Source organism: Aotus nancymaae, unplaced genomic scaffold, assembly GCF_030222135.1.
Source record: "Aotus nancymaae isolate 86718 unplaced genomic scaffold, 86718_ANA_hifiasm-v0.15.2.pri h1tg000039l, whole genome shotgun sequence".
Taxonomy (NCBI): domain Eukaryota; kingdom Metazoa; phylum Chordata; class Mammalia; order Primates; family Aotidae; genus Aotus; species Aotus nancymaae.
The window spans coordinates 6,318,390-6,459,662 of record NW_026988453.1 but is presented as its reverse complement, the minus strand read 5'-3'; the positions used below and the strand labels follow the sequence as shown (position 1 = coordinate 6,459,662).

At 49.0% G+C, this 141,273-nt stretch overlaps 4 protein-coding genes across 9 annotated transcripts; 3 read left to right on the top strand and 1 right to left on the bottom strand.

Moving 5' to 3' along the window:
* The first annotated feature begins 38,391 nt into the window (after window positions 1-38,391).
* CHIT1 (chitinase 1) lies at window positions 38,392-51,553 on the top strand. The gene is made up of 11 exons (XM_021677312.2): window positions 38,392-38,480; window positions 39,516-39,545; window positions 42,475-42,676; window positions 43,240-43,296; window positions 44,640-44,805; window positions 45,041-45,165; window positions 45,925-46,048; window positions 48,385-48,570; window positions 48,905-49,018; window positions 50,355-50,481; window positions 51,087-51,553. Exons 1-11 carry the CDS (start codon window positions 38,462-38,464, stop codon window positions 51,329-51,331), a joined length of 1,395 nt encoding a protein of 464 aa, XP_021532987.2. The 5' UTR covers window positions 38,392-38,461; the 3' UTR covers window positions 51,332-51,553.
* Window positions 51,554-80,665: 29,112 nt separating this feature from the next.
* On the top strand, window positions 80,666-88,868 carry CHI3L1 (chitinase 3 like 1). Its single transcript, XM_021677238.2, has 10 exons — window positions 80,666-80,770; window positions 81,023-81,052; window positions 82,302-82,503; window positions 83,041-83,097; window positions 83,860-84,010; window positions 84,887-85,008; window positions 86,471-86,594; window positions 87,103-87,285; window positions 87,865-87,981; window positions 88,223-88,868. The coding sequence occupies exons 1-10, from the start codon at window positions 80,746-80,748 to the stop codon at window positions 88,361-88,363; spliced, it is 1,152 nt and encodes a 383-aa protein (XP_021532913.1). The 5' UTR covers window positions 80,666-80,745; the 3' UTR covers window positions 88,364-88,868.
* Window positions 88,869-91,957: 3,089 nt separating this feature from the next.
* Window positions 91,958-100,027, top strand: MYBPH (myosin binding protein H). 2 transcript variants are annotated; one of them, XM_012459429.3, is made up of 11 exons: window positions 91,958-92,241; window positions 92,331-92,465; window positions 93,266-93,433; window positions 95,831-95,919; window positions 96,292-96,487; window positions 96,670-96,809; window positions 97,419-97,578; window positions 98,495-98,631; window positions 98,791-98,977; window positions 99,208-99,258; window positions 99,783-100,027. In XM_012459429.3, exons 1-10 carry the CDS (start codon window positions 92,037-92,039, stop codon window positions 99,222-99,224), a joined length of 1,434 nt encoding a protein of 477 aa, XP_012314852.2. In that variant the 5' UTR covers window positions 91,958-92,036; the 3' UTR covers window positions 99,225-99,258; window positions 99,783-100,027. The 2 variants fall into 2 exon arrangements, with proteins under 2 accessions (XP_012314852.2, XP_064216318.1); XM_064360248.1 differs by having other exon boundaries at window positions 99,208-100,027.
* ADORA1 (adenosine A1 receptor) lies at window positions 98,131-140,451 on the bottom strand. Of its 5 annotated transcripts, none has more exons than XM_012459432.2 (3): window positions 140,296-140,451; window positions 139,017-139,414; window positions 98,131-102,575 (listed from the first exon to the last, which is right to left on the bottom strand). In XM_012459432.2, exons 2-3 carry the CDS (start codon window positions 139,355-139,357, stop codon window positions 101,936-101,938), a joined length of 981 nt encoding a protein of 326 aa, XP_012314855.1. In that variant the 5' UTR covers window positions 139,358-139,414; window positions 140,296-140,451; the 3' UTR covers window positions 98,131-101,935. The 5 variants fall into 5 exon arrangements, with proteins under 5 accessions (XP_012314855.1, XP_064216321.1, XP_012314853.1 ...); XM_064360251.1 differs by lacking the exon at window positions 140,296-140,451 and adding an exon at window positions 139,792-139,909 and having other exon boundaries at window positions 139,017-139,338; XM_012459430.2 differs by lacking the exon at window positions 140,296-140,451 and adding an exon at window positions 139,792-139,870.
* Window positions 140,452-141,273: the final 822 nt, after the last annotated feature.

Genomic DNA, 141,273 nt, shown 5'->3' with positions numbered 1-141,273 from the left:
AGCCTCTGCCACGAGACTGACTGCACAGCTACCCCTGTGGCAGGTGACGGCAGCACTCAGGTAGTCCTGGGACTCTTTCTAAACTTCTCTGGCCTGGCCCTCAATGTCCTCTGACCGAGTCTAGCTTGCTGGGACACCTCTAAGGAAGCTGCCAAGGGAATCTAGAGAAGCAGGAGCAGGTGAGCAGTGCCCCGGCATCCCCTTCCCATAGGGGAATTTGGAGACACATTCTGAGCCCAGGAAAGTACCAGGCAGGCAAGGTAAGGCCCCTTCTGATAGGAGATGTATTCTCATACCTAGTCTCAGCAAGGAAGGTTGCCAGCTTCACGGCTGTGTTGGACTCAGTCTGAGTTAAAAGGGCTGTAAGATCCTTGGTAAACGACGAGAGACTGAATGTCACAGGGAAGAGGGTGGACTGAGACCCATGACAGCTGGCTATGTATCTGGGAAGATGCTATTTACAAGAGAAGATATTTACCTACTGGGCAATCCCGAGGAAGTCTCCCACCCTCTCCCTCTCGTTCATAAAGCGGGGACCATGATCACACCTCTCAAGGTTACTGTAACATTGAATGAGGTAATGAATATGAAAACACTCAAAGTCTATAAAGTACCTACAAACCTGGAGGATTGTAATTCTGCATTCGTACAGTAGAAATAACAGTACCACGGTTGCTGTTATAGTGCCCAGCCAAACCCTCTTTACTGGTCTGGTGCAACCCTCATATCCGCCCCCTGGCTGCTGTGAGGTTTGGCTGGCAGCAGTTCAGTTATTCCCTTTCGGAGACTTCCCGGGAATGGAAGCCGCCTTGCTTGGGGCCTGCAGCCGATGCTTGTCTGACACAGGGGCAGAAAACGCCAGTCCCCGACCTGAAGGCAAGATGAACTCTGGTATAGCACATGCTCCACGGCTCCCCGTGGAGTCAGGCCGCAGCTCAGCCGCAGCTGACCCCACGGCCTGGCTCCCTCCTTTCCCACCCCATTCTTCTTCCTTTTCTTTCTTCTGGGCATTCTTCCCCAAAAGAAGTACATGTGCACTGAAATCTGTCCCAGGCTCTGCTCTTAGGAAACATGACCCAATTGTCCACCTCACAAAGTTGATAAAGAGATTAGTCCAGTGCATGGCATATATAGTGCATATCCAGTTAACGTTAGGGATTGCCATTACCCATGAGACTGGAGGATCAGGAACGTCTGAGTGTAATAGTAAGGTGTGGAAATTCGGCGGGTGAGTCGGCGGATTGAATTATACATGCTTAGGGAATGTAGTGGGCAGAGAGAAGGGCAGCTGGGTTTCCTTGGATATCGCTGCTTCTCTGCTTTGCATAGTAAGGGTCCTTTACAGAGCTAGGGAGAAGTTCCAGTCATTACATACATCTACCAGCAGAGGACGCCACTTCCATACAAATAAGTGTTTCCTCGGCTATCCGAAGCAGCTTTCATCAAAGCAGTCTAGGTTGACACGGAAGATCAGGTACATGACAGAGCAGCAAGTGCCTTAAGATTTGCATAGATAATAGGAGAGGGCAGAACAGGAAGAAATAGTGAGTTAAGCTGATCAGGAAGCTTCCTGGGAGGTGAGGCCTTGAGCAGGGCATTCAGGCACCAGGAGTATATGGAGTGGAGATGGCATTCCCAGGAAAGCCGCTACTCTAGGCAAGGTGACCAGAGTCTGGGCCAGGGTGTGGCAGTGAGGCAGCCAAGAGAAGGTATGAAGGACACCAAAGACAGGGGCAGGACTGTGATTCCAGTTGAGCAGTCTAGGAGGAGATCACGGGCCCACCCACATGGGGTAGAAGTCAGGAAGGAGCACGTTTTTATGGGACAGAGCATACTTCTCCAACTGGTCTGACTGCCCTGTTACGACGTCCCCTGTGGGGACCTCACCTCACCCTTACCACAAGCCATCATTCTGTAGGATTTCTGCTTTGTGTGGATTCTAGAAACCAGAGAAATATTTAGAGGTGTTAATTGCATTAAGATTTCATTGGTTCTTTCCATTCTTCCTCAGTCCCTGCCCCAGGCTGGAGTGCAGTGAGGTCCGGCTCACCGCAGCCTCGACACCCCAGGGCTCAGGCGATCCTCCTGCCTCAGCCTTCTGAGTAGCTGGGACCATAGGTACGCACCACCATGCCTGGCTAATTTAAATACATATATATGTTTGTAGAGACACGGTCTCCTTATGTTGTCCAGACTGATCTTGAACTCCTGGGCTCAAGTGATTCTCCTGCCTCAGCCTCCCAAAGTGCTGGGATTACAGGCGTGAGCCACTGCATCTGGCCAGCCTTTTCCGTTTTGAGTAGGGACCTCAAGAAGCGCCCCACAGCTTGCCCTTGCTTCGGAACTCGGGGTTGTGAATCAGTCAGGGTAGATTCAGTGGGAATAAAGAGGAAAGTTAGATGATCTCCCAGGGGTGGGGGAGAATCCAAAAGGAAGGAACGAACTTGAAGAAGGCTGGCTCTCCGAGACTGGGGTTCAGTCCTTGCTGGAGAAAATGCGTCGCCGCCCACTGACGGCAGAGAAGTTCTCTGGGTCATCCCTGGACAGAACCGGGCCGCAGTCAGCGAACACTGCAGGGAAGAGAACCGCAGGCCACGCCTGGGGGCCTGGAGGCCTCCTGCGGGGTCCCCACAAAATTCCTCCGGAAGTTGCTGTTGGAGAATGCGCGGAACTCACGGCGAAGCCACCGAGGGCTCACGCAGACCGCGTGGGAAGCTGCCCCGGGAGCGTGCGCATGCGGGACTCCGCAGGAAACTGACTGGGTCGCGTCTGCCCCACCAGGGATCCGCCCAAGACGGTGCGGCTGAGGTCACCACTGGGAAACTAGGTGGGACACGCACGAACTAGCTGTGAAGATGCCTGCGGAAGGGCCCTGAAACTGAGCTGAGAGGGAACTCCCTGGGGGTTCAAGTCCTACAAGCAAGTAGGAAGGAAAGCTTAAAGAAACCGCAAGAGAAGTCACTTCTTCCCTCTGTCTTCTAGCGTCCTCTACTGACAAAGTTTAACATCGTGCCCGCTGGCAAGGGAGAAACTTGCAGGCGTCTGCAAAGGGTGGATGTGCAGCCAGACCGTAATAAATTGATAACTGGTACAGGATGTTATCCAGTTCCACTGGGGGTCGGAGAGCTAGCTCTTCCGCAAACCCTTTTTGAAAAATAGTACTTGAGGTCATAGTCCTGCCAGCGAAGAAACGAATGAAAATAAAGAATTTAACAGAAAAAAAGGTAAAAGAAAAGGCAAAGAATCAAATCAATGAAACTACATAAATGAAATAATTGTAATTAATATAATATGAAACAACACTAATCAATGTTAAAATTATATATAATAAATATTTCATGATTATAAACTGAGGTTTTTGTATCACAATTTAATTTGACAAAAACTGAGAGTAGCAAAGGAAGAGAATGTTATTAATAAAAAGTGAGAGGTGGCAAAAGCGTATGCATCTATCTTAGGACATATTGGTCAATATGGTTTTATACTTGATGTTAAGAAATTTGAGATTTAAAACAAAAGGTATCAGCCAGGGGCAGTGGCTCACCCCTGTAATCCCAGCATTTTGAAAGGCCAAGGTGGGAAGATTGCTTGAGCCCAGGAGTTTGAGACCAGCCTGAGCAACATATTGAGAACCATGCCCCACCCTCCGTCTTCTCTACAAAAAAGAAGATAATTTGCCGGGGAAGGTGGTGCATGCCAAGCTGGTAGTCCTGGTTCCTCAGAGGTTTGAGCCCAGGAGGTCAAGTCTGCAGTGAGCCAAAATTGAGTCATTGCACTCCAGCCTGGGCAACAGGAAAAGAACCTGTCTCAAAAATAAAAAAGATAAAAAATAAGATAGCCGGGCGTGGTGGCTCACGCCTGTAATCGCAGCACTTTGGGAGCCTGAGGCGGGCAGATCACGAGGTCAGGAGTTTGAGACCAACCTGGCCAACATGGTGAAACCCTGTCTCTACTAAAAATACAAAAATTAGCTGGATGTGGTGGCAGGAGCCTGTAATCCTAGCTACTCTAGAGACAGGCAGGAGAATCACTTGAACCCAGGAGGCAGAAGTTGCAGTAAGCCGAGATTGCACCACTGCATTCCAGCCTGGGTGACAGAGCGAGACTTTGTCTCAAGAAAAAAAAATGATAAAAATAAAATAAGAGGTATCCATCCATTTTAGTAGACTAAAAGCTGAATGGAAAATTCCCAAGAACCTAGAAAGAGCAAGGAAAAAAGGATTAACATAGCAAAAGACAAGAAAATAATAAAGAGGAACAAAAGATATAAATGTGTAACATAAAATTAGATAAATCATGCTAGTAGTGATAATGAGAATGTTTTTATAACGCAGCTTAAAGCAAAATATTTTTGAATGTTTACAAAATAATGATATAGGCAAAGATATACCAAGTAAGTGAAATTTACACAAAAACAGAATGTAAAATTTAAGGCAAAAAAGCAATGACTGGGAAATAGAGGGCATAAAATATCCACCGTGTGTTTATAACCATCATAAACCTTAAGACATTAAATAATGCTGCATCAAAAGATATAATGTGAAATACATCAAAAATCAGAAGTTGCCTAAACCACAAATTATATAGGAGAAGAGAATTTTTTTTTTCCATATGGAGTCTTGCTCTGTTGCCCAGGCTGGAGTGCAGTGGCACGATCTCCGCTCACTGCAACCTCCACCTCCCAGGTTCAAGAGATTCTCCCACCTCAGCCTCCCAAGTAGCTGGGACTACAGGCATGTGCCACCATGCCCAGCTAATTTTATTTTTTGTGTTTTTAGTAGAGACTGGGTTCCACTGTGTTAGCCAGGATGGTCTTAATCCAGTGACCTCGTGAACCGCCCACCTTGGCCCCCCAAAGTGCTGGGATTACAGGCATGAGCCACCGTGCCCAGCCGAGAAGAGAAATTTTTAAATACTGATCTCAGCTGTTGAAGATTGAGCTTTTGAAAAAATAAGATACAGAGATGGCAGTTTCTGGTAATAGCAAATTAGCTAATTTGAACTGACTCTCCTGCTAACGACAATGAGGTGAGCTGAACACTTTGAAAGCATAGGAGCCCTGACATGATAGTATGGAGTCATGGGCCAGGATCTGGAAGAAAGCAGTTGTCCTGACAGGTGAATCTGCATTTGCACCACTTTTGCCCTAACAATATTTGCCAATCAAGAAAAGGCAGCTGAGAGGCTCAACATTACTCATGAGAGCCTCATGGGGTTAGGGGATAAAAGTTGGAGTCTAGAATGCACCCAGGTGGGCCCTGATAACACCCCACACTGCCCTAACCCATGCTTTGGGTAGGAGTCGTCTGTTCCCTGCGTGCTGCAGCCCAGCTTTCAGTCCTCTGGGTGGCTCAGAAAAACCTCAATTTTAAAACTGAATTAAACTTACTCCAGACTGCCAGCACTCCTAGGCTTGCTAGGCTTGGAGGAAGCAAATAAAAATTGTCTCTGGAAGAAAATGACATCATCCCAGACCTCAATTATTCCTACAGTTTTCCAAGCACAATGTCCGGAACATAATAAAAAAAAACAACTAGGGGCGTTCCGCTCCCACGTAAAAAATCCTGCGAGAACAGGATTACAACATCACGTGACAGCTGAAACACCTACAGCAGCATAGTTTTTAAAAGCCATCAGAGAGCTGCAAACAGAACAAAGCAAAACAAAAATAAATCCATTAAAATTCCTGAAAGTAATAAACCATTCCCAAGAGATAAGAGGCCCTCAGCCACTTTCAGAGGAGGGAAAGGAGGCTATCCTTGATCACGGTAAAAAGAAACCAGTGTGGGCTAGCATGATGGGCCAGGGTCCCAACGAGCCCCGGCCACGAAGAGAGTCTGCACCTGTTCATCAAGCTGCATCATGGACTTTCCCAGGTGTGAACGTGGGGGGCAGAGGATTGAGAGACTCTCTCTTCAGGTGGACATGCACAGGGCCTGCTGAGGACAGGGTCGTGAACTAAGAGAAACCCTCTGAGAAACTGGGCCCTCTGGGAGGCTACCTGAGATGGGACAGGACAGGAGAGCTGAGAAAGACCTTCCTGAGCAAAGACATGCAGAGTCTGCTCAAGCTGGGAGCAGGAAAGGAGAGCCCAGCAAGCTGCTCACAGACACTCTGGTCTTTCAGCGAATATCCTGCCTTGGAACTCCACGGCTCAGGGTCAGGAATCAGGGTGGAGAGAGATCTCCCAAAGCACAGAAGGCCAGGGTTTGGATTGCAGAGCAAAGAAGTCTTCCCAAAGATCCAAAAGCTAGCAGCCATTCTTTAGAGTTAGGTGGCATATTCCCACAGTTCAAAAAGCTAGCGGCTGGACTGTAGAGCATAAAGAAATTTCTGAGGCCAGGCATGATGGACCATGCCTGTAATACCAGCACTTTGGGAGGCCAAGTTGGGTGGATCACAAGGTCAGGAGTTCAAGACCAGCCTGGCCAACATGATGAAACCCCATCTCTACTAAAAATGGAAAATTAACTGGGTGTGGTGGCACACATCTGTAATATCAGCTACTTGGGAGGCTGAGGTAGGAGAATAGCTTGAACTCAGGAGGCAGAGGTTGCAGTGAGCTAAGATCATGAAGATCGTGCCACTGTACTCCAGCCTGAATGACAGAGTGAGACACAATCTAAAAATAATAATAATAATAATAATAATAATAATAATAATTCTGGAATCTCCCTGGCACCTGCTGAAGGAGAGGTTCTCATCTTGCCCTCAAATCATTTGAAATCATTGGTAAGCAGAATCAAACTAAAGCTGCCACAAGACCAGTCCCAGCTCAATTACATGTCAAATTGACTCAGTGCACCACTCTAAAAGCCTAACAGAGGAAGGGCTGAGCACTTTTCTAACTATATATTGTATTTACTTCAGTCTCTACTATTCTTTTACACACAGTATCTGGCATTTAATAAAAAATGATAAGCCAATCAAAGAAGAAAGAAAATGTAACCTGTCATTGGGAGAGAAAATAGTCAATAGAAACAAACCCGAAAGATGGCACAGATGTTGGAATTATGAGATGGAAACATTAAAATAACTATTATAAGCATGTTAAAGGATCTAGTGGAAAATGCAGGCAATATGCAGAAACATATGGGGAATTTCAACACAGACATAAAAACTGTAAAAAAGAGCACAGGCCTGATGGCTCACACCTATAATGCCAATGCTTTGGGAGGCCAGGGTGAGAGGGTTACTTGAGGCCAGGAGTTCGAGACCAGCCTGGGCAACACAGTGAGACCTCCATCTCTACAAAAAATAAAAAAAATAGCATGGCATGTGGGCATGCACTTGTAGACCTAAGTACTTGGGAGACTGAGGCAGGAGGATAGCTTGAACCCAGGAATTTGAGGCTGTAGTGAGCTATGTTTGTCACTGCACTCCAGCTTTGGTGACAGAGTAAGACTTCATCTCTAAGAAATTAAAAATTAAAAAGTTTTTACAATAAAAATTTTAAAAAGCGTAAAGAAAAATTCTAGAAATTACAAATATTATATCAGAGATAAATCATTTGATGGGCTTATCAGCAGACTGGAAACGTGAATTTGAAGGTAGGTCAATGGAAGTTATCCAAACTAAATTACGAAGATTAAAAAACTTCTATATTATTATCTTTGTTAAGAAATAGAAAAGTGCACCCAGGGTCTAGGGCAATATTAAGTGATCTAACAAATGTATCACGTTATATTCTACATACATACATAGCATAACAAAAGAGAGGAAAGAAAGAATGAGCAGAAGAAATATATGAAGAAATAATAGCTGAGAATTTTTCGGTATTGATCTATAGATCTAAGAAGTTCAGCAAATCCCAAGCAAAGTAAATACAAAGAAAACGACCACGGACTCAGGGCCAGGCACAGTGGCTCATGCTTGTAATCTCAGCACTTTGGGAGGCCAAGGTGGGTGGATCACTTGAGGCCAGGAGGTCAAGACCAAGAGTTCAAGGCCAACGTGGTGAAACCCCGTCTCTCAAAATACAAAATCTAGCTGGGCGTGGTGGTGCACACCTCCCTACTTGGGAGGCTGAGGCACAAGAATCACTCGAACCTGGGAGGTAGAAGTTGCAGTGAGCCAAGATCATGCCACTACACTCCAGCCTGGGCAATAAAGCAAGACTCTGTCTCAAAAAAAAAAAAGAAAAAGAAAAGAAAGCTACCATAGGCATGGGTTCACGATAGTTATACTGTTGAAAACAAAATATAAAGAAAAAAATTTAAAGCAGTCAGAGGAAAAAGACACATTACCTGTAGGGGAAACACTTTAAGAAAAATGACTGAGTTCTTAGAAACGATGGAAGCCAGAAGACAAATGGAATAACATCTTAAAATTCTGAAAGAAAACAGAAACTCTCAACCTAGGATTTGACATTCAGTGATAATATTCTTGAAAATAAAAATGACATAGAAATATTTCATACATACCAAAGTTGGGATATTTATATCAAACAAATCTACAGTACAAGATTTGCTAAGAAAAATTCTTCATACTGAAGATATGCCAGATACAAGTGTGAATCTTTAAAAAGAAATAAAGGATAAATATATTGGTAAATATAAAGGACTACCTTATTATCTCTAAAATGTCCATTTCTTTTTTCAAAGAAGAGGTCTTGCCACGTTGCCCAGGCTGGCGTGCAGTGGCCATTCACAGGCACAATCATAATCCCCCAAGGGCTCAAACACTCCTAGCCTCAAGTGATCCTCCCACCTCAGCCTCCCAAGTAGCTGAGATTACAGGCACATACCACCATCTAAAATATCTCTTGATGACACTATCGACCATTTAAAGTAAAAATAGTAACGCTAGATTTTGTGATTTACATCTAGAAGTAAAATATATGACAAGACCATTAAGGGTGGGAGGGGTTGAATGTAAGCACAGTGCCATTCACAAAGTGGGGAACATTTTTTTGATGATGGACTATTATAACTTAACACGCGTATCATAATCTCTCAAGCAACTACTAAAAGATAAAGAGACATTAATAAAAAGTTAATAGATGAGATAAAATGGAATACCAAAAAATAGCCACATCAATCAAGAGTGGAAAGAAGAAAGAAACAAAGAAGAGATGGAACAAATAGGAAACAAACTTAGAGGCTGGGCACAGTGGCTCGTGCTGGTAACAGCAGCACCTGGGGAGGCCGAGGTGTGTGGACCACTTGAGGCCAGTAGTTTCAGACCAGCCTGGCCAACATGTTGAAATCCCGTCTCTACTAAAAATACAAAAATCAGCCAGGCTGTGGTGGTGGGCACCTGTAATGCTAGCTATTCAAGAGGCTGAGGCAGGAGAATTGCTTGAACCTGAAAGGTGAAGGTTGCAGTGAGTTGAGATGGCACCACTGCACTCCAGCCTGGGTGGCAGAGCAAGACTCCATCTCAAAAAGAAAAAAAAACAAACATAGATATAAACATACCAGTAAATACATTAAATGTAAATGAACTAATGCTCCAAATAAAAAGCAGTGATTGTAAGACTGGATGGAAAATCAAGATCTAACTATATGCTGCTGATAGAAACACACATTAAGCATAAAGACACAGACAAGTTAAAAGCGTGGAAATAGAAATACCGTGCACACCCTACATGTATTAAAAGGTAGCATAGCTACATCAACACCAGATAAAATACACTTGAAACCAAAGAGGTTCATCAGAGATAAAGAGGCATATGTCTTAGTGTATTTAGGTTGTTATAACTAAAACGTCATAGACTGGGTGGCTTAAATAATGAACAGTCTCACTGTTTTGAAGGCTGGGAAGTCCAGGATCGTTCAATGTCAGGTGAGAGCCTGCTTCCTGGCTCATAGAGTGGTATCTTCTCTCAGTATCCTCACATGGCAAAAAGAGGGAGAATGAGTTTTCTGGGGTCTCTTTTATAACGGCACTAATTCCATCCATGAAGGCTCCACCCTCATGACCTAATTAAATCCTGCAGACCTCCACCTCCTAATACCATCACATTGGGCGTTAAGGTTTCAACACATGAATTTTGGGTGGACACATTTAGTCCATAACAGTATGTTCTGTAACAATAAAAAGCCAAAAGTTTTTGAGAACTCATAACAATCTTAAATGTGTGGACACCTAATAATAAAGCTTTGAAATACCTGAAGAAAAAAATAGATAAAGCAAAAAGAGATATAGAAACTGCTACAATTATAAGTGGAGAATTTTTTAAAGTCTGGCTCTCAGCAGTTAATAAAATAAGTTAACAAAAAATCAGTATGACATAGAAGACTTGAGCAATACTATAAGCCCACTTGACCTAGTTTTCATTTATGGAACAGTTACAGAATATCATTTTCCTCAAGTACACATGGAACACTAATCAAAATAGACCATGTACTAGTTCATAAAATAAGTCTCTGTAAGTTTTAAGTGATTGAAATCATACAGAGTATGTTCTCTTGCAGTGACAGAATTAGACAGAAATCAATAGTAACACAGCTAAAAAATTTCTAGGTATTTGGAAATTAAACAACACAGCACTAAATAATACACAGGTCAAAAAATCAATGACAGGAGACATTAAAAGATACATCAAACTAGGCTGGGCACAGTGGCACACACCTGTAATCCCAGCACTTTGGGAGGCCAAGGTGGGCGGATCACAAGGTCAAGAAATCTAGACCATCCTGGCCAAAATGGTGAAACCCATCTCTACTAAAAATACAAAAGTTAGCTGGGTGTGCTGGTGCGCACCTGCAGTCCCATCTACTTGGGAGGCTGAGGCAGGAGAATCGCTTGAACCCAGAAGGTGAAGGTTGCAGTGAGCCAAGTAGCGCCACTGCTCTACAGCCTGGGTGACACACACACACACACAAAAATATATATATATAATATAAATATATGATCTATATGTTTATATAAATATAAACATATATTTTATATATAAATATATGATCTATATGTTTCTATAAATATAAATGATACATATATATATCAAACTGAATAATGAAAAAAACAAAATAAAATACATGCATATCTTGAGGATAGTGCAGGTTTGGTTCCAGATCACCACAATGTAGCAAGTATCACCGTAAAGTAAGGCGCACACATTTTCTGGTTTCCCAGTGCATATAAAAGTTATGTTTACACTATACTGTAGTCTATCGAGTGTACTCTGGCAGTAGGTCTGAAACATCAACGTATATACCTTAATTTAAAATACTTTATTGCTAAAAATGCAAGTTGTAATCTTTTTGCGGATGAGTTTTAGCTTGTTGATGGCTGCTGACTGATCAGGGTGGTGGTTGCTGAAGCTTGTGTGGCTGTGGGAATTTCTTAAAAGAAGACAACAGTGAAGCTCGACGCATTGATTGACTCTTTTTCATGAAAGATTTCTCTGTAGCCTCAGATGCCGTTTGACAGCATTTTATCATTTTACCCGCAGAACTTCTTCCAAAATTGGAGTCAGTCTTCTCAAACTGCTGCTTTATCAACTGAGTTTATGTAATATTCTAAATCCTTTGCTGTCATTTCAATAATATTCACAGCATCTTCACCAGGAGTAGATTCCATCTTATAAAGCCACTTTTGGCCAGGCACTGTGGCTCACACCTGTAATCCCAGCACTTTGGGAGGCCGAAGCTGACAGATTGATTGCCTGAGGTCAGGAGTTCGAGACCCGTATGGCCAACATGGTGAAATCCTGTCTCTACTAAAAATACAAAAAAGTTAGCCAGGCATGGTGGCATGCACCTGTAATCCCAGCTACTTGGGAGGCTGAGGCAGGAGAATTGCTTGAACCAGGGAGGTGGAGATTGCAGTGAGCTGAGGTTGCACCACAGCACTCCAGCTGGAGCAACAGAGTGAGACTCTGATTTAAAAAAAAAAAAAAAAAGAAGTCACTTTCTTTGTTCATCCATAAGGAATACTTCATCCATTCAAGTTTTAAAATGCGATTACAGCAGTTCAGTTAGATTTTCAAGATCCACTTCTAATTGTAGTTATCTTGCTATTTTCACATGTGAAGTCACTTCCTCCAATGCAGTCTTGAGCCCCTCACAGTCATTCATGAGGTTGAACACAACTTTTTCCAAACTCCTGGTGATGTTGATATTCTAACCTCCCATGAATCACAAATGTTCTTAATGGCATCCAGAATGATGATTCCTTCCCAGGAGATTTACATTGACTTTGCCCAGATCCATCAGAGGAAGCACTATCTATGGTGGCTGTAGCCCAACAAAATGTATTTCTTAAATATTAAGACTTGAAAGTTGAAATTATTTCTTGATCCCCGGGCTGCAGAATGGATGTGTGTTAGCGGCATGAAAACATTCATCCCCTTGTGCATCTCCATCAGAGCTCTTGGGTGACCAGACTTATTGCCAACGAGCAATAATATTTTGAAAGGATATTTTTTTCTGAGTAGTATGTCTCAACAGTGGGCTTAAAACGTTCGGTAAACTATGCTGTAAACAGATGTGCTGTCACCCAGGCTTTGTTGTTCTATTTATAGAGCACAGGCAGAGCAGATTTAGCATAATTCTTAAAGGCTCTAGCATTTGCAAAATGGTAAATGAGCACTGGCTTCAACTTAAAGCCACCAACTGCATTAGCCCCTAACAAGAGAGTCAGCCTGTCCTTTGAAGCTTTGAAGCCAGGCATTGACTTCTTCTCTCTAACTATGAAAGTCCTAGATGGCATCTCCTTTCAATAGAAGGCTGTTTTATGTACAATGAAAAGCTGTTGTTTAGTGTGGCCACCTTCATGAATGATCTTAGCTAGGTCCTCTGGATAACCTGCTGCAGCTTCTCTGTCACCACTTGCTGTTGCCCTTTGCACTTATATGTTATGGAGACGGCTTCTTCCCTTATACCTCATCGACCAACTTCTGCTAGCTTCAAACTTTTCTTCTGCAGCTTTGTGACTTCTCTGGGCCTTCCTCCATAGGGCAGAAGAGAGTTAGCCTTGTTCTAAATTAGGCTTTGGTTTAACCGGATGTTGTGGCTGGTTTGATCTTCTATCCAGACTTTCTCCATGTCAGCGATAAAGTGGTTTTGCTTTCTTATTTGTGTATTCACTGGAGCAGCACTTTTAATTTCCTCAAGAAATTTTTCTCTGTATTCAAAACTTAGAAGTTTGGTGCAAGAGGACCAGCCTTTAGCCCATCTCAGCCTTTGACATGTCTTCCTCACTGAACTTAGTCATTTTTAGCATTTTATTTAAAGCAAGAGACATATGATTTCACTAGAATACTTAGAGGTTGTTATTATAAGATTACCAATTAACCTAATTTCAATGTTTTTGTGTCTCAGGGAATAGGGAGGCCCAAGGAGAAGAGAGATGGGGAACAGCCAGTTGGTGGAGCAGTGAGAACACACACAACATGGATCAATTAAATTTGCTGTCTTTTCATGGCACCCCAAAACAATTATAATAGTAACATCGAAGATCACTGATCACAGATCACAATAACAGATACACTACTACTAATAATAAAGTTTGAAATGTTTTAAGAACTATCAAAATGTGACACAAAGACACACACTAAGCATGTGCTGTTGGAAAACACGGTGCCAGTAGATTTGCTTGACACAGGGTTGCCACACACCTTCAATTTGTATAAAATGCAATATCTGTGAAGCAGAATAACACGAAGTACAATAAAATGAGGCATGCCTGTGCTGGAAGAGAAAACCTGCCAACCAAGAAGGCTAGATCCAACAAAGCTGTCCTTCAAAAACAAACATGAAATTACTACTTTTCCAGATAAATAAAATTTGAGGAAGTTTATCACCACTAGTCCTGACCTACAAGAAATGCTGAAGGGAATCCTTGAAGTTAAGGTAAAGGGATAAAATGCAATTCAAAACTATGTGAAAATGGTAAATACATAGATGAATATAGAATCTTGTAGTATTGTAACGTGTGGAAATCACTTCTTAATCTGATATAGAATTCAAAAAACAGAAGCATAAAAAGTAATTATAAACCTGTGGTAATGGATATACAATATAAAAAAGGTAATCTGAGTCATCAGTAACATAAAGGTGGGGGGTTGAGATATAAAGAAGCAGAGATTTAGATGCAATTGAAGCTAAGTTATCAGCTTAAAATAGATTGTTATGATATTACCCATATTCTTCCAGTCTTCTCCCTAAAGATCTGAATCTACAATTGTCCCAATGGTACTGCATTACTTTTATTTGATGTTTAAGAATGAAAGAGCAGTCTCATTTGCAGTCCAAAGGCAAACGTCTGTGGGGAATTCTAGCTAGGGAAAGTGTTAGACCCTATTTTTATTAGTTTCCCCAGGGAGAAAAGAGTGTGTCTACCGAGAAATCTAATTACAACTTTGTTTGCCCTTTTTGAAATACAATCTATAGAGACGCACGTATATAAGAGAACAGGCAAACAAGCAAGCAGGCAGGTTTTCCGAATTAAGGGGCTTTAATCGGGAAACCACCACGTTACTCATTAAAAATAGATTGTTAAAACATCAAGATGTTTTGTTTCACGTAATTGCAATGGTTACCACAAGGACAATATGCATAGAATATAAGTGCTGTGATTTGAATACGGTTTATCCCCCCTGAAACTCATGTTGAGGCTTGTTCCCCATGTAAAGGTGTTGAGAACTGGTGGGACCTTTCCGAGACATTTGGGTCATAAGCCATCTGCCCTCATAAAGGGATTAATGCCATTTCACAGGAGTGAATTATTGCTCTTCAGTGACTGGGTTGGTTACTGCAAGAGTGGCTTGTTAAAAGCAAGGTCAGTCATCCCTCATGCTTTCTCTCTCGTGTGTACCCACTCAGTGCTCTCACATGCATTACCACCATGTGACGCCATCTTCCATGTTATGATGCACCATAAGGCTCTCGGCCAGATGCAACTCTTTGGTCTTGAACTTCCTGGCATCAAGAACTGTGAGCTAAACAGACCTCTTTTTAAAAAATAATTTACCAGGGCCGGGCGCAGTGGCTCACGTCTGTATTCCCAGCACTTTGGGAGGCAGAGGTGGGCGGATCACAAGGTCAAGAGATCAAGACCATCCTGGCCAACATGGTGAAACCTCATCTCTACTAAAAATACAAAAGTCAGCTGAGTGTGTGGCGCGCGTCTGTAATCCCAGCTACTCGGGAGGCTGAGGCAGGAGAATTGCTTGAACCCGGGAGGCGGAGTTTGCAGTGAGCCGAGATCTCGCCACTACACTCCAGCCTGGCGCCTGGCAACAGAGCGAGACTCTGTCTCACAAAAAAAATAATAATAATAATAATTTACCAGGTTTCAGGTATTCTGTTATAGCCACAGAAAATGGACAAAGACTGTAAACAGAAGGAAATGGGAAGGGAATCAAAATCTGTCACCACACACAAAAAAATTTTAATGAAACACAAAAGAAGTCATCAAAGAAAAAAAGAGGAACAGAAAAAGCTACAAGGGAAACAGACACAATGAACAAAATAGCAATAGTAAGTGCTTTACTGTCAGCAATTTCTTAAAATGTAAATGCCATTGTGAACAACATTATATGCCAACAACTGGATTTGGCAATAATTTCTTGGATACGATACCAAAAGCACAGGCAGCAAAATAAAAAAATAGACAAATCGGACTACATAAAACTTAAATGTTTTTTTCACATCAAAGTAACAGTCAACAGAGAGAAAAATCAACCTATGGAATGGGAGAAAATAGTTGCAAAATCATATATCTGATAAGGGGTCAATCTCCAGAACGTATAAGGAACTTGTATAACTTCACAACAACAAACCCCCCAAATAATCCAGTTTAAAAATGGGCAAAGGATGTAAATAGACATTTCTCCAAAGAAGATACACGAATGGTAAATAAGTACAGGAAAAGTTGCTCAACATCATTAATCACTAGAAAAATGTAAATAAAACTCAGGAGATAGCACCTCACACCCATCAGGATGGCCATTATGAAAATGACAGAAAATAACAAGTGTTGACAAGGATGCGGAGAAGTCGGAGCTCTTGTGCACCGGCGGTGGGAAAGGAAATTAATATCGACGTTATGAAATACAGTATGGAGTTTCTAAAAAAAGTAAACACGGAATTATCATATAATCCAGCAATCCCCCTTCTGGGTGTATAACCAGAAGGATTCAAAACAAATCTCAGACATATTTGTACAGCACGTTCATCGCAGCATTATTCACAATAGCCAACAGGAGGAAACAACGGATAAATGGGTAAAGAAAATGTAGTATGTGCACATAATGGAATTTTATGTGCCCTTAAAAAGAAGGAAATCCTGTCACGTGTTACAACATGGTTGAAGCTTCAGGACATTATGCTAAGTGAAGTAAGCCAGTCACAAGTGGACAAATACTGTATGATTCACTCGTCTAAACTATCTAAATTAGTCAGAATCCTCAAAACATAAAGTAAAAAGGTAGTCACCAAGAGCCTGTGGGAAGTGGGATGGGGAATTAATGTTTAGTAGGTGTAGAGTTTCAGTATTGCAAGAAGAAAAAGTTCTGGAGATTTTTTGCACAAGTGAATATACTTAACAGTACTGAACTGTCCACTTAAAAATGGTTAGGACAGTGAATTTAATGTTATGTGGTTTTTACCACAATACAAAAAAGAGACTCAGGCTGGGCTCGGTGGCTCACACCTGTAATCCCAGCACTTTCGGAGGCTGAAGCCAGTGGATCACAAGGTCAGGAGTTTGAGACCAGCCTGGCCAATATGGTGAAACCCTGTCTCTACTAAAAATACAAAAATTAGCTGGGTGTGGCAGTGGGTGCCTGTAGTCCTAGCTACTCGGGAGGCTGAGGCAGGAGAATCACTTGAACCTGGAAGGTGGAGGTTGTAGTGAGCCGAGATTGCATCACTGCACTCCAGCCTGAGCAATAGAGCGAGACTTCTTCTCAAAAAAAGAAAAAAAAAGAAAAAAAAAGAAAGAGAGATTCAGCTAAAAAAACAAACAGGCAAAACCAAAAACCAAGGCTGGTAGAAAACATTCACAGTTCATATATCTGAACATGGATTTCTATGCAGAGTAATAAAGAATTTCTAACACAATAAAAATGTGGATGACAGACTTAAGCAACATTTTCAGACACAAACGAAGACAAATGAATGGACAAAGACATATAAAAAAGTGCTCGACATCATTAGTCAGCAGGGAAAGGCAAATTAAAGCCACAATGAATCACTACATGCCTAAAGAGAACGTCTAAAATTACAAAGACTGTCAACACCCGTGTTGGCAAGTATTTGACGTAGCTGAAACTCTCACATTGCTCTTGGACGTGTGAAATGGCATAACTATTTTGAATAATTGCTTGCTTGGTAGCTTCTTATAAAATTAAACAAGAAGCTAACTGACAACTCTAATTTTGCACCTATGTATTTGTTCAAAGTAAATGAAAACATATGTCCATGAAGAGACATATACATAAATGTTCATAGGAGCTTTCCATTTCTGATAGCCAAAACTGGAAACGACCCAGTATCCGTGAACAGGAAAACGGATAAACAAACTGGGTTATATTCATAAAATACAATACTTCTTGCAATTAAAAGAAACAAACTACTGATACCACAAAATGGATGAATCTCAAAAATGTTATGCTGGCTGGGCGCAGTGGCTCACGCCTGTAATCCCAGCACTTTGGGAGGCCAAGGCGGGCAGATCATGAGGTCAGGAGTTCGAGACCAGCCTGACCAACACGGTGAAACTCCATCTCTACTAAAAATAATTTAAAAAATTAGCCAGGTGTGGTGACGGGTGCCTGTAATCCCAGCTGCACAGGAGGCTGAGGCAGGAGAATCACTTGAACCTGGGAGGCGGAGGTTGCAGTGAGCTGAGATTGTGCCACTGCACTCCAGCCTGGGCAACAGAGCAAGACTCTATCTCAAAAAAAAAAAAAAAAAAAATTATACTGACTGAAATAAGCCAACCTTAAAAAACTCCCAGTGGCCAAAGCTGGAAAAATTTGAGCAGCAAAATAAATAATGTATTTGTAATTATTTGATTGTAACTCAAAACATAAATATCCATGAGTCCATAGTGATATAAATAAATGATATAATAAATAAATGGGAAAGAAAGGACAAACGTCCCACACAGAATTCAAACAATAAAGGTATGTAGATGCTTGTCCCCCAAGGAAGTGGTGGGGGACACTTAAGTGCAGCCCACACTCCAGGGGTGAGGACAGTTAACTCCTCAGCCTGGAGAAGTAGAAACCTTGCAAATAGTATCCTGGCCTGGTGGTCAAGGCTAAAAAGATCAGGCATGTGGATAATAGTTACCTTTTATTTTTATTTATAGTTTTTTAAGACAAGGTCTCACTCTGTTGCCCAGGCTGGAGTGCAGTGTGGTGCAATCTCCGTTCACGGCAACTTCTGACTACTGGGTTCAAACGATTCTCCTACCTCAGCCTCCTGAGTAACTGGGACGGCAGGGATGTGCCACCACGCCCAGCTAATTTTGCATTTTTAGTAGAGATGGGGTTTCCCCATGTTGGCCAGGCTGGTCTGGAACTCCTGACCTCAAGTGATCCCCCCGCCCTCAGCCTCCTAAAGTGCTGGGATGGCAGGTGTGACTCATTACACCCAGCTGATAATACCTACATTTTTGATGATGTAATGAGAATGGCACGTCACCTCTGTGGTTTACCTCCCCAAAACATAGAACCCCTGTCTAACCGTGAAGAAAACACTAGACAAACCAACATTGAAGGACATTCTATAAAATAACTAATACTCATCAAAACTTTCAAAGTATTGGAAAAGAAAAAAAGAAAAGTCTCAGAAACTGTCACAGACCAGAGGGGGCTAAAGGAGACACGACAACTACATGTAACGTGGTATCCTGGATGGGACCCTGAATTTAAAAAGGACATTAAGGAGAAAACAGTGAAATATAAGTAAAGCATGGAGTTTATTTAATTGAAAAAATGAATTGAACTGCAAGGAAATACAGAGGGATCTACAATCATAATGATATATATATATTTTTTGAGACGGAGTTTCAATCTTTCACCCAGGCTGGAGTGAAGTGGGGTCATCTCAGCTCACTGCAACCTCTGCTCCCGGGTTTAAACAATTCACCTGCCTCAGCCTCCCGAGTAGCTGGGATTATAGGCATACATCACTATGCTTGGCTAATATTTGTATTTTTATTAGAGAGGAGAATCACTTGAACCCCTTAAGCTTCCTTCATGTCTTTTTGTGGCTTTTTGATCTATAATTGTGTGCCTGTTTATATTGCTAACTTAGGTTGCTTGTATCTTTCTTTTATCTAATATATGTTAGCAATACCTCTCTAAGCCCTGTTTAGCTCCACCCCACAGGTTTTGATATAGAGCATTTTTCTAATACTTCACTTCAGAATATTTTCTGACTTCCATTATGATCTCTTCTCTGATCCAAAGCTTTTTAGAAGTATCTTTCTTAATTTCCAAACATATGAGGATTTTCTAACCATCTTTTTTTGTTATCATTCTTGGCTTAATTGCATTGTGGTTGGAGAATGCTCTCCATATAATTTTAACCTTTTATGTGCCTACTTGCTTTATGTCTCAATGTATAGTAAATTCTTGTAAATGTTTCATCAATGTTTGAAAGAATGTGTCAGTTAGGTCACTTGTTAATAATGTTATTTACTATTTTATATCCTTACTGACTTTTATGCTTGCTTAAACCATCTATTATTGAAAGAGGTGTATTAAAAACCTCCAATTATGGGCCTGGCTCATGCCTGTAATCCCAGAACTTTGGGAAGCTGAGGCAGGTGGATCGCCTGAGGTCAGGAGTTTGAAACCAACCTGGCCAAGATGATGAAACCTCATCTTACCTAAAAATACAAAAATTAGCTGGGCGTGGTGGTATGTGCCTGTCCCAGCTATTCAGGAGGCTGAGGCACAAGAATCACTTGAACTCGGAAGGCGGAGGTTGCAGTGAGCAGAGATCACACCACTGCACTCCAACCTGGGCAACAGAGTGAGACTCCAGCTCAAAAAAAAAAAAAGGAATCTCACCCCAACTCATTTTATGGGGCTATTGTTAACTTGCTAGCATGATCTGGCAGGGCTATCATGAGAAAACAAATTATAGCTTAGTCTCACTGAAGAACATAGACACAAATGTCCTAAACAAAATATTGGCAAAACATACAGCAATATATATGTAAAGGATACATCATCACCAAGTTGGTGTGTTGCTGTAATATATGTTTGGCCTAACAATAGAAAACCAATCAGTATAATTCACCATATTGACAGAGTATAGGATTGGTTGGTTATTTACTACTATTGGATAAGGGGAAAAAAAAGACACGCACACACACACACACACACACACACATAAAGAATATAGGATAAACAAAAAGTATCTTAATCTCAGTAGATGAGAAAATACATTTGATAAAATTCATTACTTATAGTTTGAAAAACATTTTAACAAACTAGGAAAATGAGGAAATAATTTTGATATGAAAGGGTATCCCAAAACATCATTGTCAATGGTGACATTTTGAAACTTTTAAGATTAGGATTGTGAGCACAGCAAGGATGTTTGTATGATTACTTCTGTTTACTATTGTAATGAGGTCAAGAGAAAACCTTACGAGGAGGGTTAGAAAGGAATCCATGTAAGGATTAGAAAGGAAGATTTAAAACTCTCGTTATATAATATATAATTCTTTTTACTTAATAGACTTTACTTCTATATATATATACATTTTTGACACAGAGTCTCACTGTTGCCCAGATTGGAGTGCAGTGGCGTGATCTCAGCTCACTGCAACTTCTGCCTCTTGGGTTCAAGTGATCTTCCCACCTCGACCTTCCTAGTAGCTGGGACTACAGGCAAGCACCACCATGCCTGGCTAATTTTTGTATTTTTAGTAGAGACGGGATTTCACCATGTTTGCCAGGCTGGTCTGGAACTCTCGACTTCAGATGATCCACCCACCTTGGCCTCCCAAAGTGCTCGGATTACAGACATGAGCCACCGTGCCAGGCCAACTTTACTTTTAGAACAATTTTAGATTTCTAGAAAAATCGAGCCAGTAGTGCAAAAGAGTTTCCAAATCTCCTCTCTCCCATGTGTACTCCATAGTTTTCTCATGTGTCCCATTTGTGCGGTACATTTGTTATAATTCACAAACCAATACTGACACATTGCTACTAACTACACATTAAGGGCTCACTCTTTGTGAGGTACAGTTCCATGGGTTTTGCTAAATTTACAGTATCAGACAGAATGGTTTTATCCCCTAAAAATCCCCTGTGCTGCTTCACCTCTTAATCTCTCTTGGCTTCTCCCTGCCAACTGCTGATGGGTTTTTTTTGTTTCTTTTTGAGACAGTCTCTGTTGCCCAGGCAGGAGTGCAGTGGCACAATCTTTGCTCACCACAACCTCCGCTTCCTGGGCTTAGTGATTCCCTAGCATCAGCCTCCCAGCTAGCCGAGGCTACAGGCCCAGCTTATTTTTGTACTTTTTTTTGTAGAGATGGTGTTTTGCCATGTTGCCCAGGCTGGTCTTGAACTCTTCAGCTCAAAGTGGTCTGCCTGCCTTGGCCTCCCAAAGTGCTGGGATTACAGAAATGAGCCACTGCACCCAGCCCACTGATGTTTTTACTTTTTATTGTTAGCTTATGCTAACACTGTGATTTATGTGAAAGTCTAGTGCCTTTTTCAGATTGTAATAGAGTTGAGTTAATACAGTATTTAGCTTTTTCAAACTGGCTTCTTTCACTTAGTAATGTACACTTAAGCTTCCTTCATGTCTTTTTGTGGCTTGATAGCACATTTCTTCTTTATTGCTGAATAATATTCCATTGTATGAATGTACCACGGTTTGTTTATCCATTCACCTATTGAAGACATCTTGATTGCTTCCAGTTTTTGGCAGCCGTGAATAAAGCTGCTATAAACATTACTGTGCAGGTTTTTATGTATACATAAGTTTTCAACTCCATTGGACAAATACCCAGGAGCATGATTACTGGATCATACGTTAACACTAGCTTTGTAAGAAACTGCACAACTGCCTTCCAAAGTGACTGTACCATTTTACATATTCACGAGCAATGAATGAGAATTCTTGTTGCTCCACATCCTCGTCAGCATTTTGTATTGTCCAGTTTCCTTTTTCTTGAGCCATTCTAATAGGTGTGTATTATTATTTTAGTTTGTAATTCCTTAATGACATGACAATAGCCCTGACAACCCAGAAATTGCCAGATTTTTTCTAGAAATTTCTGTATAAGCCCTCTTAACTTGTATATAATTAAAAGTGGGTATACATATGAGTGCAGCCCTGCCTCTGAGCTGCTGTTCTGGGCATACTGCCTGTCGGATTGCTCCAGTCCACAAGGACAAGCAGCACAGTCCTGCTGCTGCTGCTGTACATTGCCACTTCAATGAAAGTTGCCATTTAACACCACCGGCTTCCTCTTGAATTCTTTGTTAGGCAAAGCCAAGAACCCTCCCTGGATAATCCCCAATTTGGGGGCTTGCCTTTGTTGTATCAACAGAATGTTAAATATATTTTCATATATTTATTTGTCATCTGTATGTCTCCTTTGGTGAGGTGTCTGTTTAAATCTTTAATTGGGTTGTTGCTTTTTATATTGTGCATTTAAGAGTTCTTTGTATATTTTGAACATAAATCCTTCTTTAGACATGTGTTTTACAAATATTTTCTCCCAATCTGTGGCTTGTCTTTTCATTCTCTTAACAGTGTCTTTCACAAAGCAGAAGTTTTTAATTTTAGTAACTTCCAACTTACCATTTTTTTCTTCCATGTATTGTACTTTTGATGTTGCATCTAAAACTTATCTTCAAACCCAAGGTCACCTAGATTTTCTCCTCTCTTAAATTCTATAAATGTTATAGTTTTGTGTTTGACATTTAGATGTATGATCCATATTGAGTTAATTTTTATAAAATGTGCTAGGCCTGTGTCTACATTTTTTTTTCTTGGCATATGGATGTCTGTGCAGCAAAAGGTTAATAAGCAGGCCTGAGTTTTCAAACCCTGCATATTGCAAAGAAGGCATTGGTTCCTGACCTGCTTCTGACAGTTAACCTCTAAACCATTGGAATATCCTGCCTATCTTTGCATAACCGGGGTCTTGGGCCATGGCAGATAGCTTTTGCTAGCAATGTGATTTATGTGAAAGTCTTGTGCAATGCTATATCAATTTGACCTCTGTAGGGGCTGGAAACTGAGTGCCTAAAGTCAGTCACAGGGATATTTCATGCCTATGTGACTGACCTCAGGCTCAGGTGAGCTTCCCTTGTTGGTAATACCCCTAACATGTTGTCACATATTATTGCTGGGAGAAATAAATATTGCCATAACGACTCCACTGGGAGAGGACCACTGGAAGTGTAATCTTGGTCTCCTCAGGACTCTCCCCTGTGTGTTTTTCTCCTCTGCCAATGTTAATCTGTAACCTTTCTCTGTAATAAGTTGTAGTCATGTAATAACCATAACTGTAACCATTTTTCTGGGTTTTTTTGAGATCTAGTGCATCATTGAACCTGAGGGTAGTTGTTGGGATGCCCAGTACAATGTCCAATTGTTTTGGCCACATTTGTTGGAAAGCCTATCCTTTCTCCATTGAATTGCCTTGGCTCCTTTGTCAAAGATCAGTTGACTATATTTATGTGGGTTTATTTCTGGGCTCTCTATTCTGATACATTAATGTATTCAACTATTCTTTCATTAATACCACCCTGTCTTGATTACTATATCTTGAAAATAAGTGTCTTGTATTGTCAGTCTTCTGACTTCCTTCATCTTCTTCAATATTGGCCTCTGTCTTTCCATATAAACTTTGAAATCAGTTTATCCATATCCATGAAATTGCTTGCTGGGATTTTGGTTGGGATTATGTTGAACTGATGGATCAAACTGTTAAGAATTGGCACCTTGAGTGAGTCCTGTGCATCCCCTGGGCAGGGTCACTGATCCAAAAATAAAAATAAAAAAATAAAAAGAATTGGCATCTTAACAATATTGGTTATTCCCACCCATTAACATGGAATGTCTCTCCATTTGCTTAAGTCTTTTTTGATTTATTTTTATCAGAGTTTCATAATTTTCCTCACATAGACTTACATATTTTAGTAGATTTATATTTAAGTATTTCTCTTCCCTCCTTCCTCCCCTTCTTCTCCTTCTTTCTCTTCTTCTTCCTCTTCTTCTCTCTTTACGTTTTTAATTGCAAATTGCAATTGTTCACTGCTGGTATATTGAAAAAATTGAATATTGTGTATTAATCTTGTATCCAGCAACTTTGCTATAATTGCTTATTAGTTCCAGGAGTTTCTCGTTGTTGTTTTTGATTTTGTGGAATTTTTTCACAGAAAAATCATGTCGTCTGTGAACAAAAACAGTTTTAGTTACTTCTCTTCAATCTTTACACCTTTTCTTTTTTTTCCTTATTGCATTAGCTAGGACTTCCAGTACAATGCTGAACAGGAATGGTGAGAGAGGTCATGATTGGCTTGTTTCCAATTTATTTCCCCTTGTAATGGAGAAAGCATATAGTTTCTCACAATTAAATATATTAACTGTAGAGTTTTTGCACTTTTTAAATGAAGTTGAATAAATTCCTCTTCATTTGTACTTTGCTGATAGTTTTTGTCATGAATAGGTATCAGATTTTGTCAAATGCTTTTTCTGTATCTGTCTATATAATCATATGATTTTTATTCTTTATTTTGCTTATTGATGTGATGGATTATATTAATTGATTTTCAAATGTTGAGCCAGCCTTGCATACCTAGAATAAATCCCACTTGGTCGTGGTTTATAATATTTTATACCTTCTTGCCAATTTTTTAGGAGATTTTTATGTCTATGTTAATGAGAAATATTGGACTATAATTTTACTTCTTCTAATGTCTGTATCTGGTTTTGTTATTAGGGTAACCGAAACCTCATAGAATACATTAGGAAGTGTTTATCCTGCTTCTATTTTCTGGAAGAGATTATAGAGAATTAGCATAATTTCATCTTTAAACATTTGTTAGAATTCACCAGTGAACCCATCTAGCCCCAGATCTTTCTTTTTCGGAAAGTTATTATTAATAATTACTGACTCAATTACTTTAATACACACAGGCTTATTCAGATTATTTTTTTCTTGTGTGAGTTTTAGTTTGTATCAGTCAAGGAACTGACTTAATTTAAATTATCAAATTTATGGGCATAGGATGGCTCATAATATTCCTTCATCATTCTTTTAATGACCATGGAATCAGTGATAATTATCTGTTTTTCATTTCTGATATTGGTAATTTATGTTTTCTTGATTAGCTTGGCTAGAGGTTTATCAATTTTATTGATCTTTTCTAAGAACTAGCTTGGGGTTTCATTGATTTTCTGTATTGATTTCCTCTTTTCAGTTGTGTTGGTTTCTGCCTTAATTTTTATTTATTTTTTTCTGCTTGCTTTAGGATGATATTGCTCTTCTTTCCCTAGTTGCCTAAGCTGTAAGTGCCAGAGGCTTCTGTTTCCTCCAGTTTTCTGGTGTGGTTAATTGTTTTTATCCTCCCCTGTTATCTTTGGGTTTCCCTTAGAACTCCTTCTTACAATAGAGTCTATGTCTTACTAAAGAGCTTCTGCATAGCAAAAGAAACTATCATCAGAGTGAACAACCTACAGAATGGAAGAAAATTTTTGCTATCTACCTATCTGACAAAAGTCTAATAGCCAGAGTCTACAAGGAACTTAAACAACTTTATAAGAAAAAAACAAAGAACCCCATTAAAAAGTGGGGAAAGGATATGAGCAGACACTTCTCAAAAGAAGACATACATGGAGCCAACAAACATATGAAAAAAAGCTCAACATCATTGATCATTAGAGAAATGCAAATCAAAACCACAATGAGATACTATCTCACACCAGAGTGGCTATTAATAAAAAGTCAAAAAACAGACGTTGGCAAGGTTGCAGAGAAAAAGGAGCGCATTTACACCGTTGGTGGAAGTATAAATTAGTTCAACCATTGTGGAAGACAATGTGGCAATTCTCAAAGACCTAGAAGCAGAAATAGCATGTGACTCAGCAATCTCATTACTGGGTATATACCCAAAAGAATGTAAATCATTCTATTATAAAGATACATGCACATGTATGTTCATTGCAGCACTATTCACAATAGCAAAGACTAGAATCAACTTAAAAGCCCATCAATGATAGACTGGATAAAGAAAATGTGGTACTTATATATCATGGAATACTATTCCACCATAAAAAAGAAATGAGATCATGTCCTTTGCAGGGACATGGATGGAATGGGAAGCCATTATTCTCAGCAAACTAACACAGGAAGAGAAAATGAAACACCACAGGTTCTCACTTATAAGTGAGAGCTGAATGATGAGAACACATGGACACTTTGAATGGGGGACAACACACACTGGGGTCTGCTGGGGGTGGGGGGCTGGGAGAAAGAAGAGTATCAGGAAGAATAGCTAATGGATGTTAGGCTTGATCCTAGGTGATGGGATGATCGGTGCAGCAAACCACCGTGGCACCCGTTTACATTATGTAACAAGCCTGCACATCCTGCACCTGTACCCCTGAACTTAAAATAAAAGTTGAAGGAAAAAAAGAGACTGTAAAAAGAAAAGCAGCCTAATGTGATATCTGAGGAGAAACAGCCAGGGTGAGAATATGAAGTCATGAAAGACAAGGGAAGACCTTCTGCCGAGAAAAGAGAGGCTAATAGTGCAGATGATACCGGGAGATAAAGGAAGATATGGCTGAGAAGTGACGCTTCCAACTTAACTTTCTATAAACTGGTTCTACATTGTTTAATATTTCTTTAAAAAATAAGATCTATGCCTTAAACTTATGAAAAAATAAGGTCTATGCTGGATAAAGAAAATGTGGCACATATACACCATGGAATACTATGCAGCCATAAAAAGGATGAGTTCATGTCCTTTGCAGGGACATGGATGAAGTGGAAACCATCAGTCTCAGCAAACTAGCACAAGAACAGAAAACCAAACACTGCATGTTCTCACTCATAAGTAGGAGCTGAACAATGAGAACACATGGACACAGGGAGGGGAACATCACACACTGGGGCCTGTCAGAGGTTGAGGGTCTAGGGGAAGTATAGCATTAGGAGAAATACCTAATGTAGAAGACGGGGTGATAGATGCAGCTGACCACCATGGCACATGTGTACCTTTGTAACAAACCTGCACGTTCTGCACATGTACCCCAGAACTTAAAGTATAATAATAAAACAGTAAGGTCTATGCCTTGCAGCCTTCTGAATTGTAATACGCACTTATTATGCTGGAGCCTTGTTAATGTGGTGGTAAGTTGTTGGACAGGGCAAGGGTTCCATAATCTCATGATTAAATCTCAGTATTTCAGTGGGCTGTGACCTTCAACATAATTTCTTAGTGTTTGTGTTTTCTACCCTTACATGAGACAGGATGGCTACAGGGGGCTAGTGGCTTTTTCCCCAGGTAAGATAAGACTCTGGTGAAGTAATTTCCCCTGGAGACCAAGGCTTTGTTATACAAGATCTCTAGGAATATTTTAAAATATTACTTCCCCCGCAGCCCTTGCAGGTAACATGAGGATATTTTTTTCCAGTCTTCAATGTGAGAGCCTGGTAAACTTCTAGAGGTAAAATCCACAAAACTGTGTCCCTATCTTTTACACTGGACACCCAGGAGTTTTAAACTCTCAAGCTAGTCCACACTCAGCCTCCAGCAATTCATCACTATCACCATTTAAGCATTTCTGCTGGTTTATTAAAAGTTGTAGAATCAGCTAGCAAATATATGAGCTTTTTCCTTTAAAAGATGAAGGAAATAGACAAAGCTTTGGCAATGCTAATTTATTTTATTTTATTTTATTGTAGATGGAGTCTAGCTCTGTCACCCAAGCTGGAGTGCACTGGTGCGATCTTGGTTCACTGCAACCTCCACCTCCCAGGTTCAAGCTATTCTCCTGCCTCAGCCTCCCGAGTAGCTGGGATTACAGGTGCCTGCCACCACACCTGGATAATTTTTTGTATTTTTAGTAGATACGGGGTTTCACCATATTGGCTGGCTGGTCTTGAACTCCTGACCTCGTGATCCGCCCGCCTCAGGCTCCCAGAGTGCTGGGATTACAGGCATGAGCCACCGCACCCAACTGACAATGCTACTTTTTAAAAGAGAAAATCTCAAATACCTACATGTCAGAGTGAGAACTGTAAACAAGTACCCAAGGGCACAACGTGTAGCGTGTCCCACCAGGCCCAGCCCAGCCCAGTTCAGAGCTTGTGATAACACATCCCATGATGATCTTGGGGAATGCATAGGAGAGGAAGCAGATTACTTAGAGTCACTCAGTCAGCAGGCAGGGAGTGGGTGGAAGTCCAGAAATAGAACACTGGGCACAGTCCCTAAGTGGGGGTTGAGAAAACCCAGGGCCAAGATGCCCCCACAAGGGTCTTTTCTTAGACCAGCCCTCCCTGCCTGGGTCCCCAGAGGCCAGATAGAACCCACCTCACAGGGACCAGCAACTAAAGCCCCCTACCTTACTTAGCATGTTTAAAACCTTGAGTGATGAGGAGTCTCAGCTTCTGAAATTTGGGGGAAGATAAGAAAAGCTGCAGGCCCATGGTGCAGATCGAAAATTCTTCCTCTCGGTGAAAAGAGGCTGAGGCGTGAGTGACTCAGAGGGTTGCACTGCTCAGGGGATTTGCCTTTTGAAAAACCATTCCAGCCAAAAGCAATGCTTAACCCAGCAGGCTGTAAACCCCACAGGGACAGGGACTGTGAATTCATCTCAGAGTTCCCGGTGCCTGGCAAGCACCTGTTACCTAGAAAGTGTGCAATGAATAGGCATATTAAAACGTTCTATTTACTTGTGATAAACACTTAACATGAGATCTACCCTCTTAAATTTTCAAGTGTGCAAAGCAATATAGCTGACTATAGGAACGGTGTGGTCTAGCGGATCTCTAGAGCTTATTCCTCTTGCTTGACTGAAACTTTATGCCCATCGATTAGCATAAAGCAATTTCTTTTTTTAGACAGAGTCTCTCTCTGTTGCCCAGGCTGGAGTGCAGTGGCGCCATCTTGGCTCACCACAGCCTCTGCCTCAAGGGTTCAAGCAATTCTTCTGTCTGAGCCTCCTGAGTAGCTGAGACTACAGGCGCGTGCCACCATGCCTGGCTAATTTTCATTTTTTGTTTTTGCTTTTTTTTTAGTAAAGAAAAATTTCACCATGTTGGCCAGGCTAGTCTTGAACTCCTGACCTCAGGTGATCCACCCACCTCGGCCTCCCAAAGTGCTGAGATTACAGGCATGAGCCACCTCTGCCAGCCAAAGTAATTTTTTTTTTTTTGAGACGGAGTTTCGCTCTTATTACCCAGGCTGGAGTGCAATGGCGTGATCTCAGCTCACCGCAACCTCCGCCTCCTGGGTTCAAACAATTCTCCTACCTCAGCCTCCTGAGTAGCTGGGACTACAGGCTGTGCCACCGTGCTCAGCTAATTTTTGTATTTTTTTTAGTAGAGACGGGGTTTCACCATGTTGACCAGGATGATCTCGATCTCTTGACCTAGTGATCTACCCTCCTTGGCCTCCCAAATTGCTGGGATTATAGGCGTGAGCCACCACACCCGGCCCCTCAAAGTAATTTTTAAGAATAAAAGTAATGCATTGTTAATGGGCAGAACATAGTCGTTTGAGTTAGAAAGTCAGAATGCCTAGCAGCTGCCCCCTCTGATTTCTCTGAGTTCTTTATTTTGGTTTTTCACTTCTTGAGTGTCTGGTGACCAGGCTTTTTGTTCCATATGCAGTCAACAGAAGCCCTCTGGAAGTTCTAGGGCCTTGGTGGCTTCTTATCCAAGGGCCCCATCGTGGGGTGATGGAGAAGAACCCGGCTCTTCTGCTGGAGGCCCTGAAATGTCGTTTGAGTTTGGTAGTCCAAGTTTTGGTACTTTTTCTTGGGCTGGCCAGCTTTCCTTGAGAGGAACTTTTCAATCCTCTGCTTGGGGCTCTGGGAGCCTAGTGGGGGAAAAGGCTAGAAGCTCTGAGCATCCCATGTGCAGACTTTCATTTAATTCCTCATTCCTTTTTCTCAATCTTCAGTCTAGCACCCTCCCCACCCCAGCCCCCACACCATCCTCTGCTGGGCCAGGTATTGCTGAGTCTTCAGACTCTCTGGAGCATCCCCATATTTAATGGGCATGAAGAAGATCCAGGGGTCCAGCAGGTCACCCACACTTACTGTTGTCAGCTTTAGCCCACTTGGCAACTTTCTGCTGACGCCGGCACCGTTTCAGGGTCCTTTGCCCTGAGTCCTTTTTTTCCTGTGGGCTTCCCCACCTGCAGCCTGATCAGCAGACATTGGAGGAAAGCGGCCCCACGTGAAAGACCAAGGTTTCAGCCTTTTCAGGGCTGCGAAGCCAGTTTCACCTGTTCATTCTGTTTTCACTTTCCAAACATTTGTTGGCATCTCTCATCTATTTTAGTTTCCTCTTCTCTTTGCTTTGTGCTGTGGATTTATGCCATTTGATCCCTTTAACTGTGATTTCAAGGGATTTCAGGAGAGAGTGGAGATAAATACCTGCGCTCAATCTACCACGTGAAATGGGTACACCTTGGTTTTCTCCTTTAACAATATACTGAGGACCTTTTTTTTCACTTTAAAGAAGTATGGAATTTCAGCCTCCAGTTGGTGACACCTAAGGCCGTTTAAGGTTTATGCTATTTTGAGAAATGCTGCAATGGACGTTATTACTGTACAGCAATAATTATGTATTGAAATAAAGAAAGGAGAGAAAAAAGAGGACAGAGAGAAAGAGGGCAAGAAAGAGAGAACAAGGGGAGGAGGAAGGAAGGAGTCCATGCAGAATGTCAGGTACCTGGAGACAGCAGGTCAGGGAGAAGTGTGGGGGTCTGAATGGGTTGTACTTCCGGTCCTGGCCCACATTCACCACCTAGGCCTGATCCTCCCCTTCTAGTTCTACTGCCCACTACATGCCAACTGCTTCGGGCTCAAACCTCTTAAAGGTGAAAGAAACAACTACCGCTGGGATATGGTCCGCTGGAATCAGGAAACAGGCTGACATTTAGACACACATGACCAGAACCCCCATGGCCAGAGAGGATTCAGTGTGCTCTCTGTCCCCAGAGAGTGCCCTGACTCCATGATATGAGTTGCAGCATGACTGAAGCCCACACTAGCCAGCAGCCACTAGCTCCACCCCAGCCTGGGAGCCAGGCCTGTCCAAAGACAACCCAGTGGAAAGGGAAGAACCTGGAAGTCTCCACTCCAGCTCTGGAATGTTTGCGAATTCTCTGGCTTCTCTTTCATCAACTGCAATGTGGAGAGAATAGCTTCTGCTAAGACATTAAGAGGTCTTAAGGGATGGTTTGCACTTCTCACATCAACCAGCTTCTTACTAAGCACTTGACACTGAGTTACGAGGGATACCGAAGAAATAGTATTCAGTGATCAACTCATTCAACATGTCTATTGAGGTCAGTTCTTTATACAGGGACCTGGCTGTTGGTTCACAGCAGTGGCCAAGGAGATATGATCCCTGCTCTTGCTTGGGGCTTCCAGTCTAAAGAGAGTTACAGACATTAAATATGTAAGCTCACAAAATAAATATAGAATTGCAAATTAGGATAAGGTCTGGGGAGGGGAAAAAAAAACACCTTTTCAGGAGAGAGTAGCAGGACTGCCCTGCTATGGAGAAATACGCAGATATAGGGAAGCCTCTTGAAGAGGCGAGAGCAGAGACAAGCCCTGGAGGATGAGAAGGAGAGAGAGAGCACATCCCAGGCAGAGGGGGCTGTGCCCAGAGCCTGAGATTGGAAAGGGCTTGACATACTCACATTCATGAAATAGAACTGGGTGCCAGGGTGGAGTGACCAGCATAAGGCTGAGAGGTAGGCGGGTGGCCTAATGGCAAAACACACAAACGGACTATATTGTCCTACTGTTCTCACACTCACTCTCCATACTTCATTTCTGAGACCAGAGGTATGGGGCTTTCCCTCCACACCCAGGCAACTCTCCAGCAGACACCAACAGGGTATCCTATCATTTAATTCCATTCTGACACCTGGAGTTAGAGTCAGAGCTACAGGCTAAGGACTCAGTCCTACAAGGCTGCCCCCACTTCAGATGCCAATCACAAGTCCCACCTGCGCTTCGATCGAGCAGCTATAGGCTGGGGTTCCCATGACACCCTTCCTCAGGTTTGATAATTTGCTAGAGCAGCTCACAGAACTCAGGGAAACACTTACTTACATTGACCCATTGATTTAAAGGATATTACAAAGGATACGGAGGAGCAGCCAGATGGAAGAGATGCATAGTGCGAGGAATGGGGGAAGGGGCTTGGAGCTGCCATGCTCTCTCCAGGTGCTCGGCAGCCTGGAAGCGCTTTAAACCTCATAGATCACAGATTTTGTTCATTTGTTTGTAGAAAGAGGGTCTCACTATGTTGTTCAGGCTGGTCTCAAACTCCTGGGCTCAAGCAATCCTCTTGCCTCAGCTTCCCAAAGGGCTGGGATTACAGGCCTGAGCCATTGCACCCAGCCTAGTTCATGGATTTTTATGCAGGCTTCCCCACATAAGCATGATTAATTATTAACTCAGTCTTCTGCCCCACTCCCCTTCTCAGAGGATGAGGGTGGAGCTGAAGGTTCCAAGCTTCTCATCATGGCTTGGTCTTTCTGGTGATCAACCCCCCTCCAGATGCCCACAAAGAGGCAACTCATTGGAACAAAAGATGCTCCTAGTACCCAGGAAGTTCCAAGGGCTTAGGCGTTCCCTGTCAAAACTAGGGGCAAAGGCTAAATGTTAGAACAAGAGATGCACCTAGAACTATTTCTCAATAAATGTTGAGGGTTTTAGGAGTTCTGTGCCAGAAATGGGGGACAGAGACCCAATATACATTTCTTATTATATCACAATATCATAGTGGGCTAGATCATGCAGGGGGTCATATTCATTCGTTCATTCATTCATTCAATAGATATGGATTAAGCACCTACTATGTGCTGGGAAATATTCTGGGTACTAAACATAGAGGACTAAACAAGAAAAGTCCCTCCTCTCGTGAAGCTTACATTCTAGTGGTGGGAAACAGACACTACATACAAATGAATGAATGAATGAATGAGTGATGAATGAATGAATTCAGCTCATGAAAGTACTCAGGAGAAAATAAATCATCAGGACAGAACAGAGAATGACTTGAGGGGAGGGCGCTACTTTCTATGAGTGGTCAGGAAAAGCATGAATGGGGAGAAGGAGCCAGCTGTGTGAAGATTACAGAGAAGAACATTCTGGGCAGAGGAAATGGCAGGTGCAAAGGTCCCAGTGAAAGAAAAGACTTGGGGTGTTCAAGAGATAGAGTTAAGGAGTCTATATTTTATTCTAAGTGGGAACCATTGCAAGGCCTTAGCGGGAAAGTAACAGGATCCGATTTAAGTTTCTCAAAGTGTACCCTGGCTGCTACGTGGAGAATGGATTGCAGAGGCAAGAGAATTAGGAAGGAAGGCAGGTAGGAGGCTCTTCTGGGGACAGGGTGGGAGCTGACAGTGGCTGGGAGGTGGAGGAGATGGAGCAGGAAGAAGGCTCTCTAGTAGGTCCTGATCATTGAGGGTAAGGAAAGGGAAGGATCAAGGACACTTCCTGGGTGACTTGGGGACCCAGGTAGGTGGTGATGCCTTTTACTGCTAGCGGAAAGAACAGGGTGGGACGTGGGAAGGAACGGTTAACAAACATTAATTGAAGGCTCCCCACATGTCACTAAGAGACATATAGAGAAGTGTTGGGAGAGGTCCCGCTCTGCCTGGCTGTGGACAGTCCAGCTACAGAGATGAGATGCCTGGATGAAGCAAGAGAGAATGGTGTGACACCAACCACCAAGCTGCAGTCCCATAAGATCTGGCTGGCGTCCTCCCACTTAAAAAGCCCTCTCACACGTTATCTATTCAATCCCCATCATTACCAAGTAAGATTGGTAGTATTATCCTCATTTTACAGATGGAAAAACTGAGGTTTGGAGAGGCTGTGACTAGCCCCAGCTCAGCCAGCAAGATTGGATGCAAATCAGCAGAAGCTTTGGAATTTCTATACCGGCATCTGCTCTGCGGTAGGGTGGGGCAGGGACTTCTTTTGAAGCCACATTGTATATCAAGCATACTGGTTTTACTTGGTTTGGGCTTTGGCAGTGGCCGAGAGAGGGGTGGGAGAAGCCAGTGAGGCTGGAAAGGAGGGTATAAAGCCCATGAAAGTAATTTCTTAGGGATATCCATTGAGGTACACCCAGTTTTATCTGTCTCCAAGTCAGGGTTCTTTCCTATTCTGGATGGAAGGCGTTGCTCCGAGATAGCAGAAGGCAGTACAGAGTACACTGGCCGGGGAGAGGCAAGGCTTGACTCAGAGTGATCTCTGTAGCACTTGAGGGCCAGGGAGGGCACGACTCAGGAGCAAAGGCGTGGTGGGCTGTTTTTAGAGTTTGCTGAAGTCATCAAGAGACCTCTCAGTTCTATACATGGGCAATCTGTACTGGTGGCTGGGACCTGCCTACCTGGGGGGTGCTCTGGGTCAGTCCCTGGGGAAGGCTCCTCCTCAGCTTTACTGAACATGGGCCTGCCTTCTGCTTCCAGGTCTCAGCTTCCAGGCAGGGACTTATTCCTTGAAATCTTGCAATTCAGGTCTGGCTCTCAGGTGGGCCCAGGATGTGCCCTACCTAGCCCGAGACATATTGTAAAATAAATCCAGGCTGGCAAGCCATTGTACCTCTCTCCTCTCCCTCCAGCCATGTGCAGTGCCCTTTTACCCAGAGCCCCTCAGCAGAGATCACCCCCACCTGCCTACCTCAACCAGTGGTTCTCAACCGATAGGACACAGAGCTTTTAATGATGTCTGGCTGTCCCTGCATGTATGATGGGCAGTTTCCTCACTGAGTGGCTCCATTAGTGAACATCCGACGTGTTTATTATAACCTCCTCCCCTTTCTCTCTTTGCCCGGAAACCTACCTGTTCTCAATGCTCTGTTCAAGCATCACTCTACTGGCTTTTCCACCCCGCCCTGGCTGGTGTTTCTCCCCGAGCTTCTTTGCTCCCCGTGCCCCGCTTCATTTACCACGTGTCATTTCTGCTGTATATGGTATGAGAGGCCCAACTTTGATTCTTTCCAGATTGGTAGACAACTAAGTTATTGGCATTTGTAAAACATCTTTTTCTTATTCATCTGAACTGCTACCTTCATCACATATGCCTTTTCCATATATACTCAGACCTACCTCTGTTTGTCTGTCCTGGTGGCAATTCCATGCCATTTAATTCAAATGGAATTATAGTAAGTTTTGTATAATGTGTCACCATCATTACTGTGTTTTTATTTTTAACTGATAAAAATTGACATTTGTTATGATACTGTTTGCTCATGCAAGAACATGTTTAGAACCTACTGCAAATTTATATTCTGTGGTAAGTTTTATAGCTGCTACTATTAAACTTACTATTGCTATTAAATTTATTTATAAATATTTTATAGATTTTGATACTTCTGTGAATCAGACATTTCCTTCACTTCTATTTCTATTTTTTTTTAAATAGAGACGGGGTCTCGCTATGTTGCCCAGGCTGGAGTGCAGTGGCTATTCACAGGCTCGATCCCACTACTGATCAGCACGGGAGTTTTGACCTGCTCCGTTTCCGACCTGGGCCGGTTCAACTCTCCTTAGGCAACCTGGTGGTCCCTCACTCCCGGGAGGTCACCATATTGATGCCGAACTTAGTGCGGACACCCGATCGGCATAGCACACTACAGCCCAGAACCCCCGGGCTCAAGAGATCCTCCAGCCTCAGTCTCCCGAGTAGCTGGGACTACAGGCACGCACCACCACGCCCAGCTTCACTTCTATTTCTAATTGGTTGTTGCTAACATAGAGAAAAGTTATTCATTTTTGTATGTTCACCTTAAATCCAGCCATATTACCAAACTCTGTTATTATTATTTTTATCATTTTTTAAGACAGAGTCTCACTCTGTCACCAGGCTGGAGTGCAGTGGCACGATCTCAGCTCACTGCAAACTTCGCCTCCTGGGTTCAAGCAATTCTCCCACCTCAGCCTCCTGAGTAGTGGGATTACAGGCATGCGCCACCACACCGGCTAATTTTTGTATTTTTAGTAGATACTATATTTCATCATATTGGCCAGGATGGTCTCCATCTCTTGACCTTGTGGACTGCCTGCCTCAGCCTCCCTAAGTGCTGGGATTACAGGCATGAGCCACCATGCCCAGCCTCTGTTATTATTGTTCATGTATTTTTCTAGAAAACCTAAGGACAATGGGGGATGGGGCAGTGTTTGGGGAAACTCGGAACCTAGGCACTGCAGTGCAGGTCCTTCTGGGAACATGAGGCACAGCAAGAAATGCACAAAGCAGGCAGGTCAGTTGTGTATATGGAGGTGGGGGCGAGATAAGGAGGCCCGTGACTCTCCAGAGAAGCCTCTCCTCCCGGAAGCTCAGGGCCTCCCAGTCCTCATGCCTGCATCCCACTCTCACTCCCCACCACCCAGGAACTCGGGCACCTCTGCACATCTCAGCTGACCCTGAACAGGCTCCTATGCAGTATCCCCAAGAGAAAGGGCTGAAAACAACAGAAACAGAAGCTGTGACTGCAGCAGAGAAAGGGAGGACTCAGGGATGGACCATCTGGTGCTGAGGCCGGACCCTCTCAGGGGCCTGGAAGAGGTTACTAGAGCCCCCTGACACCCCCAGACCAGGCAGAAGTGGCAGCACTTGGCAGAACCAGGAATAATAACAGCCACCGTGGAGTGCATTCCCAACAGTCCTCTGAGGATTCCCCTTTACAGACGGAGAAACTGGAGTTCAGGAAAATTAAGGAACTCACTTGAGTTTACACAGATAGTAAATGGCAGAGGTGGAATTCAAACCCAGGAACCTGACTCCAGAGCCGGCTGCACCCAATATTTTCATGCAGCCATCCAGGCCATTCATGTTAAGCCTATGGGCCAAAGACCAGATCCCCTAGAAACTGCAGGGCTTTCTCAGGGATACTGGAGTTCTTGCATGCATCAGACATTGTCTGCAGACGTTATAGTACTATGTACCCACTTGGGTCCTGTGGTGAATTGAACGGTGACCCCCACAAAGGATATCTTCACCTGGAATCTCAGAATGTGACTGTATTTGGAATAGGGGTCTTTGCAAATGTAATGAAGGTAAAAATCTCAAGATGAAGGCCAGGTGCGGTGGCTCACGCCTGTAATCCTAGTGCTTTGGGAGACCGAGGTGGGCGGATCACCTGATCAGGAGTTCAAGACCAGCCTGGCCAACATGGTGAAACCCCGTCTCTACTAAAAATACAAAGATTATCCGGGCATGCTGGTGGGCACCTGTAATCCCAGCTACTCGGGAGGCTGAGGCAGGAGAATCACTTGAACCTGGGGGTGGGAAGTGGAGGTTGTGGTGAGCTGAGATCGTACCACTTTACTCCAGCCTGGGTGAAAGAACGAGACTGAGTCTCAAAAAAAACAAAAAACAAAAATTAAAAAACTCAAGATGAGATCATCTTGGATTAGAATGTCCTTCTGAGAGACAGAAAGGAGGAGGAGACGTACAGAGACACAGCGGGGAAGGGCATGTAAAAGTGGAGGCAGGCAGAGGCTGGAGCGGTGCTCCCACAGGCCGGGCAGAAGCTGGAGGCTGCCGGGAAGGATTGAATTTTGGAGCCTTCGCAGGAAGCATGGCCCTGCCGACACCTCGTTTCCAGGCTTCTGACCTCCAAAACCGTGAGAAAATAAACTTCTGTTGTTTCAGACCCCCTGGTGAGGTGGTCATTTGTTACCGTAGCCCTGGGAACCTAAGCAGGTGTCTACCGTTCTCACTCCTCATAGCAAACAGGCATTTCAAGCTATTACCAAACTCACAGTCACTGTTTATCACTGTCTATTTTTCTCCATCGGTGGATATGAAACATTACTATTATGAAAAACAAAGTATATTTGCAAACCCATTATCGTCCGGATGGAGATACTGAGTTCGAGAGAGGGCCGTGGAGAAGCAAGAGAGCTGGTCTGGAACCCAGCGGCCCTGACTCTCGAGTCATTTCTATTCTTCCAAAGTCCTATCAAGTCTGGGGCTGCTTATGGTCCTCGCCACCTACACACCGAAAGACAGAGTCATGCTCATCCGTCTGGAGGTTCAGGGGCACTTCCTGCTTTCCTCAGTTTGGTAACACTAAGAGCCACCCTCTGATTGTTCCAGAAGAGCAAGAATTGCTAAAGGCCATTGTGTCAAGTTTGCCCAATTCATGTTACTTGATATCTTATCCCTCCCCACCCTGCTCCCACTCCCCTCCCCCTGGTGCCCCTGATTGCAACACTCCTGGCTGGGGTGGGACGGGGTGGCCAGATAAAAGCAGAGCAGGACCTGGAAAGCTGGTCTGCGTCTGGAAAGCTGGAAAGCTGGTCATGGCGTGGTCCGTGGCAGGTGAGCTGTCAGGGAGAGTGGGCTGGATCTCGAGAGCTGTGGGAGGTGGGGAGGTGCATGTCCAGGGACCCCTTGCTACCCTTTGCAAGGAAGCAGGAGGACTCAGGAGAACTTCAGAGGGTCATTTTATCCCTCTCCATACCTCCTGGTTTGCAGTCCCTTGATTATCTTTCCTGCGGGCTCCTCTTTCAGCCCAAGAGACGTGTTGCAAAGGCAGGCTTTTCTCAACAGGCTGAGGATGACTTGACTTTCTTCTTTCTGTCCTGAAAGCCCAGAGTTAGTGAGGGCCCTGCACTGGGTCTTTGTGTCTTTCCCATGGTCTTAGGTCCCTCCTTTTGGCCTTATCCGAGAAGCACCCACTGCCAAGAGGCTCTTCCCCAACCCCACATTGGCTCCCTGCAAGAGGGCAGCCTGGGGCCAAGACCCTGGGCATCCTTGCAAATTTTCATGCAGATTCTATTAGGTTGATGAGAAAGTCCAAGGTCACCAGACGAATGAGATCTCTTTGAAGGAGTCCTGTCAAGCCCTAGGTCTCCAAGGCTGTAGATGCCTGCCACAGCCAGGCGGCGAAAGACATCAGGAAGCCGTAAATGATGGGAGCAGAGGCGCAGGCCCTCTCTAGGAGATGGATTCTCCCCGTCCACCCCTTCCAGATTGGTTCTTTCCAGCCCCAGAACAGGTTTTCTTCTTGTTCCAAAAGAGAAGCGATCTCTCTGAATAACTCACAAGTCAGCTGTTTTTCCATAGTCTTCCTAATCCACACTGCCCTCCTCTGAGGCTCTACAGAGAGGGCAGCCTCAGCCCATGGAAACTTCCATCAGCTTCTAGGACCAACCCAGGACAGGAAGGGACCCCCATGGTCTAGGCTGCATGAAGGGATGGGCACAGTGCCCTCCTGGGTCCCTTCTGAAAGGAGAAAGCTTGATGTGTAGGAATCAGCCCTCCCTCACTACCTCCTGTGCTTCCATAAGCGGTGGGGCCTGGGAAGGGGGCAGTGGCGGCGTAACCTTGGCCTTCTCTCTTGTGCTGCTCCAGGTTTCATGGTCCTGCTGATGATCCCATGGGGTAAGTGACCTCTTCCTTGGGGCTAGCCCTTGACTCCCTCAGCCTCTTCCCCGGGCTCTGCCACATTTCCCAACATATCTTCCCGCCAGATTCCCCAAGAGCTCCAGATTTCAGCGGGGACTCTCTTCCAAAGCTCAGACCCCTGAAAACATCCCCATCCCCTAGCAGCCCTCCCAGGAAGGCTCTTGCCTCATTATCCACTAGCTGAGCTCCTGCACATCTGTGGAGCCAGCTTGCCCGTCAGCCTGTCGCAGGGCTTTCCTTTCCTGGGGTCGCTGGCTCCCTCCTCTGCACTCTGGGCTCTTGCAGCACCTGTGTGATTTACAGTACATTTCACAGTGCCTCTCATCATCGGCTTAGATGCCTCTCCTCACCAGACTCCAAGCTGCTGGAGGTAAAGAACCTAAGTCTCATCTGGCTCAGCATCCCCAGCCCTCAGCTCTGTGAGGACAACACACTGATCAGATGTGGAGCTTGAGAGAGGCAGGAGGGAGCTCCCTGTGGTGTCAAAGGGAAAAGAGATCTCAGGGATCTTCAGCCACTCGGACTCCCAGTCCCCCTCTTGTCCCACTCCGTTCCCTGGGCATCAGTGGCCCGGGAATGCTGGCCTCTCAGACCTTGTCCTGTGACTGTGCCCCTCATGCTGGGTTGTGGCATTGGACATACATTTCCCTCTCAGCATTTTTTTATTTTTTATTTTTTGAGACAGAGTCTCATTCTGTCACCTAGGCTGGAGTGCAGTGGTGCGATCTCAGCTCACTGCAACCTCCACCTCACAGGTTCAAGAGATTCTCCTGCCTCAGCCTCCCATGTAGTAGGAGTACAGGCATGTGCCACCACGCCCAGCTAATTTTTGTATTTTTAGTAGTGACAGGGTTTCTTCATTTTGGCCAGGATGGTCTCGATCTCCTGACTTTGCAATCCACCCACTTGGCCTCCCAAAATGCTGGGATTACAGGCATGAGCCACTGCGCCAGGGTGTCCTCTCAGCTTTAGGACAGAAACAGCAAACATGGGGAAGAGGAGAGGTTGAAGATTTCTCAAAAAGCTTTAGTCCAGACTAATTCTGGGCTTTCTGCAGTATAGTGATAATAGTAGGACTTTCTGTGGACTAAAGGTTAATATATGTGAAGCACCTAGAACAGAGCTTCCTCCATGCAGTGCTCCTCTGAGTGCTTTATGTGTATTAACTTTTAGCCCACACAGGAGTCCTTGTGGGAGGTCCAGTGGTCTCCCCACTTCACAGAGGAGGAAGCTGAGTCACACAGCGAGTCAGTTGCGTCAGTTGCAAAGTTGGGATTTCAACCCAGACACTGACATGCCAGAGTCCCTGCTGTTAACCACTTCACTTTATTTTCTCCATAGTACAGAAATTCATAACAATATTTGATATGCAACAGCATGACATGATGGAAAAAGAGCTTCCTGGCTCCCTCCTACATGGCCTGGGGGATGTGTTCTCTGGGTTCATCCCTTCCTTCCTCTCTTTCACTTTGGGGAGTTCACCAATTCTCCTGTATCACTGGAGGATACACCCCAGCCCCACCAGCAGGCTGCACTCCTGGGTGACCTCTGGTTAGGGACAGTGAGCACTCCGGAGCCACGTGTATACCCAGGGTCAGCCCCTCATGCTCTTGGGTTCTAGCTGAGGCCTGCCTGAGCGCTCTCTTCCAGAAACTCTCCCATAGACACTTTGCACCCCTCCTCTTCCTCGCCCCCTCCCTGTCCATGTGGGCATTGGAGGCGGTACAGAGAAACCCTGCTGGGGCAAAGGGAAGTCTCAGGCTCCAGACACCAGCCACAGACACGCTCCAGTCCAAACTCACTGCTCCATCAAGATCTTGGCATGAAATGTTGGCTCGTACGAGCCACACCATCATAGATGGAGAGACTGGAAGAGACCCCAGAGACCACACAGTCACTGTCAGGTGGGGCCGGGACTGAAGATGAGGTCGACCCAAAGTCTCTTTTTGGCAGATGCTGGAACGAAGCCTAGCATTCTTGCTTCCTGGTATTCTGGTCAACCCAGCACAGGGCTGACCTCAGTGGGGGCGTCACCACCAGGCCCTTGTGGGAACAGACCGTCCCACCTCCTGCAAAGTCTTTTCACACACTATAGGGTACTCTAGAGACAATACCCTAGAGTGTGGGGGGTACTTAGAGACAAAATGCCTTCTCCTAGATAAAATCAGCTCTTTATTAGAATCTCACTAGTGATATTGATAAACATAGATTATCTACAGCAGATAACAAGCAAATGCAAATGGATTTAATGCAAGACTAAAGAAACATCAAACCCGAGCCTGTAACTGGGGCCTCCTCTCTATTTGCGTGTTAATGAAGTATCTGGAGGTATTCCAAACCGTTTTGAAAGTCCTGCCTGCCTTCCCTCTGCAGATGAGCACCCCGTGTCTAATTCCCTCTGGGCCTCATGCTGGGGCTGCCTGGGGCTACCTTCTGTCAGGTTTCGGGGCCTGGAGGGGAGAGCCTAACTGTGGGCACGGAGACTTGCCTGCCAGACCCCAGTCCTGGGAACTCGGACTCTGAGACTAGCCACTTTGAAGGATGTCAAGGAGTCAAGAGACTTGGGTCTCAGCACTGCTGCTCTGCCCTCTTAGCAGCCATGCTGGTGAGGACGGGTCCCAAGCTCATAAGCCTCAGCTTGCTTCCTGGGAAAGCAGGGCTTGAAGGATGATGGTCCTGCCAACTCCGTGTTCTGAGGATCCCATGACTGGCCTCTGAAAATGCTTTCCCAACTGCAAGGCTCCACCCACACAAAGCAAATGCCATTACTGCCTGTCGGGTCTCTCCACTGACCCCAGGTGTAGAAGAGGGATGTCCGAAAGTATTGCCTGCCCCAGACGGAGGGTGACCAGTCCCCAGAAGGCCCTGCTGACAGTTATCTCTTTTCTTTACTCCAATGGGCCAGGCTCTGCTGCAAAACTGGTCTGCTACTTCACCAACTGGGCCCAGTACAGACAGGGGTCAGCTCGCTTCCTGCCCAAGGACGTGGACCCCAGCCTGTGCACCCATCTTATCTACGCCTTCGCCGGCATGACCAGTCACCAGCTGAGCACCACTGAGTTGAATGACGAGACTCTCTACCAGGAGTTCAACGGCCTGAAGAAGATGTGAGCCAAAGCGGGGGAGCGGGGGTGGGGTAGACAGATAACCTCCTCCCAGAGTCAGACACCTTCCCCAGCGCTGAGGCCCTGACACAGACCCGCTGTGTGGCTTTGGGCAAGCCGTATCACCTCTCTGGTCTCTCCTGTGCTTAATGAAAGAGCTGGGGGTTGCTTAGGGGATCCTAAGGGCCCTTCCAGCTTAGGTCTAATTGGGATCGGGATTGTGAGACTCTCTTTCTCCGGTGAAGTCCCTTCCTCATTGTGAGATGGTCCACCCTTCAGCTCCAGTGTTCTGGGTGCCTTCACAAAGCCTCTTGAGGATCTGCCCCAATTCTTGCTTCCTGAGCCCACACAGCGGTGTCTCCCCAGTTAGACAGGCAGTTCTCCAAGTCAGGAACGTGCCTTTCCTTTCCCAATCCACAGCTGTCTCCAGAGAGCTCAGTACAGGCTCTGCGCAAAGGTGTTTTTACACATCCCCACCCTGGATGCCCCTCCCCGCTGCAACATCCCTGCCAGGGAGCCCTGGGAGCTGGTGGGGTAAATCCTGATGTGTCTCTTGTCTTTCCCAGGAATCCCAAGCTGAAGACCCTGTTGGCCATCGGAGGCTGGAATTTCGGCACTCAGAAGTTAGTTGACCGTGCTCACCTGTGTGGTAGAGCGCCTCCAAGGGAACCTGGTGCACTGGCCAGAGGGAGCCCTGGTCAGGGAACCGGGCCAGGCTGAGGTGTGGCCAGGGGAAGGGGGAGGGCAGCTGAACTCAGGGGGGCTGAATATCCTTCTGGGTTCCTGGCACCCAGCAGGAGGGCAGCACAGTGAGTTTCACTCCAGACTATTTCAGATCCAGTCTTCCCAGAAGCACGGGTCTAAACACAGCAGAAGGCTCGGACCTCTCCAGGTCCCAGCCTCTTCTTCCATGAAACGAGAAGAGGGAGGGTCCCCACTAATCCTGACAGCATGCAGTGTCTGTGTTTTCTGAGCTCAGAAATGGGGTATCTTGTCCCAGAAAGAATGTTTATTCCACTTCTGAGTATAAAAGGTAATCCGTGAGATTGAGCCCAGATGCCAAAGTATTGGCATTCGGGGAACATTTTTTAATGATTTATGGAGATAATGGGATGGAGTATTTGAAACTTGCTGTTTTCTAGAAAATCCAGATTATATGGCTCCCAGAGCTCTGAACAGTCTTTCTAAAACTTATTTGGATCATGAATCCTTTTGGGAATCTGATGGAAGTTATGACTCACCTTCCAAAAGTAATGCTAATATACAGATTGTTTATTGAAATGCAGGAGTTTTTAGCCTGGTATCCCTGTACTAAATTAATAAAAATAAAATAGGATTAATCTGTAAAGAACTTGAGATCCCCAAGAAGTCCAGGGACTTCCCACTAAGGAAGGAAGATGTGGAGAGGTGGTTCTTGGGGCAGCCTGGGGATTTTGACTAGTAATAGTAATAAAATCACAGAGCACTCGACCCGTGTGAGTTACAGGAAAGATGACCAGGTTAGCCTGCCAGGAAACTAAAACAGTGGGCTCCCCAGGTCTTTACTAACCTTAGTAAAGGAATTAGAGGAAATTCTAATTAGAGAAAAATCCGAATTAGAGAAACTAGTTCCTCTTCTTTTTAAGCCTCCTTCCCAAGGGTGTCAACTAGCTCTGATTCAGGGTGGGACAATTCAGGGCCTTGGAGGAAGCCTCTGGAGGGAATTTTGGGAAGCAAGGCTCCTAGGGCATCAACATGCCCCTGGTGGTGTTCGGGGGTAGAAGTGCTCTGGATGATCCCCTTTCCTTAACCAGGACCATAACTCACCAGAGCAAATATCCCTGCAGCCTCTGAAGCAGCCCTCCCAGCGCCCCTCCCAGCCCAGACACAGACGCACTGTCCTGAGTGTTTTCTCGCCTGCTTCTGAGTGAGAGTGGCCTCCTGCCTGGTCCAAGGCCGGCCCTTACTCCCTTTCAACACCTCACAGGTTCACAGATATGGTAGCCACGACCAACAACCGTCAGACCTTTGTCAACTCAGCCATCAGGTTTCTGCGCAAATATGGCTTTGATGGCCTTGACCTTGACTGGGAGTACCCAGGGAGCCGGGGGAGCCCTGCCATAGACAAAGAGCGCTTCACAGCTCTGGTGCAGGTATGGCTGGGCGGGGTGGGGACCACTCAGTCTGCGCAGGGACCCAGAGCTGGGGCCCCACAGCACATGTAGGGGCTGCTCTGCCCCCAGAGCCAGCTGCTTCGCGTATCTGCTCGGCACAGATCAGCCCTGTGGTCAGGTCTCAGACTCCGATCAATAAACATCTACCTGGGGCTCACAGGGGCTGCCCCCCTGGTACTTGCCCCTGTGTTGACTCTGAGCTGCACCCCCACAGGACTTGGCCAACGCCTTCCAGAAGGAAGCTCAGACCTCAGAGAAGGAACGCCTCCTTCTGAGTGCAGCGGTTCCAGCTGGGCGAACCTATGTGGATGCTGGATACGAGGTGGACAAAATTGCCCAGTGAGTCTCAGGCAGATGACTTGGAGCCATGCTCTCTGAGGGAGGAGATGCCAAGGGCAGACTGAGCTTTCCCAGGGGTAGAGCAGGTGTTCACCTGCAAGGTGTTGGGAAAGTCCCATCCTTCCACCACACACCCAGGAAGGTTTTGCTCAGTGTCTGCTGCTGCCCTGTTCCAGATCCTTCATTTTGGACCTCTGTCCTCTTCCCTGGTAACTCATTCTTAAAGTGAAAATGCCCCTGAGCAGGTAGTGAAGCCATTATCTCCAAGAGAATGGGTTTTCTGGATCCTTGCTCCTCAAAGTACAGCATGTGGACTCACAGCCACCACGACACCCAGGAGCTCGTTAGAATTATGGACCCTCAGTCCCCACCCCAGGCCTTCTGAAGAAGAACCTTCATTTAGATTCCCAGGCGATCTGTGTGCATACTGAAGTGAGAAAAACCCTGACCTAGAGTTTCCTCCAAAATAGCAATATAGCAGGAAGTTTCCTGAGTGGAATAGGGAGGGCCTGGGGGTGCTGAGGGCACAGTAGGCTGAGGATGACAAGTTTGAATGAGAATGAGAATGGCCTCCATAAGGGGGCTGGCTGGGACTGCTGGCTGGGTCATCTTCTACAGAGCCTGGTGAGCTGCCCCCTTTGCCTCTGACCCCAGCGGTTCCTCCCCGGCCCATACACTGTGGGCGGTAGGAGTAAGAAAGAAGGGCTCCTCCTGCCCCCAATCCCTTGTTCCTCACCTCTTCTTCCATGCCTCCTGCAGGAACCTGGACTTTATCAACCTTATGGCCTATGACTTCCATGGCTCTTGGGAGAAGATCACGGGACACAACAGCCCCCTCTACAAGAGGCAAGGGGAGAGCGGTGCAGCGGCCAGCCTCAACGTGGTATGTGGCCGGAGGGCTGAGGCAGGACTCCCTGTCCAGCAGGCCCTGTCCGGTGGCCTCTTTTGAGCCCTGAGGCTCTCATGGAAAAAGACACAGGGCACCAAGAAACCAGCACCATTTTTGTTTCTGTGCTTGCTTGTTTTATTCTGTTTTCCTGGTCCATGCCCCTGCTGAGGGGAAACCTCACTTCTGCGGAGCATCTTGGCTGGTGGTGGACACAACAAACCAACTGGGTGACAAACACGTGATCATGGGGAAGCCCACTTTGAGCCTGAGTCTCCAGCCAGCAGGGCTGCTGCCTCCCTCCCCACCCCCCACCCCATTTCCTTCAAGACAGTGGGCAGACTTGTGTTCCATGTCACACTGGTTGACTGGAAGGTGCTGTCAGGGGTGGGAGCTTTCCCAAGTTGATAACCTCTCTGGGGATGTCACTCAAGGGCAGAAGTACCCGCAGCACCTGCAAAGGGCAGGCTTGGTTTTTAGACTCGGGTAGGTTGGGAATTTCCTAACTTTTCCTCATTGAGCAATCAAGACACTTTTAATTTTTAAAATTTTATTTATTTATTCTTAAGAGACAGAATCTTGCTCTGTCACAAAGAGGGGTGTGCAGTGTCACGATCATAGCTCACTGCAGCTTCATCCTCCTGGCCTTAAGCAATCCTCCTGCCCCAGCCCCCTGAGTAGCTGGGATCACTATGACCAGCTAATTTTTTTTTTTTTTTAAGTTTTTTAGAGATGGAGTCTTGCTATATTTTCCAGGATGGTCTCGAACTCCTGCCCTCAAGCAATCCTCCTGCCTCAGCCTCCCAAAGTGTTGGGATTACAGGCACGAGCCAATGTTCCCAGCCTAGATCCTTTTTATAAGTCCTCTCTATATTTTAAAATACAGAGTGGGTTTATAAAACCCTACAGAGACAGCTTATGATAACCATATTATTTTTCTTTCTTAAAACAAGCAAAACCAAACAACAAGCAGAAAGCCCGAAATTAAAATGCTTTTTACTTTTGGAGAGCCCACATCTCTGTATGTCAGCTGGAGTTGGGGACATCTTTGACTTTCTGGCTCTTTCATGAATAAAGAACACTTCTTTGGACCAGTGAGCCAGGCACCCACATTTCACACTGAGCCTGGCCTCTCTATCCCGTCTGGAAGACTGTGTGAGTTTTGGAGGAAGCTGTATCGTTATGCCAGTGGGGAGACACAGAAAGAAAGACATTCAGCTGAGAGACGAGTGGGTTGAAGTCCCTCCAGCACTCTGCTCTCCACACTGTGTACCTTGAATCCACTGAGGAATGGAGGCTGCCTTGTTCCTACAAAGAGGCCTTCTACTCACCACACGATGTGCCCGGGGATTGCTTGTAGCCAGAGGGGTGACTTTTTCCAATTGCACAAAAGAGCTATACAAATCGGGAGAAGCCCCGACTTCTGCCTTCAGAAAGCGCCAGTCTGATCAAAGATAAGTTGTATAGATGGACAAAAAGAAATACATTTAAACAAATATAGTGAAAACTGTTCCTTTCCTAAGGGCTAAGTGGGCTCAGAGTCACTAGACCTGACAAAACTAGGGCAGCTTCTTGGGGAAACTGAACCATACTCTTGGCTTGAGGAATGAGCCTTCGTTATTCATTAATTCATCATACTTACATCAGGTACCTTCTCCCATCACATACATAATACATAATCAGGGGAAAGTCTTACCCAGAGATGGATAAGGAAGCCTTTGTTCTATCTGAGCATCGGGTGTCATTCTAGGCACTGGGGATACAGAGATAAATAAAGCAGACCTAATTCCCTCCTTTGGTACTCAGGGTAAAACCAAGACAGCAACCAGGATAATGATGATGACCAGAGCGACCCTTCATTGTGTTGCGCTGACCTTTTACACACATTATAACCTTTAATTCTCACAATGCCCTAAGAGATGGATGCTTTCCTTATTTCCTGTTGCAGACAGGACACCAAGGGTCAATGAGGTTAAATAAGCCGCGGGGTAGGGCAGGGATCTGTGTCTGCCTTGTTCACTGGTGCGTCTAAAGCACCATGGACAGCGCCTGGCACACAGTGGGCCATGGGTACCTATTTGTTCACTGAAAGGTTGTCTGCATCCAAAGCCCATGCTCTCTGGTTATCATGCCATGCAGCTTCTTCACCGGGGTCATGGGTCTAAGGCAGGTTCTAAAGAAGGTGGGGTAGGGCTGGAATACTAATGAAGGCCCTGGGAGCTCCTGCTGAGGAGCCTCTGCCCGTCTAGCTCTGACTCTGGATCCCCCAGTCTTAAACAATCAGAGCCCGGCTGAGGGCAGAGAAAATTAACCCTGCCCTCTTCTGCCACCAGGATGCTGCCGTGCAACTGTGGCTGCAGAAGGGGACCCCTGCCAGCAAGCTGATCCTTGGCATGCCTACCTATGGACGTTCCTTCACCCTGGCCTCCTCGTCAGACACCAGAGTGGGGGCCCCAGTCACAGGGTCTGGTACCCCTGGCCCCTTCACCAAGGAAGGAGGGATGCTGGCCTACTATGAGGTAGGAAAACCCTTAACAACCCTGGGTATTGTGAGGGTCAGGGGGTGCCTGAGAGAGCAGAAGTCTCCTTCTCTCACCGTTTCTGAGTAAGCATACCAGGTGCAGAGAATTCTGGACAGGTAAATTCCATTCCGTCAATGCCGTCTTGAATTTATCTGTAAGCTCAGGTGCCTCAAGCTGGGTCCAGTGTTCTAGGTCACTGAAACCGAGAACCTCCTGATTCTCCAGCCTTCCTCAGATGGGAATTTTCCAATCTCTAGTCTCCTGGTGAGGAGGGGAAGGTGCCTGCCAGAGCCTCCCTCCTCCTTCCCAATGCTGCCTTCTGCTTCCACAGGTCTGCTCCTGGAAGGGGGCCACCAAGCAGAGAATCCAGGACCAGAAGGTGCCCTACATCTTCCGGGACAACCAGTGGGTGGGCTTTGATGATGTGGAGAGCTTCAAAGCCAAGGTGAGGCCCCGCTTTGCTGGCAGGGGGGTGGTCCTGGGTGAACGAGCCCTGTCAATGACATGAAATGAGGGCAGTTCAGGACCTCAAGGGCAAGTCTCCTTTAAATGTCCCAACATTTCGTAATCTCCACGTGATAGCATTTTGTGCCTTTACTATCTATTGACTCAGAAAAGACAAAATGACAAAAAAAATCGCTCTATATTTAGTAGCACTCTGGAAAGGATTTCTATCTTTTTAAATACTATACTAATTCCACAGATACATGAAGAGGAAAAATATACATGGTGAGGCATGTGGCTTTATTCAGCCCATTGGCATTATCTGGTGCATGTTCAAATTACATTTTGCTTTACTTATAGGACCCCCTTCTCCTGCCCAGTATTGGTGGGCTGAAGAGTTAGTGCATTTACCTGGTTTCGTGCCACGCCCCCTGTGAAACTGTCAGCTCTTGAAGAGGCTGCTGCACTAGTTTATCTGCACGCCCCACATCAATTTTCATGTGTGGCTGACAGTGACAGTTTCTGGAGATGGAGACAAAGCCCTCTGGGATAATTGCAGGGGGAGCACGATCCTGGCTGAGGAGATGGAAGAAGGGGTCACAGTAGAAGGGTATTTCAGAGAAGTCCAAAGCATAGAAGGTGGTCATTCTCGGGGTGGGGGCAACTGTACAAGCAAAGACACAGGTGGGAAGAAAGTAGAGGCTGAACTCTGGGAACAAAGTATAGGCTGGACCCCCAAGCAGGGCAGGTAGAGGAAGGGAGCCAGCAGAAAGGGGGGCTGGGGCCAGCAAAGGATCAAGCACCATGGCCCCCTGGCAGGGTTAGAGGACAGAGAAGCCCACTCTGAAGAAACACACAGTCAGACCCTCAGGAAGCCTCAGGAATCTGGAAAAGGGAAGACAAAGACATGAACACAGAGAAGCAAACGTTGATTGAGATCGTTTGGAAGTCCGAGTTGTTCCCTGTGGTAACTGGACTTAGCTTGGCCGGCATACAGTACCCTCAAACAAAGCAGTTCAGCCCACACATGTCCAAGCTGTAAAGGGGTCCCACTTAGGGAGGCGCACACATCCGACACTATTCCTCCTGGCCACACCTACCCCACCCCAGGTCATGCTTACGTTAAGACAAGGAGACTGCAAAATGACCGATGCCCAAGCAGCATGAGGCCTCAGCAACCCGGGATCCCAGCCTGGGGCTGTCTCCAGAAGCTCCAGCCACTCATGAGCTTGAGGCTGCTGGAGAAAAAGGGGCCCTGTCCAGAGAGGTCGCCAGGCTCTGGGGCTGGCCGGGCCGGGCTTCCCTGGGCTCCTCCACTGCATCCCCTCCCTGCACAGGTCAGCTATCTGAAGCAGAAAGGACTGGGCGGGGCCATGGTCTGGGCACTGGACTTAGATGACTTTGCCGGCTTCTCCTGCAACCAGGGCCAATACCCCCTCACCCAGACACTGCGGCGGGAACTGAGTAAGTAAGGGGCCCGGGGCCAGCGGCGGAATTTGGAGGTGGGGTGCGAACACAGCTCTGTGCCTCCGATGAACTGTAGGTCCTGGGTCCTTCTGAGGAAATGACTTTGCCCCAATACTGTAATTTCCCAAGTTTCATGCGCCCCCGGAGCTTAAGGAAACTGTCGAAACAATTTGCCTTTTTGCGCTCTTCGTTCTCTTCCTGGTTGCAGCAATGCCCACCCAAGGTGTTGTAACCTTGGCTTCCTCCAGGGGGCCCCCAACCTGGGAGCAGCAGCTTGCTCCTCTTACTGAGGAAAAGCCTCCCCTTAGCCTGCAGCGTGGCACCCCCTCCTCGCCTCACCAGTGTATGGGGTTGTGCTTGCAGATGGGATAAAGCTTTAACTGCCTGTCACGTGTGTACCAGGTGTTGTCTGTGGCACTGCACTCCAGCTGTTGGTATGGCAATTGTCTGGCTGTTCTCTGCCTGGGGTACCTGGCTGTGCTCAGCCTGTAGGGCATGCGGTGCTGGGCTGCTGCCTGCCACGGGTTGCTGCCTGTGTGCTCTGCCTGTGGGTTTGTGATCTCTTGGGGGGAGTCTTGGCTGAATCTTCACTGTCTTCCCAGGTCTTCCATACGTGCCTTCAGACACCCCAGAGCGTGAAGTTCCAACACCAGGTCAGCCCTCTGAACCTGAGCATGGCCCCAGCCCTGGACAAGACTCCTTCTGCCAGGGCAAAGCTGATGGGCTCTACCCCAGCCCTCGGGAACGGTCCAGCTTCTACAGCTGTGCAGGGGGGCGGCTGTTCCAGCAGAGCTGCCCGACAGGCCTGGTGTTCAGCTCCTCCTGCAAATGCTGCACCTGGAATTGAGTCCCTAAGGCCCCTCCAGCCCCATGTCCAGAGCTGGGCCTGGGCTCACTCCTCAGCCTTCCTCCCGGGTTTTCCCTGAGGGCTGCGATCTGGCTCCTGCAGGCCTCTCTGTGGTCTTCCTTCACGCAGGCTTTCTGCTCTCAGCCTTGCCTTCCTTTTTTTTCTGGGTTTCCTGGGCTGCTTCTTTCACTTGCAAAATAAATCTTGGTTTGTACCCCTCTCCTCGAAGATGTGGTGACTTAGGAGGCTAAGCACACTACTGACTCCGAAACATGCACGAGTCAGAGCCAGGTGGGAAGGTGGTCCGTGCAGGGTGTGCCAGGCCCTGTGGGCAGGTCTTGCCTCATGAGCCCATATGCCAGTGGGCAGTTTCCAGTACACAGGTGATGGCAGCCGGAGCGGGGTGCCAGGTGCAACACGTTCTTTGGTTATTGGCTCAGAAGCCTTTGGAAACAGGAGCTTCTGCTGACCTCCAATCAGGTATTATTCCCAAAATGCCACTAGATGGCAGCAGAGAAGAACTTTTCACTGACTTAAGTGCTCTGCAAGCAGCCAGTCAGCATTGCAGTAAGAATTCAGATCCCCTGGTACTCAGTGGTCTTCGAGATAAATCCTATTTGGGCCCTTTCTTTCTAAAATAGAGATCTAAGCCTGTCACTTTCCTTGCTTAAAAACTACCAACAGCTTCCGCCTGCCCAAAGGATAAAGTCCCTACCCATCAGCACAGTGTCGAGACCCTTTATGAGGCCCCAGTGTCTTTTCTGGTCACATCTCCTGTCATCCCCACCCCAGTTCAGTTGTTGGGTACCTCCACCTCCCTGGTTCAAGCAACTCTCCCACCTCAGCCTCCCGAGTAGCTGGGACTACAGGTGCACACCACCACACTTAGCTAATTTTTGTATTTTTAGTAGAGACGGGGTTATTTGTTTGTTTGTTTGAGACAGGGTCTCTCTCTGTCACCCAGGCTGGAGTGCACAGGCGCAATCACAGCTCACTGCAGCCTTGACCTCCTGGGCTCAGGTGATCCTCCCACCTCAACCTCCCAGGTAGCTGGGACTACAGGCACGCACACCATTTTGTATTTTTTGCAGAGACAGAGTTTTGTCATGTTAGCCAGGCTGGTCTCAACAAGTGATCCTCCTGCCTTGGCCTCCCAAAGTGCTGGGATTAGAGGCGTGAGCCACTGTGCCCAGCCAGATTGTCTCTTTTGACTCCATCTCAGCCTTGAAGCCCTGTGTGTCTGGAGTCTTCCTGCTGCTGCTGAGTTTCTCAGCACACACCAAGTGTCCACACCAGGCCTGGTGTCCAGCTGAACACAACAGGGATAAGAGCTGGGGCTCTACTTTCCTGAGGCTGACATTCTGTTGAGGGAGACAGACGATGAACAAATGTGCACATGAGACCATTCCAGGCAATCATGAGTGCTGGAAAGGAAACACGGTATGGCTAGAGAGTGAAGGATGCGGGTGAGGGGACTACTGTGCACCTGTGGTCAGAGAAGGCTCAGTGGAGGCCACATTTGAGCTGAGATGCAAAGTCTAAGGAAGATTTGCCCACAGACTTTTGAGATCCACAGTCCTCAGGAGTGAACCTGGGTGCAGTTCTTCCCAGGCTGCCTTTGTTAACCCAGCTTATAGGACAGGGTCTTGCCTTGGTCCCCTCTACTAAATGTCCCTGAGTGGCCCTGCCCCAGCCCCATTTCTCCCCTGGCACAGGTGCCTTGTGTAGGCCCTTAGTCTGGTGGCTGTGATCATGGCCCCATGGACAGGTCCTCCAGAGCAATGACTGCCCCCCATCCTTTATGTCAACTGTCACCTCTATCCCCACCTGCCTGGTAGCCTTTTAGGTAATACGGACTGAGGCAGGGCTCCCGGCCACTGCCCCAGCCTGTGGACTGTACCTTCAGAGTCAACCTTTGGTGACTGCCCCAGCCTCTGTCATGCCCTGATGCCCAGTGCGTGGTCCACTGCAACACCCTCCCTCTCCTCTGCTCCAGGTTGCTGCCAGGAAACCACTCTTGGTGTCCCATATCCAGTGTGGTGACATATGTCCCAGTGGACCATCAGGAGTCTCCAAATGGGCCGTGCCTTCCTCGAGTGCATCTCCACCTGTGCTTTGCATCTGCCTGTGCCATCCCTCCTTTCCCCACCAGTCACCCTGTGACAGTCAGCTCCTGGGTTACTCTTGTAGGACGGGTGCCCTGGACATCAGTGACTGTCTCCCGGCCACCCTAGACCACTGGGCCACCTCACTGACATATGCTGCTGTCGTGATCTTTGTGGATGTTAGACTCCTCCCCTAGGTTCCGAGCTCCTAAGGGCAAGCACGATGTCTTAAGTGGTCCTCAACCATGACATGTTTGAGGTCCGGTAAATGTTGGACCATATAATTTCTGATTTTTTTCTTCTTTTACCCTCTGGTGCAGAAATCACTCAGAGGATTTCCAGCACTACTCTCCCAAGACCTTCTATTGAACACCACCGACTCTTTTAATGTTAGTGGCATGTATTAGACTTTCAATAAATAGTTACTGAATATATAGTAAGCGAATTAACCTGTCACTTAATCCTCACTGTACCCCTGCAAAGGACGTATCATTTTCTGTTCCCCTTGGGTTACACAGGCAGCATGTGGCAAAGCTGCAATTTATTTATTTATTTATTTATTTATTTACAGACAAAGTCTTACTCTGTCACCCAGGCTGGAGTGCAGTGGTGCGATCTCAGCTCACTGCAGCCTCTGTCTCCTGGGTTCAAGTAATTCTCATCCCTCAGCCTCCTGGGTAGCTGGGATTACAGGCACATGCCACCACACACAGCTAAATTTTTTTGTATTTTTAGTAGAGACAGGGTTTCACCATGTTGGCCAGGCTGGTCTCGAACTCCTGACCTCAAGTGATCCACCCCCCTCAGCATCCCAAAGTGCTGGGATTACAGGCATGAGCCACCACGCCTGGCCTAAAACTGCAATTTAGATGCCAGTCTAGATGAGACCCAGAGCCTAAGTTGGCTTTCTAGAACACTGCTGGCTTTTCCTCCCCCAAGTTAAAATCATATTTGTTTGTTTTATCTCCTCACCCTACCATTAGTGTTTAGACCTCAGTGGCCATGAGTGTTGGGCATACACTCTGTGTCCAGCCATACACTAACGTGCAGGTCCATTCATCTCTGCTGTCAATCCCATGAGATCACAGGTGCAGAAACCACGGTGTCCACGTCAAGCAAGCAGTGGAGTCAGGGCTTAACCCAGGCCCACCCATGTCTTTGGTTTCTCTCCCCGCTGCACCCTCCTTCATGCCTCAGCTCTTTTCCTCTATATCTGATTTTATGGTTTACCTAAGTATGAAAGCTTAATAATGCTTAAAACGATAAGCATTGCCTGATCACTTGCCATGTGACAGGAGCTGTGCTAGGGCCTAAGGGAAATGCAGAAATGAAGCCTGCCCTCATGGTGTTTCCAGTTGGTGAGACTGTTGATGGGGGTCTCCAGGACTGGCTTAGCACCAAGGGTCAAAAGATCAAGCCAGGGAGAAGGGAGGGCTATTTTATCACTGATGCTGTTTGGAGCTGCAGGCTCATAGGGACAATAAAAAACAGGCCAAGCCTGGCTTTATTCTTGTTTTTATAAATTCTATGCATACAAGCCATCCTTTCTGCCTCCACTGGGGTGAACATCTTGCTCTCACTGCCCAAGACAATCTGATATATGAAGTTTGAACACCTACCCCAAAGAAAATATCACTTTTTATAACAAGACTTTCTCGCTGTGCCCACCAGACTGCCCTGTCACCCGCACACACTTTAATTTATAAACTAGGTCATGCAAGCTTGCATGGCCTTTGAAGACAGACACAAAAGCTGCTTCAGCTGGAGTGTGTTTGACATTAAGTAGTACGTTCTGAAAGGAATTTGGGGCTATTTACTTTTTTGGTAGCTTAACTCACTCATGTCTGGCCACCGTCCCTAACAGTGATGACCACTCTTAGCCCATAAAGAAGAGGGCCCTGTATTCTTCTCTCTGACAGCATTCATTGTTACATCTGATACACCTGCTGGAATCCCAGGCAAATGGGACTCCCCCCTTGGCTGGTCAGATGGGGGACCAAACTGTCCATCACGCCCTACCTGGAGCAGGGAGAGCTGAAACTCTTTATCATTTTAATTTCGTCTCCATTGTAAAATATATCACATTATAGCAAAGAGTGCTCAAAATCTATATGATGGAACTCTTATGAATTATGAATCTGTCACCCACATAAGGAAACAACATTATCAGCAGCTGATTGACAGTGATTGATGTGCCCCTCCCTAATCCCATAGCCCTCTAACTAGATTTTGGTTATTCCTTTCTTTGTTTTTCTTGTGGTTTTACCAGCTTGGTGTGCATTTTTTAATAAAATTGTTTAGTTTGTCCAGGTTTTGAAACTTACATAAATGGAATCATATTGCGTGGTATTTTCTGTGGCCCAATGCTTCACATGGCCATAACTCATTTTCACTACTGTATAGTATTCCATTGTATGAGTATGCCATAACTTATATATTTCACTGTCAACAGGCATTTGGGTTGTTTCTAGATTGTGGCCAGTGTGAACAATATTGCTAACAACACCCTTGAGCATGTCTCCTCGTGCTTATATGTAGAATTTGCCCAGGAGTAGAATTAATGGGATGTGAATGATGTGCTTGTTCCATTTTACCAGGTGCAGGCAATGTGTTTTCCCAAAGTGACAGTGTAAGTTTTCCCTCCTGTCCGCAGAAGTCTCTTGTATCCCATCCTCACCATTACCATGTCATACTTTACGCCAGTCTGAGAGGTGTGAAATGGTATCTCGTTAGAGTTTAAACCTGCATTTTCCTAATTACTCATTAGTTTCAGCATCTTTTCCTGTACCTATAAGGTATATGTGTCTGTCTTTCCGTGAATAGTCCATTGTGTCTCTTGTCATTTTTCTATTGGGTTGTTCATGCCTTTCTTATCGAGATGTAGGTGTTCTTTACATGCTCCGAACAAACATCCACTTATGGCTGCAGGTTTCGCTGAATCTTCTGGGTTAAGGGTGGCTCTTTATCCTCCTTAGGTGCCTTTTAATGTAGTCAAATTTACCAAGCTTATTCTTTATGCTTTTTACTTTCTGCATCTTGAGAAATTTTTCTCCAGTCTGAAGTCAACAGCTATTTTCCTATATTATTTTCTAAAAATTTTGTAGCTTTTTTTTCTGATTTAAGTCTTTAGTCTTTCTGAAATTTCCATTTAAAGATGCTGTGAGGTAGTATCTAATTTTATTTTTTTCTGTATGGATAACCAGCTATTCCAGCACTGTTTATTGAATAATCTATCCCTTTCATACTAACCTACAACACCATACCTGAAATAAACCGTATTTCTGTATACACATGGAAATCTTTCTGTTCCATTGGTATATTTTTCTTTTTCTTCTCTTTCTTTCTTCTTTTTTTATTTGAGACGGAGTCTTGCTGTGTTGCTCAGGCTGGAGTGCAGTGGCATGATCTTGGCTCACCACAACCTCCGCCTCCTGCGTTCAAGCGATTCTGCCTCAGCCACCCAAGTAGCTGGGACTACAGGCATGGGCCACCATACCTGGCTAATCTTTGTGTTTTTAGTAGAGATGGGGTTTCACTCTATTGACCATGCTGGTCTCGAACTCCTGACCTCGTAATCCACCCGCCTCAGACTCCCAAAGTGCTGGGATTACAGGCAAGAGCCACCATGCCCTGGTGTATTTTTCATTTGCTGCGCCAATAACTCACTATCTTAATTACTAAACCTTATAATGAATCCTGATATTTAGTAAAGCAAGTCTTTATACTGTGTTCTTTGTTTCTGGAATGTCTTGGCTGTTCTTAGCACTTTCTTTTCCATATACATGTTAGAATTATATTGCCAAATTCTATTAAAAATTCTGTCCAGGTTTTGATTATAATTGCATTGAATCTATAGGTTGAAAAGAATTGGTATCTGTATGATATTAAGTCTCCTTATCTAAAAACATGGTGTATCTGTTTAGTTGTCTTCCACTTCTTTTTAAAATCTTTTCTATTTATAATAGAGACAGGGTCTCACTATGTTGCACAGGCTAGTCTCGAACTCCTGGCCTCAGGCAGTCCTCCCACCTTGGCTTCCCAAAGTGCTGGGATTACAAATGCGAGCCACTGTGCCTGGCCCTCATTGTCTTCTTAAATATATTTTAATAAAATTTTATAATTTTTTTCTTAAAGGTCTCATACATCTTTTATTAGATTTATTCCTAGATATTTTAATTTTTTATTACTGTTGTAAGTTTTACCCATGGTAAAAATTAAATTTTCTAAGTGTTGCTGGTGTATGCTAACACCACTCTTGTATGTTGATGTTGTATCCAGCAACTTTTCCAGCACTCTGATTAGTGTGGCGATTATTCTGCAAATTCTGCACAGCATTCTATGTAGACAGTCATATCATATCATCTGCAGAAATAAGTTTTGTTCCTTCCATTCTAAACCATATACCTTTATTTGTCTTGCAAACTGTTCTAAGACCTCTGGCACAGTGGCGAATGTAAGCAGTGATAATGGGCATTTCTGTCTTGTTCTTGGCCTGAAAGAGGATGCTTTCAGTATTTCAATGTTAAATATGCCATTTATCATAGGTTTTGCATAGATGCCTTTAACAAGACTGAAGAAGTCTCTTTCTACTCCTAATTTGCCAAGAGTTTTTCTAAGCATGGATGTGAATTTTGTCATATGGTTTCCATTTATAGATTTTTGCTTTTATTCTGTTAATAAAATAAATTACATTAATTTTCCCCTGTTAAATTCATCTTACATTTCTAGGATTAAGATTAAGCCAGCTTGGTCATGCTGTATGAATTTTTTTGTATTTTGCTCCATTGGGTTAATTTTTTTCACATTTTGACACATTTATTAGTGAGTAAGAAGGACTCACATATTTTCTTTCTTATAATCTAGGAAGTCTTCGCCACCCACAGCTGTTGTCCAGGCCAATAATAAGCTGATCTGGGGTATCAAGGTTCTGGGATATCAAGCTAGAAGGTCCCCTCATTCTATTTTCTGATAGATGTGTTAAAAGGACTTATCTGCTCTTTGAACATTTAGTAGCAGTCACCAGTAAAGCCATCAGCTCCATGCTCTTCTTGAGGATGATTTTTAACTGCTAATTCAGTGTCTTTGGTGACTACAGGACCATTGCATTTTCTATTTTTCCTCCAGTAGGTAGAAAGCTGAAACTCTCTGTCCCTTCTTAGGCCAGGATCCTCCTCTTTCTCCCCAAATGGTACTGAGGGTGGTGGGAAGCGGCATTAGAGCTTGCTTTTGTCTTGCTCAGAACTCCGCATCTCTGTTTCCTGTGCAAGAGCCCTTACTTGACATAAAATCGAGGTGGTTGCTAGTGATCTCTCCCTCCCACCTGTCCCTCTTAAGTGGCCCTGGAGAGGGATAGATCAGATACCATAAACCTGTGGTTTTCCCAGAAGTCGCTGAGTGAGACCAGATTGTTAAAAGTGCTGTGAATAACTAAGAACCTTCTGGGGAGGTTGCTCGTCTTGAGGCACTGCCCTCACTTCTCTCACTGAAGGAATCTACAGATTCCCCCAGAGATCTCCAGAGGTTCCAGGCTCAATAAACCGCTCCTCCGTTCCTCCCTCCTTCCTCCTTCTCCCCTGACTCCACATCCACCCCAACAGGCACAGTCTTTACCTACAGTGTGTTAAAGCAAACTAAATATGGCCTGAGGACTCCGTACTTCCATATTCGTGTCCTTGTAGATGAACTGTAACCTAGCTTAATAGTCAGACAGAATTAATACCTAACTCAGTCGTGTGCACCTGTACCAATAGCTGAGTGTTGGCCAATTCCAATGGCCATACTTCAACCTCTCATATACTGCAGAATGTTCAAAGTGCATTCAAATAAGGCAAATGCCAAGTTGTAACCAATCTTACTGTTTCTGTACTTCACTTCCAATTTCTGTTCACTTTACCTTTTTTGTCTGTAAATTTGTTCTGACCATGAGGCACCCCTGGAGACTGTGAATCTGCTGTGATTCTCGGGGCTGCCTGATTTGCGAATCGTTCATTGCTCTATCAAACTCTTTAAACTCCTTTGACTGAAATTTTCTTCCTTCCTTTCTTTCTTTTTTTTTTTTTTTTGTTTTTGAGACAAAGTCTCATTCTGTCACCCAGGCCAAGTGCAGTGGCATGATCTCGGCTCACTACAACCTCTGCCTCCCGTGTTCAAGTGATTCTCCTGCTTCACTCAATAGCTGGGATTACAGGCACACACTACCACGCCTGGCTAATTTTTGTATTTTTAGTAGAGATGGGGTTTCGACAGGTTAGCCAGGCCGGTCTTGAACTCCTGACCTCAGGTGATCTGCCCGCCTTAGCCTCCCAAAGTGCTGGGATTACAGGCATGAGCCACCGCGCCCAGCTGAAGTTTTTCCTTTATCAATCGTAAAAATGGCATTGAAGATGTCACTTTTCCTCCAGTGTAAGTCTCTCGCGTGGGACATGCATGTCCCTTGACTCTAGGGCCTGCTGTTGCTGAGTCTGGGGGGAACTGGAGGGCATCCTGTCTAAGACAACAGCTCCATTGGAGATGCAGAATGGAAAATGTGGCAAGGCGGTACACAGGGGCACATCTGAAACGTTGGCGGAGCTAGGTGCAGCTGCAGGGTCTGCTGGGAACCCCTTCCTGCACTCCTCCCTGGATACGCCACCTGGCCTAGGGTGGATTAACTACTAACAAGCACTCTTTATGCTCATTCAACCTCTTCCTGTTAGTAAACCCCATTTCCCCATGTTCAGAGCTTGGTGCCAAGAGAAAGTAGCCAGATCCCTCTTAATTAATTCAGGCATTAGGGCGACAAATGTGTTTCAAATATATCTCAAGGAGAGAAACAACCCTTCCAAAGGCCCACATTGCCATTTGTCTTGGGCCTCGCCTCATTTTGCTCAGGGTGGGAGTGAAGAATGCAGACATTCCTGTCATTCCTTGGCCCCCACCACAGGCATGTGGGATCTTGGGGGCTTAGGATGGCCCCAGCCCCACCCACTCCCTCCTCCAGGGCGGCCTTGCCATTCCCAGCTGTCAGCCGGGCCAGTAATAAACTGATGATGAGGCCAGGCAAGCAGAAGCCCAGGCTTAACTGAAGGCACCTCCCAGTCCCCTGCTCCACCCTTGGAGACCACACTTCAAGGGCGGACAGTAAAGGCGTCACCTGAAAAGGGGGCATCTAGAGGAAAGGGACAAGGACCCAGTCCACAACCTCTGCCATTACCACTGCTTGTCCTTGGCCTTTGTCTGAAGCAGAGCAGCAGGGACACAGGGAGCCAGGCCACCCAAACCAGCCCAGACCCACCAGCTGGTGACCTTGTTTCTGTACGCTCCTTCCTGGCATCTAGCGTAAGACAGTCAAGCTGTAGCCTTAGTTCATATGACCTTACTTGGGCCTCCTTAGAGGTGGAAGTCTCCACCTTCTTCATGTTTAAAGTTAGCTCTCTGTGTGCCCCATGTGACTCATCTGTGCCCACGGTGAAGTCTCGAACTGCCTTCTGCTGCACAACCCAGGGCTACCTCACTCAACCCCAGAGTATGAGGGGACTTGGCTCCGTAACATGAGCCAAGGCAGGGCTTCATGCTCGACATCTGGGACCCCTAAAGTCAGAGTACAGAAGGAATGTCACCCCACTATCTTCCAACTGCCATCACCTGGACGCAAAGGCGACTCAGTATAGAGGAACGATCACGAGGTCTTTATCCCCTGGGAAAGTCACTTCTCATCCCAAGTCCTCTGTGTCCCATTGTACAGTGGATGACCTATTGGCCACAGCTGGCCACTGCCAACCACTGGGTGCCTCTTCTCAGAAAATAAGGAAAGCAAGGGAGGGCCAGAGTCCCATTTGGTATCAAGCATTGCCTCTTCACCTTGTTCCCACAACCAGAAGGCTCCTTGCAATATCATCCTGAGCTAAATGTGGGGGACTTGCTCTGTGGTTTCCTCCTTGTGACACGTGTATGCATGCACATGCACACGCACACACACGCACACACACACCACCCTTGTGCAACACTTGTGCTTGCAGAGGAAACTTGGCCTTTCTTGGCCAAGCACAGGGTCCTGCAACAACGAGAGGGAGGGTGTCTTTCACTGCACTTCACACCAGAGCCTGTGCTTACAGACACCTCAGGGGCTCAGTCTGCACTAGCTGACCCCACAGGCCTTCCTCATCCTTCCACCTTTTGGGTTCCACATCTGCAGCAGCCACTGAGCCACAGTCAGCCAGCGGTGGAGCCGGAGACCCAGGCTGTGCTCCAGCACATCCCCGCAGTGACTCAGAGGCCACTGACCTTTCAACACATCTAGACCTTCCCTCCCTGCCGGTGGAGAGATCGCACACCAGACCCCAAATACCTTGAGACAACCTCTTTCTAATCCCTTAATCCAGTGGTGGGAGCCATTTTCTATTAAGGGACAGTGACCTCAGTGGAAAATCATAATCATATGAGGGCCACATCATTGTATAAAATTACTGAACTTGGGTGTGGCTGCTGCTCTTTCTTTTTAATTATGAAAGACATATAAAACATTCGGAACACCTGATTTTTTTTTGATCACTCTGTTGCCCAGACTGGAGTGCAGTGGCGCAATCTTGGCTCACTGCAACCTCTGTCCCCTGGATTGGAGCAATTCCCCTGCCTCAGCCTCCCAAGTAGCTGGGATTACAGGTATGCACCACCACACCTGGCTAATTTTTGTATTTTTAGTAGAGATAGGCTTTCACCATGTTGGCCAGGCAGGTCTCATAAACTCCTGACCTCAGGTGATCCACCCACCTCAGCCTCCCAGAGTGCTGGGATTATAGGCAAGAGCCACCACGCCCAGCCCAGAACACCTGATTTTTAAAGGAAGACAAAACCAGGCAAAATAAACGTGACCAATACGTTAAAATGTTTTCCAAATTTGAGGCAGTTGAGATGATGTGACTTTAAAGACTGTAAAGGGAAGAAAGAGTGGGAAATCGTGGTAGTAAAAGGAGAAAGACCAAAAAAATAAGGAAAAGGTGAAGAGCGGAGAAAGGGCAGGGCAGTGGAAAGGAGAGGGAGCGAAGGCGGCGAGGTTAGGAGCAGCAGGGGAGGCTCATCAGGCCAGTCAATGGCTCGTCGCTTTCAGCGCCGTGCTTCTGGTCAACCCTGATCTTGTAAGACTGGTTTTCAGATTATTACCTGGATCGTAGGCTACCATTTACCCAAAGTCACTTGGTAGACGCTCGTTTCTATTATAGCATTTCATCTTTGCAAGAACTGTAAAAACTGGGCTTGAGAAAAGTAAGACCTAGGAAAGTTGCCCAAGTTCACACACCATAACAATAGGTCAGGACTCCAATTCATCCGCTGATCAAAGCTGCTGATGTTGACACTATACCGCTTCTCTTGTCACCTTGCCATTATCTTCATATTGAACTGCTGATGACCTTTGTTCGTTGCCCCTTTGCTCACCACGGGGCAATGAACAAATGATTCAGCTACCCTTTCCTTCCTTCTGTTCTCTGAACCCATTAAACTCGTCCCATCTCTACTCCCCACCTGCCCTGACCTCTAAGCTTGGTCTGATCTATTCTCTCTTCCTGGACGTCCATGCCCAGATCTTCCCACGGTGGCCCAGCTCACCTTCAGGTCTCCCCTTAAGTGTCACTTCTTCAGAGAGTCCTTACAACCACCTCCCTGTCACTCTGAATTGTTTCTTCAGTCATCGCTCTGAATTTTTTTTTATCATAGCACTTACTGCTACATGATATTTTTTTTTTGCTGTTGACTTATCCGTCTTTCTGGGCTAGAAAAGAAACTCCATGTGAGCAGGACTTTATCAGCCTTGTTTGTTACCATATCTCCAGAATCTAACACTATTTCTGGCACAGAGTAGATGCTTAATATGTGTTTGGTGAATGAATGACTGAATAAATGAACTGCTCTCTATCCCTTTATAGACTCTGCTCTTAGCTGTTAGTGGTGCATTTTTGTACAGAGCCAATAAATTAAGCCCTAGGTTCCATTTCCCACATCAATCAGCTCAAGTTCTCCTTCTACAACTCTAATCAAAATCTATCCATGCCACAAGCATGTCCAAGCTCTTGGCTGAGACTGTGGATGAAGATAAATGAGATTTGACTCCAGATTCAAGGCCTGAGCTTCTGGAGTTTACAGAGTCTAGAAGGGAGGGGATAAGACATGCCCGCAAAATATTATAATTCAAGATAAAATGAGTCATAAGCAATTAAAAAAGAACAAATTAAATAAGGTTCAGAGGAAATCTCCTCTGGTTGGATGATCCGTGGGGACTCTAACGTAGAGAAACAACAGAACTGAGATTGAGCTTTGAGTAAGGGTTCAGACCTCACTGCAGTCTCAGGCAGTCAGCCATGAGACTCAGAGCCATGACCTCAGATTGAGGGCCAGGGTGTGTCCAGATTGGACCAGGCATGCGAAGAGGAGGGAGGCAGCAGGGCATAAGGATGGAGAGAGAGTCTGAGGCCAAACTTTCCAGGTCCGTGAACTGCACATAGTCATGGGAGAGAGCCAACTACGTGGGCACCGCGATCCAGGCAGCAAAGCGAACCAGCAGCCCAGCCGCTGTACTCGCAGCTGACGGGAAGAGAAAAGGGGGTTAGTGCAGGGCCCTCACCGCAGACCCAGGGGGTTAACCTAGTTTCTCTGAGAAGCTCAGCGGGGCAGATTTCCCTCCATTCTTAGTAATGTGAAATGTAAGCTGGTCAACAGGCATGATTTCTCAACAGCAGGAAATGAAGCAACTGCTTTTGAGGCAGCATCCCGCCCTGATGGAGGGCAAGGCTTCAGGCTGTGGTCATTTTCCTGTCAAGTTAATCCTGGTTTCAGACAACACTTCTCCTGAGGAGGCTGGCCTGCCAGGGAAGGGGTGGAGACCTGGGGGTCTGGGGTGGGAACGGGAATGAGCAATGAGCGGGGCTCCATGCTGTTACTCATGAGTGGTGGGGGCTCTCCTGGAAGATCAGGGAGGGTGGAGAAACTGGAGGCCGCCTAGGAGGTGGGGTGGGAAGCTGGCAGCCAGCGGGAGGGAAGGAGGTGCGACGGTCTCCAAGGGGACTTGGAGGTCCCAGGGAAGGATGCCAGACCTGGACTAGTTCCCAGTCTCTGCGTCTTTTCTCGCCATCTTTCTGAGGCCCATGGCCCCTCCCAGACTCAGCCAGAACTCTAGCTTCTGGGACCTGGGACCACAGACATTTCTTCTAACTCCTTCTCCTGGGCCCATCTCTGTAAATACTTTGCCACACAGCATTGTAAGTATTGACTCAAACAACTGCCTCCTTCCTAGACCCTGCGCCCCTGGAGGGCGGGGCCCCTGCCACTCCTTTGCTGGCCCTAGCGCCTGGAACAGCGAGGCTGAACCTGCAGGGCCTGTGGATGTCGGGCTGAACGATGGAGTTGCTGTAACAGCACCTTCTGGGTCTCTTCCACCTCCACCTGCTCTCTAAATGTCAGGATGCCTCGGGGCTTGGGCACGGGCTTCTGCCCTTCTTGCTCTATGTGAGCTCATCCGTTCCCATGGCTTTAAATAGCATCTTGACTCTAACGACTCCCATATCCATGTATCTTCAGCCTAGACCTCCTCTCAGAGCGCCAGATGCATGTATCCACCAGCCCACTTGCTCTCTCTACCCAGATAAAGCATAAACAGCTCTTTAATACGGCTGAGACAGACCCCCTACTCTAAAATGTATCCCCACCCCGTGAATTCCTCATATTAAACAATTAGCCCAACCTCATCCACCTTGCTGAAGGTGGGACCCCCCGGGTGGTTCCCAGTCCCTCTATTCCCTCATCCTTTTACATCCAACTCATCAGTACGTGTGCTGATGTTTGCTGATGTCTGCCCTTCTCTCCACCTCCATGCCCCCAGCCACACATCTCTTGCCTGGACCTCTTAACAGCTGCCTACGCTCATGCCACTTTATTCTTGCCGCACCCCGAATCAAATCTCTACAGAGCCACCAGAGTGACTCCAAAATGTAAACCCTATCCTGGACTGCCTGCTTAAACATCCATTGCACAGAGGACAAAACCCCTCTGGTTTCCAAGGGCCCCAGGACCCGGACCTGCCTCTCTCCCCTGGGCCTCTTGCCTCTCTCCACCTCCCCAGTCTACTCTAGCCAGCTGGTCAGCTGGCTTGCTTTTTTCTCTTTTGTTTTTTTCAGCACGCTAAGCTCTTCTCACCTCCAGAACTTTGCATATGGTGTTCTCTGCCTGGATCATTTTCTCTCTTCTTGAGGTAGCTGACTCCCTCTCATCCCTCAGATTTCTACTTAAGATCACCTCCTCAGAGAGGCATCCCTGACTGTCCTAACGAAAGGAGCTTCCACTCCTCGCCCTACCCAGCTTAGCCCAGGACTTGTCCCCTAACAGGGGCTCAGCAACTCTCTCCTGAAAGACTGGGCAGACATTGCCCTTAGTCCCAGGTGGACTCCTGCAATCGCTTTAGTTTTTCCTTCTAAGCCACCAGTGATTCACCTTTCCCCTTATTTTTTACATTTCTCAAAACTTCCCTTATAAACACCATATTGTTGAGTTTCTTTCTCTCCCTAAAATAGCTGCAGAACAGGACAAAGACAGGCTATGTGCTTCCTAGCTGTCCCTTTCAGTTTCAGGGTTTAAGTGCTAGTCATTGCAGGGGAACAGTGGGGAGAATGGAAAATTACCAACAGGGAGAAGTGGCAGAATCCAGGGACTGACCACGTTCCTGCAGCCGTGGTCCTCAGTCTATAGTTAGCCTCTGACTTCCTTTCTTGGCAGGGTCTGTACCAGTTATCTAGGACAGTCCCGATTTCAACCGTTCTGTCCTCTTGTCCAACTGCGTATCATGGATTTTCTTACAATATGGGCTCTCTCTCTTTTTCCTCCCACTCTCCTTTTATCCCACGAGGGCAGCCTTACTTAAACAACCCCCGCACTCCATGTTGAAAGAGCTGAATTCGGTTCAAGTCTTGCTCAACTACACAAAACCTGCACGACTTTGGGCAAAGCACTGATGGTCTCTAAGCTTCCGTTTGCTCACCTACCGGGAGGGATGAGGCCAACAGCTCCATTCCAGGATTCGGCAGGGGGTCGACTGGAATAGCGTGTGCTGAGCGCTTGACACCCATAGCAAGTCGCCCTTGCCCCTCAGGGTGCGTAATGGAGTGAAGTGGTCTTTCAGTCAAGGGGCTCCTGGGCTCCAGTGAGTCATGTAATGCTTTACCCAAACAGTGGCAGTGTGGAAGTGATTTGGATGCTGGGGGACTGTTATATTCTCTCAGTTCAGCTGTGGCCTCAGTGGTGAGTCAGGTCATGTCTGTAGGTAAACACCTCTGTCTCCATGAAGAGGAGGTGCCCAGCTCCAATCCCTGGGGAGAAGTTGTATCTTTATTGGAAACCAGAGCTCAGAAGACTAGCCTTAGGCAGATGGAAGAGGGCCCCGACTTGAGAGCAGGGGTGCATCCTTCAACAGTGTTTCCCTGAACAGATGGCGCCCTCCGTGTGGAATCAGGAGCCGAGCACAGCTTGAAGGTCTGACCGTCCGGGATCCACCCCGAAGCGTGCACTTCCCCTGCCTCACCCCCAAGCCTCCCCTCGGTCATATCTGAATGCCTTGGCTCAGGCTCAGCTTTGCAGGGGGAGGGCTGTGCCACCTGCTGGGCCGGAGTGTTAAGGGGTGAACAGTGCCCCTGAGACTACCTTGGTTACAACCTCTCAAGGGAAAGGTGCATCTTGGTGAGTCTGAGGGACAGAGTGGGGATCATGCAGTCCAGCTGCTTCTCCCTCCTCACCAGGGAGGTCTCCATCCAGTGCCCACCTGGGCAGGCCCACCTCGAGCATGTTTTTATTGAGGGAGCTGGTACTTTCTTTCGAATGTCAGGGGCATTCCAGACCACGCAGGTTTCACCTCCTCCAGGCCCTTGCTTAGCAGGAGAAAGGTCACTTTCAGGCATGTCCTAACACTCCCTGTACTCAGGTCTGCTTTGGGCCATGACTGGTCAAAGGAAGCCTGGAGACTGGGCTCCAGGACAGGCTCTGTCATTAGCAGCCAAGTGGCCTGGAAAGGTCACCTGCTCTCTGCTTCCTCATTGTCAACGGAGAAAACAGTTTCAGTATTAGTTCTCAGTGGCCACTGTAATGAATTACCATAAACTATAATGGCTTAAAGCAGCACACATTTAATATCTTACAGGTTTTTTGAGATTACAAGCCCAAAATAAGTTTGATGAGGCTAAAACCAAGCTGTCTACAGGGCTGACTTCCTTCTGGAGTCTCCAGAGCAGAATCCATTTCTTTGCCTTTCTAACCTTCTAGAAGCTGCCCACATCCCTTGGCTTGTGGCTCCTTCCTCCATCTTCAGAACACATCTCTCCTACCACCACTGCCCTGGTCACACCCCCTTTTCTGTGTCTGACCCTCCATCATCCGCTCACAAGGACCTTTGTGATTACATTGGGCCCACCCCGATAATCCAAAATAACCTCCCCGACTAAGACTCTAAACTTAGACACATCTTCACAATCTCTTTTGCCATGTGCGGTTACATGTTCTCAGGTTCTGGGGTCTAAGATAGGGACATCTTTGGGGAACGATTATTCTCTCTACCACAACCCTCTTACTACATAAGCTGTTCTCAAATCCTATCCATCTCCCAGGCTTCAGGAAGGACCTTCTCAGCTCATTGCAGGCCAAAGGACTTGGTCCCCTAAGGATGAGGCCTGGTCCCCCAAGTACTCCTAAGGATGTAGAGTCTGTAGATACCTTCATTTGCCTATTTTTTGTTTGTTTGTTTATTTGTTTGCGGAGATAGGGTCTTGCTCTCTCACCCAGGCTGAAGTGCAGTGGTGCAATCTCAGCTCACTGCAGCCTCCGCTTCCTGGCTTCAAGCGATTCTCCTGCCTCAACCTCTCAAATACCTGGGACTACAGTCATGGGCCACCATACCCAGCTAATTTTTGTATTTTTAGTAGAGACAGGGTTTCACCATGTTGGCCAGGCTGGTCTCTAGCTCCTGACCTCAGGTAATCTATCCACCTCAGCCTCCCAAAGTGCTGGGATTACAGGGGTGAGCCACTATGCCTGGCCTAGTTGCCTGTTTTAATGTTGAAGGCTCTTTATGGGAGTTATAACTGTTATCTGACCCGTCTTCGTTATGGCAAAAGGGATCTATGTAGCTTTGCTGTTTGCGTTTTCCAAATTCAGTGTTTAGTGGGGGAGCCACAGAATCATCCCAACTGCAGAAGGTGGAAACCTCATGGGACAACCAGAAATGACGGTAGGGTTGGAGAAGGGGAACCGGCCTCTGGGCACCTGTTCCGTGCCAGACCCTCACATGTGTACCTCACTGAATTCTTACCACAATCCCGTGAGGAGCTGAGGCTCAAGGGGGCTGAGTCACACCAACAAGGTCAGCAAGTTGCAGAGCCGAATGGGGGTTGGAGACTTTTTCTGATCCTACCACAGCACCACGTGGGGTGGGGTCACCTAGGCCCTGGCTTTTTACATTGCCAGCCTTTCTTCTCTCCTGGCATCAAAAACAACTCCAAAAAGAGGACGATTGTTTATGGTGAACACGGCTATTTAGACAGGTTAGAGCTGTACATTTGCAGATGAGATTTAGAATGTATGGAGAAGGGGGGTGTGTGTGTGTGAGTGATTGACCTCCACTTACTTCTGGATATTGAATGGAGAGGAGAAGGAGGACCACATCCAGTGGACTGGAGTTTAAGATCATCAGCAAGGCGTCACTGGGAACACCTTTTGCATGCCCTATGGATAAGTGCAAAGCATCCCTCAAAACAGTGGTTTCAAATCACAATCACCATCCAGAGAGATGTGTCAGAGACCTGGGTCCTTGGGTGGAAGAGGTCTGTTGAGAGTCAGGCCCTTACCCAAACATGCTATGGGGAATTCCAGCAGAAGGCATAATCCCTGCCCTCAGGAGGCACCAGATCTGAAAAGAAAAGGAGGCGAGAGCCCCTACCTTCAGGGACATCCACATGTGGCAGATGGAAAAGAGACAGCCCTGCCTTCAGGGAGCTTCCAGTCAGAGAGGTAAGCTGAGACACATGAGTACTGAAACACCACCATAAACACAGGTATTCCCAAAACTCACAGACCTAATGGTTGTAAGAACAGAGTCAGAGGATAGAGCAATTAGATGTGATCTTGTGAAGAAGGGAAGGTTCCAGAAGGTGAGTCTGGAACAGAGAGAGGAATCACTGAAGTGAGGAGTGGGCACAGAATGGAGGGTATTCTGTGAAGGCGGAACCAAGCCAGTGGTGTCCTGGGATGGGGGACACCAGGATCAGCTGGAGTGGCCGTCACTTCTTTAACAAGATGGGCCAAAACCAGGGTCCAGAAAATAAATACACACGTGGCTGTTCCGGTGCCTTCAGAGTGGGTGAAGACTGCTGGCTCTGATGTCTAGAGTGGTTCATTTCCCCGCTTTTACTCCCAGTCCTCTGCCATAGGTGCCGTGTGCCAGAAAGCACAGACCCTGGGAGCCACTGCTGCTTACAGGAAGGCTGCCTGAACACGGCCGTCCCACATCCAGGCAGAAATCATGTGCTGGGCCATGTTCCACCCTCTCTGCTTACCAGGAAACTGATTTCAGGCCGGCTAAGGGGACCCTCGTACAATTGCTTGTCCGTTATCTTCATGTGGCTTCTCCAGAAAGACCAGGTTTTCAGTGGCCCTATGAGGTATGGTCAACTTCAGTTTAGTTTAGTTTAACAAATGTGTGTTGAGCATTGCTGACACGTTGCCCTGTTTCCAGCATGACCAAGCACTTTGCATACCATGGTAGGAAAAACGACAAACCAACAGGGTCACCTTTACTGGTCTGGTCCCTGAAATGAGCCTTGACTATTTCCCAGAAACTTGGCCTCTCTAACAAAAACCATTTGATCCTGAGTTTTGCTCTGCTGAAGTCTGAGGATACGCTGTGACTCTCATGACCATGTGAGAAAGTTGCTGCTTTCCACCATGAAGAAATGTTACCAATATAAACACGGTCATCTGGGCCATTTGGGACTTTTTCCTTTAAACATTTGTGCTTCGTATTTGGTGAGCCAGTTTTGTTTGAAAGCTGACTCCCTTCTACACTTTGCAAGTGAAAGTTTGTTTTCTTCCCTTTTCTAAATGTATTAGTCCCTGGTCCTCCGTTGACAGCTTATTCCTGGAGGTTCTACAAAGCTATTGACCACCTGGCTTCTACCAAGGGCGCCAGCAGACACATGGAGTTCCCAGTGTACCTTACCCCCTGGATCTGCACCCCACTCTCCTCTGGAGCCTCTGAGATGTCTCCTATGCAACAATAAAGCTAAATCAATTCCTGGCAAGTCTGTTTCTGTTTCTGGTCCTTTTTTTTTTTTTTATGGAGTTTCACTCTTGTTGCCCAGGCTGGAGTGCAATGGTGCAATCTCGGCTCATGGCAACCTCCACTTCCCATGTTCAATCGATTCTTCTGCTTCAGCCTCCCAAGTAGCTGGGATTACGGGCATGCACCACCATGCCCAGCTAATTTTTGTATTTTTAGTAGAGACAAGGTTTCTTTATGTTGGTCAGGCTAGTCTCGAACTCCTGGCCTCAGGCAATCCGCCCGCCTCAGCCTCCCAAAGTGCTGAGATTACAGGGATGAGTTACCGTGCCCAGCTCTGGTTCTGGTTCTGATGGTGCACAGCCAATTGTGCCGACATTGGTAGCAGCGGGAGTGGAATCTGGGTTTGATGCTATGGCCTGATCATGAAGTGATTTCTATCAGGTGCAGCAGACAGGGTTTCTGAAATCTGATTCCCCTGGTAGTCTTTTCTGGATGAATGTATTTGTCCAAGGATTCTGAGATTTCTTGGCGTTTGAGAATACAGGGTTGAAGAAGTTGTTTAGAGTCTCTATGACTGTAGGAGTTCTCTGTTGCATGTATTTCCATGTTGACATTAGTAGGGGTTCTTTTCATTCCAAGCTCAGAGCTTCCTTCTTCATCCCTAAGTTCTGGCTTTTAAAGTAATTATGGTCCAAATAGCTATTGATAGCTACAAAGATAAAATTCCTATAGCTAAGATCAGCTATAGGAAAATCAGCTATAAATAATTAACGTCTCTAAATAATTAAATGATGCTTTGTGCAGTGGCTCATGCCTGTAACCCTAGCACTTTGGGAGCCCAAGGCAGGAGGATCACTTGAGCTCAAGAGTTCAAGACCAGCCTGTGTAACATAGTGAGATTCTGTCTCTACAAAAAAAAATTGTTTTTAATTATCCAGGCAGGGTGGTGTGAACCTGTAATCCCAGCTACTTGGAAGGCTGGGTTGGGAGGATCACTTGAGCCTGGGAGGTTGAGGCTGCTGTGAACGATGATCGTACCACTGCACTCTGGCCAGGCATCAGAGAGAGGCCTTGTCTCAAAAATTAATTAGGCCAGCTGCGGTGGCTCACTTTTGTCAGTCTAGCACTTTGGGAGGCTGAGGTAGTTTGAGCACTTGAGGCCAGGAGGAGTTCGAGACTAGCCTGACCAACATGGCAAAACCCTATCTCTACTAAAAATACCAAAAAAATAATAAATAAAAAAATTAGCCAAGCGTGGTGGTGTACACCTGTAATCCTCCTGGCTATTCAAGAAGCTGAAGTATGAGAATTGCTTGAGCCTGGGAGGTGGAGGCTGCAGTGAGCCAAGATCATACTATGGAACTCCAACCTGGGTGTCAGAGCAAGACTCTGTCTCAAAAAAAAGTTCATTAATTAATCAATAAAATGATTCATAAATAATGTCTCTTCAGAAATTTTTATATGAGGTTAAAAAGGGAGTATTACTGCAAGGATAGGGACATAAAAAGAGAGAGATTGCACTGCTAAATTCAGAAGATCTCCAAATTACTCAGATTTCAGTAGTGATGTTTCTTCCAAAAAGACCTAATGGGGCTTAATTAAATGTCTTATCATATGTCATTTATTTCAAATGTTGTCTCTAGGTGTAAATATCCTTGTCAGTTGGTGACATTCTTACCCATAAAGATAAAATTAAGGCCCTGGAGATTTGTTAATGTCCCACTCTCTCATACAAATCGATTGCACATTATACCTTAATAAAAGACTCCATTCTCCTCCATCCCTGCTGATTAACCAGAACCATTTAATTCTATTATACATGGATGATATTTCCTTTTTCATTCCATGTACTAAAGGTTCCTGCTACAAGCTAAAGATCAGGAATTCCATCTTCGGCAAGGAATAATAAAAGAACATCAATAAAGAACTAAACTTGGCAATCTCAACTACTGATACCACCGGACATAAACACCCATGGGTACGGGCTTCTCTCTATAAGCTGGCATTGGGCCTGTTAGACTGAAACAAGGGACTACTCAGATTCCCTAGAGTGGTTTTGGTCTAGGTTCTAGAATAGGAGTCCTCAAACTGGCTGTCAGTTTTTTTTTTTTTTAATAAAGTTTTATTGGAACACAGTCATGCTCCTTGGGTCAGTATTCTCCATGACTGCTTTCCTGCTGTAAGGGCTGTGTTGAGTAGTTGCATACAGAATGAGAGCAACTGATCAGAAAGCATACAATTTTATAGAACAAAGTTTGGTCTACTTAACCCAAGACCAACAAAACAAAAATGAATTACTTAGGACTAAATGGAATAAGAATTGATTTCATTATGATTGATATTTTAATTAATATGAGAAAAACTTACTCTATCTCTCATTCTCAATTTAATAACATATTATATCTACACAAACTGGAATAAAGCACTCTTATTTAAAAGATTTTAATATATATATATTTTTTAATTTACTTATTTATTTATTTTTGAGACAGAGTCTCATTCTGTTGCCAGGCTGGAGTGCAATGGCACCATCTCGGCTCACTGCAACCTCCAACTCCATGGTTCAAGTGATTTTCTTGCCTCAGCCTCCCAAGTAGCTGGGATTACAGGCATGCGCCACCACGACCAGCTAGTTTTTGTATTTTTAGTAGAGACAGGGTTTCACCATATTAGCCGGGATGGTCTCGATCTCCTGAGCTCATGATCTGCCCGCCTCAGTCCCTCAAAGTGCTGGAATTACAGGTGTGAGCCACTGCACTCAGCCAATATATTTTATTTGACCAAATATATCCATGATATTAACATTGCAACATGTAATCAATCTAAAAATTATTAATGAGATAGCTAACCTTTTTTTTTCAACCTATGTCTTCAAATCCAGTGTTTGTTTTTATACTTACAGCATATGGAACCACTCTTTAAATGTCAATTTGTCTCAATTGAACTTTCAAATTAGAAAAAAAATCCCATAGGAAATCTTAATATAGATTATAAACTAATGTATCATCAGGACCCATTTTAAAAGAAGAGAAAAAAAAATCCTGTATTTCCTGGCAGGCTAGGAATATTAACAAATATGGAAATCTTAAAGAAATTAGCACTGATATAATACTTCACACATAAAAGTAATTTTTTCCCAGCCCTAGGGGCTTTACAAAGCCTTCAGACGGAAGTTCACTGTACAGCCTGATCAGATTATAATGACCTGTATCGATTGGCCTTGTCTATGGAACAGCACTCATAACTCCCTTCTTACAATCTTGTGTTTAATGTTTGGGTGTCTTAGGCCTCAGAAGCAGGCCTTAGACAACATAAATATACTCTAATCTTTCCCCTTCTCTGGTCACAAAGAAATCCCCTGACCTACCTTGTCGGATTATAGGTCCTAAGACTCCTGTTTCAAAAAAGAGTCTGCCCAGTTCCTTGGAGGAAGGAATGCTGCATAAAGAGGCCAATAAGAATCTGAACAGACAGGCTTTGCTGGATTTCCCTATTTCGTCTGCTAGTATTAGACCACACCCTTCTCATCCAGTCACATTTCTACATGGTTGTCAATCACAACTACTCAATGAAGTCTCCATAAAGGCCCATGAGGACTGGGGACGGAGCACTTCCAGGTAGATGAGCACATGGGAGGTTCCTGGAGAGCAGCACACCCAGGGAGGGCATGGACACTCCGAGCCCCTTCCCACTACCTCACCCTGTGCATCTCTGCATCAGTACTTTGTAATACCTTTTTTTTTTTTGAGACGGAGTCTCGCTTTGTCACCCAGGCTGGAGTGCAATGGCATGATCTCAGCTCACTGCAATCTCCGCCTCCCAGGTTCAAGCAATTCTCCTGCCTCAGCTTCCCGAGTAACTGGGACTACAGGTGTCCACCACCACGCCTGGCTAACTTTTGTATTTTAAGTAGAGATGAGGTTTCACCATATTAGCCAGGCTGGTCTTGAACTCCTGACTTTGTGAAACGCCAGCCTCCACCTCCCAAACTGCTAAGTATTACAGGCATTAGCCACCACGCCCGGCCTGTAATATCCTTTATAATACACCAGCAAATGTGTTTCCCTGAATTTTGTGAACCGCTCTAGCAAATTAATCAAACCTAAAGAGGTGAGTGTGGGAACCCCACCTCAAAGCTGGTTGGTCAAAAGTTCCGGAGGCCCAGACTTGTGGTAGGTGTCTGAAGGGGCGGCAGTCTTGTAGGACTGAGCCCTCAACCTGTGGGATCTGCAGGCTGAGAGCATCAGAATTGAGCTGGAGGACACTCAGCAGGTGTCCACGGCGAATGCTTGCTGGCTGATGGGGAGAGACCCACGCACATTTGGTGGCGGACGTCTCCTGTGTTGATGGTTGTCACTGTGTTGAATGAGAGAGAGAGGAAGCAGAGATTGTGTTTTTTCCTCTTATCAGTGCTTTTACAAGTTCCTTTACGTTTTATGATCAAATATCCTGTTATCAATTTGAGGGGGAAAATCCTAACCAAACAAATTAATATAGCTTATCCACTTCCAAATGGAATGAATGCTTATGATCATGTAGATTATTTATATAGATTCAATGAGAATCTGTCCTTTTTCTTACCAGAAAATAATTGGACATTGACCATGCCAAAATTCCATTTAATTAAGTATGTGTTAAAGAAGAACATTATCCAATGCCCCTTGTTAAATTATGTAAGGAAGTCTTTATTCAAGATCATCATGATAGGTACAGAAACCAGGGCAGTAGGGTCTTGCAGTCGGGGAGGGGGATTCGACTCAACTCTGAACACAGCATGGCCAAGAGGAACTCAGTGGCTAAGGACCAGGAGGCCAGTGGATAGAAATTACTAAGAGGAAACAGGAGTAAGGGGGATTCTGGCTAAACAGACCTAGCAGGATTCTTGCTGCAGACAGGCCAGGGTGATCAGACATCCTCTGGGGTGTGGTGGAGGACAAGGAACCTGGTCAGATGTCAAGGGTGATCAGATGTTGAGGGTCGGGGGTTCTTGCTAAATTGACTTAGCAGGGCTCTTTGCTAAAACTGGATTTTATAAGGATGTGCACAGATGGGCCTACGAGAAGATTCAGAGCTCAACTGAAATTTGGCCAAGCAAAGAATTTTTGTTATATGATAAGCTACTGTTAAGGAATAAAAATACATTTTACATGTGAAAATGACACCTATGAAGTCCTCTAGAAAACCCTGGTATGGCTGTAGAGCTGATGGTATTCCAGCCTTAGAGGTAGTTTAAAAAAAAAAAAAACCTACATTTCCTGGCAATCTAGAAATATTAACACATATGGGAATCTTAGAGAAAATGGTGCTGATAGAACACTTCACACATAAAAGTAATTTCTTCCCAGCCCTAGGGGTTTTACAAAGCCTCCAGACAGAAGCTCACTGTAAAGCCTTAATATCATGTGGCTCTGGCTTTGCTAGCCGTACATAGAGAAACTATTTATTTATTCATCAACACCTCCTGTTATGCCAAAAGAAATAAATTTTGGTCAAATAAAACAAAATATCGATTTGGTGATGCTGCATCAGGAAGTTATTAAGCAACATATATGGTTAAACCCGTGCCTCACTGGCAAGGACTTGCCCACAAGGAAAGAAAAACCACAGAAGCAAAACCCAGCTCTTCACGCTGCTGGCTTCATTCACGACCAAGTACCACTGAGGGTAGGGATGGGGAGAATTTGCATCTGGAGATAAGCCAAAAATAACAAGTTATCCTAACTGGTTTGGGACTCCAAAATAATAAGCCTTGACTAGTTCCCATAAATTTGGATTCCCGGCTGGGTGTGGTGGCACATGCCTATAATCCCAGCACTTTGGGAGGCTACGTCAGGAGGATGGCTTGAGCTCAGTTCAAGGCTGCAGTGAAATCATGCCACTGCACTCCAGCCTGGGTGACAGACTGAGACCTTGTCTCAAAAAAAATAAAATTGAATTCCCCCCAAAAAACTATTTTATTCCTGATTTTTGCTATGCTGATAAAGTGAGTATGTGTTGTGGGTAAAAATGATGCTGATCTCCATCAAATGTGATAACCTTGGCTTATTTCTTTCCCCCTTCAAATACCTGTTGCGTTTTGTATTTCACGAGCCAGTCTTTCTGAAGTCTGACTCGCTTCTGCTTTTCACAAGCAACTGTTTTCTTTTCTAAGTGTTTCTGCCTCTGGGTCTTTGACAGCTTCTACTGTGTGCCAGCACCACCACTGAGCTGAGGATTTGGAGATGATTTGAATTCCTGCCTGGCAGAAGTCCATCATCTGGAGGAAGAGACTACCCGTAAAAGAGAGAGTTCTCCTCAAGTGTTTGGTGGGGTGTCAACACCACATCTGTTTGCTCTGACACACCATGAAAAATGAAGGAATCCTCAAAACCACTGTGCCCCGGGGGCCAGCCCCAGGTCCCAGGAACTTGTTTTCTGAGTGGTGGTAACGTCCACCTTCTGGCTCCTGATGCAGCCTCATCTTGTGCCTCCCTCGAGCTCCTTCCCTCTAATTTCATGCCCCAGTCACTCTTGAATTCTGGTTCCCGGAACATAACAGCCTCTTCCTGTCCTGGGTTTTTTGCACACTTTTTTTGTGAGGGGAGAGCAGGGGACAGGCTAACACCAACCCTTCCTTGTAATACATTACTTGTTATTCTTTGTTTAATGTCCAACTTCTTTGCCAGACTGTATGCTTCATGAGGACAGGGACTGCCTCTCTGTTCCCGCTCACTTTTCTGCCCCTACTGTCTACCTCAGTGCAAGGCAACTAGTCCAGTACACTTGCTTCATGAGCACTGGTGGAACACCGTCAATGTACTGTGGTGCCTTGGGGAATTTAGTCAGGACGCTTGTTTTGTGGTTTCATGGCACCTCCTGAGTCAGTTCTTCACAGGGTAACAAGAACTACTGAATGAGATGAAATGTTGAGAACATCAGGGTTTAAACTCAAAATATAAGAGTATGAAGTTATACACCATTCTGAGATCATTAGTTCATTTATTCATTCATTCAGTGAGTACTTTACTGAGCGTCTACTATGTCTCAAGCACTGGGGATAGCTACAAAGGTGGATAAAATGACCAAGCCCTTGCCTTTACCGAGTTTATAGTCTAGTGAGGGAGTAGACAATAGAACTTCCACCCCCACACAAAACATATAAACTTACAACTGAGTGAGGTACTAAGAAGGGAGGTACAAAGTGTTTGGACAGCCCGATAGCGGGTTTTCTGTCACCTGGAGACTGTCTTCTCTGCAGACAAGGTGCCTGCTGAGCTGCAATCTAAAGAATGAGGCCATAGAAGAGCAGTGGCGGGCAGTAATTCTCCACGGGTTGTCTGCGTTTCCCGCACGGCTTATGGGCAGAGGCACAGCTGCTTTGTTCTAGGTAATCTTTTTAGTGATGTTTGTACAACAAACAGCCTTGGAAGATAGAAAAAGTGTTCCTCTCCAGAGCAAAAGGCAGATTTGTTTATCTTCCAGTAACAAAGACAATGTCTCCCTTAACCTGGGCTGGCCAAGGTGAGGAGGGCTCACTGCTGATCGTGAAAGATTTGGGTTCCTTAAACTAGGGATTCCTCTGCTGTGACGTAACTCATGGCATTCACAGCGTCGACCTGGGCTCCTCCCACATCGCCCTTGTGGAACTTGGGGGCTGACGGGAACTGACTCAAACATGAAGTTCCTTCTGCTTGCTGTGCCATGGATAATAAAGTTCTTTGTCTCTGATCTAGGAGTCTCGTGTCTTCTGCCAACATCCATGAAACTGTAGCTATCTCATTAGTTTGCAAGTAGCATAAAATCTCAGATCTTTCATAGTTATTTACAGGCAAGTGGATGGCATATACAAAGGCCCTGTGGTGGGAGGCAGTAGAGCAAATGTAAGGATCTAAAAGAAGACATACATGCATGGGTGGAATATAGGGAGTGCGGAAGTCATGGCCTGAGATGAGGCTGGGAGGTGGCGAGCCGTGGGACCCTTGGCCAATCCTGCTGACGTGTATTTTGGCCATTTGTTGTGACAATGCTGCCTTCATACAGAAAATGTGGAATTAATAAGCTGAGCTTGAGGGAGCATAGGGAAGGCTTGGGCCAATCTAAGCCTATGAAATAGTTTGTAACAAAGGAAAATAGTGAAAATAGAAGGTGTTTTCTTAACATCCTGTGCTCTGTGATGAAAAATTTTGCATTCGCATGCCCCTTCATAATATCACTATCAGAAATTAGAAGTCCTCCTCTCAGGGCCCCAAATGAACAAGATGAAGCTATCATTCACTATCATTGCTGTCAATCATCTTGGGTACAAAAGGAGAGAGGCATCTTAAAAAGGAGAAGTGGGCCAGATTTGATGGCTCACGCCTGCAATCCCAGCACTCTGGGAGGCAGCGGCGGGCAGATCACGAGGTCAGGAGATCAAAACCATCCTGGCCAACATGGTGTAACCCCCATCTCTACTAAAAATACAAAAATTAGCCAGGCCCGTGGTGGCACGTGCCTGTAATCCCAACTACTCAGGAGGCTGAGGCAGGAGAATTGCTTGAACCAGGGAGTAGGAGGTTGCAGTGAGCTGAGATTGCGCCATTGCACTCCAGCCTGGCAACACAGCCAGACTCCATCTCAAAAAAAAAAATTATGCCCCTTTAGTATTCACCGAGCGTGATTCTGGACAACCCACTTTTTGTCCACCCCTTTTACAATGAAAGGAAGGGACTGGTTGCGTTTTAGAGAAAGAGAAAGAGAAAGGGAGAGATGGAGAGAAGAGGGAGCAAGGAGGGAGACCTCACCGAGAGAGGGCTGCAAAACCGGCCTGGACAAACCTGATCATTACCTAACAGTAGTGAAAAGTAAAGGTATTTTCTTGAGAAGCCCTTGGACCCATGCTGGCTCTTGGAGTTCTGAACTTTCTGCTCACTGCCTATTAATTAATGTTAAGCCTGCAAAGAATGGAGTTGTCCTGGTTATTTAGTCAAAAAAAAAAAAAAGAAAAAGGATCCACAAACAGGGACTTAATCAGGCAGAGAGCCTTGTTAAGGAGTTTTGTTCTTGTTCTAGGAGTGATGAGAGATCACTGAGGGATTCAGAGAGGAGCCGTATCATCAGGCTTGGGTTCCAGTGCCTCCCTGAGAGAGCTGGGGATCCCCTGGATCTGAGATGCTCTGTGGAGATGCTCCGTGCCGCTGCGCTGCAGGGCCTGTATTTCCTCCCCGTGCCTCACCGCAGCACCGGGCTTGCAAAAGATCTATCTCACTCATCTTTACGCGAATTTCAAAACGGAAGCAAAATAGCACCAGGGCTTAAAGCATTCTTGGGAATTTTCCCTTCCTCTACCGGCTTTCCCTCTAAATAATTAGCACATAATTTGCTTAAAAAAAAAAAAAAAAAAAAAAAGCAGACACGGACCCAAAAGGGAGCCGTCAGTTTTGGGCTCTTTGCTTTCCTTCCTCCCAAGGCTCTCTGGCCCTTACCCAGCCTGAAGCCAGACAGAAAGTGTGACGGGGGTGGGGTCGGTCAGGCAGGGCGATGCTGAGCCTGGGAAGAAAACAACAGCGTTGTTTGGGGCACTATGGCTTATGTAACTCAATTGTGCCCAGTTTCAACCTGGCCAGGGGCCTGGAGTGAGGGCTGAAGATGCAAAAGTAGAGGCTGCCAGAAAAGCCAGGAAACTGCTGGCAAGAAGCGCCAGTGGTGGGGTGCAGGGGCGGGAGCAAGGTCTGGAAAGGAGGCTGAGTCACATTCCCGGAAGCCCCCCATCATCACCCTGGTGGCTCTTCTGCTGGCAGGTGCCTCACGAAGACCTAACCCAAAGTTTCAAAACTCTGCGGTTTCTCAATCCTCCTCTAGTAAACCATAGTTCTCCTCCCCCCCGTCCCCCGCCCCCCCCCCCCCGCCTCCACTTGCCAGCCTCGTGATTCCTTCATTGACACATAGCTCAGTTCCCATAAAAGGGCTGGTTTGGGGCCGTGGGGGAGTGGAGTGGGACAGGTATAAAAAGGAAGTCCAGGGCCTGGGGAAGAGGCCACACACTGCCCCGCTCTGCAGCAGCCAGAATGGGTGTGAAGGTGGCTCAGACAGGTATCTGGGCTGGCTGAGGTCAATCCATCAGAGTTGTGGGTTTTCAGGCCCAGGGAGCCCGCAGAGCCATCAACCTGCTGGGTGGGGGACTAAGGGAGTGGGGAGATGGTGAGGGGAAGCAGAGCCAGGGGAGGGACTAAGGCTGCAACCACGAGGGGGTCGGGTGGGGCGGGGTCTCAGTTGCTTTGGGGAGGGAGCAGGGTGGAAGGGTAGGATACATTTGCAGGCGTCTGACCCTGGGTTTCTCTTCAGGCTTCGTGGTCCTGCTGCTGCTCCAGTGCTGTAAGTAATCCCGCCACCCCCACTTGAAGTCCAGAGGCGTGGCGAGGGCGCAGGCCTCCATGTGGAGGAGGCCTTAGCTCCAGGGAAACACTTTTCCAGTTTCTTCTGTGCTTCCCATGGCTTGGAAATATTCACATTTGCTAAACTGGAGTGAGGAGTATATGGATGTTTATTATACTATACCCTTCGGTATGTGAGAAAATTCTCAAAATGAGAAACTTTAAAAGGTCCTGGTTCAGAGAAGGCTTTGACTAACACCCCGTGGGAGCCGCTAGTACAGCAGCGCCCAGTAGCTGCGTGGATGAGTGACGCCCACATTGTTTGCAGCAGGAGAAATTAGAATTAGAGGCGAGGAAGAACTTCCTGGTCCGTTGTGATATTGTGCCCCAGCGTGGGGACCCGCTGAGGGAGCCCAGGGCTGCCATTCTGGGTGGGTTACAAGTTAGAGACACTCCCACCTGGAGGCAGAGAAAGGTGGGCCAGAGTCCCTCACGGATGAAGGACCTCACTGCAGGTCCCTAAAGGTTCCAGCCTGAAAGCCAGGGCCATCTGTGACACCAGCTGTCTTGAGCCTTCCCCTCCCACAAAGCCACTGCCTCCAGGAAGCCTGCTGTGCTGGCACCAAGTCCATTTCACCCTTATTCACCAGCTCCCACCCTTCCCCTACACAATGCCGTGGTTTTAGCCTGTAATGTGTTCATCACCTGCATTTGATCTTTTCTAAGCATTTTCAGAATAAGCCTTATTTTCACCAGACAGGGAACTCCCCAGAGGCAGAGGGGCCTGAACCAGCTCCTTCCACTTAAGAATTCTGACTTTGGGCCAGATGCAGTGGCTCACTCCTGTAATCCCAGCACTTTGGGAGGCTGAGGCAGGTGGATCACGAGGTCAGGAGTCCGAGACCAGCCTGGCCAACATGGTGAAACCCCGTCTGTACTAAAAATACAAAAATTAGCTGGATGTGGTAGCAGGAACCTGTAATCCCAGCTACTTGGGAGGCTGAGGCAGGAGAATCGCTTGAACCCAGGAGGCGGAGGTTGCAGTGAGCCGAGATCACGCCACTGCACTCCAGTTTGGGCAACAAAAGCAAGACTCCATCTCAAAAACAAAAGAAATTCTGACTTTGCTCATAATCTGCACCCCACTCCTCCCCACTCACCCCCGCACCCCATTGGTGCTCAGCTCTGGGCTCAGCCTGAGGTCTCTGGCCGAATCCCAGCCCGGGCCCCACCCCAGACTTCTCCTTCAGGCTCTGCATACAAACTGGTCTGCTACTACACCAGCTGGTCCCAGTACCGGGAAGGCGATGGGAGCTGCTTCCCAGATGCCATTGACCGCTCCCTCTGTACCCACATCATCTACAGCTTTGCCAATATAAGCAACGATCACATCGACACCTGGGAGTGGAATGATGTGACGCTTTACGACACGCTCAACACACTCAAGAACAGGTCGGCCAGGGCTGCCAAGAGACGAGGGACCAGCTGGGCTTGTCCCAGGGCAGGGCAACCCCACCTAGGAGGATGGGCGAGGGCCCACAGTACTCACCTATGGTTGGAGAATGGGAGGCTTAAATGGGCGGAGGTGATGACAGTAGATGCTGGGCAGTATTGGGGTGATGACAGACTGTAGATGGAAGCGCAGCTGAGCCCCCTGGGAAAGGGGAACCCTCTCTTCCCCCTAAGGTACTCTCCAGGGAGCAGGAAAATATCCACGACTCTGCTCTGCCATACCTTGTCTTCTCCACTGGGGAAAACAAAAATGGACAGCAGACCTCAGAGTAACTCCCATGAAGCCTGTGACCCCTCAGACGTCCACCTGTATGACTTTCTATGGGATTCCCATGTGGTCCTATGGGAGGACATCCACAGCCTAACCCAGCCACACCCAAAGCGGGAAACCTACTGTGGCCTCCCAGACATGGGGCCACCCAGTGTCCTGACAACCTCATTCCACCCCTGCCCTCCCCACCTCCCTGTGCCCCACAGGAACCCCAACCTGAAGACCCTCCTGTCAGTTGGAGGATGGAACTTTGGCTCTCAAAGGTAGGACCCTGTCCCCAGGGGCAGGACTGCAGGGGATGATGGCAGAGGAGTGAGGGGCTTGGATCTCCCCCGCCCACTGTATGGTCCAGGAGCTCCAGACTGGTTAGGTACGAGGCCTAACTGGTTGTCAGGGGCCTGCCTCATGTGTAGCAAAGAAAGCAGAACCCAGAGGAGGAGAGGGACTTGCCAAGAGTCACACAGCAAGTTCACGGTGGATCCCCTGATTCCCTGCCGACGCTGTATTTACTACCTCACAGGCCCGAAAATACGGGACTTCTGGGGCTACTGCCATTAGGGTTGGAAAGAGAGAGAAACCACTGGGGAAACTGAGGAGTGGGGGGAGCCTGGGAGGAGTCTTTGGTTTAGGTGGGGTTATAGCAGGGCTTGACATGGGAGTGGGTATGGCCATCGTTGGCACCCACGTGCTGGGTGCTCTCTCTGTGTCCTGCACCCTATCTTCCCATGATTCCATGTCATCCTTACAACAGCGCAGTGAGCTGTTATAATTGTCCCCATTTTACAGATGATGAAACTGAGTCTCAGGTATAACCTTTCACAGCGCCTGGCTAGTAAGTGATAGAGCGGGCTCAGAAACCAGGAATGCCTGGCCCTAAAGCCCATGCAGGCCTGGAGGCGGCCCCTGTCCCAGTCAAGCTGTGTGGCTCAGGCTCCCAGCTCTGCAGGCCCCGGAAACCCCACCAGAGGGCCAAAGCACCTAGCATATCTGTGTCGAACACACTACGGGGGTGATTTTGATCCTAGGTTTTCCAAGATCGCCTCCAACACCCAGAGTCGCCGGACTTTCATCCAGTCGGTGCCGCCATTTCTGCGCACCCATGGCTTTGATGGGCTGGACCTCGCCTGGCTCTACCCTGGACGGAGAGACAAGCAGCATTTTACTACCCTAATCAAGGTGCTGGGCAGGTCAGGGACAGGGAGGGATGTGGGCAGGCATGAGGGAATGGAGTGAGCTATTCCCTCCCATGGAGAGGAGGGACCAGCTGGGTCCACCCTACTCACCTATGGTTGGAGAATTAGAGGAGCTTGGCTGCTCTAATTGAAGCTGACTTCAGCTGGGTCCTCCTGAGGACTGGTAAAGAGGGACTTCAGTGGCCTTGCTGCAGTGTCCTGGGACCCTGTGCCCTGAAGATCTTCCACAGCAAGGAAGGCTTCTTGTGACCATGGTGGACGGTGGGTGTGGGATTCTAGGAGGTGGAAGGTTATGACTGAGTGTGGCACCCACTCATCACTACCCACTTAGTGGAACAGCCATTGTCCACCCTTCCATCCCACACTGACACCACCCATACCCAGCATGCGCTGTGTCCAGAGGCACTCAGTTTTGTCTGGGGGCAGCCCAAGCATCTCCAGTTACTGGGGGCAGAAGGGGAGTCTAAACAAATTGTTCGAGATACCACTAGAAATCACTTTCCCTTTGGGATTTCAAGTACCAGCTAGAACAAAGCACAAACTGAAAGGCAAATTCTCCCAAAGTCATCTGCGGGCCAGCAGGGATCCCCCACTTTCCCATGCTCCCTCCAGGAGCGAGTCCCTCTGGGACAGCGAGTCATTGAGTGCTGATGGGTGTGCATGGGTCTGGGGACAAGATTGGTCAGTTTCTTAGGAAAAGGACGGGTGACCTGAGGATGGGACCACTGATGAGCCACTTTATCACTTCCAGCAGGCCCCAGGCAGGTTGGGGATCACAGCGAATGGGGTGCGCAGAGACCTAGGCCCCCCTCTTATGCCTCCTGGGACCCTTTCTCTCACCTCCCTGTCTCCCATCTAGGAAATGAAGGCCGAATTTGCAAAGGAAGCCCAGCAAGGGAAAGAGCAGCTCCTGCTTAGCGCAGCAGTGTCTGCGGGGAAGGTCACCATTGACAGCAGCTACGACATTGCCCGGATATCCCAGTGAGTCTCCTGCCCCAGGCAGCGCCCCAGAGCCTCTGCCAGCACTCCTGCTTCTCCACCGCCCCCAGCCCTAGCACTCCATGTAGACGGAGGACACCGGGCTTCCAGTCCCAGTTCTTCCAAAGCCTTGATGTGTGACCTTGAGCAAGTCACTTCCCTATTCCTTGCCTCAGTTTCCCCATCTGTCAAATGGGGCATTACAATCCTTGCCCTTCCTTTTTCACTTGGGTTGTTGTTGAGCAGTTTAGAGAGTTGCTATTATAGTTTTTGGGTTTTTTTGACACAGTTTCGTTCTTGTTGTCCAGGCTGGAGTGCAATGGCGCAGTCTCAGCTCACTGCAACCTCCACCTCCAGGGTTCAAGTGATTTTCTGGCCTCTGCTTTCTGAGTAGCTAAGATTACAGGCATGTGCCACCAAGCCTGGCTAATTTTGTATTTTTAGTAGAGACGGGATTTCTCCATATTGGTCAAGCTGGTCTCAAACTCCCGACCTCAGATGATCCACCTGCCTCGGCGTCCCAAAGAGCTGAGATTACAGGCCTGAGCCACCGCACCCGGCCACTATGAAAGTATTTTGGAAAGGGAAGTAGAAAAAGTTATACAAACCCTCCACCATTGCGAGGTATTTTCTCCATGCCGGGCTGAGCAGAGTGCTGGGCCCTGGAGAGGCCGCACAGCAGCACAACTCGCTGTCATTTCTAGAGTGCTGGGGAGTCCTCAAGGCTCTCTCACACACACAGGCACCCCCCTTTCCTGCCTGCCCCACGCCTTATCCTCACCCCGCCTCCGTGCCTGAGAGAAACAAGGAACAGCCAAGCACCCTCATCTCTCCCAAGAGCAGAGCCCTGGGTCTTGGGTAACCCAGGAGTAAGGAACAGAGACTCTTCAAAATGACTTTAGAGCTTTCTTTAGGATCCCAGGGAGGTCTAAACTCAGTGCTCAATTAAATGGATTCTTTAGAGGGTGGGAAACAGGTGGCTGTCAATCATTTGCCCCATACATCTGAAGCTCGTATTCATGCAGTCCACCCGCAGTGGGCTCACCGGTGCGATGTGCAAAACCTCCTCCCACCCCAGTGCATCTTAGGTTCAGGTCATCCTTTGGCCCCACTCTTTCCCCACCAGGCTGTCTGTTGACGCTACTTTTAATCTGCTTTCACTAAAATAAGCATGGCAGGAGTGGTGGGGGTAAGGTGGGATGGAGGCAGCTCCCAAACGTATGCTGGGCATAACAGAAAACCCCATTCTTGACTGAAGTGCCCTTGTGGGACCCTGAGCCCACACCCTGGAGTGGCACGGGGAGCTGTGCCAGCAATGGGGACCGTGATCACTGGGGACTGCTGGAGTTCAGGCTAGTGGCCCATTTGCTTCCCTTGTTCCCGTACTGCTGGAGCCTTACATGGGAGCCCAAAAGCTTTTCTATTAATAATTTCCTGCCTCACCCTCCACCCACTTCCTCCTCAGACACCTGGATTTCATCAGCATCATGACCTATGACTTTCACGGAGCCTGGCGTGGGACCACAGGCCATCACAGTCCCCTGTTCCGAGGCCAGGAGGATGCAAGTCCTGACAGATTCAGCAACGCTGTGAGTTCCCAGAAGAAGGGAGGGCCAGGAGGGGCCGCAAGGCCTGCCACCTGCCAGTGCTCACGCCCCAACCCCTCTACTCCTCAGTATAATCCTGTAAGAGGGGGTTATGACGCCCATTCCACAGATAAGGAAACTGAGGCCCAAAGTCTGGGCCTGCTCTGTGGCTCTGGGAAGGTGGTCTGGAGGGTGAATTGAGTGAAGGCAGGGGGATAGAATGGAGAGAGGCTGGGAGCTGAGGAGGCAGGAGTCACTGTGCCACCAGAGCCAATCACCTGATTTCTGCGTCTGTCAAATAGTAATAATCCCTTCCTATGCCTAAAAGGATTTTTTTTGAGAATGAAACTATAAAATTCATGTTAAAGTGACATGACCAGTTCCCGGAGGGACAGAGGAATCCCCAGTGCACCGTGTGCCTCTAACCCCCGTCAAGGCAGCAGTATTCATTGCTCAACCTTCTGCACCTGCGCACTAACTGCTCACGTTGTTCCCACCCTGCCCGGCCCAGGACTACGCTGTGGGGTACGTGCTGAGGCTGGGGGCTCCTGCCAGTAAGCTGGTGATGGGCATCCCCACCTTCGGGAAGAGCTTCACTCTGGCTTCTTCTGAAACTGGTGTCGGAGCCCCAGTCTCGGGACCAGGAATTCCAGGCCGGTTCACCAAGGAGGCAGGGACCCTTGCCTACTATGAGGTAATGGAGTTGGGGGAGAAGGTAAGATTCCCCCCATACCACCAGCAGCCCTGCGGAAGGTGATTCCTGCTGCCTTCTTGCCTTTTCTCCTTTGGGCATAAAGAAAATGTCCATTTGCCCCTGGATGCCTGAGGAAGTGGAAGGGAGAGGTTAGGACATTTGCTGCTGAAAGCCTCCAGCAGGTACAGGCACCACTAGGCCCCGGGGATATCCCTCTGGTGATGGAGCTAAGGTCTTCCTTCCAGCCCAGGAAAGAACAGAGGCCAAGAGGCAGACTTTTTGTATCAGTCTAGCCTCTGTTGCTCTGTATGGCCTTGGGCCTGTCCTCAGTGTCAACCAGCAGGCCTCACAGCTCTATTTAAATGGAAGAAGCTAAGCAGGGCCAAGGCAGCCACAATCGCTGGGACATCTGCCTCCGTTTTATATAAACTTGTGTGTCGCATGAAGCCTGCAGACCCTGGAGGGAGTGAGGCCGCAGGATGGAGCAGCAGCTAAAAGAGATTTGGAGAGTGACATCTCCTGGTGACTGCAGGGTCTCCGCCTGACTCCCCACACCACCTTCCCCTGTTATCTGCTCAGATCTGTGACTTCCTCCGCGGAGCCACAGTCCATAGGATCCTCGGCCAGCAGGTCCCCTATGCCACCAAGGGCAACCAGTGGGTAGGATACGACGACCAGGAAAGTGTCAAAAGCAAGGTAGGCTTCCCCAAGGCCACGCCTCAAGACGAAGAGGAAGAGGGAGGCCCTGCTCCCAGCGGCCACGTCCCGTCCCTTGCATGGAGGGCTGGGCTGGGTTCACAGAGCACATGTGTCCCCGCTCCCAGCGGCCACATCCCATCCCTTGCGTGGAGGGCTGGGCTGGGTTCACAGAGCACATGTGCCCTACACACTCTGGCCCAGGGAACCCAGCCCTGCTCCTCTGGGCCTCCCCTGCCAGGTGCAGTACCTGAAGGACAGGCAGCTGGCAGGCGCCATGGTGTGGGCCCTGGACCTGGATGACTTCCAGGGATCCTTCTGCGGCCAGGATCTGCGCTTCCCTCTCATCAATGCCATCAAGGACGCACTCGCTGCAACTTAACCTTCTGTTCTTCTGCACACAGCAGGGGGGCCAAGGATGCCCTGTCCCTTGCTGGCTCCTGCTGGCCAGGAGCCTGATCACCTGCCCTGCTGAGTCCCAGGCTGAGCCTCAGTCTCCCTCCCTTGGAGCCTGTGCAGAGGACCACAACACTCAGCCCTGGTGGGCAGGGAGGTAGAGATGGGTCTGTGAGGATAGTGAGGCATCACAATGTAAGACTCGGGATTAGTATGAACTTGTTGATTAATGGAAATACTTGCAGACTCCCAAGTCTGGCAGGAGAATTTCTTCAACTCCCTGCCCCCGAGCCCTCCTTATCAAAGGACACTATTTTGGCAAGCTCTATCACCAAGTAGCCAAACATCCTACAAGACACGGCGACCATACTAATTATACCCTCTGCAAAGCCCAGCTTGAAACCTTCACTTAGGAACGGAATCGTGTCCCCTGTCCTACTTCCCCTTCCTAATTCCGCAGCTGCTCAATAAAGTACAAGAGCTTAACAGCGTGTTGGTGCTGGCTTTAGTCTATCTTTGTGGACCCACTAGGCCCACTGACTCACCTCCCCCATCTCTTCTGGATTCCTTCCTCTGAGGCTTGGGACCCCCGAGCTTGCAGAGATGAGGCCACCATGTCCTCTGCCTAGCCGCACAGAGCCCCAGTGGGAGGCCAGCGTGCTCAGATTCACCCGCTTTGGACTTAACCCAAGCATGGCTGATTGCCTTCCAAATATTAAAGTCATTGCCATTCAGACTTCTAAATTAAATTCCTTGTTGAAAGAAACTTTCTTCTGTTTCCTGAAGGCTAACAAGCACTGATAAAGAAGCCCTTTCACCCTAACACTCCATCTCTTCTGACCCACGAGAAGGTGGTGGGAGCTCATCACAGGATCAAGTTAGAGAGCCCTGAACCCTGGACCCTGAGGGCCAGCAGGAAATGCAGATGTCATCTCATGCATCCTTCCTGCCTCCCGGGGCTGGAGTCCCTGCAGAGTGCTTGAGAGATGGCCCTCCAGCCTCCCCTAGCTCCCAGTGAGGGGCAGCTCATTACCTTGGAAGCAGCCCATTCCGTGGCTGGCCTGAAGTCTGTCAACGATCTTAGTGCTGGGCTTAGCCCTTTGTTCTGCTCACCCCTCCCTTACCACTCATCCCTCAACCCATTCAGAGATCAAAGCACCTCTGCTCAAGCTGGCCTGAGACAAGAGGTTGGGAGGATATGATGGGGTGGCTCAGAAGAACAGACAAATTTCCAGCCTTTATGAGGTGGCGATGCTCTCATCAGGCTTCTGTTGAATTCCCAGGGCCCCAGGAATGCCTTTATCCAAAGGGATTCCAAATACACACCCCAAAACGAAAGAGAATTGATTTGTGGATTCTCTGATGTTTGGATTATCTGTGACTTGGGATAATCACAGGTTGGCCTGACTGTTTGACTCTGGTCTGAGGTGGAGGGAAGGAGGAAATATCTGAAACCTGAACCAGCTGGAGCTGGGCAGATGCTACTGATCCCAAGGTCACAGCCCTGCTGAAGGCAAAGAAAGCAAGGGCTCAGCAAGGCGTGGGGTTGGGGGTGGGAGGGGTGGACCTGGCATTTCACCTCTGGCTGGTGGGGCCAAGCATTCCCTATTCCCTGCCACTGCCCACCCCCCCCGCCAAATGCAAGGATCTTTGAAACCCCGGGGCTGCAAGCCCTCATGGGCAGCCAACCACCCTCCCCTAGGGCCACCCTTCCCCCAACCTGGGACAGGCTCTCCAGGGCTGACTCAGGGTCCTGCTGGGTTAGTCACATTCACTTATAGCTGCAGAGTCAGAGGCCAAGGATGGAGATCGGGTCTCCAGGACCTGCTCCCTGCCTGGCAAGGCATTAAGTCACCTAGCAGAGGGCAAGGGCATCCAGGCAGGGCCAGATCCAGAGGCTCCCAGGCTCTGCACTGCCACTCGCCAACAGAGACAGCAGGGTTGAGAGGCAGCCACACCCTGGCATCCCCTGTTCCCAGGAAAGGGGAGAGCATGCTGATGAGGGCCCTGAATAAGTCACGTTTACCTATTTTTAAATTGTGAGTATATCTTACATGCTAAAGAGTGCACGAATGTGTTTGTTTGATTTGAAGAATGACTGCCTAGTAAGAACCTGTACAAATCACCACCCGGGTCGGGAAGGGAACCTCATTGGCAGCCCTGCAGCTGTCGCGATCGCACACACCCCTCTTCCTCCCGCTAGAGGCAACTGCCATCCCAACTTCTGTGCTGACGTTGGCCTCAGCTTCCTTTCTGGCCTTACCACCTACAGGTGCACCTTGAAGAAGAGAGCCTGGTGTTGACTGCGTTTGGATTTAATGTAGATGAGACAAACGAGACGTGCCATTTCTGTGAGCCTTGCTCCTCTGCCCATCATTGGGTCTGCGCATAGCTGAAGCTGCTCATTTGACCCCACGTTTGGCTTTATAGTTGCATAAACACTCCACAGTTATTTATCCATCCCACTGTTGCGGGACAGCTGTTTTCTCCCACATTTCAACAATTACAAATAAGACTACCATGAACCTTCTTCTCCGTGTCTCCAGGGGCACGAGTGGGTGTTACATGAGTGGCACGGCTGGGTCACGGAGTGGGCACCTCATCCATTTTACTAGGCACTAGTAAAGCTTGCACACTTTCCAGAGTGACTGCTCCAATACCAGCAATAACAGTTCTTAATGCTCTCACTCCTTCCTGACACATGGTATTTTCTGGCTTTCCAGTGATTCCCAGTCTTAACGTTTTATTGAATAAATGAGTCAATGACTAGAAATTTGCCCCTATGTGCCTCCTTTTGCACACTGAGAATGCCCACGCCCACAGCCTTCTTGGAAGAGTCTAGAAGCTCCAGGGTGCTCTCCTCCACTAGGGCATCTTCACAATCTGCCATGAGGGCACCACACCCTGAAAGGCAAGGGGTTCTCTGTAATAGGTAGAAAACTGAGGCCCACAGCAGGCACAGGGGAGACTGGCTTCTTATCAGCTGCCCAACAGAGACAGGAGCCAGGGTGCTTAGACCCCCTTCCTGGGGTTCCAGTGCTGGAGGACCGTCCTCTGAGCAGCCCCACCCTCAGCATCTCAATTCCCTCCCTCTCTAGGACCCTCAGCCTCATACAGCACAGGCAAGAATCCCTGGGAACTGTGAGAGCCAGGGGAGTGTGGACCCCAGAGGCCAAGCTGGGAGCACTCACAAGGAAAACTGTCCCAAACCGTCAGGGCCCCAGCACACTGTCTGAGACGCTCCGGACACAAGAGGCCCCATAGAAGCCAGACATCCAGAGCCTGAGCTGGGCTTATTCTCCAGTTAGAAGCTCTTCCTCCTGTTGCCCTGACACCTGGCACGGGGCCCCCTCGATGTCCGATCTCACCCATCTGCACCCTCCCCCAGCTGGGCAGCAGCACCCAGGGTGATGGATGAGGGAATGACTCCTCAAGGGGCCCTTGTGGTTCCTCCCCCAGAGCTATTCCTGGCCTGGGCGCCTCTCCACCCTCCAGTCCTCCTGCTTGACCTGACCCCACAGCTGGGAATCATTGGCTGGGGGTGGGGCAGCCCCTGACTATATAAGCCTGGACCTAGGTGTCCCAGGCACCCTGGAGGCCCAGGCCCCCCCACTGCTGACCCCTGCACCCTCCAGCCTGACCCCCCAGCCAGTCCAGCAATGACGGAAAAAAACACCTCCGAGGACCCTGCCTGCAGTCCAGAGGAGACCACATCTGAATCTGCCAAGGTGCCCACTGCAGAGCCTCCCAGAGAAGTGGCAGCATCAGAGTCCACCGGGGAAGAGCAGGTGCCCAAGCCGCAGGCCCCTGCCCCTCAAACCCCTGCAGCCCCCACAGCCACTAAGCCTGTGCCCCCACGTGAAGGTGACTGGAGGTGGGGCAGGGGGAGGAGGGAGGCAGGCATGTCGGGGGTGGAGGGGAGCTCTTGGCCATGAACCTCTTCATCTCACCAGATGTCCCCAGCGCCCCACTGCTGCTGACCCTGGAGGATGTGAGCAGCAGTTCCGTGACTGTGAGCTGGGAGCCCCCAGAGAGGCTAGGGAGGCTGGGCCTCCAGGGCTATGTGCTGGAGCTCTGCAGAGAGGGAGGTGAGTGCTGGGCTAAGTCCTACAGACACCCAGGGAGGTTTTCATGGAGGGCTGCAGGGATAAGTGCTCAGGCCCTGTGGTTGGTCAGTCTGGGAGAGATACAGAAGGAGGGGAGTGCAAGCAGTGGGCTCCTCAACTCCCCACCTATCCTTTCTTGCAAGGTGCATTAGCCTCAGTCCTCCCCTCGCTCCCCTCCCAGAGCTGATCAGGTTTCAGTCTGTTAATTGCAGTGAGTCATTTGAGCAAGAAAGGGTAGGTGGGGGGGGGTTGAGGGGCTCCCTTGTCCTCAGCTCCAAGGAGCCTCTGAATAAGAGAAGGGTAAGGGGACACTGGGTGCTCCTCTGGCAAGAAGGGAAGGAGGTACTAAGTCTCGGAGGACCCCACAGTGTAGGAAGCGGAGAGGGAGGAGGTGGAGAGGGGGGATGTTAGTGTAAGAGACAGTGAGGAGAAAGAGGGAATGGGGTGGGGGGGTGCTGGCCACATACCTGCTCCCACTGTCCCCCTCTGTGGCCCAAGTCCAGCCTGGCCTCTGCCTCTGCCCCTACCTTGCTGAGAGGCTTTGCAAGTGTGTCCAGCCCTCTCTGGGCTTCAGCAACTTCATCTCTGGCCACAGTTTCAGGGCTCTAACATCAGATGTCTTTAGGATGCCATTTGACAAGAAGTCAGGGAAGGCAAACAAGGGGAAAATAAGGCCCAGAGAGGGAGACCGATTTCCCCAGATCACCAGCAGGAAAAGAAGCCCCACAGAGAGGGTGCCTGAGGCCACACTGCCAAGACCTCACACTCTCTCCATCCCTCAGCCTTGGAGTGGGTGCCTGTGAATGCCCGGCCCATGATGGTGACCCAGCAGACCGTGCGGAACCTGGCTCTGGGAGACAAGTTCCTCCTGCGCGTGTCTGCAGTGAGTTCCGCAGGGGCTGGCCCACCGGCCATGCTGGACCAGCCCATCCACATCCGAGAGAACATCGGTAAAGCCCATCCTGGCCTTCTGCTCCCCAGCCCTTCCCAGACACCTTATCTAATGGAGAAACTCAGGTCAGCAGGCAGAGGGAACCAGGCAGTCATCTCCCCCGTCCCACGCTCACATGCACAAGCCACACCCTGCCACCGTCTTGCCTTAAGAAAGCTCCAGGTTCCTCAGCAGCAAGGAGCCTCTGGAGGTCTAAGAAGCCATTTCCCTGAGTGGTCCAGCTCCAACGCCTTGAGGAAGGGGCTTACTGATGCTCAGAAACAAAACGTCAAGTTCCCTGGGTCACCTGCTCAATGCTAAGAGTCCATCTGAGCTTTCTCCCATCTACTCTTAAACCCTCCAGTCATTTTCTGCCCATTTCCTGTGGGCTGGATTCCAGATTCTCTCAAAGGTTTTAGAACAGAGAGAAGGCCCTGCTTGCCCCTTCTTCCACCAAGGCCCTACTGGGAAGAAAAAGAGTGTCTGTTAAAGGTACATGAAGACTTCTCCATCACAGAGGGCACACCTCACTGGGGCCTGGCAGGCCAGCTGCCATCCCCATTGCTAATATTTCTATTTGCAAGGTGCATTAGCCTCAATCTTCCCCTCGCTCCCCTCCCAGAGCTGATCGGGTTTCAGTCTGTTAATGGCAGTGAGTCATTTGGTCCAATCTGAGGTCTTTGGAGACACCACAGTCCCCCAGGGTGAGGAGAGACACAGGCAGGCAGGTGGCCTGAAGCCTTCTCCACCTTCCCTCTTGTTCTTCCACCAGGGGGTGGACGGTTCCTGGAGGAGGCTGCACAGAGCCCTGTAGCTCTAGACAAGGCCTCCAGAAGGAGAGGGGATCCACAGGAGGGGTCAAGTCTGGATTCAAAAGGAAATGCTCAGCTCTGAGACCTGAGAGACATGGGAACCATGGGGTTAGGGAGCTTAGATTCATAGACTATTTCAGCCAAGCAGATCCCAAGGAGCCCAGGGCCTCCCTTGAGGTCGCCCAGCCGTTTTTGGCAGTTCCAGAGTCTGATGCCTACACAGGACCACTCATGCCCCACTGCACTGCAAGGCGTCTTCTCTGATGGCATCCAAAACCCAAGGACGTTCCCAGCCTTTGGCTCTGGGTGACATGTGGCCCTATCTGGCAGCTGCAGTATGGCCATGTCTACTCTAGTCTTCGAGGTTCCAGGAAGCCCTCTTGGTTGGGAGGGTACTGGGCCTTCCCCAGGGAACCAGGGCGCTCAGACTCTGAGAGGCCCCTGAGGCCCAGCATTAACGGAGCCAGCCAGACTCAGCACCCACTTCTCCACTCAAATTCCTCTGGCAGAAGAGAAGGGGATTTCCTGAAGAGAAGAGAGATAGGAGGCTGTGAGCAAGCGGGGAACAGCCAGGCTCTTCCTGCGCAGGGCAGGGTGGGGGCTGTGTCCAGGATCCTTGGCTGCTCAGCTGTCCCTCCTCAGCCACCTGGAGCTGCCAAGCATTCCTGGCCCCCTGCAGCTGTCCCTAGAGCATTCCATGCCTGAGCTCCCAGAGCCAAGTGCCTGCTCAGCTAATCCTCGGAGACACCGTGTTCCTTCTCACTGTCTCATCCTCCTCCGCCCAGCATGCCACCAACCAACTGCTGCCACCTGTTTGCTGTGGAGAAGCTTCAGTCATGGCCCCAGCACCCGCCCCGGGGGACAGCGGTGGTGGCCATTGCAGCTTCCCTTAGAAGCCCAGGGGCTTCCGTGGTTGCCCTTGACCAGATGAGGGTCAGAAGGTCATTCCTTAGCATAGCAGGCGGCTGAAATAGGACTTCAGGAAGAACTTCCCACCTCTAAGACTAACAATTATGGGAGGGTGACAGAGGAAGAAGGGGGTATACCTGTCCTGGCTTCATTCAGGAAGGAAAAGATCCCAAGTCTCTCAATAAGGCCTGGAGACAGAGGAGTGGCAAACGCGAGTTCAAAAGGGCTTCTCTGAAAGTTCTGGGCTTGTGGAGGGTGGGGTATTAGAACAGGGAGGCAGCAGTTGCCTTCCCTTCCTAGAAGTGCAGCCTGACAGGTGCAGCACCAGCTCCCCAGCAGGGGGAGACAGAGAGTCAGCTGGGGCCCATCTGGTGCTTGGGAATGCCTGGGCTGCAGGGCAAATCCCGTCCTGGCAGAGTTGAGGTGCCAAGGGAGCGCCCGGGATGCTTACCAGTTCACACCTTGGAGGAGCTGACCTCCTGAAACCTCCTGCTCCCTTATGGGATTTGGGCCCTATACCTCAGGAGTGAGAGCTTCTTTACCCTTCCCACAAGGAGGGAGCCCATGGCAGCCAGACCACACCCAGGACCCTCCTCCCAGCCAGCATCCCTCACCAGCTGTCCCCTGCCCCACCACAGAAAACCCAACCAGCCACCCCACTGCACTGCTAAGCCCAGACTCTTGCTTTGATCCAGAGGCCCCCAAGATCCGTGTCCCCCGACACCTCCGTCAGACCTACATCCGCCAGGTGGGAGAGACGGTCAACCTGCAAATCCCCTTCCAGGTGAGTATTCCCCCAACCAACAATAAGAGCCTGAGTGGGAACCAGGGCCCCCATCTAAGGGGAGCCTGGGAAATAGCAGGATCTCCACGGGTCCAGCTGGGACCCAGCAAGAGGGGCTCATCCTCCTGCAATCATGCACATGACTCAGTGGTGATTCTCAGCCTGGGGATGGGTTGGTGGCCCCCAGGGTGGGCTGGACAGCTGGAGGATGCGGCTCTGGGCAGCACCTGTGGCTCCAGCCTCTGCCGTCCTTCCTGAGAAGGGCCAATGGGGCAGGCTCCCCGGGGCACAGCTCCAGAGACTACTGGAGTTAAGGGGGTGTGGGGACACTGGCACCTCCCTACACTCACCCTAGGGGATCCTCCCTGCCAGGGAAAGCCTCAGCCTCAGGCCACATGGACCCACAATGGCCATGCCCTGGACAGTCAGCGGGTAAGCGTGCGTACCGGGGACCAGGACTCCATCCTCTTCATTCGCTCGGCCCAGCGCTCTGACTCTGGCCGCTATGAGCTCACCGTGCGCCTGGAAGACCTGGAGGCCAAGGCAACCATTGACATCCTGGTGATTGGTACGGGGCCAGGGGAACAGGGCTGCCTCACAGGAAAACGAGAGCCCCCGACCTCGCACCTCAGAGCTGATGGCTGATGGCAGCAAGCCAAGGGAGTGTGGCAGGAGCCAAATCTTGGGTGTGGGGGTTCTGTGGCTGGCCTGGCCCTCACGCTCACTTCCCCTTGCACCCTGGGCCTGCAGAGAAACCTGGACCCCCCAGCAGCATCCGGCTCCTGGACGTCTGGGGCTGCAATGCTGCTCTTCAGTGGACACCACCCCAGGACACAGGCAACACGGAGCTCCTGGGCTACACAGTGCAGAAGGCAGACAAAAAGACAGGGGTGAGGCTGGCTGGGACAGAGCGGGGTTGGGGTAGGAAATGCTCAAGGTGGTGGGGAAGGTCCATTCCAAAGAGTCTAGGGACAGAGTCTAGGGACCGAGTTCTGGTCTGCCCACTGCTAACCTGACAACCTAGGAAGCCCTTAGCAAGACTCTTCCTCTCTGGATCTCAGATGCCTCCTAAAGACTGCGAGGAGGGCTGGCCTGGGCAGTCTGCAGCCTTTCAAGCTCTGGAGCCCGCTTTCCAAATCTTAATGTGCCCATGAGTCACTAGGGGAGCTTGCTAAGAGGCAGAGTCTGACTCAGTAGGTCCAGGGTGGGGGCTGAGAGCCTGCATTTCGAAGAAGTTTCCAGGTGATGCTGAAATTGCACATCTGTGGGCCACACTTTACCATGAAGGCTCTAGGAGTCTCTGAGGATCCTACAGAGGTCACCTGAGTGACCCAGGGGCCCCTTCTCCCAGTTCAATGTCCCTGAGGCCCAAAGCTGGATGGTTCAGCACCCCAGGGTTGGGGGCATGGAATGAGTTCCCATTGAAGAGAGGGCTTCAGGGTAAGCAGGGAGGGAGAGAGCAGGGGTGAGAAACGAGGGTGACTCCCGGGGACCCGCAGCAATGGTTCACAGTGCTGGAGCGCTACCACCCAACCACCTGCACCGTCTCCGACCTCATCATCGGCAACTCGTACTCCTTCCGGGTCTTCTCAGAAAACCTGTGTGGGCTCAGCGCTTCCGCCGCCGTCACCAAGGAGCTCGCCCACATCCAGAAGGCAGGTGGGTTTGGGCCAGGTCTGGCTGTGCTGACTCTCTCCCTGCCCCTGCCTCGTCCTCAGCGTCTTCTCCACATCCCTCTCTCTGGGCTTCTCCTGGGCATCTGCCCCTGGAACACTCGCTGTCCCCTCACTCCACAATTATGCACGCACACGCATGGAGTGGCTGCAACGTAGTGAATGTGGTTGATTGATTTTAACAAACACATCGGAGCAAATCCACACATATGAAAGATGCTCCTTGGGAAGCCGTGTACTTATTGCAAAGATGCTTGTGGCTGCCAGCATCACAGCAGCCGTCGAGTCTCAGGCAGTGAGTGTCCCAAGGGAATCTAGAGGGTGACCTGTGCGTGGATGAGCAGTGTGCTAAAACGGGTGAGTTTGCTAAAACAAGCCTTCCAACCCCCATACACACCACACAGATGGACAAGAGAGATAAGAGTATTTACTGTCTCCAGACAGGCACTGACCCTCTTGTGTCAAATCCTAAACCCCAGGCCCTTTTCCCTGTCTCCTGTCTGCCCCGAGGTCCTCCCTGACCCACTGTCTGTGGGGGTTCCAGAAGGCAAACTTTATTTAACACCAGCCTGAGTTGCACAGAATTAGGAAGAAATGTTTGTTTAAAAAAGGAAAGCCGGTCAAGTCTCCAAAGACAAACACAAAGGAAACGTGGTTTCTGGGTTGCGAGCCTCCGCCTTCTGCCAGGACGGCCTCATCTCTCTGGTTTTCCCTCCTTCTCTCCTCTGCTCACCACCCTGACCCACCCAGCCTCAGTCTCAGCCTTCTCTGCCTCTTTGGGATTGTCCAAGTTGCTGTAAATAAGCCATGACTTGCTATAGATCTAGGATCACAGTCAGTCCTAACAGGTCTCCTTTACTCCTGGAAGCTCACACTCACCCGACTTTCTCCCCTGAACCCAGATATTGCTGCCAAACCGAAAGGGTTTATTGAGCGAGACTTCTCAGAAGCCCCCTCATTCACCCAGCCCCTGGCTGACCACACGTCCACCCCTGGCTACAGCACCCAGCTGTTCTGCAGTGTCCGAGCTTCACCCAAGGTGAGGGGCCAGGCCCTGCTGTGCCCTGGGCTGGTGGGAGCAGGTGGGGACAGCAGGGCTGAGGAACCTCTGGGCATCCGCACCTAAGCCTGGGGATGGCCTGCAAGAGCCCCGCCCCAGTCCACACCTCCCCAGCTCTCTTCTGACCATGCCTCCCAGCCCAAGATCATCTGGATGAAAAACAAGATGGAGATCCAGGGCAACCCCAAATACCGCGCTCTCTCTGAGCAAGGCGTCTGCACCCTGGAGATCCGGAAACCCAGCCCCTTTGATTCCGGGGTCTACACCTGCAAGGCCATCAATGTGCTGGGGGAGGCATCTGTGGACTGCCGGCTAGAGGTCAAAGGTAAGAGTTTGAGGATGGGAGAACAGGAGTCAGCACCTCTCTGGAGCTGGACTAGAGGCAGCAGAGAGCTTAAAAGCAAGGCAAAAGAGAAGGAGTAGTAAGATCGAGGTCAGGCTGTGCCGATTACTTTCCAAGCAGGAGGGCGGGCAGGTGTAGGGGAGGGCGTGTAACCGTGAACCTTGTCAGTTTCCCGACACTTCCCCAAGCTCTAACTGCGGCATCTCTTCCAGCCTCAGCCACGCACTGAAGAGCCACGGGAGGAGGCTGTGATGAGGAGCCAGGTAAATGGCCAGACCCACCCCCTCTGCTACCTCTGCAGGCGGCACGGAAGCAGAGAGGAGGCTGGGAACAGGGGCTGGGGGTGAGAAGGGAAGGTGGTGGTCAGCTCCGGGGACAAACTTGTGGACACAGGCAACTAGCACGCATCTCCAGAGACTCACAGTGATGTTGCAGGGCCAGAAGATGCCGGTGTGGCCTGGAAGGGGGGTGACTCCGTGGGCCGCCACGTGATCAGAGTCTACTCCCAGCTCTGAGTGACCTTCCGCAAGGGTGTTCTCTTTGGACACATTTCCTCATCAGGAAAGTGGGGATAACAACCTTTCCCTGCCTTCCCTCCGCTGGTGGTTCTGAGGCTCTGCATAAGTACGGAAGTATCTAGAACTGCGGTGGGCAGAGCTCAGACCTGGGCCTAAGGAGGGAGGCCTGGTGAGGAAGAGGGTGCTGCTCCCCTCCCCTCTCTGCACCTCTCTGGCCTGCAGCCAAGCTCTGCTCACACCAGGGCTTCAGGAAGCATGTCCTCCCCCAGGTACCCCAGGCCCACCATCAAACTCCAGAGACACTCAAGGCCCCTGCTTCCGTAGCGACGGCTGAAGGAACTGCCCCTGGTACCTGCTGGCCCCTCTCTCCCAGAGGCTGGTGTCCAGAACTCAGGAGTGGGCCTGGTAGGCCCCGGGCCAGGCTACCTGGGCTCAAGGGGTCCTGGAGGGTGCAAAGATAGGAGTGCTCTGCGGAGCCGCACTGTGTGGGAGGCACTCAAATAAAGATGCGTGGTGTCACAATGCGGGGCCTCTGTGCCAGTGAGCGACATCATCTAGGGGGAGGCGCTGCGTCACCAGGAGGGGGGTGTCTGAATCTGTCACCATGAGGGGAGTCTCCAGATATGTCACCATGAGGAAGATGCCAGCGGGAGGGAGAGGTCTCAAGATGTCATGGGTCTGTGTGTGGGTGGGGGGGCGGTTCTGGACATGTGAATTTTCCAGATCTCACTTCTTGATCAGGGTTTGCTACCCCAAGTGTGTAACTATGGAAACAGACACACCCTCTCTGGAGCCCTCCTTGCTGGAATGCCTCCATATGCCCCCTGTCGCAGCTCCTCCCGGCCCCCGCCATTGCTTCCCTCTGCTGAGGATGTCTTGTTGCCCTCAGTAGCAGTGGGGGTGGGTGCCTAGCAATGTGCGCTCCACAGGGTTCACAGTTTTTTTATTAGTTACGTGGGCTTCCCTTGGGAGCCGGGGCACACCCCATTTCCAACAGAGGGAAGGGCCTGGAAGCAAAGCCTGGGGTTGACACTCATGTTCAGAACCCATCAACTCGACGGCCACCTCCCCTTCCCTGCCTCATCCCTCTACACAGGGACTCCAGGCTTGGCAGGACATGGGTTTGTCCTTCCCACGATCCCTAAAGTCCTAGACCCCCCACACCTGCAACAGAGCTTCTGAAGCCCCTGAAACTGCAGTTAAATACTAGGGGTATTGACGGATTTGCATGACAGCAAGACCGTCCCCACACTCTCAGAAGGGTGGTCTCCTCTGCCTGCTGCAGCCGGCTATACCCCCCCAGGAGGGCCACAGTCCACCCCGTCCCCGGGCAGGCAGGATGCCCCCAAGAGTTGACATGTCTAGGGTTCTCCTCTCCATCAGGCCCAGAAGCAGCAGAGATGGGGTTACCTAGGAGAGTCCAGGCCTGGCATCGGGTGGCCAGTGGCACTGGTGGCCCAGATCACAGGTAATTACGCTCTAGGCTCCTCCCTGGAAAGCTCAGGGAAAGAAGGAAGGCTCAGAGCTGCCACCTCGTGGCTGTTTGAGGCCAGCACCTACCACACCAAGCTCGCTCCCCAGGGCGCGGAGCCTGCACTCCAGAAAATATCAGAAATGATTTCTGAATCGCTTGAACCCACGAGGCGGAGGTTGCAGTGAGCTGAGATCGAGCCATTACACTCCAGCCTGGGCAACAAGAGCAAAACTCCATCTCAAAAAAAAAGAGAAAGAAATGATTTCTGAACCTACCCTTTCTGCCTCTCCCACACACAATCCTGGGTAGACCCAGGGCAAGGAGAGCAGGCACCCTAGCACCTGGTATGGCCTGGGGCCCAGAGTCCTCAGAGGTGGGAATGGAAGCTCCTTGATTCTGTCCCTTAGCTGCTTCTGGCTACCCTCTCCTACAGAACAAGAGAGACAGCCAGGCCAGTGCATCCCCGACCTCTCTCCTCCCATCTGTCTCAGAGGGGATGCTCTTCTCTCCTTAAGCTGGGCCTGGGGCTGCACCGCCAACACCAAAGACAAGCAGACCCCCTGCCTCACTGCAGAAGCCCAAGCACCTTCTCCCAGCCCAGGTGGCTCCTCTGCAGTCTCGGCCTCCCCAAGACCTGCCCAGGCCTGAAGTGCTGGACTGCTCGTGGGATGGTAAGGCAGGTGGGGGCTCAGAACACTCTCGCCTCTAGACACCCGGTCCCTTCACAGGATCTTTGCCCTCCCAAGCCTCCTGCAGGGCCCAGAGGTGTAGGGTAGTTAACTCCTAGTGGAGGGACCATGCTCTGTGGGTATCTCTTCAGAGCCTCCCCCATGCCCCCAACCCACAGCCCAGCTAGGGCAGGCTCAGGGAGACCCCTGGGACAGCGGGCAGGTGAGGACTGGACTGAGACCCCACTGGATGTGGGCTGGTGAGAGCAGAAGGCAGGGTCTAGTCATCAGGCCTCTCTTCTGGGAGATCCTCATCAATGGGGGGTGCGGGCTGGCAGCGGAAATGGTCATTCCAAATCTTAAGGAAGGTGACCCGGAACTTCTGGATGCGGAAGGCGTAGACGATGGGGTTCATGGCCGAGTTGCCGTGCGTGAGGAAGATGGCAATGTAGGTGAGGATGCTGGGCTTGTGGCAGGACGGGCAGAAGAGGGTGATGCAGTTGAGGATGTGCAAAGGCAGCCAGCTGAGGGCAAAGAGGAAGAGGATGAGGGCCAGCGACTTGGCGATCTTCAGCTCCTTCCCATAGTACTTCTGCGGGTCGCCAGAGGAGGCCGACACCTTCTTGTTGAGCTGCTTGCGGATCAGGTAGAAGACCTCCAGGTAGATGAGGACCATGAGGAGCAGCGGGGGCAGCACCCACACGAAGAAGTTGAAGTAGACCATGTACTCCATGCTGATGACCTTCTCGAACTCGCACTTGATCACGGGCTCCCCCACGCTGCCGTTGGCCGCCCAGGCCCGCTCCACCACACTCAGATTGTTCCAGCCAAACATAGGAGTGAGCCCCACCACGAAAGAGAGGATCCAGCAGCCGGCGATGGCCACCGCTGCCCTCCGGGGGGTCACCACCATCTTGTACCTGGGAGAGAGGAGGGCAGAGTGTCAGGATCTGCCTCCCAGCTGCCTCGAAGGGCCCCTCCAAGGCACACCTGGCCTCCAGGGGCCTCTAAGAGGAGCCCCCTCCCCATCCAGGGCCCGGTGAGCGGGGAGGTGTGTGTCTTTTGCTCGAAGGTTGAGTCTTCAGGATCTAAGATTTAGTGCTTGCCATGCATTGGCTCATTCTCCTGCGAAGAGAGGAAATCCTGATTAATGACAAAAGTAGTAATAGAAAATCACAAAGGACCTCCTTTAGAAATGTCAAGGAAATGACCACAGTAAAAATTGTTCCCATGCACTCAGCATGCCCTCCCTGGTTATCTCGCCATTGCTTCACGACAGCCTGCATCGCATAGGAAGGCACTGGCAGAATGCGGACTGCCCAACTGACAGATGAGGAAACTGAGGTTCAAAGTAGTCACAGGATCTGCCCAAGGCCACATGGAAGGTGGCAGTGCTGTCCCGTGCTTCCTAAAACACGTCTAAACACTGAACAAAACAGCCAGGTAATTAACAAACCATCTATCCCTTCTCTTGGGCCAGCGGACACAACTGTCATTTCAAAAAATCTTTCATACAACTCCCCTTCTTTGGGCCTTGCCCATACTCCCCTGCCAGTGCCTCGCCTCCCACCTCCATATCAACTTCCTGTTTCCCCTCCTGATCACTGTGTAGCACTTACCTCCTAAGGGCTTGATCTCAAGAACCAGCTCTGCATTTCCAAGCTAACTGGGAATGATGCTCAGGAAAGAAAACTGACATTCACTGAGCATCTACTACATGCTAGATACTTTCACTCATTCACTCATGCATTTACGCACGCATACAGGGATGCATCCATTCAGCACCAACACCTCAGAGAAGGAGACTCCCCCGCCTCATTTGTCGAGTGCTAGGCATTGCTCTCTGTGCTAAGATAAAAGATCCCCGCTCTTATATATCTCACATTTTGGGTGAAGAGACACATAACACAAAAACAAGAAAATAAACAAGATAGCTACAGATCATTTTATGTCCTTTAAAGGAAATAGGCTGCGTCAAGGGACAGAGCTTTCTAATTTTTTTCACGTCACAAAGAAGATGGAAATATCTGGATGACAAGGCTGCTCATGAGCCACAAGGGTTGGGCGTTTTCATATCTCAGGGGTTCCTACTTCCCTTTAAACCAATCTAGCCAGCAGCCATCGTGGCTTCTGCCGACACACTGGCCTTGGAGACAGTGCCAAGGGCTGGGTCTCACCCAGCTCTGTGCTGAGGAGCAGGCAGAACAGCAGCAGCTTGCCCAGTTGTTATTTTCCAATGCGGCTTTTGAATTTGATGGAGCGCCCGCTCGAGCACATAAACAGCTCCTGAGACCCAGAAGTGTGAAGGGAGAGGCTGCCGACTGCTTCCTTCTGCCCCAGGATGCAGAATCCGCAGCCTTATCCTGCACGATGATGATGCTTAAAGTCTCTCTCGCCCCGGACAACACTTCTCCTAGACCCTTTACCATCTATCAAAGCTCACCCGCTCTGTGAAGGCTATGGGGGTAGAAGGGGGACAGTTTGCAGAGTGGGAGGAACCAGATGCCCCCTCTCCACCCCACCTAGAAGATGAGGACTAGAAGAGACCTTTGGAATCTCATTTTCCATCCCTTCATTGTCCCAGTGAAGAAATTGAGTCGATGACTCCAACCCCTCTAGAGCAGTTCCCCTCCCCGACTCTGTGATCACAGGATCCTTGTGCCCCAAACCACCACCAAGGGGCCTTGAGAGGTGACCAGTTCACTTATGCCTCTGAAGTTTTCTTAGATACAATCCTCGCTCTCTTGCTGTAATTGAAGTCCATTCCCTCCTCTGTATCCTCAGCAGAATGGCCAGGCCTGGTACAGACACTGGGAGTCAGAAGACCCAAATTTGGGCAGCCAGTCTGCAACTTGCTAGATCGGTTTCTCCTCTGTAAAGGAGACCTACTTCAGAGGGACAGGATCAAACGAGATACTATGTGTGCCAGTACTCTGTAAACACCCGACCGGTATTCCTTTGCCTGAGCCCTTCTTACCCCTCCAAGCTCCTAGACAAATGCCCATCTGGAAAACTCCAGTATCTCTAGATGCTCAGCAAACACAGCCTGAGGGCTGTTTAAACATCTCACTCACGTCTTGTTCCTGACCATCTCAAAGTGTTCCCCACGTGTCCTCTCAGATACGGTGGAAAAAGTTCTGGGCGTGAGTAGACGGGGAAAGATCAAAGGAACGTCAGTCACTCTGAAGGCTAAGGGATGTTGTCTCAGCAGTCACACAGCGGAGAGTGGGGCCAGGTCCCCGGGTGAACGTCAGCAAGGAAAGAGAGCTGCCGCTGCAGAGAGAAGAATGGGGCCAGGTGTCCTGCCTGCCCCCGCCACGCATCACATCTGCCATTTATACCACATTTATCATTTACAAATGCCTTTCTCAGTCCTGTCTCAGGTAATCCCCATAACCGCTGCTGTGGCGAGCACAGCAGATGAGGGAATCCCCATTTCACAGATTAGAAGCTCCACTGGCCTGGGTCTCCTGACTCCAAGCCCAGCTCTCCTTCAGGGTACCAGGCTGACTGTGGGTTGTTGAGATGCAGATGATTGGCAGGTTGAAAATATCCCTTGCCTAAGAGATTTAAAATGGGAACTTCTAGACCCTGCCCAAGGAGGGCACCACCCAGAGTCAGTGGGGTGGGCCAGGTGACCTCCGGTGCTGCTGTCCAGCCTATGGATTGGGAGATCTAGCCTGGGACCATATCTGGGCGTGATGATCTGTGGAGAGAGGAGAGGCAGGAGGAGAGAAGGAGGAGGCGACTTAGCCAGAAAGGTGCCTCCCTCCCCTCTGCTTTCCTCACTCCTCACCCTGCTGACCGCCTGGAGCCCCCAGGGTTAAAGCTTTCCTGGGGTTCCTCCAGGGCCCAGTCCCAGTAGACCCTGCAGCTTAGGGTATCAGCTCTCATCTGTTTTTCTTGCTATTTTCTCCCTGGTGGGAAAGGGCTGGACCCAAGACCTTGGCTGAGGTGGGGCAGGCTCTCACAGGAAGGGCTATCTCCCAGGGCCAGGGGAGAAACTCACCTCTCCTTACATGTGGGAAAGGAAGTGGAAGCTGCGAGTCCTGTGGCATGCATGGGGTGGGGGTGTGTGGAAGGTGCCTCTGACTCTTGGGAATGCCCCTCCCAAGTCCACAGTATCCCCGAGGGCTGTGTGGGAGCTAAGCAGGGAGATGCTGCTCTCAGGAGTGTGCAGTTTAGGCAGACGCTAACGGGGGATCAGCAGAACGGAGACAGGAAAACATCAATGGGGCCCCGTCCACAGGCCACCAGGGCAGACAGTGCCTTAAAGACAGCCCTGAGGGAACCAGGAAGAGCCCCACCACCTCCAGAATCTCCCTCAAAGTGCATAAAATCCCACGAGGAATGAGATGTTCCTTTGGGTTAAGAGTTGCCTTCTCTGTGTGCTATTTATTTATTTATTTTACTGAGACAGGGGTCCCCCTACGTTTGCTCAGGCTGGTCTCAAACACCTGCACTCAAGCAATTCTCCCACCTTGACCTCCTAAAGTTCTGGAATTGCAGATATGAGCCACCACGCCCACCTGCGTGTTGTTTTTAAAAGCTGAGATAGCATGAACTGTGTCGTATGAATTAGTTTGTTAGTCGGAACTTCTCATGGATGATGGTAACATGAAAAGACTGAGTCCCCGGAGCAATGGGCTACAGAGACCTTGGGAGGGAAAGGGATGGCTCGAGGAGGGAAAGGGATGGCTCGAGGAGAGAAACGGAAGGGGGTTCCCGCTGAGCCGCTCAGTGTTGTCAAGGTCTGGTGGCTGAACAGAAAAGGATTTCATATCATAGCTGCAGCAAGACTGTCAATGTGATTTACGGGTGGAAATGAGGAAACAAAGTCTACAAATCCTGCGTCCAACTAGGGCAGGGCAGAGAAAGCCACTGGTTCTTCCCAGGGCACCCTGGCAGGGCTGCCATATGAGGGGTAGAAGATTCTGGAGGCTAAGTGAGGCAGGAGCTCAAAAATAATAGTTATCTGATCAACAATAACAACAAAAATGCTGGTAAGTGCTAACGTGTATTTTTACATGTTGGGCACTGGCTATTTACTTATTTAAGAGGTAGAGTCTCACTCTGTCTCCTAGACTGGAGTGCAGTGGTGCAATCACAGCTAACTGTAACCTCAAACTCCTGGGCTCAAGGGATCCTTCTACCTCAGCCTCCTGAGTAGCTGGGACAAGTGTGTGCCACCATGCCCAGCTATTTTTTTTTCTCTTTTTTTTTTTTTTGAAACGGAGTTTCGCTCTTGTTACCCAGGCTGGAGTGCAATGGTGCAATCTCAGCTCACCGCAACCTCCGCCTCCTGGGTTCAGGCAATTCTCCTGCCTCAGCCTCCTGAGTAGCTGGGATTACAGGCACGCGCCACCATGCCCAGCTAATTTTTTGTATTTTTAGTAGAGACGGGGTTTCACCATGTTGACCAGGATGGTCTCGATCTCTTGACCTCGTGATTCACCCACCTCGGCCTCCCAAAGTGCTGGGATTACAGGATGCCCAGCTATTTTTAAACATTTTTGTAGAGATGGGGGGTCTCACTATTTTGCCCAGGCTGATCACAAATGCCAGGGCTTAAGTGATCCTCCTGCCTCGGTCTTCCAAATTGCTGCGATTACAGGCATGCGCCTCTGTGCCTAGCCCTGGGCACTGACTTTGTAGACATGGTTTTATTGGTCCTTCAGCACAACCTTCTCAGTTAGATACCACAGGTTGAGCATCCCAAATGTGAAAACCCCAAATCCCAAATGCTCCAAAATCCAACACTATCTGAATGCCAACAAGACGCTCAAAGAAAATGTTCTTTGAGCATTTCAGATTTCCAGCTTAGGGATGCTCAACCAGTGAGTATAAGGCAAATATTCCAAAATTTAAAAAAATCCAAAGTTGGAAACACTTCTGGTCCTCCACATTTTGGATAAGGGATACTCAACCTGTAGCATTATTTTCATTTCCTCACTGCAGTAACTGAGACTTGGAGAGATTGGAAAACATGACCAAGGCTACTCTGCCAGGAAAAAGCAGGAAAAGAATTTCTAAGACTCCAGTATGTCCAAGCGCAAAGCCCATGTTGGATCCAGCTCTGCCACTCTGGGAGATGGAGGACACGCGGGGATTGGAGGGTGGAAGCTTGGAGCAGAAGAAGGGAGCCATGGCTAGGACACGGAAGGCAAGCCTCTCCTGCTCCAGGCAAATCTCCCTGGACTAAGTAGTTGTGAGGATGCCGTCGTACCTTGCCTGGGAGACTCGCTCCTCCCACAAAGTCTGACCTCTTTCTGAGCCATCATATTGACCTGTTCACATCCATGCACTGCCTAGGTATTTAGTGGGTGTCTTGCTCCTGCTGGGGGCAACCAGGCGGTTGACACTTACCCTTTCCTTTATTAAAGGGGTATTCATTGAACACCTATCAGGTGCCAGGTTCTAGGTGTTAGGGTTCAGGAATATAGATGAGAATAGACTCTCATGAAAGTATCATTCTATAGACAGAGAAACAGGCAATGGACATGCAAACAAATAAACCAGATCATATTAGAGAGTGAAAAGACCTAACAAGCGAAATAAGCAGGATACCCCAGGAGCAAGTGAGGGGCAGGGCACGCTGCTGATACGGGTTAAGTAGGCAGGGCAGGGCACGCTGCTGATACAGGTTAAGTAGGCAGGGCAGCCTCTCTGAGGATGAGACAAGGAGCCGAGAGTCAAAGCACCATGAACAAGCCAGCCAGGGAAAGATCTGGGACAGAGCCTTCCAGGCAGAAGGTACCATGGGGAAGAGGTCCTGAGGCCAGAGTGGGTTTAAGGAGCAGAGAGTGGGCTAATGTGAAGGAGCCTCAGGGGTGAAGGCCCGAGAGGGGCCAGCTCAGTCAGAGAAGAGACCTAGGGCTGAGAGGGCTGAAGCAAGTGTCTGCAGTTTACTCTAAGTGCAAGGGGAAGCCATTTTAAGCAAAGGAATAATATAATTGAATTTCTGTTTGTAAAAGATAACTCAGGCTGCTGTGTGGAGAATGTGTCACATCAGGGAATGAGGAAAGGCAAGAAAACAAGCAGGAGCCTATTTTAGCCATCCAGGCAGAGGAGAGTGGGATGCTATAGCTGGCAGCATGGAAATTGAGGAGAAGCATATGGCTTTGAGAAGTACTTAGGAACAGGGCCAATGGGACCTGCTGCTGAGTTTGGATGTTGCTGTGGTTTGAATGTGTCCCCCAAAGCTCATGTGTTGGAAACTTAATCCCCAATGCAAAAATGTTGAAAGGTGGGACCTTTAAGTGGTAATTAGATCCTGAGAGCTCTGCCCTCCTGAATGGATTAATGACATTATTGCAGAAGTGCGTCCATTACCACAGGAGTGGAGTCTTTGTAAAAGATGAGTTTGGCCACCTTCTTTTCTCTATCTTGAGAGTGTGCTCTTTTCTCCTTCCACCCTTCTGTTACAGGATGAGTAAGAAGAAAGGCCCTTGTCAGATGCAGACCCTCAATCTTGGACTTCTCAGCTTCCAGAAACGAGAGCTGAGTAAACTTCTTTTTTTTTTTTTTTTCAATAAATTACCCAGTTTCAGGTATTCCGTTACAGCAGCACAAAATGGACTAAGACAGAAAATTGGTACCAGAAGTGGGGTTGTTTCCATAACAAATATCTGAAAATGTGGAAGCAGCTTTAGAACCGGGTAACAGGTATAGGCTGGAAGAGTTTGGAGGAGCAGGCTAAAAAAGGCCTAGACTGCCATAAATGAAGCATTAAGGGTGATTCAGGTGAGAGCTCAGAAGACAAGAGCTGTAGGGAGCAACCGAATCTTTTTAGGGGTGACTCGAATGGTGGTGATCAGAATGCCAGCAGAAATTTGGACAGTAAAGAAATTTGGATGAGGTCTCAGATGGAAACAAGAAGCGAGACATTGAAAACTGGAGTAAAGGTCATCCTTGTTATGCAGTTTTAAAGAACTTGGTGGAATTGTATCTGTGTCCCAGGCCTTTGTGGAAGGCAGAACTTTAGAGCAACTAACTGGGGTATCTAGAAGAAGAAATATCTAAGCAACAAAACATTCAAGGTGCTACATGGTTGCTTTTTGCCATTTATAGCAAAATAAAGAAAGAGATGATTTAAAGACGAAACATCATTAAAAAGGAAGTAGAATGGAAAGATTCGGAAAACTCTCAGTCTGGCCATGTAAAGAATTAAAAAGCGTGTTCGGAAGAGAATACTAAGGATGTGACCGAAACACCATTTGCTAAAGAGAATAATATGGAGAAAAGGAAGCCAGGTTCTATTCATCAGGATGATAGGAGAATGACCACATGGGCATTTCAGAGATCTTCAAGGCGGGCGAGGACCTTTACAGCAAGGTCTCCAGAAACACACAGGCGGGACCCCGGCATTTGCTGCCCAGGGCCACCTCAGGACTCTGCTCCACCACAGTGCTCCTTGGCAGCCCCAGCCATGGCTCAAGCAGGCCCCAATGTAGCTCATGCGGCTGCTCCAGAGAGCACAGTGGTAGGCAGGTCTTGACAGTGTCCACGTTGTGCTGACTCTGCAGGTGCCCACAGTGTGGGAGCTGTGGGGTCATGCCAGCCTCCATCTAGATTTCAAAGGATATCACGGACAGCCTGGAGGCCCCGGCAGAAACTTGTCACAGGGACAGAGCCACCACAGAGCCCCCACCAGGGCAATGCCACTGCACAGACCCCAGCACTGTAGGACAACTAGCATGCAACTCCTGCATGGGAGAGCTGCAGGCATGAGACTCCAATCCATGAGAGCTGCTGCATGAGCCGAGCCCGGCAGAGCCAATGTGTCCAGGAGGTGGTACATGGAGTAAAAGGCTATTCTAGCATCTTAAGCTTTAATGTTGTCTGCCTTATTGGGTTCTAGACCTACCTGGGTCCTGTTACTGCTCTCTTCTTGCCTAACCTCCCCTTTGGAATGGGGACACATTTCTTATTCTTGTCCCACCATTGTATTTTGGAAGCGTGTAACTTATTTTGATTTCAGGTGAGAGCTCGGAAGACAAGAGGCTCACAACTCAAGGGAAATTTGCCTCAGGATGAATCCTGCCTTGAGCCTCACCCATATCTGATTTAGATGGGACTCTTGAGTTGATGCTGGAACTAGTTAAGACTTTGGGGGCTACTGGGATGGAATAAATGTATTTTGCATGCGAGAAGGACCATGAATTTTGAAGGCCCGGGCAGAATGCTATGGTTTGAATGTGCCTCTCAAAGCTCATACATTGGAAACAATCCCCACTGCAACAGTGTAGAGATGTGGGACCTTTAAGAGGTAATCAGGTCATGAGGCTCTGCCCATATGAACGGATTAAAGCCAATACTGCAGGAGTAGGTTCGTTATCACAGAAGCAGGGTCCTTATGAAGGATGCGTTCAGCTCTTGCCTGTGTGATGCCTTCCACATGTTAAGAGGGAGCAAGAAGGTCCTTATCAGGCATGTCCCTCTAATCTTGGACTTCTCAGCCTCCAGAACTGTGAGCCAAATAAATTTCTGTTCATTATGAATTACCTAGTCTGTGGTACTCTATTATAGCAGCAGAAAATGAAGTAAGACAGATGTCCAAGTGAAAGAAAGAATCATCAAGACGACTCTGATTTGTATCCTGACCACTGAGCAGAGGGCGCCGTCAATCCCCCAGTCTCCATGACCCTTCTCTCCCTGAAGAGCCCATCCCCTTACCTTGAAGTCCACGTCACTCTCCCTGAACTCCACTCCACTCTCACCATGCTACTGGACACTCCTTTGTGTACATATCTGGGGCACTCTCCCACCTGAGAGCCTTTGCACTTCCTGTTCACCTCCTGAAATGTCTGGGAAGGCTCATTCTCCATTCATTCAGGTCTTCACTCAGATGGCAGGTCCTAAGGGAAGATTCCTGACTCTCCTGAAAAATAGTCTCTATCACTGTATCCTCTTGCCATATTTAATTTTCTTGATAGGGCTTATCACTTCCTAACCCTCTCCCTCCTCCCTCTCTCTCACTCCCTCTCTTTTCCCCTCCTTCCCTATATATCTATCTATGCATTTGTTATCAGTTTGTCTCTGGTACTCCAGTAGAATGTAAGCCCCATTAGGACAGAACCTTTATTTAGCATGTTTACCACTGCATCCCCAATACCTACATCAGCGCTCAATAACTATTTGTTAACTGAATGAATGAAGTACATGTAAAAGTGGATTAATGAAACCATACATCCACTTATTCAGAAATGATTGCTTCAGGACCTGCCATGTGAGTACATCTCAGGGAACAAGCGATAAGCATTAAATCATAGGTGCTCAATTAGAGACAGTCAGATTAGAAATGCATGACCCTAGCTCTGGAGGCAATTACAATGCCTCGGATGAGGAAAATCATCCCCTGGTTCATTCCCTGCTGTCTGGGAAATGTAGGGGATCCACTGGTGAATCAGACAACTCCTGGTCCCCTGCCTAGGTCCTGTGACATAAGGCTGCTATGACAAGGGCCTCTTATGAGAAATATGAGCAACTGCCACTGGGCCACCAGCCAGCCACCAGCACGTCCACAGTGGCTCGGAGTCCCAGCATTGCCCTGCATACTGTGAGACAAGCAGAGACTTCCTTGGCCAGAACTCACCTCCCCAGAGTCTCTTAACCTGCATCCCAGAGAAGCAGGTCTTCATCTCATGCTAATTCCCAGCAGATGTCATGAGAATGCCCAAGCTCCTCATTGGTCCTTTGTCTCATGAATCGTCATTTTCATGGATGAGTTCACTTCTAGTTGGAGACCTGCCTGTGTATAGAGGGGTGGCCTCTCCCCGCCTACACCCTCAGAGGGCACTCCTTCTGGACACCACTGGTGACTGACTGTTAGGCTGACTCAGAGAACATAAACAATAAGCCACTTTAGGAAGAGCTCGGTCCAAACTCAGTGGCTCATGCCTGTAATCCCAGCACTTTGGGAGGTCAAGGCAGGTGGATCACTTGAGGTCAGGAGTTCGAGACCACCCTGGCCAATATGGTGAAACCCTATCTCTACTAAAAATACAAAAATTAGCTGAGCATTGTGGTGTGTGTCTGTGGTCCCACCTACTCAGGAGGCTGAGGCAGGAGAATCACTTGAACCCCGGAGGCAGAGGGTGCAGTGAGCCAAGATCGCATCACTGCACTCCAGCCTGGGTGACAGAGTAGGACTCCATCTCAAAAAATTTAAAAAAAAAAAAAAGAATAGGAAGAGCTCAGATGCCATCAGATGGTGAACACACCATGAGACCAATCAGCCAAGACACATTTGACAGAGAACAAAGAAGGAAGAGGGGGTGGACATAGAGGTCCTACAGAATTCTCTTTGGTGAACGCAGAACAGCCAAACTGAGAAAGGTGCCAAGAAGCCAGGCACCACTGCAGGGATGAGACTGGAGTGCGCTGGTTCTGAAGCTGTCTGTCCTTGTCTTTCTCTCCTGGCCCTGCCCCACTTTGTATCACCATGTGGCTGACCTCTGCAGGCCACATTTCCCAAGCCCTGGGGCCATCTGGGTCCATGGGAAATACTGCAGTGCTGGAGCAATGGGGACAGGGGAGAGCTGTCCACCTCCTGTCCCAGGCATGCACTGGGCAGTGGTTATGACTCCTCCATGGCTCCACCACACACCAGACAAGCCCACCATGGGTGCAGCTTCTACCAGCCAACTGCAGCCCCCGGGCTGCGGGATCTCCACCTCCCCACTTTGTCCTTCTGCCTCGGGGTAGCTTCCTGTGGTTGCTAATCTCTAGGTTACCTCACACTCCGTTTGGTGTCTCGGCTGCTTCCTCACCATTCCTGGTATAAGGCCCTCAGCTGTAAACACCTAAAATGATTTCTGTGTTCCTGGTTAGACTCAGATGGTTCAGGACTGAAGCTGCATCAGGACGAACTGAGCACAGTCATCCCCAAGAACCCGCCGCCAGAGGTACAGGTATGAGTGAGTCACGCAACTCTTACATACGCCTTCACTCAGAGGAGCGAGAACCCACATGTGGGTTTGGAAAATGCTAAGCATGGCTTTGCCTGAGGACAGGGTGACAGTGTCCTGTCAACTGCTGAGACCGGAGGAGGGTCCTCAGGCCTGGCTGCCCCTGTTTCTCATCACCTGCTCCTCATGTAAGCACTGAACATGGGCCGCAGGGAGGTGGATGGCCGGTGGGGTGGGGGGCAGAGGTCCAAGTCTTTCCGCAGTCCTGCGGTTTGGATAGTCAGGGACTGAATCCTCCCTCTTCCCTTCCCTCGCCCTTGGCTGGGAGGGAGTGCCAGTTCGTAGCTTTGGTCCACTCCTTCCCACCTCCTCTCTTATCAAGGATCTCAGCCACTTGTAACTGGAAACTTGGATCTCAAGAGCAGGGAAGTAAGGCTTTCAGACTATTAACCTACTTCCTGCAGAGAAATTCTTCCTCCCCAAGGAGAACAGGAAACCAGATATAATCAAAGGTGCTGGGCACACTCCAGGGGCCAAATATTTAACAGTAACATTGCCCAGGGGAGTCTGCTTCAGGGGCCCCGGGGAGGGGGCAGGATGTCGGGCCTGAGAATCCTGCCTTGAATCCTGCTGTCAGGGGCTCTGTGGCATCACCCACCATCTAGAACATCAATGCCCACCAATCCCCAACAGGGGCTCAGGCCAACACCCCAGGGCCAGACTGCAGGGCTACAGGGAGGAGGGCAGACACTCTGTGTCTTGAAAGAAAAGAGCTGGATAAATTGATTAGCTCATTAGTGTAATGGACCTTGGAAATCACTCCTGGTCACTTGCTGAGGACAAATAACTCCACAGCCTGGTGGGAAAAACAATGAGGTTCCTGTGTGTGACTCAGTAACACCCTCTATCCTGAGCAACCTCCCCCACTGTCTGTCTTTGGATTCAGAGCCCCTTTCTGAGCGCTGGACATGAGCAGAATAAACATAGCTCCCACCCCAAAGGAGTTCTCAGTCCACAGGAGAGGCCCAGCCCCTGAGCAAAGGGAGCCCCAGTCTGATGAGAGCAGCATGTACTGCAACACACAGGGCAGAGCTCCCTGCCAGCCCCCAGACTCAAAGGTTGCGTGGATGATTGACAGCACAAACTCCGCCCAGACCTGTGTGCCTGTGGAGATCTCTTCTTTCTCTCTCTCGGTGGGCGTTCTCATCCCAACAAACAGAAGTTTGGATTTGCTCAGCGGTTCTGATCCAGAGGGGGCTTCAGATGGCGGGGTGTAAAGAGGGAGGCTTTCAGATTTGGAGGAGGCACGTTTTCAAAGTATATTTGCCTCTGATCCCCATCCCTTTCTCCCAGTCCAGGGCAAAGCCTATGGAATATTTCCCCGAAGCCAGGAGGCCAAGGTATTGCACTTTGAGACAATGCCCTAGGCGATTTCACAATGCAGCCACTTCCTCCCCTTCCAAAGTCAGGTACAGCCCCCACATCCCAGTGAGGGGGTGGTCCTTGAGGAGGAGGGGGTCTGACCTGGACCGTAAACTCAGGTAAACTGGACCCAGACCTCAGCCTTTCCAGCTTCTCTCTGCACTGAGATGTGATTCTCTCCATCTCTCAGAGTAGGACCAGGTTGGCAAAAGGACCTAGGCCAATTGGCCCCACCTGCTATGGGTGACTGTTTCTGACTCATCCCATGGGACAGGAAAAAAAAGGCATCCCAGTCATTAAGTCTGCATTCAGACTTAATGACCTGTGAGTAGCTGGTGCAGTGAGGCCTCACTGGGATGGCCAGGGTACTAAAAGGAGCAAAATTCCTTTTTCAGTGAAGTGGAAAGGCCTGCTGTGTTGGGGAAGGGAGCTAATGGGCTTATCCAGCTTCCCAAAGGCCTCTCATGTCTTTGCAGACTGTGGTCACTTAGGAGAGCAGCAGAGAATCCTCCAGCCCAGCCGGCACATGGGGAGGGCCCAGGCAGGAGGGAGCCAGGAAGCAGCAGAATTTTGCAGGCTCAGGGAAGCAGAGGGGGCCCATGCTGGACCCCCAAAGGAGGGCAGTCCTCCCTTGGAATACATCGTCGTGGTAGGAATTTGGAGACCCCGTTCTGGTCTAGGCTCTGCCAGGAGTGAGCTGGTCTCGGGGGAGATCCTTTCCCTTTTGGGGCATCTGTGTCCTTGTCTGGATGATGAGGGTTTGAATGAGATCTTTTTCGGGCTCTAGCAGGTCACGGTTCCCTTCTTCTGGAATATGTCAATCATCTTCTATGGAGAGCTGAGCTCAGCGCTAGCAGAAGGGAGGGAAGGGCACTGAGCACTGAACTCCTCGTGGGGAGGAGGAGTCCAGGGACAGTGCTGAGGGGCACCCACACCTCCCCAGAAGGCAGTCCCTCCTGAAAGGATTCCATCCTCTAGCTCTCTCTGTGTCCCATGGAGAGGAAGACTGGGGGCAAGATGGACTGTAAAGATAAATAAATGTTTATTGAGTGGAATGAATGAATGAGTGAATGAATGAATGAATGAATGAATGAATTAAATGTGCTGTGGAGTAAGAGCCGACTTCAAACTGTGACTCCATCATTAACAGCTTGTGGTCTTGAGCAAGTAACAATTCTTTGAGCCTTGGTTTTGTCCTGGGCACAGTGGGAGGGGAAAGCTGGCTTGGCAGGACCCCTGTGAGAATGAGGCTGGCGCAGTAACTCATCTGGGCACTCACTGAACAGTAGCACCAGGTGCCCATTTCTATCTCCACCAGGAGCACACCCCTGGTTCTACTGGAATACACAATCAGCCCTTGAAGAGACACAAAACAGGTTGCAAGGACATAGATAAACAAAAAATTACTTCTGTTTCACTTTGAAAGGCCAGTCACATGGCTTCCATATCGATTTTACAGCCAGCTCTCCCACCTAACTCAACCTTGGTACAGAATGGGTCTGTGTTCCCTGATCCATCTGACGAAAGTGTCCGAGTCTGGGATGGGGGGTTGGGAACCTGCTCAGCCCAGCACTAAACCCTGCCCAGGGTCCTGAAGAAGCCATGTCCCCTGGAGAATCCCAGTAAAGCTCCACTGGGGAAGTGGTCAGGGAGGATATTGGACATGTGGGAGGCGGACTCAGGGAGAGCCCACGCCATTCCTCCCACCTCCCTTAGGAGCATCTCTTGGCCTGTCTGGAACCATGGGGTACAGGGCGTCTGAATGAAGGCCTGTTTCCACCAAGGGACTGTAACCCGACCCCCCACTGGAATGATCCCATGCAGACTCCAGATCAGACCAAAGGCAGCAGCTGGGGTTGGGACCTAGAAAGCAGGCTGGATGCCTGCTGAGAGCCTGGAGTGACAAAAGGAGGACTTTCTTGGCCAGGGAGACGGATGCTGTGCTCTGAGGAGGCAGCTGCCCTCACTGAGCTTGGGCTGTCAGGGCTCCCTAAAGCTCACAGCACCTAGCCCCCTGCTTCGGAAAAGATTTGACAGACAGCAGGTAGGAGGAGGACAGAGAGGACACGGAGAGCTCACCACCTTGGAAATCTTTCTAAAGAAAGAGTCCACCCCCACACTCAGCTCTCCATTCCATAGCTTGTGCTTCCACATTAGAAAGTCCTTCCCAGAGTCTAACTTCAGTGCTTCCTGCTGCATCAGAACTCAAGGAGATACCACTCTTGGGACCTGGAAGAAGTGCAGTCATATTCTCCTGGCCTTTCTCTCCACCTTGCATCCAGGCCAGCGGGTGCAGAGCCCAAGTAACAGCAGGAAGGACCCTGGGACCCAGCAGTTTTCCATTGTCCCTCCTTGGCATCTCCTGGCACTCTGTCCTGTGTCCCTCCACATGCACACTCAGCAAGCCCGCAGTGTAGAGTCCCTACAGAAGCCACAGGCCAGGCCCAACCCAGGAACCAGCCCTCCCCAGCCAGCAGCCACCCAGGCCAAGGCAGCAGCAGACGGAAGAGTTTAGCAGCAGCTACAGCCCTCCCGCCCCACTGCATGCACTCAGGGCCTTCTGCCCCAGCTCCAGGGATGGCTTTGTGGAGGAGGGGCCCAGAGATGCAGTGGAAGATGGGGTCACCCAGGCTCACCTGGTGGGTGCAGGTGAGCCAGAGATCCCCCTCTCCAGAAAAACATGCAGCAGGAAGCAGGAGGTGAGGTCTCCTGGATCATCTGGGAGCTGGCTCCCTTCTCGTTCCCATGTGGGACAATCAGAAAAATCCTTTTTTTCTCCCAGAGCACATGACTGCAAGTACCTGGAGAGCAGAGACCGAGTCTGGTTCAAAATCATCTTCCTAGCATCTGTCACAGTACCTGGCACACAGTAAGTACTCAATAATATTTGGGGAAGGAAATGAAATTGTATAAAATGCTTGATTAAAACCAGAGAGGCAGAAAAAGAAGAGGAAAAAAGAAACAACGAACAAACGCAACTAGAAGACAGTTACAAACATGGCAGAGATTAAGCCAAGTATTGCAACAATCACCTTAAATGTGAAGAAAGCCGGGGGAATTGGTAAGAGCAAGCCATTCTGAGCCTTCTTCTCATCTCAGTGACAATGTCCCTCCTGGCAGGCAGCAGAGCCCTGCTCCCCGCGGTCACAGCTGGGAGGGTGTCCACTCGAAGGTCCCGCCTCAACCACCCAGGCCCAGTGTCTCAGCCGCTTAATTAGGTGGTCCTCGCAGGAGTCTAACACACTTCCTCCCACCGTGAGACCAGCTCCTGTCCTCACTCCCTGGCCTGGGTGGAGGTGGGGAACAGCCTGTCCTCCTCCCCCGGGAGCTAGTCTGTGCCCCTGTCATTTGTACGGGTAAGACGGAGCAGTGCGTTAGCTGCTGGCAGCGTCCCAGGGCAGGAGCCTGGCAGGCAGCTTCTCCGAGGGTTGATCAATAAACTCATTTTCCGTCATTTCTTCCACTTCTGCAAAGTCCTATACATCACGCCGATCTGCCAAGACCCTGGATGGAGGAAACTCATGATGTGTGTGGGGGAGGAGGAAGCTTATCAAATCAAAGCCTTTTTTCTTCCATCCACCATTCACGAAAACTTCAACGTGCTGTGCTCAGAGCTGGAAAAAGAAAATGCGGGCCAGGCGCAGTGGCTCACGCCTATAATCCTAGCACTTTGTGAGGCCGAGGTGGGTGGATTACCTGAGGTCAAGAGTTCGAGACCAGCCTGGGCAACATGATGAAATCCCATCTCTACTAAAAATACAAATATTAGCCGGGCATGATGGCATGTACCTGTAGTCCCAGCTACGTGGGAGGCTGAGGCAGGAGAATCACTTGAACCCAGGCAGTGGAGGTTGCAGTGAGCCAAGATTGTGCCACTGCACTCCAGCCTGGGCAACAGAGCAAAAACTCTGTCCCCGTCAAAAAAAGAAAAAAAAAGGCAGAGAGCCAGCAGTAATGGGCCTTGGGGAACGCCACCAGGCAAGAATCAGGCAGGACATTCCCTGCAGCCAGGGGAGGGGTGGACACGGGAACAGTAGCACAGAGGGCATATGGGGGAACAGGCACAGACTGGCTTCCCTCACCCAGCTGATAGAAACATCGACAGTCTGGGACATTTGGAAGGTCCAACCCCAGGGCCTCCAACTTCCAGTTCCACAAAGGCCTGACCACTCACACCGCTCTCTCCCCTCCCAACCTCCTCGGCTGGTGCCCACTGTCTCCAGCAGAGCACATTGGCTGGCTGGGGGTGGGGCAAGGCTCAGCGTGACAAAACACTGACAGGGTCTTGACAGCGTTAGAGGACCTGGATTGGAATCAGACTCAGACCTGCTGTTAGCAAATCATGCCACCTCTCAGAACCTCAGGCTTCTCATCCGTAGGATGAAGCCCATGTCTGCTCCTCCCGCGATGTCGGAGCTACCATTTAGCATTGAACTTTTGCATACAGCTCTCCTCTGCTCTTCGTCCTAGGAGGAAGGGATCCATCCCCACAGGTGAGACTGGGCGACTTGGCCATACAGCTAGTGACCAGAATCGCCACTGCAGCCTAGGCCAGCTGCTTGCAAAGCATGTATTTTTGTTGTTTGTTTGTTTTTTGAGACAGGGTCTCATTGTCACACAGGCTCGAGTGCAGTGACGTGATCTCAGCTCACCGCAACCTCCGCTACCCCAGTTCAAGTGATTCTCCCGCCTCAGCCTCCTGAGTAGCTGTGCACCACCACACCTGGCTCATTTTTGTATTTTTAGTAGAGATGGGGTTTCATCAAGTTAGCCAGGCTGGTCTCGAACTCCCAACCTCAAGTGATCCACCTGTCTCAGCCTTCCAAAGTGCTGGGATTACAGGCATGAGCCACCATGCCTTTTGTTTGTTTATTTCATGGAATTTTATTTATTTTTACTGAAAAATATTAATTGTATATATTTATGGGGTACAATGTAATGCTTCAATACATTTATACATTGTGGAGTGAGCAAATTCAGCTTTCAAAATTGCCGTAAGAGTAGATTTTAAAATCAATGTTTTGTGCTTCATGCACTGCCATTCCCATGAGACTGTGAAGAAATTGAGGACAGAGACTGTGGTTTTATATTCCCCAGTATCCTTCATTGTCGGAGCTTCTCAAACTGTAATGTGCATATGAATCGTCTGGGGTCCTTTTAAAATGCAGATGATGAGTCAGACAATCTGGGCCAGGGACTGAGACTCTGCATTTCTAACAAGCTCCCAGGAGATGCCAAGGCTGCTGGTCCCTGACCACGCTTTGAGTAGCAAGGCCCAGTGGCACTCAGCCCAATATCGGGCACAAAAGGAGCTCTCCCTACCCTTGTTTGGGGAGAGGGTGATTGAGGAAGCCCAGAAAAAGAAAGGCATTATTTTGTATCGTGCAGGAAACAGGAACGCAAATCCCTGCAGGGTCCCTCAGAGATGCACCAGTGTGACCAGTTTCTCTTAATGGATAGCCAAGTCCCCCGACATGAGGAAAGAAAAGACCAGGAACCAGGATAGGAGAAGAGAGGGGAAAGAGCCTCCCCGCCTCAGCAAAACAATAGTGAGCCATCCATCACAGCACCCCTGGCAAAGCACTTCCAAACCAGCGATCCTGCGTGACGCACAGCCCAGCTTGGGAGCTAAGAAGAGCAGGTCCTGCTGTTGCCACTTTACAGGTGGGAAAATTGAAGCCCAGGAAGGTTCAGTGCGTGCCTACGGCTACAATTTGGATGGTTAGTGTTTCAGCTGAGAATGAGCCCAGTCTCCTCTGCCTCTGGGCCCGGTGCTCTTCGCACAAAGCGCTCTACCTATGGGATGGTGGCAGAAAGGGTCTCCCTAAGCCCCTCATCGTACTCCACTCCCGGGGCCTGCTGGGCTGTTTCTCCAGCCCATCTCCTCCATTCTCACCTCTGCGGGCCACGTGGGATTACTTCTGCTGCCATGATGCTAGCAACACCTCCCGAGGTAGCTCCCCTGCACTTGCGGGGTGAGGCAGCAGCGCAAATGAGCACATGCAGTCTCAGGTCGAGAGAAAGCAGGCGGGACCTACAGAAACCCAGGCAACGGGCCAGATCAGGACAGGCTTGTGCCCACAGCACGCGCCATCTCAGAAATCTCAGCCCTCTTAGCTTGGCCAGTGCTGATTCTCTGTTATCTGCAAGATCTTATATTCTCTCTATATATCTCCTTTTTTTTTTTTTTTTTTGACAGGATCTCACCGTCACCCTGGCTATAGTGCAGTGGTGCTCACGGCTCACTGCAGCCTCAACCTCCCAGGCTCAGGCCATCTTCCTGACTCACTCTCCCAAGTAGCTGGGATCACAGGGTCATGCCACCACACCTGACTAATTTTAAAATTATTTTAAGAGATGAGGTCTCCCTATGTTGCCCAAGGTGGGCTCAAGTGATCCTCTCACCTTGGCCTCCTACAGTATTGGGATTACAGGCATGAGCCACCACCCCTGGCCAAGATCTTATATTCTGTCTTCTCCTCAGCCTAGAAACTCCCTGAAGACAGTGGCGAAGGGAAGTGAAGTGATGTTGATACCAGCCGTGTAAGACTAAATAAAATTAAATCTGCTACCAAAGAAGTCACCCGGTGCCACCCCGGACATTGAGGAGATGCCCAACACGTAGGCACCCCTCCCCTACCAGGCTGCAAGTCTTCCTTCCTTGGGAACTTCTAGTGCCAGGCAGCCCCTTGGGCTCCCAGAGGAGCTGGAAGCAGGAAGGGAGGTGCCCATCTGACATTTCAGAGGCAGCTGCCCCAGGCACTGTACCCAGAGCAGCGGCAGGACACACCCTGACCTGAGTGCAGGGCTTTATACGCCTCCTAGCACGGCCACAGCCACTTCCCCAAGGCCAGCCTTGCCAACTTCAGACCTTGGCAGGCTTATAAAGGAACTCCTCAAGCCACACTGTCCACCCCAACCACAACAGAGACAGACAAACACACCCGCCACTATCCATCCATCCTCCTCCCACCAAACAGCAGGAAAACAGGAATGAGCCCTGGTATTGGAGAGAGATGGTGGTGATACATTGGTTGCAGTTCTCTCAACGATCCAGGGATGCTCATGATATTAGTTCCACTTCACAGATGTACAGGCCGAGGCTCAGAGAAAATAGCCACGGGCACACAGCAAGCAGGTGGCAGAGCCGGGACTGGGAGACTTGCTCGGACAGCCAGACTACAAAGCCCATCGGTCCCTCCACGCTGCACTCTGGGCTCTGCGCCTCTCAGCACCCCTTCCCTTTTGTCAGCCCCTGCACACACCACTCCCTGGATCACAGGCGGCCAGACCTGCCTCAGCATCCCTGAGAAGTCAGGCAGGGGCTGCCATCCCCATTTACTAATGAGGGTACAGGTCAGAAGGAAAGGTGGCCTCCAAGTGGGCACCATGGCAGCCCAGGCTGAGTTCAGGCATCCTGCCTCCCAGCCCCAAGTCTCCCCTGCGCTGGGCAGATGGGGAGATCACTTCACTCCACCTGGACTCCACACTCCCTTTCCTTGTCTCCCAGCCAGGCTCTTCTTAGCCTGTCTAGGCCTTGGAGTTGTGGAGAATGATAAAAGAAAGGGATTTGACATCAAGGCCGCCTCTTACGCATGCTGGTTTTTATAAATCTGGTGGGGGGTGGGGGGAGTTCCCCTGTCCTTGATTCTCCTCCTTTGGACATTTTTTCTTCAAGTCTTGACTGTGGACCGAATTCAAGCTCCTGAGTACACAAGATAGAGAGCCATGCCTTGGGGATGGCAGGGAGGGAACCCACAGCGGTTGCACGTGCAGGCTGGCGCTGGGCTTTAACGCTCCAGCACGGTCAGCACCAGGCCCTCTGCACAGGAGGTGAGTGTGAGTCGGTGTCTCTCCCACAGCTGAAGTCCACACAGACAGGGACAGGACGTTCTCTAGCCCCCACGCTTCCTGTCAGGACGCCCCTCCACAGGCACACTCAGAGCCAACTCACCCCGAACAATGAAGCCATTCTCTCTGCCGTTCCAAGAGCACTGCCTCACAGAGAGCTCCACAGTAGGGACTGGAATGGTGCCCATTCTATGAACTGAGACCCGCAGAGGTAAGTGATTTGCTCAAGGTCACCCAGCAGTAAGCACTGGAGCCAAGGCTCAAGAACAGATCTTTTCATTCATGCATTCAACTATTCATTCAACAGGTCTGGTTATACTTAGCTGTGTGGCTGGTACCCAGCAGTTTGATTTCTCTGAGCCTCAGCTCCCTCACGTGGAAAATGGGGATATATTATACTATTAGTATAAAATACTATTTGGCCCTCTTTATTTATTTATCTACTTACTTTTAATTATTTTTGGAGATGGAGTCTTGCTCTATACCCAGTCTGGAGTGCAGTGGTGCGATCTCAGCTCACTGCAACCTCTGCCTCCCAGTTCAAGTGATTCTCCAGCCTCAGCCTCCCGAGTAGCTGGGACTACAGGTGCGCGCTACCCCACCCAGCTAATTTTTGTATTTTTAGTAGAGAAGGGGTTTCATCATGTTGGCCAGGATGGTCTTGATCTCTTGACCTCGTGATCTGCCTGCCTTGGCCTCCAAAAGGGCTGGGATTACAGGCATGAGCCACCACGCCCGTCCTTGAGCCTCTTTATAGAATTGTGCAAGGATTTCAGTAAGATAATCCACATAAAGTATTTAGCACAGGGCCTGGCAATCCTAGGCACATAAGCGTCACGACTATTACCATTCATTCAGTGATTCATTGATACTGAAACAGCAGAAACTGTCCACCACTGTGGGTATAGAGATGAATAGGCTTGGACCCCACCTTCAAACTGCTCACAGGCCAGGTCATGTTAAAGCGGAACACAGGGAGCTGTGGGAACATGCAGGCAAAACAAGGAAGGTTTCCTGGAGGAGGTGTCATCTGAGCTGAGTATTAAAGACTGAGTAGAAATTAGACAAGAGAAGGGAACAGCTCTGTGTGTGTGTGTGTGTGTGTATGTGTGCAAGAGGTGGTCTTGATGTCAAATCCCTCTCTTTTATCATTCTCCGTAACTCCTAGACAGGTTAAGAAGAGACTGGCAGGGAGACACAGAAAGTGAGTGTTGAGTTACAGGTGGAAGAAGGTACGGGGCTGAGCCTCCAGGCCAGGGAGGTGTGTGGGCCAGGCCTGCTCAGGCCTCCTGCCACTGTGGCAGTTGGAAACGTGTCTGTCTCTCCACTGACTGTGAGTCTGTGCCCTTGAGGACAGACTTATGCCGTCAGAAAACACTTGTTGACTTGAACATGTAAACAGTGTTCTATATCAAGAAAGATTAATGGGTGAGGCACAAACAGGAAACAGATTAGCTTGGCTCAGACTCTTGTCTGGACCATGGAGAATGAGGGACGGGGGGCAGGGGCTGCATGGAAGTGAGCAAGCAGAATTGAATGAAAGATCTAGAAGCCAAGAATATTATTTTTTGACTTAAAAATAAAGATAAAAAGCTATAACCCCCTCTAGACACACACACACACAAACACACAGAGACACACAGGTGTGCATATCTGAATACACACACCTCGCTAAGAACCCGAAGCCACTGTGGCATCCCGTCATGATTAAAGGTGGTGGCGGAGGGGGGCTTCATGCCTTCACACCTGATGGTGCCATCCAAATTTCATGTGTTGAAAACTTAACCCCCAAATTCTTATGCTGATGGCATTTGGAGGTGGGGTCTTTGGAAGGTAATTAGGATTAAATAAGGTCATCAAGGTGAGGTCCCCCTGACAGAACTGGTGGCTTCGTAAGAAGAGGAAGAGAGCGCTGAGCTGGCAGGCTCTTGCTCTCTCACCACGTGATGCAGCGAGGAAAACCTCACCAGACCCCAGCACCACGCTCTTGGACTTCCCAGCCTCCAGAACCATGAGCCACATAAACTTTATTTCTTTATAACTCACCCAGTCTACGGTATTCTGTTACAGCAACAGAAAACGGGCTAGGACAGCAACCCTCATTCTAAGCTGTTATCAGCCCCTGGGCCCCAACACAGCCGCTCTAATGTGGTTTGCGTCATTGTCATCAAGGCCACTCTATCAGCTTTTGGTTATGGCCCCCGGAGACCATAACGGTGGGTGGGGTGCTGTGTTTACAGAAGACGGGGCATTGCGGCAGGTGTGTGTGTGCTGGGCACAGCCTGCTGAGGCCCCAAACACACTGAACGGTTTCCTCCCTAGAGTCAATTTACAGAGCTGCCGGCCCCCAGGGGAGCGCTCACTCCAGCTCCCTCAGAGCCAGCTCGCCACCAGGAGCTGCACAGGACAAGGCCTCGGGGAGTTGGGAGGATCAGGAGGAGCTATTCACACCCTGGAAGCAGAGTCGTGCCAACACCCTTCCCCGCATACAAACAGGCAGCATGGGGACAGCAGAGAGCCCAGGCGAGAGTCAGGAGGCCAGGATACTCACACCCTAACTTGCTGTACAAGCTCCGGTGAGCCCCTTCACCCCTCTGTGCACCCCGCCCTCTGAACTCTTAGGGATGTTTTAATTCAATAGCCCTTCATTCTCCATTACCTGCCTTTGCCTTCTGTAGGTGAATGTGAAATATCCAAATGACTTCTTCCCAACCTGGCTACTCAGGCTTCCCCATGAAGGTATCCTTCCTCCACTGGCGCATTCCCTCATTTCTTCACTCCACGGATGTTGATTAAGCCACCCACTAAGTGCCAGCCAGACACGTGTTGGGTGCTGGCTACGATGGGCAGGAGAGTCGGGTGGTACCACACCCGGCCCTCATAGTGCACGCAAATCATTTTGACACTGACCCGAACCCACAGGGATCACAGCGGTCACATAACATCAAGTGGTAAATGAACAACAAGTTTTGGACTATTTAGCAATAGTAAGAGCCTCACTTAAGGGAGTGTCTACTATGTGGCAGCCTCACAGCAATCCTAGGAAGGCGCTATTATGAAGCTTTACAGAAGAGGAAATGGAAGAAGCTCAGAAAGGTTGAGCAACTTATCCAAGACAACACAGCCCTAAGTGCCTGAAGTAGGATTTTTACTCCAGTTTGACAGCCTGGGGAGACTTACCCTTCAGTTCACTAGAGTGTCTCTGTAAAGCAGCGGGAGAAAGATGTTTCTTGGAAACGGGGATCATTAAAAACATCCAGGTTAGGCCCGGCGTGGTGGCTCATGCCTGTAATACCAGCACTTTGGGAGGCCGAGGCGGGCAGATCACTTGAGGCCAGGAGTTTGAGACCAGCCTGGACGACATGGTGAAATCCCGTCTCTACTAAAAATACAAAAAAATTAGCTGGGTGTGGTGGCTCAAGCCTGTAATCCCAGCTACTCAAGAGGCTGAGGTGGAAGAATCGCTTGAACCCGGGAGGCAGAGGTTGCAGTGAGCCGAGATCGCACCACTGCACTCCAGCCTGGGCAACAAAGTGAGACTCTATCTCAAAAAAAAAAAAAAAAAACCAAGGAAATTCCAGATTAGAGGAGCTTTTTTCAAACATACCTTCCCCTCTTTCCCCCAGGAGAATCACTGGTAAGTTACCATTCCAGCAGGGTGGGTGTGAGTCGGAGCCCTCAGTTCTGTTGTGATAGAGAAGAAGAGCTGAGAACCAGCTCTTGCCATGCTGGAGTCTCAGCCCCTGCTCTGCCAGGGGTGGGGAGCTGAGAATTGGAAACCCGCAGCCGCTGAGAGCAGGGTGCATGGTGAAAGCTGGGAGGTCTGGCTCTCACCGCCCACGCCAACCCTGCGAACTGCAGTGCAAAGTGTTCTCAGCTGCATGAGGCAAAAGGAGATGATTTCTGCATGGAGGAGCTGACAGGGCTGCCACGAGCAGGCCAGGATGACTGGGACACAGCGTGCCCCCATGCCAGCCCTGGGGCTCTGCCATCCCACCTGCTCTGCCATCGGGGCCGGGCTAGAGCTGGCACTTGGCGATGCCTGCTTATCAATTGACCAGGTTCTCTGCTGCATTGGCAGAAATGGGGCCACTCAGTGCTCTACAGCAGCCATGAGAGGACCCTGATTGTGGGTCAAGGTGGGCAGCCACCGTGCAGGGGTTAGCACAATCCACAACGCAGACCACTGGCTGGGCTCCAACAATGATGCTGGGAAATGAGACTCTGGAGGCACAGAGGCCAGGATTCTCCCAACAATTACTGGGGAGGGGCAGAGGCCTGGGGTAGGGATAGGAGGCCTCAATGTCCCAGAAGCCACTGAGCCACATTCTAAAGGAAACTAGCCAGAGATCTCCCAACTCTGCTGTCTCCTTCTGGAAGCTACAGGGAGCCCGAAGCCTTATGTTCCTACTGCTGTGGTCCCAGCCTGAGAAAGCAACGGCTTCCTGAGAGGTAAGGTGGGAAGAGAGCAGCTGGAGCAGCTGAAGGCACCTGGGAATGTCTAGATTGCTGGGTGTTTACAAGACCCTTCCATCAGGTTGTGTGATGCAAGAGGGAGCCCCTCCGCCTGACCACGCCAGGGGAGGGAAGTTGGGGAGTGGTGAGAGAGAAGATACCAGCGGCCCTGCCGTCACAGTGCTTCCACTTGGATGCCTAATAGGATCTGAATCGTCCTCCGATTTCTTCTTCCTCCCAACCCTTCCCCATCCCCAGAAACAGCACCGCCACCCGCCCAGTGGCTTAAGCCATAAACCTGGACATCATGTTGGGTTCCTTCTCCCACTTCGTACCTCAACCCATTTCCATTGGGTTCCAGCTCTAACATGCCTGAAATCTTTCCAGTTCTGTCCATCTCCATGGCCTCCTCCACTCCCTGCCTGCCCCAAGCCCCGCCTGCTGCCCCCTAATCCTAACTGGGCCCCCCATGTCCTCTCTAACCCTACTCCAACCCATCCTCCACAGAGCAGGCAGTGACCCTCTTATGTTAGTGTGATGAATTACACTGATTGATTTTTTTCAAAAAGCCACCCTTGTCTAGATGCAATAAACCTTTCGGGTGGTAAGATATTATCCTTTTTATATCGCCGGATATGATTTGCTAATATTTTCTCAAGGACTTTTAACCTTTTAAAAATGGAATTTGAATTATGTCATTCCCTTATTAAACCACTCAGAGGCTTCATAGCACACTTAGAAAAAAATCCAAACTCTTGACCATGAACCACAAGGCCTCCAAGGCCTTACTGAAGTCCTCGAACCCTTGTGGGTCTCTCTGGACATCAACGTGGGGTTTTGGAGAAACCAACCAGGGCCTGCCACAGAGAATACCAGCACAGCTCCCTTCCAGTTCGCAAATTGCAGTCGAAGCCACCTGCTTGCTGACGTGTCTCTATGGGCTCTCACCCCCTGCTAGCCTCTAAGTTCCATGAGGGCAGGGACCAGAGCCCCCTTCTTGCCCATGGTAAGGTCCTTCATCTCATCATGAATCTGAGTCATTCTGGGTTAATGAAGGAATAAACTGTCTGCCTCCTCCATGCCTGTGCCCGTGCAGCTGAACGTGGCCGGTGAGAAACACAACCACGCTGCTGAGTTGCACTTCAAATTCATTACTGCAAACTTAAGGGGGCCCTTCATGCTGCCCTAATGATACTAGACTTCCTGAGCCCAGTCACTCTCCCACTTCCTAGAGAATTATTTCACACTTGCTGCTCTCTCCAACACCTCCTACTGCATCCTCATTCTCAGCTGGCGACCTTGCTTCCCAATTCACTAAGAAAATGGAAGGAATCAGGAGAGAGCTTCACCTGCCAGCATCTGCGCCCACAGATGCCGCACGTTGCCACGGAAGAGCCTCCAGGATCCCATCTAAAGCCGGTCTCTACGTGTATGCCCCACTAGCCTAAACCAGGACATCACGTTAGAAATTCTCTCTTTTGGCCGGGCGCGGTGGCTCAAGCCTGTAATCCCAGCACTTTGGGAGGCCGAGGCAGGTGGATCACGAGGTCAAGAGATGGAGACCATCCTGGTCAACATGGTGAAACCCCGTCTCTACTAATACAAAAAATTAGCTGGGCATGGTGGCGCGTGCCTGTAATCCCAGCTACTCAGGAGACTGAGGCAGGAGAATTGCCTGAACCCAGGAGGCGGAGGTTGCGGTGAGCCGAGATCGCGCCATTGCACTCCAGCCTGGGTAACGAGCGAAACTCCGTCTCAAAAAAAAAAAAAAAAAAGAAATTCTCTCTTTTGTTTTATCACTAGTGTTTCACTCTCTGCTGGATCATTTCAGTCAGCACACAAATGCACTAACCTCCCTTCTGTCTTAAAAAACAACACAGTGGGTCGGGCGCAGTGGCTCACGCCTGTAATCCCAGCACTTTGAGAGGCCAAGACAAGCAGATCACTTGAGCTCAGGAGTTCGAGACCAGCCTGGCCAACTTGGTGAAACTTCTTTACTAAAAATACAAATATTAGCCAGGCATGGTGGCACGCACCTGTGATCCCAGCTACTTGGGAGGCTGAGACGGGAGGATCGCTTGAACCTGGGAGGCGGAGGCTGCAGTGAGCCGAGGTCGCGCCACTGCACTCCAGCCTGGATGACAGAGTGAGACTCTGCCTCAAAAAAATAAAAATAAAAAATAAATAACAGAGTAAGACAGCTCGTTTCCGCTTCCCCTGACAGCTACTGCCCCATTCCTTTGCTCTCTTTGCAACAAAATTCCTCAGGAGTACTTCATACCAGCTGCCTTCAACCACAGTCCTCTTTGTTCTCGAGCCTTCTGCAATCAGGCTTTGCCCCCGTCACTCCTCTGACATTGCTCTTGTCAAGGTCACCAGGGGCCTTGCAAAATCCAGCGGTAATTCTCAGTCTGTATCTCACTACACGCATTTGTTGACCCTCCCTGGTAGACTGCCTACATTTGGATCCAGGGTACCACACTTTTGGCTCTGAGTTTTCTTCCTGTGTATGGAGTTCTCCTTCAGTCTCCTTTGCTGGTGCCTCCTCTTTTCCCACCTTCTCCACGCTCGGTTCTTGGCCTTCCTCTCTTCTGTATCTGCACTGTCTCTCTTGGGGATCTCATCCAGCCTCATGGATTGAAACGCATCTACATAACCTGGCTCTTACACTTACAACCGCCAGCCCAGGCCTCTCATTCTTGTATATCCAACCACCTGCTCCACATTTCGCTCACGTGCCAAAGTCAGCAAGTCTAAATCTGGACTCCTTTGCTTACTTCCACCACCTGCAGCCTTTCCCACCTTAGATGACGCCAACTCCATCCTCCCAGTTGCTTAGAAGTAAAAGTCTGATCATATCGACTTTTCTTTCTCACATCCAATCTATAGGAAAATTCCCGCATCCAAAACTTAGGCAAATTCTTTGACTTCTTTTTTTTTCAAAATACATCGTGAATGTAAACAAATCATGGCACATTCATACAATGCAATTCTAACAGCAATGAGGGGAAAACCCTACTCAATAACAGGGATGAATCTTAGCAAGAATTTTGAGCTTCAGCAGCCAGACACAAAAGGGTACAAACTGCTTGACTCCACTTGTAAAAGGTCAAGAACAACCGAAATCAATCTATAAGCATAAAGTTCAAAATAGAGGTTGCCTTTTGGAGGGTACTGACTGAGGGGAGCCTTGCACAATGCCGGAAGTGTCCTAAATGTTGATCGGGGTAGTGGCATATGGGTATATACATATGCGAAATTTTATAGAGCTGAATGCAAGATTTATGCACTTTACTGAATAAAAATTTTACTTTGATACAAAGTAAATTAAAAGTTAAAAATTTTAAATGCACATCCAGAATTAACCACTTCTCACCACCTCCACTGCTATTCAGATTCGAGCCACCTCCGCCTTCCCTCACCTGAATTACTGCAGTAGCTCCTGACTACTCCCATTTGCACCCTTGCCCCAAAGCACATTCTCAACACGGCAACGAAAGTGATCCTTTAAAGCCTAAGTCAGATCATGTCACGTCTCTGCTCTAAATCCTGCAATGGCTCCCCATTTCCCTCAGGGTAAAAGCCATTGTCTTTCCAGTGGCCTCCATGCTGTACCTGGGCCAGTGGCCCATTATCTCTGATCACTCGCCCCCTTTATCTCTCCATCCCAGCCCCACAGGCCTCTTTGCTAGTCCCTAAACACTTCAAGTACATTCCTAGGCTAGGGCCTCCGTTCTAGTTCTTTCAGGGGAAGGATGGCGTGCCCTCCCTACATCTGCATGGCGTCTTCCCTCACCTCCAAGGTGTTGGTCAAATGGTGCCTTCTCAGTGAAGCCTCATGGACCACATTATTTAAAGGTGCAACCCTTTCTCCAAGCCCCACTCCGGGCTGGTGCATTTCCAGTCGCATTGACCTTGCCCCTTTTTTCTTTTTTCAGCGGCACATTCTACCTTCTAACACTCTACATGATGTAGGTAGAATTCATTAGAATTCCGTCTCCATGAGGATCTCGTTTTATTAATTTAAGTATCCCAACAGACCCTGGCTCGTATGAGGCATTCAATGAGTATTCGTTGAATAAATGAACAAATGAATGAATGAATGAGTAGGTCTGTCTGTCCCAGGGCCCTGTGTGGGGACAAGTCAGCCGCCCTCCTCTCTCAAAGGAGAAGCAAGAGGCAAGAAGGTAATTTCAAGAGCCTCTCCTACACAACCTGGCTGCATGGAGTGAGTGCAGAGTAGGATCCAGCTGCCCAGCCCAGCTCTGCAAGGCATCAGCTGCCAGTCTCCTGCCATCCCCACTCCCACCGCAGGCGGGGTGGGAGTTTCTCCTTGGCCACGTTGGTCTGTGGGAATCCATCATCTCAGCAGGGACTACGAGCTGTCAACAGAGGTAGAGACCAGATCGGCCTGCCCATCTTTGTATCCCTAGGCCCGGCAAGGGCCTGACACACATAGCACGTACTCAAAGCACACTTATAAAATAGATAAATGGATGTTGCCAGACCCTCAGCCCCACACCTCTCTGTATTCTGCTGGGGAATAAACTGCCAGGGTAAGGAGCGAGGCAGGAGAAGGTACCCCCACATCCTTTCCCTTGGGGTCAGGGAAGCCCCTTGCCAGCTGTCCCCATCTCCCTGCCCACCTTCAAGTCCATATTTCTAAGAGGATGTGAATACCAAGACACACCCACCTGCCTCTCCTTCCCTTATCCCCACAGCCATCTGCCAGGCTTTTCTTTGTACTGTAGCAGCTGATAGTTCCCTCTGGGGTTGAATTAAAAAGATTGAGGCTAAAGGAGTGATTCATGCCGCCCAAGGAGCCATGTCTCTCCACTTCCTGCCTCTCTGCTTTATGTACCTGTGCCCACCTGCCGAATGAGGCCAACCAAGAAGCATGCCACCCTAAGTCCTCTCCCAGGGGCACTGCTTCCTCACCAACCGGATGCCACGGCCTTCAGAAAAGAGACCAGGCAAGAAGGACTCAACTTGGGGCCCATGCGGTCCTGCCCAACCTAGCCCAGAGGGGCAAGTGGGCTGAAGAATGCCAAGTGCCCCCCTGGGGAGTTGCAGTGTGGGTGAAATTGGGGAGGGAGAGGAGAGAGTTGGAGTAAAGGGAGTTGGGAAATATTTAACCTCACAAGACAGTCCTTCCAGATAGCAGCTACGCTATTTACCGGGCAACGCAGCCCAGGTTCTGACTTGGCTCTGACCTTATAAACGGTGTGAATCATTAAAGTGTTTTTTGGTTTGTTTTTATAATTCCAACTTTTTTTTTTTAGACATAGTCTCGATCTGTTGCCCAGGCTGGAATGCAGTGGTGTAACCTCGGTTCACTGGAACCTCTGCCTCCTGGGTTCATGCAATTCTCCTGCCTCAGCCTCCCAAGTAGCTGGCATTACAGGCATGCACAACCACGCCCAGCTAATTTTTGTATTTTTAGTAGAGATGGGTTTCAGCATGTTGCTCAAGATGGTCTCAAACTCCTGACCTCAGACTCCCAGTGTTGGGATTATAGACGTGAGCCACTACACCCAGCCTCAACTTTTATTTTAATAAATTAACGGGTATGTGTGCAGGTTTGTTACACAGTAAAGTGATTTTCATACTAAAAATCAGTAATAACTGAAGTAGTCAGTGATAGAAGAATGCATAAATAAAATATGATATTCAAATATTCATTTATTCAAAAAAGCTTTCTGCATGCCTGCTCTGCATCAGGCATGGGGAAATGGGGGTTTGTAAGCAGACGTGGTCCTGGCCTTTGCAAACTTACCAAGCCCAGAAAGAGCAACATTGAATAGAAAGCCACCCATGTGATGAGTGGTGGACTTGGAAGGAGACGCTGACTCAACCCTAGTGGCTAACAGAGGAAACTAACCTGGTCCAGGTGGGATGGCCATTTTAGCTGAGACCCAAAAGATGAGTAATAATACAATCCAATATTATACCACCATAGAAATCCTTACAAAATCATTTTAGTTGACACAGAGAAATGCTTATAATGTTAAGTGAATAAAATGGGATATAAAACCATGTATATATAGATGTTCTCAATATGTAAAAATAATGTATCTATTTATATATGTGTGTGTGGAAAGATTTTCTGGAACTACTAAAATGTTAACAGTAGTTCTCTGTAGGTGGTAGAGTTACTGGTGATGTTACCATCTTTGTTCTTCCTTCCATTTTTCACAATCAGCATGGATTGCTTTTATGCTCAGAGACAAATAGCAAATGTCGGGGTGCGGCCCCTACAGCTCCGCCCCTGGGTAGAAGGCATCCTGGCCATTCTCCGGCTTCCACGCGGGGCTGACACCTTGCAGGTTGCTCCTCAAGCAGTCAGAGACTTCCAGGAAGCCAGTCGCCGCCAGCTGGGGGAAGCTTTCACACTTGAAAGGAGTCCAGACGCCTCTTCAACTAAAGGCCACGTTCCCCCTTGGCCCAGCAAGCTGCTCTGCCTAACCCACCTGAAGGCCATCCCTAATTCAGAGAAATTATCTTTTCAATCACAAAGCAACTTCCCTCCATCTCATTCCCCTCTAAGCCTGCCACGGATCTGCTGACTTAACCCACTGAGGCTGTGTTTTCCTCTTCTGCTCCTTCAGGGGCGGGTGACTGCAAAGAGCTCTCTGCTCAAGCTTTTTACATCCAAGGCGGGGAAGCAAGCATCCAGATGGGAGGAGGAGAGAGCTCCCAGCCAAGTGATCTTGCGTAAGCTCCTCCTCTCCCCAGCCTCGGTTTCCTCCTCAGTCCGCAAGTGTGAAAGTTTGGGCTTCAGGGCTTCCTCGAACTCCTCTTCCCTCTCAGACACTCTAGGCTATGACTAATCCAGCCTTAGACACAGGATCTGAAGACGGCCTACCTCTCTGAAAGTAGATGGCATGACCTGAGATCAACTGTTCTGGGACCCAGAAGCCACAGACAGTTACCTGCGAGGGCGTGACGGCACACAAGTCACTTTAGGGTTGTCAAGAAAAGCCCAGGCTAGCCACGGTGGGGAGGGCTAAATTGATGCCTAAAAGTGAACGTGCCCTAATTTACAAGATTTCTTTACCGCTCCAGCTCTGGCTCAGCAGGCCAAGCTCCTCCAATCCTTGCTGTGCTTCCCGGGGTCAGCAGCCCAGTGGGGCAAGCTTCCAGCTGTGGACAGAGGCAGGACTGCCAGGGGCTCGACTGCCCACTGGAGTGAAGGTGGAGGGAGGGGAAGATGCTGGGTGAGGGCTGAGCAGAGTGCAGAGGCCATTGGCAAACATCAGAGGAGAAAAATCACCCTACTGACAGCTTCATGGAAACTCCTCTAAAAATCCTGCAGCTTCTTGGGCTGATGCAAGATACACATGGACTTACTGGTTAAAGGCATCTGTTAGGCTGAGAGTCAAATCCTGCTTCTGCCCCTGCCATGCTGTTTGGGCAAGTTACTGAAACTCCCCAAGCCTCAGCCCTCAATTTAGCTAAAGAATTATCTATAGAGAGGCCAGGCACAGTGGCTCATGCCTGTATTCCCAGCACTTTGGAAAGCCAAGGTGGGTGGATCACCTGAGGTCAAGAGTTCGAGACCAGCCTGCCAATATGGTAAAACCCTGTCTCTACAAAAAATACAAAAGATGAGATGGGCTTGGTGGCGTGTACCTGTAATCTAGCTACTCAGGAGGCTGAGGCAGGAGAATTGCTTGAACCTAGGAGTTGGAGGTTGCAGTGAGCTGAGATCACACCACTGCACCCCAACCTGGGCAACAGAGCAAGACTCTGTCTCAAAAAAAAAAAAAGAATTGCCTATAGAATGGAGGTAACAATAAGCTCTACTAGTGAGAGACTGTGAACGTTGAATGAGGTAAAGTATATTAAAAACATAGCATTGTTCCTAGTGCACACTCACTAGGAGCTAAAACACACAACGCAACCCTCCCGCGATCCCAACATAGCACTGGCAGGAGTCAGGAAAAGGAAAACCACAGAATTATTGCTGCAAGGAACCTCGGAGAACTCAAATCCAACCCCTTCATCTATTTCTTTTTATTTATTTATTTATATTGAGACAGTCTTGCTCTGTTGCCCAGGCTAAAGTACAGTGGCATGATCTCGGCTCACTGCATTATCTGCCTCCCAGATCCAAGCGATCCTCCTGCCTCAGCCTCCCAAGTAGCTGGGATTACAGGTGTGTGCCACCACACCCAGCTATTTATTTTTATTTTTTTATTTTTAGTAGAGACGGAGTTTCACCATGTTGTCCAGGCTGATCTTGAACTCCTAGTCTCAAATGATCCACCCATCTTGGCCTCCCAAAGTGCTGGGATTATAGGCATGAGCCACCATGCCCCACCTCCAACCCCTTCATTTAACAGATGGTGAAGGGGAAAGGCTCAGAGAGGCTGAATAACTTAGCAAAGGTTGCACAGCTAATTAGTAACAGAGCAAAGTTCAAATTCAGGTCTGCCTGACTCGCAAACACCCAGCACCCCTCCACTCTGCTCCAACCCAGCTGGCCATGGACAGCCCCTTTGCTAGGGTCCCCTTCCCACAGAGAGGTTTGGTCAGCACCTCTGTTAGCACCCTTCCCTACAACTAGCCCCCAGGAGTAGCACCAAATTGCCAGAGTGCCAATGAGAAAGCTCCAGGTGAGGGGTAGGGGGCAAATGATAGAGATTCCCTAGAACTAGGAGCTGAAGGGAATAGGGTTTCAATTACCAAGAATTTGGAGGTGCTATGCAAATAGCATGCAAAGCATATGCAAATGACCACAGGTTACTGATGAATCAACAATTTGAGCTTTTAAAAAAAAAGTTTGTAACTAGATCATATTATATGGTGTGAATCTCTTTTCTCTCTTGGTTTTCTGCCAAGTAGGAAGAAACAAAATTTGTGGCTGACTGATCAAACCATGCCCCACTTGATGAGGGCCAGCAGACACCTGTATCTGGGTGCCCCAGACACGCCTCACCAATGCTTGATCAGTATGACTCTCTCTGCCCAGCACCACATCTACCTTTGACTGGCATGTCAGGGCAGAAGCCTGGTGCCTAGGGACCCCTGGCCAAGAGGGGTTTCACAGACCTAGCAGCCTGCTGACTCCAGCCACATAGAGGGGAGCAGAGCATAGTGTTCCTCTTGCAGGGTACTTGGGCAGTGACATCCAGGAGCCCAGAGTGGCCCAACACGTCAGCCAGGATCCCTGTTTGAGAAGTGAGGCCCCAGCAGCCTTTCCATAACTCAGGAGAAAGGCTCCTCTCCATGGGGCAGGACACTCCTGGGCACTGCTGGTGTATGGCTGTCAAGGAGCCACACTGAGCCGGTGGGGGCATCTGTGATCAGGGCCCTGAGGCAGAAGCGGGGACAGGTCTAGTCCACAGCAAGAAAGTGAGAGGTTAGACTTCTGGAAGGCCTGCTGGAGACTCAACTGTACGTGCTCCGGAAACCTGGCCAATTCAATCAATGTTTGCTGAGGGTCTATGATGTGCCCGACACTAAGCTGGGCATTCTGAAGAATTTGCAGAAACTGGTAAGAGGTGGTTACTGCCTTGAGCCATCAACTCTCCACCAGAGGAGCAGAGACATGTATAGATACAACTTAACAGCACTTTGGCACCTCCTTGGAGATGTGTTGTGTACGTGTTTGTGTGTGTGTTTCTTCGTGTGTGTGTGTTGACACCGAATGACACCTAAGAGCATGAGTGGCGGGAGTAGGGCTTGCCTATCCAGCCGCACTTGAGCCATATGTTAATCGTGATAATAAAACCACAAATAAGACCTTCCTATGGCTTGCATATAATATATAAGGCATTATATTAATACAAGAGCTTCGTGTATACGAGTTCATTACATTCTTCCAGTAACCGTAGGGAGTAGGTACTATTATTAATGTTCCCTTTTATAAATAAGGAAATTAAAGCTTAAAGCAGCTAAATAAGTGACTTTCCCAAGGTTGCACAGCTAGAAATTCCCAAGAAGGATTTGAACTCAGGCCCATGGCAGCCTCTGTGCAGGCCCTTGCCTCCACCCTCAGAGGACAGCTCCCCAGGACCCCAGCTCCAAAGCCAGAGCAGCTGCCTCCTGGAGGAATAAGCCTGCTGCTCCCACCAGCACAGCCATTCCAGCCCCACAGGGCAAGTAGGGCACATTCTGTCACAGCAAGACGGGACCTTTGGCTCACATTGGCACCTACTCAGCAGACAGAATTTTTCCAGCAGCCTTCCTACAGCTAGCTGCACATCTGCATGAGTTTCCAAATGTGGCAACACTTTGTTATAATGGCTGGGCTCAGAGGCCCTGCTCTTCTAATGCACTGAGACCAGCTTTATCTCTGCAGCCCAGCAGCAACCTGGGACTAATGGCAGCATGTAGGCCCCTCAGTGGATGAGCCTATGGGGCTTCTGGTTGCATTCCCTTCTTCACCCCATCTGCCCTGGGAAACCTGGAGGGCGGAGGAGGTAGACAGGACAGAGAGACTGGCATCAAGCTGCTGGGCATGGGGGAATCAGGAAGGAAGGCAGATTATTAGATCACACTTCTTCCCAATGAGCTTCAAGGAGACCCTCTGAGTCTTAGTTTCCTCTTTAAAAGCTCCTGCTCCACCTCCCTCACAGCAGCATGATGATAACGGGAAAAATTCATGCATGAAGAAAGGCTTTGAAAAGTTAAATGCGCACAAATGTAACACAAAGGGAGAAACATGGGTGCCCAGGCCTGCTCGGGCAAGGTGCCAAGTGAGGTCAGAGGCCCTACATCCCAGAGAAGCTATGCCGGGGATAGCAGGTGCTGGACACAGCCAGAGTGCCCCCAGAGAACAGAAATCTACTGGGGGCAAGAATTCCAAGAGGGGGCAAACGTGCCTCATAAGAGCATCCCAGTAGGGCCAATCCCTGGAAGTATGCCCAGGCACTCGCTGGCGCTTGGTAGCCCAAGGCACTGCCTGGTGATGAGATTATGGTCTGGCAGCTCCAAGCAGGGAGCCCCAGCATGGACCGGACACCCACAGTGAGGACTGCATCATCAGGCCACCCATCTCAGTGCTGACTCGGAGCAGCATAAGCACCTCTGCTGTGACCAGCAAAGACATGGTTTTGCAACAGAACAGGAATATTAAGAGTAGGCACCAGCATTTTTCCTTCCTCCTGTCTGTAACAGAGATCCCACAAGTGGGAGTGAGGCAAAGGTAATCAGACCGTTGGGTTCAGCAGGAAAACCTTTGAAGGTACAGCTAGCTAGCACAGAGATACCCGGTGAACAAGAGAGCCAAAGTGTGCCTGCAGGAACCCTTCCGGGCTCTGGCTGGAGAAGCAGCACTCCTGCCCATTGTGACCCCCCAGAATGTCCTCACCCCACCCTAACTCTCTTCTCTGCCTCATCCTCTTCCCTGGGACTGGCAGAGCTCAGCTCATTCCTACCCAGCACTCACTGTGACCCTGTCTTGGTGGCCCCTCCAAATCTCCCACCTCCACCCCAGACCTGACAGGCAGCCTCAGGTTCCCTGGCCGCAGGAGCGTCGGCTCTGAGGTCACGGGCACTCGCAAGTTCACAGCCCAGTCCTCCAGCCACCCATCCCCCTCCCATTTCTCTGGCATGGCAGAGCGGAGCACAGGAAGCCTGAGTGAGGACTGGAGCACAATGGCCCAAAGACCATCTGGCTTACTTGGGGTCTTATGCTCTACCTTTTATCCTTTCTAGATGGCCCTCAAGCCAGCCATCATGCGGTGCTGCGAGTACCTTCAGCGTCTGTGGACTCACCGGAGAGGGATCTTGACCCGGAGGTAGCGGTCCACGGCAATTGCCAGCAAAGCCAGGATGGAGCTCTGGGTAAGGATGAGGACTGGACAGGCAACCATGAGGCAGGTGTGGAAGTAGGTCTGTGGCCCAATGTTGATGAGGATGGCGAGGGGGATGACCAGGGCACCCACGGCCACATCAGCCACCGCCAGCGACACGATGAAGCAGAAGGTGGCATCCCGCAGCGCCTGGTTCACCTTCACCGCCCAGATCACCAGCACGTTCCCGGGCACAGAGACCAGGGCGATGAGCACCTCGATGCCGATGTAGGCGGCCTGGAAGGCTGAGATGGAGGGCGGCATGGCGGGAACAGACTGGGAACATCAGTAGACGGGCACCAAAGGGCACGAGGCAAGCACCTGTGTGGTCAGGGAAGCCTGGAATGGGGAGGCCCGTCTGGGAGGGCAGGGAGCCCAGACTGCCCTGGAACTCCAGGTAACCCGCGGAGATGTGTCCCACTTGGCACATGCAGCTCGTGCCCAGGCTGGAGGGGCACCCGGCCCCTTCTCTGCCTAATCTTTGTCCCTTCCCTTTATCATCCCCACAGGTTCCATTCAGCAACTTAAAATAGCAGCGCTCACTCCTCCACTGGCTTTTTTATCAGGTGTGAGGCAGCTCCCAGCGCGCGCGCGCGCGCGCACACACACACACACACACACACACACACACACACACACACACGGGTCTCCCATGCCTGGCTCTGCCCACCCCTGTGCACAGGATGCAGGGAGCTCACCATCCTGCCTTCTGGCAGGCAGGGGTCCCAGAGGCAGTGCCCAAAGTTCCGGGCAGCAGAGCTCGGGGCCGCGCGCGGTAGGGCTGGGCTGGGTTCTGGACACCGCGCGGCAGCTCATAGTCCTCTGGCTCCCGCCGCAGCGCTCCCAGCCCGGCCTTTCAAGCAATCACATGGTGCGGCAGAGACTCAGCCCCGGACGCTTTTAAAGAGGTAGCGCCCCTGTTTCGCACCTGGGACTGGGGTGGCAGACGTGGGTCTAGGGACTGAGCCTAGGACCAGACTAGGGCGTCGCTCCCTATAACCCAGCGTGCGCGCACCTGCCCTGCGCCCACCCACTTGAGACGCGTCTGGTGCCGGGATCTTAGCAGTCCCCTGATCCCACTCCAGCTCTGTCGGGGACCCTTGCCCATGGCCTGCCCCAAGGGGGCATTCCGGTCTCTTCTTTCAGCTCTCTCCTGCACCCCCCTTGGGGAGCCCAAGGAACGAACCGAGGCTCAGACTTACCCAAGGTCACCAAAGCTGGCAGAGCTCCCGGCTACCTGAGCTACTCTGTCCAAGTGCCCCCACGTCTCGACGCCTTCAGCAGCCGCTCGCTCCAGGGATTCCTGGGGAAGCCAAGGCCGGCCTGTAAGGTCTAGAGGGATGGTAGTTGGCTGGGACTCGACTCGGGCGCCGGCGCCTCTGTCGCCCCCGGCGCGGGAGCTGAGTGACAATCGGGCTCCGCACACCGGGAGGGGGCGGGGGCGGCGGCGGCACTCGCGGGCCCCTCCCTCCTCATCCTCCGTCTCCTCCCCCACCCCCTCCTCTTAACAAAGGAAGTGATACTGGGTGAGAAAAGCTGGAAAAATGTGAGCTTTTCGAAGGGCCTGGTGTGTGCGCCCAGCCTCAGGACTGGACAGAGGCGCAGCCTTCCCGTGTCCACTCTCTCCCTTCTCAACGCAAGACTCCTGAGAGCCCTGGTCTGGCCTCCAGCAACCCCTCACCCCTCACAGCAAAGCATCTCTTCTGCAGGACTTCAGAATGCCCCCTGTGGGATCTCCCAAAGCAGTTAGTTGGTAGCCCTGGCACCTTCCCCCAATCCTAAAACCCTGCTCTCTCCATGAAACCAGTCCCTGCATCTTCTCATCCCACATTGTTTTGCAGACTCTACCCTGAGTCATTATATTCCTTTCTCATCCATCTTTCAGAACTGCCTTTTAGTCTATTAGCAATTTCCATTTTGCAGATGAGGATGCTGAGGCTCCGGAAAGTGACCTAGCCTCCCGGGATCGCCTGTCAGTGTCACCGGCTCTGCGCTCCTTTTCCTTCCTCCTCCCTCTTCGTAGCACAGCGCTAAGCCATAAGGCATCCAGTTCAATCCCCCTCATGTTATAGATAAAGAAGCAGGCTCAGGGAAGGAAGGGAATTCCGAAAGGTCACAGGGCAAATCCTAACAGGACCAAAATACAAAACCCAGGCTCCTGACTCTCTCCACTGTCCAGA

What these genes read in the sequence shown, in the direction of transcription:
- ADORA1 (XM_064360251.1), bottom strand. Translation starts at nt 139,909, where the DNA reads ATGAGCTGCCGCGCGGTGTCCAGAACCCAGCCCAGCCCTACCGCGCGC. An exon ending in GCCTGCCAGAAGGCAGGATG is followed by an intron (nt 139,339 to 139,791) that starts GTGAGCTCCCTG and finishes CCTCCATCTCAG; the next exon opens with CCTTCCAGGCCGCCTACATC. An exon ending in CGGGTCAAGATCCCTCTCCG is followed by an intron (nt 102,576 to 139,016) that starts GTGAGTCCACAG and finishes CCTCTCTCCCAG; the next exon opens with GTACAAGATGGTGGTGACCC.
- MYBPH (XM_012459429.3), top strand. Translation starts at nt 92,037, where the DNA reads ATGACGGAAAAAAACACCTCCGAGGACCCTGCCTGCAGTCCAGAGGAG. An exon ending in AGGCAGACAAAAAGACAGGG is followed by an intron (nt 96,810 to 97,418) that starts GTGAGGCTGGCT and finishes GGGGACCCGCAG; the next exon opens with CAATGGTTCACAGTGCTGGA. An exon ending in CGCCCACATCCAGAAGGCAG is followed by an intron (nt 97,579 to 98,494) that starts GTGGGTTTGGGC and finishes CCCTGAACCCAG; the next exon opens with ATATTGCTGCCAAACCGAAA.
- CHIT1 (XM_021677312.2), top strand. An exon ending in CAGCGGCCAGCCTCAACGTG is followed by an intron (nt 46,049 to 48,384) that starts GTATGTGGCCGG and finishes TTCTGCCACCAG; the next exon opens with GATGCTGCCGTGCAACTGTG. An exon ending in GGATGCTGGCCTACTATGAG is followed by an intron (nt 48,571 to 48,904) that starts GTAGGAAAACCC and finishes CTGCTTCCACAG; the next exon opens with GTCTGCTCCTGGAAGGGGGC.
- CHI3L1 (XM_021677238.2), top strand. Translation starts at nt 80,746, where the DNA reads ATGGGTGTGAAGGTGGCTCAGACAG. An exon ending in GGACCCTTGCCTACTATGAG is followed by an intron (nt 87,286 to 87,864) that starts GTAATGGAGTTG and finishes TTATCTGCTCAG; the next exon opens with ATCTGTGACTTCCTCCGCGG. An exon ending in AGGAAAGTGTCAAAAGCAAG is followed by an intron (nt 87,982 to 88,222) that starts GTAGGCTTCCCC and finishes CTCCCCTGCCAG; the next exon opens with GTGCAGTACCTGAAGGACAG.